The 112,773-nt window shown below is 42.7% G+C and overlaps 2 protein-coding genes across 3 annotated transcripts; one reads left to right on the forward strand and one right to left on the reverse strand.

The window, feature by feature from the left end:
• The first annotated feature begins 5,468 nt into the window (after positions 1-5,468).
• On the forward strand, positions 5,469-105,878 carry reln (reelin). 2 transcript variants are annotated; one of them, XM_061676200.1, is made up of 65 exons: positions 5,469-5,956; positions 25,354-25,461; positions 46,800-46,938; positions 56,629-56,699; positions 63,834-63,866; positions 63,978-64,056; positions 64,128-64,224; positions 64,568-64,619; positions 65,839-65,944; positions 66,075-66,315; positions 66,445-66,590; positions 68,167-68,318; positions 68,403-68,518; positions 69,456-69,664; positions 70,688-70,816; positions 70,905-71,014; positions 71,204-71,270; positions 71,439-71,672; positions 73,337-73,498; positions 75,257-75,493; positions 75,582-75,774; positions 76,468-76,580; positions 77,288-77,425; positions 77,501-77,687; positions 79,074-79,279; positions 79,358-79,529; positions 79,964-80,170; positions 80,273-80,508; positions 81,258-81,415; positions 81,509-81,716; positions 81,810-81,886; positions 81,997-82,155; positions 82,255-82,449; positions 82,969-83,242; positions 83,331-83,471; positions 83,553-83,730; positions 83,823-83,907; positions 83,979-84,161; positions 85,482-85,650; positions 85,812-85,917; positions 86,026-86,252; positions 86,361-86,584; positions 86,685-86,835; positions 86,946-87,204; positions 87,304-87,553; positions 87,645-87,813; positions 90,379-90,519; positions 90,715-90,892; positions 91,007-91,200; positions 91,300-91,550; positions 91,667-91,821; positions 93,023-93,237; positions 93,445-93,622; positions 94,489-94,664; positions 95,041-95,147; positions 95,223-95,465; positions 95,540-95,715; positions 95,788-95,861; positions 95,951-96,112; positions 97,758-97,915; positions 98,061-98,286; positions 98,717-98,914; positions 99,888-99,986; positions 101,634-101,760; positions 105,815-105,878. In XM_061676200.1, the coding sequence occupies exons 1-64, from the start codon at positions 5,704-5,706 to the stop codon at positions 101,752-101,754; spliced, it is 10,458 nt and encodes a 3,485-aa protein (XP_061532184.1). In that variant the 5' UTR covers positions 5,469-5,703; the 3' UTR covers positions 101,755-101,760; positions 105,815-105,878. The 2 variants fall into 2 exon arrangements, with proteins under 2 accessions (XP_061532184.1, XP_061532185.1); XM_061676201.1 differs by having other exon boundaries at positions 98,061-98,280.
• A 2,267-nt stretch (positions 105,879-108,145) lies between these two features.
• Positions 108,146-108,523, reverse strand: bncr (bouncer). The gene has a single exon (XM_061676484.1). It carries the CDS (start codon positions 108,521-108,523, stop codon positions 108,146-108,148), a length of 378 nt encoding a protein of 125 aa, XP_061532468.1.
• Positions 108,524-112,773: the final 4,250 nt, after the last annotated feature.

A 112,773-nucleotide genomic window follows, 5' to 3' on the forward strand; every position in this document is an offset into this window, starting at 1 on the left:
AAAAATCAATACGCGTGCCTGCTCATCCACGAACACACCTTCAACAATTCCCAAGCAGAATTGAATATTTACAAATGATGAATCATGATAAATGCAAGCGCCGCATTAAAAAAAAAAATGTAAATCTAAGATATAGTTGTGGATTCGAAAAACACGTGTAAATCGGATATGTTTGTGGATCTGAAAAAAACGTAACTCACGGATATACAGTATTTGTGCATCTGAAAAACCCTTGTAAATCGCGGATATATTTGTGGGAATAATTTTGAGAGAAATTTCTCCATTAGCCACTGTGTGTGTTGAGTGCCACGGCGTCAGTTGATGCAAACGGCAGGCAATGTGTGAATATGTGCTTGTGTTTATTTTGTTACCTTTTTCAATATAAAGCAATTGAAAGTGCACCGGCGGCTGTGATGATCCTTTTACGGGGGGGGATCACAGTTCATTCTAACTAAGAGTGGTAGGCAATATTCAATTATCTAAATATGCTAACTATTCCATCGATGCATTGTTGTGCAACTTAAGCCAATTGTACTTTGCAATAGGCACATTATACTTTAGCTTCTTTATTAAGCGTGAAATGATCCCAAACTTTGGACATTTTCTGTCTTTTACTCACTCTTTCCTCCTGGCTCAGGCTCATTGCTCTGCAGTAACAGTCAGTGTGGAAAAATAATCACCGTGATGTAGCGAACAAACCACAATGTAAGTAGGCCTATGATAAAATAATCAGCAATGCAAAGACGCTACAAAAAGTGAACCGTGATACAGCGAGGGACAAATGTACATACAAAAAATCCCAGAGAAATGCAAAAAAAAAAAAAAAAAAAAAAAAAGGAAACAACTCAAGACTGGGAGAAAGGGTGTCAAGGCTGTTGGTGAGCCATGATTCTGTCGCACCCCGATTTTGTCTGGGTTCTGGAGAAGTTCCGAGAGTCCATTGTCGAAAATATATTGTTCTTTGCGACGTTATACTACACAACACAATTCATATTTACAACTCTATTATTTTCGGGGCTTTCGTATCAGAATTTTTGACAGAGTCCATTTATTTCTCCCAAACCACATTTTCTTTTAATTTATTTTGCAGCAAACCAGGGCAGCAGTGAAAACAAGTTAGATTTTCCCAGCTATTCCTTGTACATGTGCTGTTTATCATCACAAATTTCAAATGCCCCTTTTCTGCAATGAGGCAAACAAAATAAAAATTTAATAAAACTTTAAATAAAAACATGGTGAACCCCGTTTACAAGTGCCGTCCATTTACCATTTTATCGTGGGACATACTATATGTTTCAAGACCCACCTGCGAAATGTGAAAAAAAAAGCAAAGATCGACCATATCATTTTTTTTTTAGATAGTTTTGACCCTCCCACACACTACATTTAAACTTATTAAAACACTTTAAAGTGTTCCTTAGCACCTGTTGTCACTCTTTCACTGTCAAGAAATAGGAAACTGTTGCATGACATCTCTTTGAAGAAACAAAGAGTAGAGTCTGTCGCTTGCAGTGTTCCAAAATTGTATGTACAGCATGCTTGCTTCAATCTGTTTGTTTTTCACTCCCATTTGAAGTGTACTGTAAAACTGACACATAAAAGAAATGTAAACATTGTATATTTCAACAAAATAAAATGTTCAACCAAACCATGTAATAACGAAGGTCCGCTAGCTTAATTCTAACATACTGTATAATGTGAAACGCCATAGACTGCTTGAATGTTACACTAAATATAAACCTTCAAACAACTGCTACTTTAGAACATGGAGCAGCATCACATACAACAAACGAGAATTTAAAATGTTATATTTAAACACCAACATGTTCAAACAAACCATACAGTACAACATTACTCACAGGCATATATTGCTCTGTGGGACCAATGACTATTACTGCAGCTTAGTAGGGGATCTTGTCTGCTTCTTCCTCTTCCTCTAAATTACACTGCATCTACATCCAGTGGAGCTCAGTGCTGCACAACGTGGTACTACACTAAAGGCACACAACTCTAAATTCGGACTTGCCTGTATAACCCCCCCCCCCCACCCCAATTATTGCTTAAAAATTTGCAATGAATGAAAATGCGCAATTTAGTGGGGGTTCACTGTAATGGCGTCAAATCAATCATGGACCACAACTGATCACTCGAAAACAAGTGTGTGTACATTTGCAGCCAGCTATTTACAAAATTCGGTCAAATGTCTGTTCCCATTAATTGCCACCTCACACTGAATCTTGGTGATAAGATTTTTTTTTTCTAAAACGCTAAATCATTTTTTACATGGTGGTCTCCATCCTGCTATTGAAGCATGGCAACATGACAGAAAGGTATATAGTCTGAGCGATGCATTAAAAACTTCCAGCCTGAGCTCTTTAAGAAGTTTGCCAGCAAGTTAATTAAAAGTGCTTAATGATAACAAGTTTGAGGGCTGGCTGCAAGTGAGATAACCATTCACCCTTCTCCTCAATCCCGACACACTGGTCCATCCAGTTGACCTTGTGGAACCACTGGGATTACACATCCTTGGAAAAGTTAGCGCCTCTTTGGACTATATACGCTGTGTCACTTTATCATCACAGCAGTGGAGTACTAATGCTTAACATGGGTTTACAACATAGTAGAACAAACTCCTGAAATAGTAGCACACCTCCTCCTTGTCGCACTCTTTCAGGTTTATTTGCATCACTTCATTTCGTCTGCTGATGTCATGCAGAAAGGGTCTGGGTTAAGTCTGAACCACACAAATTAAATGTTAAATGATCCATCCACAGCTGACAACATTCACCTGTTGTCACAAATGTGACGCCTGCATTCAATCTATCACAGTAGTGGACAAGCATACGCTGTTGTTGACCAACGAGAGCAGCTTTTACATCATTCAGTGAGCAATTGGAGAAGTTACGTGTTCATGTGTCGTCCACATTTTGTATTTTGTCATAGCAGACATTATTTAGTTATTTCATAATGATACGTGACCTCCATGTTGGAATAGAAAGACAGATGAAGTGAGGCTTTTATACATGTTTTCCTGCCTGCCAATCTTCCTGTGTGTGGACACACATGCTGGCTTGAGTGGGTGTTGGAGAAGCAGCTCGTCTGGCAGGTGAATTGCTTCACTTTTAAAATCGAAAAATAAACTATTCTATGTTGTCAAGCAAAAAAGAAAAAAGCAGACATAGGCAAGGTTACAATGTGGGGTTTGTTTGAGATTACATATGCATTTAACTTCATTTAACCATGTGAAAGCATCTGGCCTGAATCTGTTCCTGCTGCAGGTCAGTCTGTCTGTTTGGACATGACACAGCCAACCAGAGTGTGTGTCCAGCTTGATCCTTTGTGTGTTTGTGTGCATTTAACCACATCATACAGTCAGCAGACCCCAACCTGATCTCACACGTACTTCACAGGTTGTCCAATCTAAAATTAGGGGAGTCAGTAAACAAACTCATGATGATTATGATGGACAGCTTTTCTTCGTGGTATTGTATGTTCCCATTATGGCTCAACATAATCGATTAATTGTCAAAAACTCAGTTGATGGTGTTTTTATTGAAGTAAGAGACGCTTTTCATATATTCATTCAAAATATAGAAAATCACGGTAATGCCTCGTGTATAATGCGCACCCATGTATAATACGCACCCCCAAAGTTGACCTCGAAATTCTGTAAAACACTTAGCCCTATATGTAATGCATTTTTACAATGCATGATTTTTCTTCTACACATATGATCAAAACATGATGTATTTTCTATGTTTTGTTAGTTTTTTCAAATAATTATTCTGAAGTTAAACACTTTATTTGAACACGTAATACTTTATTTTTATTTACTTGCTCTTAATTTGAAATTCACAGCCCTACTTTTATTTAGTAAATGAGAAAACACACAGTTGTGCTCATATGTTTGTTTACCAGGCAGAATCTTTGCCAGGCAGAATCTCAAACCAGCCCAACTTAGTGCTAAGGAGGGTTGGAGTCAGAAAGGGCATCGGCCTGTCAAACCTATGCCACAATTTATATTGAAATGAGTCATAAACAAATGCAGTGAGGAAGAAATAGATGAAAAGGAGAGCCCTTAAGGAACATTTGGAGTGTCATCCAAAACGGGAACCCCGAATAGGGTAAAGCTGGGAAGGAAAAGACACTTTTGTCTGTCAATTTCCACTGAAAATTTGTGTATCTTTATTTTGCTTATCATAAATATTATGGGAGGCCCAGTGAGCGACTGGTTACACATCTGCCTCACAGTTCTGAGGACCGGGGTTCAAATCCCGGCTCTGCCTGTGTGGAGTTTGCATCTTCTCCCCGTGCCTGGGTGAGTTTTCTCAGGGCACTCCGGTTTCCTCCCATATCCCACAAACCTGCACGGTAGGTTGATTGAAGACAAAATTGCCCGCTCATGTGAATGTGAGTGCCAATGGTTGTTTGTTTCTATGTGCCCTGCGATTGGCTGGCGACCAGTTCAGGATGTAGCCCACCTCTCGCCCAAAGATAGTTGGGCAAGCCTCCAGCACGCCCGCGATCCTAGTGAGGATAAGCGGTACAGAAAATGGATGGATGGATAAATCTTCTGTTTCAGTTGATCCAGAATACATCAAAACTGTAGCCATTCAATGGTGTTTAAGACTTGGCAGAGGCTGCTTGTGTGCTCTTATTGTTGCTAATGCGATGTCTGTGCATGGCCTTGAACTGCACAGATCGTTGTGTCCTCATTTGGGAACATGCGTGTGAGGATTAAAATGAGGAAGGGGAGATGCGTTGGGTGTGTACACTGTGCATGCGAAATGCTCATCTATCAGTAAGACCCAGTGGGGGTTACCAAGCGGCATTATGGCTGGTGTCTGCATGTGCTGGAGCGGTGGCTTCATTTGAAGAGGTGGGGGGAGAGTTGGAGAATCCCGTGGAAAAGGAGATTCTGATGGAAAAGCCATGAAAGGCGCAACAGAGGGGGAGAGGAAAAACAAACTAGTTTTGCTGAAGAGGGGAGGAGAGATGGAGAGGTTGCAAAAACGGGTGATTGAAAGTGGGAGGAAAAGAGGTGTGATAGAGGGTGGGAAAGGAGCAGACAGTCTGGTGGATGGGCAAAAAGACAAAGGGAAGAGAGAGGAGAGTGAGAGGAATCTGCCATGTGGCTGGTTAGACTTGAACACACTAAGCTGCATGAAGATCTCAGGTCTCAAAAGTGTTCCAAGGGTGCCAAAGCAGTGCTTCAGTGAGGCTTGAAGACTCTGTGGAGAAGACAGGACCAGGAAGGGCTTAAGCAAAAGGCAGAGTGATAGACACCGAAGAGGAGGGAGGAGGAGAGGGGAGAGAGGAGGCCGTCTCATGGCGCTCTAACAGCACGCGAGGAGCTGGTGTTGGAGCGAGGCGAGCGCAAGAGAGGGAGGAGAGAGGGAGCCACGGGGAGGGGGTGAGGTATTTAAACACTGGAGCAGGACAGCGCAAACGAAGCTCTCAACTCCCTGAGTGAAGGTAGGACAGGGAGAGGAAGCAACAGAGGAACAGAGCTTCTTCCACAGTTTTTCATACTTTGACACAATATCGCAGCACACACACACTCGCACGCACTTTTGGACTTTTTATTCATCAGTGGACTCCAGAAGCGTCTCCCTGGACTCCAGCTACCTGAGTCCGCTTTGCTCCCATTCATTCATCACTCTCCTCAAATTTACACATCTCGCTCTCACTCTTTGAGGGCAGATGGCCACGCCGTGGGCCTCTCTCGGGGGCGCCTTCGGCTGTGCCCTGCTGGCCCTGGTCCTGGGGAGCAGCAGCGTGGACTTCGGGGTGCCCCCTGCAAGTTTTTACCCCCGGTTCAACCCCTTTTTCTTCCTGTGCACCCATCACGCAGAGCTGGATGGAGTTGGGGTGGCGGAAGGTGGGGGTGAGATGCTGCTCACCATCCAGATCTTGGGTAACCCCACCGCCTACACCCCAGGACAGGAATACCAAGGTGTGTCCATTTGTTTTAATGTGAAATAAAGCTTACCCTTTATTGTTGAATTTTATATGCATTCTCTTATTGTGATTGTGAGTTTTACTTATTATGAAATGTGAATTCATGTTTTCTGTTGTTTTGTTGTCTGAATAGTCAACCATTTAAAACAATCAGTCATAGTTATTTTCGCAGTTTATAAAAAAACAACAACTATTCATTGGAGGGACAAAGGACAAGCATCAAGGAACATACAAACTGATCTCAAATGACACACATTTGTGTTTATAGGCAAAAATACAAATTATTTTTCCAGGTGATTTGCACTTTTTTTCTATTGTTGCTGGTGTGCGAGTGCAGTTTGGATCAAGTGGTTGTTGTTTGGAAGCATTGTTCATGTAATTGTTAAAAAAAAAAAAATAGTGATACTGATTTGGACTTGTTCAGTGTGTAAAGTAGCTTTGGTGTTTGACTAATCTGTGATCCGGATGCTCCATGCGTAGGCAGCTTCTCTACATGATCAGAGAACTGAACGAGAGAGCGAGAGAGAGACAGAGCGTGCGTGCGTGCGTGCAAACGCTGCAAACGGCTATGGACAAAGAGAGTAAAAGTGCAGAAAATGCTAAAGATTTCGGTTTAGCGAAAGCGTCCTTGGGTGCGAGAGGAAGACAGATTAACAGGGCTTTTCCCACGCGGATGCGCTGGCACCTGGTTGTGGAAAAGTGATCCCCCATGATTGCTCCGACTGTGTCGCCACTGCTCAGCACTGGCTCTCGTAACTTACTTAACACTGGGGACAGTGACCCTCACGGGCCAGCGCAGTTCTACAGAGGTCACGTTCCCATGCTACTCTCCTCTCCTCAAGAGTCATGTGTATACAAATTTGATTTATTATTACAGATTTGATCTCACTCTCAAAGTAAAATAATATACACTTTTTCTGTGTTCTTCCTCTTTGGTTTCATTTCATTTTATGTGGCTGACTTCTAACACTCGTCCTGGCTTGATTAGCTACATTGTTTTATCGGAACAAATCAACTTCTTGAATTCAAATAGGATCTGTTCAACACAGTTTGTTGGGAAGGAAGAGGTGAAGGCCAAGAAGAAAATGAGTTCAGGAAAAGCCAGTCGTCTGGAAGAATCAGTTTTATCAAGCTTTGAGTCAAGCACCTTTTAACTGGGGCTTGTAGGGAGAGATTTGGAATAACTGGCGGCTGGATGGGAGGGATGGTGCGCGCAGAGAGGTTTAAATAATTAGCATTATAAACGCGGCGGACTGGGAGGAGGGAGAGATTTAAATAGGGCCGCGGAGTGAGGAGGAGATTTGAATGACGATGAGAGGATTGAGAAGATAAGATAGGAGCAGCGAGGCTTCCACGGAAAAATGACAGGCTTCCAAGCGGCTCACTTTTCTTTTCCGTCCCAGGTTTTGGCCCACGATGGCGGCTCATTGTTAAATTTTTGTGGTTTTGACTTCGAGAGGATGGAAGGCTGAATGGCAAGTGAACAAGTGAAACATGGCTGGCTGTATACAAAGTTGAGCAATATTTCTTTTTGCCTCTTTTGACTGAACTGGTTATATCTGTGCACACTCCCACTTCCAAATGTCAGAGTGGAAGGAATATTTTGGTTTGAGAGCTTCGTCTGGGTATTAAATTCACAGACACGTATGTGCCTCCTTGCCCAACGACACAATCACAATCCTTCCCGGTGACTTCATGTAAATCTTAAGGTTTACTGTTATTATTATTTCATGTGCATTTCTAGATACATAGCTGTCATGTATTTGGCTTGGCTTGATCTAAATTGCCTTTTACTCATCATTTTTCCGGGACGGATGGCCCTCACGTTTTGGGTTAGTTGTGGTTTAATCTCCTAAAAGCAATGTGTGATCTAGATGAGGAAATGGTGGGTGGCAGTCAACAGAGATGCTGGCAATGTGGTTGGCGAAGGCTTGTAAAACAGAACATTGAAGAAATGCTATCTCAGGGTGTTTACGGAAGAAGTTGGGTGACAAAAATGGATTAGTGAACCTTTTCGTGGCGGAGACAAGAGGGGAAAGTCTAACAAAAACATCAGAGCTTTCGAGCCAAGAAGAAGTAAGATTCTGCGCGGTCCATTTGCTTTCCTGTAATTCAGTCTCTGACCTGACCTCTCTGCCTCCTCCTTTGTTGCTTTGGAGCGATAAGACTGAGATGTGTGGGCCGTGCACTATGTGTGTGTGTGTGTGTGTGTGTGTGTGTGCTGTAGATTACTGTATTAAGTTATCAGAATGCGATGGCCAAGAAAGGTTACTGCCTGTGCTGCAACTATTGCCAGGATTGTGGTGGACAAATAAAATGTGTGAGAGAAATAAGAGTTCTTGGGAACTAAAGAGAAGAAGCAATGAAAAGATTATGCGTGCTTTAGGTTCATGCCTGACAACAGCAAGTGTCACTCACACATTCAATCACACTGCCTACATCTGCCCTTATCTTCATGAGGGAAGCGCAGTAAGGTCACGCGGAGATCTGAGCTGTCCTCAAAATAACCAACAGGTCCATTCAAGATGCATTTGCTACACTCGTGACGTGTTGGTTGGTTTGTTCTCTAGAAGACAGAAAACAGAGTGAAACTGCAAATTGTGTGCAGATCCGGATAAAGGAGCCCACTGAAGAATTTAACGTCACTTTTTAGCTTTTGAGACACTGTGGCCTGGACTGAAAAGTAAAACAAAATAAATAAATGACAACCCACCTCCATTTATATCCTCATACAGTACACCATCCTCCATTTACCTCAAAGTAGGGCTTTTTGACACATTATTGTTCACAATTGCCCTTCTACTCTATCACTCTTGTTACCTATTATCACAACAGTAGAAATGCTCCCCATGCAGCAACACGTTTGCAGGAAGCAACAGAAATCTCAGGGCACTTCATCTTAAATTGATACTAATTACCTTAGATAACATTGCCAATGGTTTTTTTTTTTTAAGACCCATCAAATTGAGAGCACAATGGAAACAATTAATGGGGAAATGGTGGTGAGGTGTCCGAATAAGCTGGAAAATGGATGTGCTGGTTGCTTTTTGTTACATGAATTCATTTGTTGCAGTTTCTTCGTTGCCCACTTGTTTGACATGACGTGGTCAGTTGTTGTGTCAGGATATGTCTGCACAGAACCCCAATAGGATGTCTTCTTTTTTTTTTTGTCTTTGTAGCATCTAAATAGCTGGCTCAGGTGGTTTTGGTCTTTTGTTTTCAGAACGTCCAATTTGCATACAGTGTTGGCGTCTTCATGCTTAATAATGGCATACAATATTTGTTTTTACACACGATATGACTTAATTGTATCTTAATGGGTAATGACACGGGATTCATTTGTTTCAGTTTCAGTCATCTCTCTGTTGCTGCATAATTTTTTTTGTTTGCAGGACGCGAGTCACAGTTTTTTTTTTATCGGATGTTCAAATATCGTGGGTTTAAAACGGAATCCAAGAACACAACATGGGCCGAAAATGCGATCCCTTTCTCCAATTTTGGTTATGTTGGATATTTTTTCCTTATAGATTGAATGTCATTGAAAAGTTACCAGTTTCATTTGAGCTGACCTTTTTATTCGAACCTGGCTTTGTGTAACAACTTGTATGGTACATATGCTGTATCATAAACAATATGAGAATGTCTGGCAAGCTACATTGTTGTCTCCTACGATCATGCATTAGTTTAATGCAAGTCAACTGTTCATCTCCACTACAGGCGATCTCAGTTGATAGTCCTTGGACGTGGCTACTCTGTTGGTGCTTTCAAACACACATTGTGAAAAGAATAACTGGAGGAGCTGCATGTTTCAACAAACACTGGGAACGGCAAAAGACTCTATTGTTTGTGTCCAAATCATGAACAGACTGACTGGGTGACCACAGAATAAATCCTTGCTTGCCCTGGCGACGCCTTCAAAATACAACAAAAATACAATTTCTGGTGTGTGAGAACATGTCTGGCATGGACATTCTCCTGATTTGCGCTAAATATCTGAAAGGGCAACAAAAACTCAGGCCCAGATTCTCAGTCCCATATGAAAGAACTGCTGGCCAGTGGTTTATGCAAGGGTCACACTCCTCCAGATTCTTGCAGTGCCAAATTATTAGATTAGATTAGATTTTTAGAGGTTATTAAATCAGAAACGGTAAAATGTACATTTCCACAAAATGACATCGTTAATGGGAACTTAGGAAAATAAAAGAAAATCTCTTCAAATGCCATCAGCTCTTCCCATGATCACCTGACAGATGATAGTCAATCTTTTCAGCTGTTTTCCAGCCAAACACTTTCATTATAGGTTATGCGTCTCTTCTTATTTTTTCTGCAAACCTTCTGCTGACTTAGGTCTGAAGAACAACATGCCAGCCACTTTGAAGTAAAGGTCAGCAGCACAAGGCCTTGTTTAGGCTTTGGGAAAGCAGACCAGGCACTCGGTCCTATCAGTAAAGCCACACAGAGATGTCGAGGAAGCACATCTCTCATCTTTAAGTCGTTACATGCCAAAATAGCAATGCTGTAGTCTGTTGTGGCAGTATCCTGTTGAATGTCATGGTCGCCCAAACCAGCTCCTAAGAACCTTGAGCGCTGGTAAGGGTCTGATTGCTGACGTCTCACCCTTTTTCTTTTTTTTTTTTTTTTTTTTTTTTAGGTCAGTTTCTCACTTCTCCGAAGCACGTGCTCACTTAAAAAGAGCTGTTGCAAGAATTGGCCCGTGGACCAACAAAAGCCTGGCCTAGTTTGCATGCAGTCATCCAATTTCGGGGAACTGGGGAGACTGAAAGTAGGCAAGAGCGAAGCAAGTGGAGAGGGGACAGGGGCTAATGGTTTAATGGGTTTCTCCTGTGAGCAAAGGAAAACCAACACGCAGCGCATACTTGCACTTTAAAGTGTTCCAAACCCTTTGAATTCATTAACTTCCCAGCTCTTCAGTCACTCAGCCTCCTACTGCTTTGTCTGAATAGGTCACTTCACTGAGTCGGGGGAAGTGTGTCAAGTGCAGTACTACGTATTTGTATGGGCGTGCTGCGTGCGTTTGGGTGTTCAGTTTATGTGGACAATGAATGATGAAGCATTTAAAGAGCATTGTGTTCGCTGGGATATGTCCGTTTCTTTTGTGTGGAGGAGCAGATGGGCGAGAAATGAGAATGGATATGCATTTGAAATCTTCCCTTTGTCACGTGCACGCTTGGCCGTGCAGACAGCTCTCAGCTCATAGCGGGTGATCCATCATTACAAAGAGACAGGTCAGATGTTCCGCTAGCTAAACAGATATGTCCTGATTATCAGGCTTTTAGAATTTGTTATATCAGTGTTGCAAAAGGACATGATAGCAGGACTAGGAGTCTTTCATTTTCCTCGTGCCCAAGGGTCTAATTGGCAGTTGATTGAAATGTATGTACAGTAGCAGTCAGTAGGTTCCGCTCTGGAAAAGTTGGAGAACTTATGTTGAATTCCTGGAACCTCGGAGCACAAAGAATCTCTTCCAATCACTTTATTGTGTTAGCGACTGCCACAATGCTGCATGTGTGGTGCAGGTTTGCAAGAAAAGCAAGAAGCCAGTGAGTGCATCTGTGTGATGAGGTGTGTTCCTCCTCCAGTCTTACTTAGGCAAGCGGCGCTGAGCTCTTACATTTTTTATTGTCCGTTTCCTCAATGGATTCTTTTTTTTGGTTTGTTTCTTTCAGCCGAAACATGCAGGCTCTTAACAAGCAAATGAAAATTGTGTTTTCAGTAACTTCCATGAGTGGGCAGATGAGTGGGTGCAAGTATTTTCAGGATGTCGAAGAGTGAACGTGTCTGTTGACTTACAAACCGGGCTGCGCAGATACATGCAAGGCTGCCACAGGCTAAGCATGCATTTGCTTTCTTGTGTCTCTTTGTGGTTTGTGAAGGATTACGTTTTAGGCTGCATACACATTAACACAAATTTCAAAAACCAACGCTTTGCACTTTTATGGTTTGAATGCAGAAAAACATTGCTGTTGTTCATGAAAAAAATTAATTCTCTTCTTAAGTCTGCTTAAGTCCACTTGATGTTTTTTAGCGATGAACATCTCCAAAGTCACTGATTTTCAGGAATAAAAAAAAAAAAAATCTACTAATCAAAATATACTGTTGCACACCAACATAAACACAACACCACCCCAAAATCATCCTCAGTCACTAATTTAATATGCAAAAAAACACCCAATAAAAAATAATCACTAATTTATTATGCTGTCATTGACTAAAATAGTAGGACATCACGAAAATCTTTTTAAAGGTTGCAGAGCCTCGAGTGTTGCAATAAATAAAACAATTAGCTAACTGGGCAGTTTAATAGGCTGAAATACCGTCATGGCTTACCAGATTCTTCTGCAGCGAAGCATTACAGCGATCAATGTTTAGCAAAAAAGGCTGACTCAAATGTACTGTATGTAAAACTAACTATTTTCACTTGGGATTGTCTCAAAAAATAAAAATCATCATAATGCCACATGGCTCCCACAGAGTGAGGGAAAAGGTCGAGTTTTACAACATTTCTCTTCCGGTTGAGTGTTCAAGAGAGTTAATAGATATTTTCCCAGCCATTTCAACCCTTTAAATTGGTTAAAAAGACATGACATGGGTACAGAGCAATAGTATCAATTTGTGAAAAATTTGCGCTGGACAGTGACAATATAAAGCATACAGCACCGTATTTTCACGACCATAAGGCGCAGTCTCAGTTACGGGGTCTATTTCTGTATATAACACAGACCGTATTATTGGGCGCAGGCATGGTCCGCATGCTGTCCTCAGTCACGTCCGTCTTACCTCTATATAAGCAGCGTGGCGGTAGGAAATGCTTCCAGTCAGTCAAGTGGAGTGCTCATCAAAGTCACGCAACAACATTGACAGATTTTGGAACTCGGTTAAGGGGGCACGGTGGACTACTGGTTAGAGCATCTGCCTCACAGTTCTGAGGACCGGGGTTCAAATCCCTGGCCCAGCTTGTGTAGAGTTTGCATGTTCTCACCGCGCCTGCGTGGGGTTTCTCCGGGCATTCCGGATTCCCCCCACAAAAACATGCGTGGTAGTTTAATTGACAACTCTAAATTGCCCGTAGGTGTGAATGTGAGTGCGAATTGTTGTTTGTTTGTATGTGCCCTGCGATTGGCTGGCAACCAGTTCAGGATGTACCCCGCCTCCTGCCCGATGACAGCTGGGATAGGCTCCAGCACACCCGCGACCCTTGTGAGGATAAGCGGCTCAGAAAACGGATGGATGGATGGATGGATGGAACTCGGTGCACACATAAGGCGTGCCGCATTATAGGGCGGCCCGTCCATTTTGGAGAAAATGTAAGACTTTTAAGTGCGCCTTAAGGTCGTGAAAATATGGTAATTTGAACAATAATAACAAACTATTATGCTTGAGTTGTGATTTCAAAACTAGTTATCCATCAATTTGTTGTGTATATTTAATAATATGATGAGGGAATTAAAAATTCATATGGTTTCACTGTCAAAATCATAACTACAATGTGGCCCTTGACAAAATGAGCTCGACAACCCTGATCTACTGCATATGTTCCCTGAGACTGACTGGCGACCAAGTACAATAGCTTGGAAAAGGACATTTTGGGCATTTCCAAACAAGGTTATCTCGCAAACCTGATAAAAGGACATAAAAAGTAAAATTAAATAAAATAAATTGATGAGAATGAGAAACTCTCTCTCTTTAATGAGAGAGAGTTTCAAAAAGTTTCCCCTTCTTTAGTGATATTGCAGTATCGTTGTGTTTCTTTCGATCAACCCCATCATTACAGCACAATCGTGGTCTTTAAGTGCTCTTCCGATTTGTGCCCCCTTTAAATTTTCAGTGGCACATATATTACCTCTCCTCTTCCTCTCCCATTGTTTTGTTGTTTTTCAACACACACACGCACACACACACACACACGCACACATTACTATAACTATAGTGTGTGTTTATGCAAAGTCATGCCAATGCCTACTTCATAACAATGGCGCTGTGTTCGTTGTCCTCGAGGACTGCTAAGTGTCCTTAGGGTGCACTTGAAATGTGATGGATGCTTTTCAAACCATCTCCTCCCTCCTGGTCACCATTAGTGCTCCTCGTGTTGTTTATGCGGTGATTTCCTAGCTGTCTTTGCTTGAAATGTCAACTTTACCCACAGCCTGTTCCTTACAGAGAATGAAGTTCCTGTTGGTGGATTGTACACCTCCTTTTGCCACTTTTTGCGCCCACTGTAGAACCTCCCCCTGGTTCCTTCATTGACAGCTCAGTAATCCCCGCTTGAGGGGGAATCGGAGGGGGGGGCAACGTGTCGTCTGTGCTGATAGCATTCAACGGGCCTTGTAGTGCCTCAGGAGACCCACGACAGAGTAGGCTACGTGGTGCAACTAGCAGGGTGCTGGTGACTCGGCGTGTGGCGCAGACGGATTAGCCTCAGCCCTACGCCCCCCTTTTTCCAGCACTGGCCCCCCTCAAAAAGCCTGGCCCACTCTGGCTCGACTTGGCAGGCTGGCAGAGGCAGATTACACAGCCCCTCGGATGCATAGCTCACCCGTCCTCCTGTCCAAAGTGACAATATGGGTGAGGGGGATGGTATTTACAGGGGTTGGAAAATATCAAATTCTCCTAATACTCTGTTGTGACATACCTCCCACCCCCACAAAAAGGATATATAACTCCATACCCCACAGATTTGTGTCATCAGTTAGCTCAGTACAGTTTTGGTACGAGACACGTCTTTACTGTCTTGTCTCGAAGCGCACTAAAACAACAATTCCAAACCATATCATCTTGTAGCACCGTTTGTTTGGGAGGCCAACCAATGATACGATAGCTGTAAAGCTAAAAACTTGCTATTTATTGATTTGTCAACCAAGAATTGGAAATGGGAAAGCACCAAAAATGAAATAGTGAGCACGTCTGCCTCACAGTTCTGACATTGGTGATTCGAATCTGCCAGCCTGATGTGTGGAGTTGGTTTGTACTCACCATGCTTGCATGGACTTTCTCCAGTTACTCTGGCTTGTCCCACATAAATAAATAAATAAAAATAATAACATTTAAGACTATAAATTGTCCTATGGTGTGAATGTGAGTGTCCAAAATTCTGAAAGTAACTGTGAATGATTGTTTGTTTCCGACACTAAATTCACACTACAGGGCATGATGGCCAATTAGGATTTTTTTGTTAAAACCGATCTTTTTATGTAGTTGCTCACTTTACAAAAACAAATGCGACTTCTAAATTGGATGGAATGACATGACACGTACGCGCAAAAAAACAAAAACGTCACATTGCAGATTCACACAAACATGAGACGCTGTGTGTTTACAGAAGTAAATATGGTCCTGTGTGTAGGTCCCATGATGCATTTGTGGCAATTTCAAGGATTTTGTTCTTGAACTGCCCAGTTCCCCCCATACATTTATCACTTCTAAAGCATCTTCTTTTCGCGACTGAGTGTTTTCTGCTCCTTCGTCCGCCGTTGCTTGTCGCACGTCCGTTTTGTTGAATAACACGAAGTGGCGTTTTTCGCCTTTTGATGACATATAGGTAGGATGAGTGTCTAGACTGCACTCACATCGATACATATCCCATTTATATCCACATTCGAAAGATGCCTGCGTCTTATTTAAAAAAAAACATCTAAATTGTACTGTTCACAAGAAAAATTCATGATACATTTAAAGATTAGGCCCCAAAAAATCTGAATTGACCGGCATTATGAACATAGCCTATGTTCCCTATGATTGGACTAGGTGACTAGTTCAGAGTGTAATTTTAGCTGGGATCCACCTCAACAATAACCCTAATGAGGATACACGGTATAAAAAAATTGATGGCTGGATGGCACCAAAAAAAAAAAAACAGTACATTATGATGGAGAGACAATTGTTTATGGATGTCATTATTATACAACTGTGCAGTGCATCATCCTTTTTTTTTTAATTAATTGGTGGATTCTTTGGTTCATTTACATATCTGGCACAGAAATAATACAAACTTGATCAGGATTTATAATTCTGAAGTGGACAGTTGCCACTGTATAGAATAATTTTTGCTCTTATTCGCTCAATGTGGAGAACATCTGACATGAGGAGAAGGTAGAAGTTAAGAAAAAGGGCTTGAAATTTATACAGCCTGACTATGTTAATTACCACTATGGTTGTCTAATTAGAGCAATTAAATTAGATATAAAGACAAAGGCTTTTAAATTGATCCACCATCTTGCTGTCTTTAATTACTCCATTTAACACTCGAAATCACAACTCAATCCCTCCCCTCTACTTGCAACCCCCCCCCCCCCCCCCCCCCCTTCACATTGCTCACTTCTGCCTTTCTCTATTCCACTGAATCGTTTTATTCCTAAAGGCGATGGAGGCAATTTTACAAATGTCAATAGTACACTAAGTTGGCCATGATCTGTAACCTTTGACGCCAGGAAGCCATACCAAATATCCCTGTTTCCTTTCCAGTAAGCAGGATATCTTCTACTTCCATCAACAGCCTAACTCTTGTCGGGCTTCAAGAATGACAAAATAAATTAGACTCATCATTTAATGCTGAATGACATCTGTGTGCTGTCTTGACTACCTGAACATATTAATCATTATGACTAACCACTATTGAAACCAGTCACATAATGAGTTATTGTTAATGGAACTTTAGTTGATGTCTGTTCTTTGAGCTGCTGCGCTAATTTGTTGATTGATTGCATGGAAGTAAAAATTCTTTGTAGTTTAGACATACACAAACTACAGTGTTGTGACCTCGTGGATGAGTCCTCGCTGTGATCTTGGATAAATTTTGTTGACTGGCCACCCCACTGTTCCATGACTCCTCCATTTGTGGACAATGGCTCTCACCGTGGTTTGTTGGAATCCTAAAGCTTTAGAAATTGCTTTGTAACCCTCTCCGGACTGATAGTTGTCAATTACTTGATTTAAGGTCTCCTCTCGAATTTCTTTACATCGTGGCATTTTTTTGCAGCCTTTTGAGATCTTCTACCAGACTTCATTTTATCATACAGGTTCTATATCAGTGATTTCCTGATTGAATGGATCTGGAGAGGTTTTCTTTAAAAAAAAAAAAAAATTTCTGGAAGGAAATTATGCTTTGATTTGTACAGAATTTGTGCTATTTTACAGTCAATGTGACCTCTATGAACCTGCCTTGAACCGAAGAGTTACTGTAAATAAACAGCTAGAAATCAGTCTTGCCATATCCTATAAACTGCAAACCTCAAGGATAGTGGTCAGTAGTCAGTGATTTGCATCTTATGTTTGGTGGCTTAGCAATATAGCATGTTGGATCTGCATGCCTTGAAGTACCAAAAGGCATTTGTCCTGCAAATTAATGTTTAGTGGGTTTCTGCAGTAGTGTTGGTCAAACTCAGTGGTGGGAAATAATGAAGTACAAATACTTTATGACTGTACCTAATCAGAGTTTCCTTATCTATTCTTAAGTTTTTGTTTTTCCAAGGACTTGTTACTTTTACTCCCTATATTTGAACACTGATATCTTTCTACTCCTTACTCTTGTCAAAATAGGCTTTCTACTTTGATCAACGTCCGTGAAAGACGACACGATATAACGAAGACATTAAAAGAGAGAGGTAAAAGTCGAGACCTTGATTGCGTAATTGTGTGGTTGAGATCTTGGGGATTTATGATGTGCAAAAAAATAGGGACAGCTGCAACATGGAGCATTGATGACAATGGAGCAACAGATTCAGAGATGCAAGCTTTTTCCCATCCATGAGCAAATGCATTGTCTAGTGCCAGCCTAAGAGCCACAAGCTTCTGGCATTGGGGGAAAAAAATAAAAATCTGTTTAGGTAAGGTGTATTTTTTCAGTTGTTATCATTACTTATTTAATATTTTTTTTTAGTTCACAACGTTAGCCGAGCTGTGGGAACACGTTGTTTTGCCAATGCTTGCTAGCTCTTAGTCTAAAATAAACACAACTTTACTTTTTGTGCCAAATTATTAAAAACGGTATTGTCTCTTCCTAAAACTGGAACAGAGCCAGACAGTTTCGCATTCAGTTCGCCAATTCCTCACTGTCATGGGTTGTGTGGTCTCAGCTCGCTAAGTTATGAGGTAGCGCTGGGGTAATGGGAGGTTGGGGAAAGTCCAGCTGTGAGAAAGAAGGAAAGGAGGTCAAGTCGCTTAGCGTCGCCAAGTAGGACCTTGCAGGGTTTGCCCCTCGGTGTGAGAGAGAGGCAATGAGATTCTACGATTGACAGCTAAGGCCTCATTATCTCCTTGTTTCCTATCAGCACAGCTCCCAGTGGAGCAGGTCAGACGGGACAGAGGAACACTTGATGTTTGTCCATTTCTGCTTTTCACTGCTGCTTAACATGTTCCAGTTTTTCATTGATTTTGAGGTAATGCTCTCGTGGTACTGTATTTGTTTGTGTGCACAATCAGAGTTACACTAAAAGGAATGGACCGATTTAACCAAACTTGGGGGAATATGGGGGGGGGGGTGGGGGGTCTACAGTTAGTCAAGGAGAAAAGCCAGGTGAATATCTCTGATCTCAATGCAAATGATCAATCAATCAACGTGTACAATTTGGTGCTCATCCAATTAAGGATTATCTCACTTTGGCAGAGGTTTGTGCTCAAGTGAGTATTATTCCAGTTTGAATCTTTTTTTTCATGTGTGGTATTTCCTTATTTGTGCTGAAATCTGTATTTCCACAGAATTTGTACAGGGTTGTGGTTTCATGCCTTAAGCCAATTTGTTGCTGTGTTTGTGCATTCCCTCAGATTTTGTTTTGCCCCTGGTAATACAAGGTAACCCTTTGTGTTTACATTTGGATTGTTTGTTTCCTGACTAATGTGTCTCCTATAGCGATGTAGCTTTTTTTCTAATATTTAAGTTAATTTTTGTTCTTACAACCAAAGGGTGCTTGCCAAGTCTGGATATTTGAGGCTGTGTCTTGGTCTGCAGAACACATGGTGTTGATCATAAGGACAGCTCACTCTCCAGTCCTGGCAGTCACCAAGCGACAGGGGGAACAAATCAAGGCGTTCCTGACCCCTAATCCAATGTAAAATTTGGAACAACCGCTAAGGCTGAATTTTTTATTATTTTTTTTTCGATGAATAAAATGCAGATTATTTTTTGTTTTATGTGCCGGATATTACTGCTTCAAGTCGCTGATGTTTTGTTCCCTTTTGGTATTACAGGCCTTCTGGCCCTAATTCTCATGTCATCCTATAAGGATGGAAGATATTTAGTATTTCTTTCTCACTATTTAAAACAGTTTTGGTGTCTTGATGACATGTCTGTGGAATACTTTTAGTCAAAATACCCCAAGGATCAAGATTTACAGCAAACAGATTATTTTAATTGTCGATGAGGGACGGTGATCAAATGTTTTTACCCCCCAAAACTGACTGTCACAGATGGGGATGGGGGTCGAAGTGCACCTGTACCCACCTGAGCCCGTTTGGATGCCGCCCCTCCCCAGGTGGATGCCCTGGGAGGTGGAGCTACGGGATTAAATGAGGCATGCCGCTTCAACACTACTACAAAATGTGATTAATAAAAACGAGTCCCCATAGGACAAACACATTTCACTTGAGGAATGGCACGTCATACAATACACGTCATGCGCTTGTCAATTTGTGTGTGGATCCGCGTAGCGGACATGTCACATTCTGAGCGTGTGCCGCCTAGCTGAAGCTAATTCTAATCTGTGCTAACAAAACTCATTTTGAGCTCTGCTTGACTTTTGGTTATGACATACATCGTGTTTAAGGCAGTGTAGCCCAGTCGTAGCTTGAAAGTGGCCGATCTTTGCCCAGTTTAGATGAGAAAGGGTAAAGAAAATGTGTCTGTGTGGTGGGTGGGTGGGGGGGGGGGGGGTATTATTATGTAAATTACTGGCACTTTGAAGTCACAATCTGGCAAAATTTGCAGAATGTCTCGTTAACGGAAACACTTTCGGAAATAGGTGGCTGACAAACTATTTGCTTGGTTGTATAATGTCACATTTGATGAGTGAGTCGGCACTCCAGTGCCTCAACTATTTCTACAGCCAAATTAAAAGTATATTTTCATGAATATTGCTCTAATAAGTAGAAATGATTAGAAAAGATACTGGAACTGTGTCTTCCAAGTGTTTTTAGCAGAAAGATGTTAAACACTTTCGCTTTTCATGTCAGAGAATTTGATTTACAGCCTCGTATGAATGCAGCCAGACGCATGCATTTGCATTATAGCACAATGAAGTGTGATTGCGACAGATTATGTGTGAAGAACAGGATGCTTGTGATTGAACCGCACTCCTCTTTCTCTTCACGTCTGTTGTAGGGGTGAAGCCAAACTAAGGGAGACAGGACCCTCGATAGAGATACAGTATGATGCTACGACGCCACATTAGAATCCTTGGCAGCATTCGTAAAAGCTCCTGTAAACTGGTCCTCTGAGATACGTTGTTTAGAGACTTTTGCATAAGAAGCTGGAGATGTTATTAAAACCTGTAGAAGCTCAGTGTCCAATAGGTTGCCTTTGATCGAGTATCTCACAGCAGATGGCAGTGCCAGCAGGCCACGATGGTGCCAGAAGGTTACGCAATGGAATGATGCCTCTTAGACCTCACTGGAACACCGCATGACACATACATGTGCAGGGTTACACTTCCCACACGATCCCTTGATACTGCAACGGATACATCTATACTTAATAATTCTGCATTTTATGGAACTTGCTGAAAAAAAACGTTGCGTCCTTCCATTTCCTTGAAGGTGTTGTGCACAGGACGCTCACAGTGGAGTGGCACCCTGACCCTGCTGTCATGGCCACGCAAACAGATGGAATTGTAGCCTCCCTACGGGCCGGTTCTTCATTTCCGGGTCCTCTCTCGGCACGTGTATGTCTGTCTGTGGGATATGGGTCAGATGGTCAGCTATCTTTATCTAAAGTGTTGCCAAGAAAAGCTCCATTCATTTGGAAACGAAAAGGGTGTTCTCCTCGCTTCTCTCACTTTTTTTTTTTTTTTTTTTTTGTGGTTTTTCCGTCTGAGAATATTTGGGCTGCTATGTGGCTTGCTCTACATTGCGCTTGCAGAACCTTTAGCGTGGCGTCTGCGGTGAAGCTTATGAAAGTGGGTGTGTTTGTGCAGAAGAGCATTAGAAAAGGAACCATTCAGGCCCCGCCAACGACGCCAAGAGGACTTCAATGGAAGCGAGCAAGGTTGAAACGTAAATCAGTTCTTATTTCCCAGCGCCACTCAATCCTCCTCCATCATTATTCCTAACAATGAGCCCATGCCAGCTAGCTTTTCAACGCCATCAGGAGACATTATTGTTGTTTTAAATGCCAGTGGGCAGTATTTAGCAGGAGCCTATAAATGATTCCTTACCAAGCATACAGTGATCCATTCACATTAGTAAAACCCTCTGTGAATATGGACATATTTTGTGTTTGTATGCTCAGGTGCATTCATTAGTGGATTCCAAAACACAACTCTTAGGGATGACCTGGAATCTATAATATTTAATGCACGACTCTCTTCAAAGGCAATTTTTCACAAACCTTCTATTGTACCATTTTGCTTCCAAAGTAAGGTCATGCTTGCTTTTTTTTAAATTAATGTGCTCCACATTGGCCAATCAGAGCAAAAGTCACGAATGTGCAACTTGTTAATGAATGAATACAGTAATCACATGCTTCTGAAAAGCAGACTTTGTGCCATGTAGCTGTGACATGTATGTTTCATTTATTTGGGTTATTTGTGTAACCTCTTGCGTCTCTACATTCGTTGAGAGATTCTTCACGTGAAAGGTAATGGATTTGTGTAAATATGTTTTCTTCCATCGTGAAGATATGTGTGCTGGCTGGTGTTTTATGCCATAACATTACTCCTGGTGGTGTTGAAGAAATCTCAAGGCCCATCAATACTTGAGCATCGGCATGGTTGTGTATGTCTGTAATGAGGCATACCACATTGATTAGTCAATATTACATGCTGGCTTAGAGCCACTGGTTCTGCTCTATGCTGTGTTCAAATAGAAAATAACACCTGTACAGCTGGCCAGCACGTATCTTGATAATTGTACTCGTTTTACATTCAAAGAGACGTGCCGTTTTTTTCACAATTTAAAACAGCTCCCAGGTCTTTGGCAGTCCGTGGTCAAAAGACTAGAAAAATAAAGACATTTCTCCTTGTGAGGAGGAGCGGCTCAGAGAATGGATGGATGGATGGACTTTCATGCTCTGATTTAAAGGAATAAATAAGAAGTTACTCATCAGCTACTGAGTACTTAGTTACTTAGGAGGCTTACCTTTTTACTTTTACTTGAGTCTTATTTTTCTAAAATAACAGTATTCTTACTTGAGTAAATAAGTGGCTACTCTACCCACCTTTGTAAATTATGGATGTAAGGAATGAATGGCCACGCATGCAAGCACGCACGCACGCATGCACACACACACACACACACACACACACCTTGCCTCTGTGTTGTATGAGAGTGTTGGCTCCCATTCTTCCATTATGGATCCTCATTCACTTTGGCCAAGTGAGCAGGAGTCAAAAACAAAAGTATGGATGAGAATGAGAAAAGCAACCATCAAAAGTGTGTGCGTGTGTGTGTGTGAACGAATAGTACCCGCACAAGTAATTGGATTTGATCAGATTGGCTCATTTGATCGGCTGCAAGTGTGACATGAGTGCCGATGAGGGTATGTGTAAATAATTTAGTTCTTGCATTTGTATTGATCAGGTTGCGCCGCACTGCACAGGCATCACCACCTTTTCAGACCTTTAGCCCCCACTCTCATTTTGTTGCCTGAATCCGTAACCTTGTGCTCCCAACTGCCCTTATGCTTCCACCTCAAACGGAGAAGGTAGTCTGCTAAGAGACAAAGTGCAGAAGGGAGCTTTTGTTTGCTCATGATTTCTCAAATGGGCGGCACGGTGGACGACTGGTTAGAGCGTCAGCCTCACAGTTCTGAGGACCCGGGTTCAATCCCCGGCCCCGCCTGTGTGGAGTTTGCATGTTCTCCCCGTGCCTGCGTGGGCTTTTCTCCGGGCACTCCGGTTTCCTCCCACATCCCAAAAACATGCATTCATTGGAGACTCTAAATTGCCCGTAGGCATGACTGTGAGTGCGAATGGTTGTCTGTTTGTATGTGCCCTGCGATTGGCTGGCGACCAGTTCAGGGTGTACCCCGCCTCCTGCCCGATGACAGCTGGGATAGGCTCCAGCACGCCCGCGACCCTAGTGAGGAGAAGCGGCTCAGAAAATGGATGGATGGATGGATTTCTCAAATGGGAAATGGAGAGAAACTGCAGGCGGATCCTTTGTATGTGTGTGAGTAACACTCAGCCTATGTGTCTATGGAGAGTAATGGAGTATGTGTAACCTTGCCGATGCAGGTGAATGGAAATATGGAGATAAGCGAATTGTGTGTACGGAGGCTGGGGAAGCCAGGGCTGACATAGTGCATTAAATATATTCCACCACTCCATTGAATACAACATAACATGGCCTTGGATCAATGAATGTAATGTAAACACAGCCAGTGTGTCTCAGAGCACTGTGGATTGCATCTGTTGAATAGATAAAGTGCTCCGGGAAGCAAAAATAGCACAAAAAAACAAACATGTATTCACAGTGGAAACACTGAAATTGCTGATATGAATGAGAGCCGTTTTCCCTCCTTTAGTGGATATAGTGGTGTTGAATATAATGCTGCTGTTGCCAAGCAAAATACACCGTACTGCACCTGTCTTTGTGCTCTTCATTTTAACAGTTAGTCTGCCATCATTCTGACCAGATTGTGAGAGATTTTATGACGAGTGTCAGCAAAGTCCAGGATTGGTGTCACAAAATATATATTAGTTTTCTAAGTTTTGATATGAAGAAACGATGAGGTGAACTCTACTCTTAAAATAGGGCATCGCACATGAGATATGCACAAAAACAGGACACGCTCATCCTAGACACACTTACACAAACATTAGGTGCCTTGCGTGTATCATAAGGCTCAATGGAGTCACCCAGACAGGCAGGCAGGGTGTGAGACTGGGCCACACAGTCCGCTCTGCCTAGAATCCCACATAAAAACACAGCAAGCCCCAGAAGAAGAAGCGCCGAAACCAAACTCACATGTTGCCATTTAATACTAAAAACACATCAACACCGCGGGTGTCACTGCATTTTCTTATTCCCCGAAATGCAGAGGCCGATTCCAGGGTCAATCACTGCCAACTGCAGGCTTATTTTTTCACTCCTTCTTGAGTAAAGTGTATTTTTGGGGAGTGGGTTCTTCTTGAGGCCAGACGTCTCCCCCGTGTTCGCCTCTGTCTGGCTGGAAGCCGTCCACAGGCGAAGCTGACGGCTCTGTGGTGCCATCACTCAGGGTCTTTGTTTACAGGGTGGATCAATAGTTAAGTTGCTGTGGGTTATACTAAACTGTAGATCTCAACTGCAGAATAATAGACCTCTGGCAGATTTCTACCCTGATGCTGTTTGAGGTGACCTGAAATGAATACAGACCTAACTCGACTGTCAGGGTCACAGCTAATTAGCTTATCAGGGTTGTTGCTGTCTGGCTGTGATCAAAGCACAGGGATTTCTTTGATTAATTTGTGTTGTTGTCTTGTTTCAAGAAACCCAAGTTTTGATTTAAGTATTTTTTTTGTGTCTATGTTTCCCCACACACAGTACATTTTTGTTCAGTTCGACTGGGTGTGCAACTTGGATGAACATAGCTGCGTTGGGTTCGTAGAGTTCGACACAGCATAACCAACCAATTAAATCAACAAAAAGGATGCCTATGAAAAAGAAAACCAATAGATGACATCCATTTTTTAAATTGACATTCTGACTTTTTACAGCTCCAATTAGGAAGTCGCACAGAAGTGACAATTCTTTGTTGACCAATAATTAGGCTGTGTTATGTCGAGCTAGTCCCTTGAAGTACCAAACCACGACAAATCTTTTTATTTTCCCCAAATGAAAGGGTTTTAAAACGTTGAACCATTGAGAACCGAAGGATAGAAACACAAAATAAATCTACGATCAAATGGAATCTTACTGTACTGCTTGATGGACTATTAGGAGAATTGTGGGCGTGTACTCTTTTATACCCGCTGTCATATTTATTTTTCCACACCGAAGCATGCAAGTTATTTTACACACTTGACATTTCACCTTGTTAACATGTCTGCTCATCCTGCTCAGCAGGATCCACAACTTGTGGCCAGTAAACATTGAAAACTAGCCATCCTCACGTGTATGTCACACATCTAATTATCTATGTAATCGGTTCACAAAGTCTGAGGCATGGTGTTTTATCAGTCCAATATCAATGATCAATTGGAATTTCGAATGAAAATAAATAATGAAATGTTCTTCTCTCCCCAGTGACCATCTCTACCAGTGTGTCCTTCGATGGTCTGCTGGTGACTGGCCTCTACACCTCCACACCCGTCCAGTCTGCTCCCATCCCCCCTCCGGCTGCTTTTGGCTTTGGTAAGTCTGAGATGTAACCCTCAGTGTGACGTCCTCATCAGTGATTTGAGGACCAGCATAAGCTCTTCATTGCATGACCAACTGAGTAGACCCTCACTGCTGACTGGAATGATGACGTTTCACAGGGCGCATGACCCAGCTCAGTGATCCACATCCGTTCCCAGAGTGACTAGAAGACCACTTCCCCACTTCTGTTTTGACAGGCTATGATAGATGAAGAGTAGGAATGCCAGAGGATTTTTATGTCTTCTGAGAGAAGAAAGGCTCAAGACTGACAAGAATAATGGACTTTTGAGAAAAGAAGCCCGGTGCTCTAGCGGTTAGCCTGTCTGTCTCACAGTTTTGAGGTTCAAGGTTCGAATCTCTTGCCTTCCTGTGTGAAGTTCACGTTTTATCTGCACTTGTGTGGGTCTTTGTCCCAGATTCATGCATTTTAACTTAATTGAAGACTCCAACCGGACCAGACCAGCAGTGAGGGATGCTGTTAAGCTGAAGGAGCCCTATCAGGCCTTTTTGACCTGTGGGACTCCTGAGGCAAATGATGGGTACCGGCTGGCCAAGCGGAATGCAGCTTTGGTGGTCACTGAGGCAAAAACTCGGGCGTGGGAGGAGTTCGGTGAGGCCATGGAGAGCGACTTCCGGATGGCTTCAAGGAAATTCTGGTACACCATCTGGCGTCTGAAGAGGGGGAAGCAGTGCACCATCAACACTGTGTGATGTGGGGATGGGGCGCTGCTGACCTCGACTCGGCACATTGTGATTCGGTGGGGAGAATACTCCCCACCGAATCACAGACCTCCTCAATTCCACCGACACGCCTTCCCATGAGGAAGCAGAGTCTGCGGTCTGTGAGGCTCTCCTATGTCTGGGGTTGAGGTCACTGAGGTGGTTAAAAAGCTCTTCAGTGGCAAGGCCCCAGGGGTGCATGAGATTTGTCCGGAGTTCCTAAAGGCTCTGGGTGTTGTGGGGCTGCCCTGGTTGACATGCCTCTGCAACATCACGTGGACATCGCGGACACTGCCTCTGGATTGGAAGACCGGGATGGTGGTCCCTGTTTTTAAGAAGCCTGACCGGAGGGTTTATTCCAACTACAGGGGATCACACTCCTCAGCCTCCCTGGTAAGGTCTATTCAGGGGTGCTGGAGAGGAGGGACAGTCGGGAAGTCAAATCTCAGATTCAGGAGGAGTGTGGTTTTTGTCATGGCGATGGAACAGTGGAACAGCTCTACACCCTCGGCAGCTCTACACCCTCGGCAGGGTCCTCAAGCTTGCATGGGAGTTCGCCCAACCAGTCTACATGTGTTTTGTGGACTTGGAGAAGGCGTTCGACCATGTCCCTCGGGAAGTCCTGTCGAGTGTGCTTCGGGACTATGGGGTACCAAACCCCCTCATAAAGGCGGTTTGGTACCTTTATGACCAGTGTCAGAGTTTGGTCCCCATTGCTGGCAGTAAGTTAGATTTGTTTCTGGTGAGGGTTGGACTCTGCTAAGGCTGCTCTTTGTCAAAGATTCTGTTCATAACTTTTATGGAGAGAATTTCTAGGTGCAGCGAAGGTGTAGAAGGGGTCCGGTTTGGTGGCTTCAGTATTTGCATCTTTGCTTTTTGCAGATGATGTGGTTCTGTTGGCTTCATCAAGCTGTAATCTCCAGCTCTCACTGGAGCGGCTCCCAGCCGAGTGTGAAGCAGTTGGGATGAAAATCAGCACCCAGAATCTGAAACCATGGTTGTTAGTCGGAAAAGGGTGGACTGCCCTTTCCAGGTCGGGGATGAGATCCTGCCCCGTGGGGAGGAGGTTAAGTATCTTGAGGTCTTGTGTACGAGTGAGAGAAGAATGGAACGGGAGATTGACAGGGGGATTAGTGCAGCGTCTGCAGTGACGCAGACTTTGTATCGGTCTGTTGCGGTGAAGAAGGAGCTAAGCCGAAAGGCGAACCTCTCAATTTACCGGTAGATCTACGTTCCTACCCTCACCTACCCATTGAGAGGAGCCAGATGAGGTGGCTCGGGCATCTGATTAGGATGCCTCCTAGACACCCTCCCTGGTTAGGTGTTCCAGGCATGTCCCACCGGGAGGAGACCCTGGGGACAACCCGGCTGGCTCTCGGGATCCTCCCGGAAGAGCTGGATGAAGTGGCTGGAGAGTGGGAAGTCTGGGCTTCCCTGCTAATGCTACTGTCCCTGCGACCCAACCTTGGATAAGTGGAAGAAAATGGATGAATGGATGGATGGATGGATTGATGGATGGATGGATGGATGGATGGATAGATGAAGACTCCTTATTGTCCAAAGGTGTGAATGTGAGTTGTTTGTCCAAATGTGCTTCGCGATTGGCTTGCAGTTATTCCAGGGGGTACCCCCATCCTGCCCAAAGTAAGCAGAGATAGGCTAATTAGGACTAGTGTTGTCGAAAATGGATAGATTGTTGAGAATGCAAATTTGAAAATCAGGTGCATCTGACTGTGCCGCTGTCAAAACGCTCATCTCGATCACATGATCGTGAAAAGAAAGCCCAGAAGCTCGCAAAAATGACGAAAAAAAACAAATATGTTTGGAGAGCTTCTTTGAAAAGGGGAACAGATACAAGAAACAAGGGAATGACTCCCCGTAATTAAAACAACTGTATTCAGCGTAATGGTGAGTTGTGTATTTCATGATTTTGTTTGTTTCTATGCTTGTGTGTCAGACTATATCTGTCCGTGAAACTGGTTTGTGGTTAGAGACTGCTGTGATGTCACAAATCATATTGTTCCCATAGCTACATATTTGGTCTATAACTAATTTTTAAAAACCAGCTTACCATATGAGACCAGTCTGTTGGAATTTATGTACAAAAATATTCGTCATTAGGACAGAGAGAAAGAAGTCAGCACTCTAGTTTGAGTCAGTTGAGGTCAGGAATCTAAAATTCTTCCAGACCATACTCATCCTAACATGCCTTTTATGGGCCTTGTTTTGCACACTGGGATCCATTCGTACTGGAAAAGAAAAGACCTTTCCCCAAACTGTTCACTGAAAAATAAGAGCCTTAGAATTGTCCAAAATGCCTTGGTGCAAAAGATGCAAAATTAAAAAATCAGAACTAAGGGCTCTCAACCAACCTTTGCTCAGTTGATGGAAGAGCTATTTTTTTTCTTGGTCAACAGATAGCCTGACTTTCATGCAGCCGGCCTGGTCCATCTGTATTCCATGTCAATACTAGTGCAGGGTGTAGTCTGCCTTGATCCTGAAGTCAACTGGGAAATTATTATTTGATTTTAGATTACGTGTAGTGCTACATGTTCACTTCATATAATACTAATATAATATAATAGAGTGTCCTACATCTAGTCTTGGGTAAAAATGTAGTTTAAGGGTCATTTTCTTATAATTATATTTCTAATTTGGCCATTTATTTTTTTTTAATGTTGCTTTGGTTTTACAGTATATGCTTGAAGTGATATAGAGTAAAATTTTAGGACAGTAGTAAATACTATCGAGATATATACACTAATTTGATGGCAGTGTAATGCCAATGTAATCTGAACAAAATTTCTTATACAGGTATGAGAACGGCGGCACGGTGGCCGACTGGTTAGAGCGTCAGCCTCACAGTTCTGAGGTGCGGGGTTCAATCCCCGTCCCCGCCTGTGTGGAGTTTGCATGTTCTCCCCGTGCCTGCGTGGGTTTCCTCCCACATCCCAAAAACATGCATTCATTGGAGACTCTAAATTGCCCGTAGGCATGACTGAGAGTGCGAATGGTTGTTTGTTTGTGTGTGCCCTGCGCTTGGCTGGCACCCAGTTCAGGGTGTACCCCGCCTCCTGCCCGATGACAGCTGGGATAGGCTCCGGCACGCCCGCGACCCGCGTGAGGAGAAGCGGCTCAGAAAATGGATGGATGGATGGAGGTATGAGAAAAAACATAAACGAAGAACATTTTTATTTATGAAGAACATCTTTATTCAATAATAAAAAAAAGCAGTGAGCTTGAAGCTTGACTGATTAGTCTTTAAAATTTAAAGCAGTATACTTTAAACAGCTGACAAAAGAATTATGTAATTTATCCATGCAAACTTTTGTAGAAACGCATCGATTAGAGAACACCCATCCTTTAAAACGTTTGAAGTTCTCCATCTATCGTATCCCAATTTAAAATCTACCACAGCTTTGTTGATAGAACCCATTGACAGAGCAGATGGTGGTGGCCCACTGAAACAGACTTATTGCATAATGGAAAAGAAAAAAGTGCATAATGGTAAAACATAAACAGCTTCATAGCAACCATGTGAGTTGCACAATTGACACAATTCCTCCTTTTAGAAACACTTCATACGTTTTGAATGATAACTTCCAGTAATTCACGTACTCAATTCAGTCAAATTAATTGATTTTCCAAAAGAAAATTCAGTGGGGTTGGGTTATGGATTTACCGTTACTCATCAAATTATATGAAAATAACCCTTAAATGTATTTAAACAGCCAGTTGAAGCCCACCTTGACCTTATTTCTGGACAAACAAAAAAGGATGTTTAAAGTCTGTCAAGTGTGAACAGATGGAGCCCTTGTGTGGAGTGGGGATTTCTTGCGGCAATGACTAACCAACAATGAAGAAGTCCTTGGAGGAGAGACCTCCTGGCCCAGAATCGATGCCCGGTGGGCTCACTTCATCCAGCGGCTGACTTTTACATGCCTATTTCTCGCCGGCCATTTTTTTCTGGAGATGCATTCTGAAACCGTTAGTTCACGCAGTAAATAAAAAAAAAAAAAAAAGTTTCACTGGGCAGAATGATGGCCATTGGGCAAGATTGGGCAACAGCCGAAAAAGCTATGTTTTCTAAAGGTCTGTTACAAATTTTATAATCTATTACATTATACGGCACGGTGGACAACTGGTTAGAGCGTCTGCATCACACTTCTGAGGACCGGGGTTCAATCCCCGGCCCCGCCTACGTGAAGTTTGCACGTTCTCCCCGTGCCTGCGTGAGTTTTCTCCGGGCACTCCGGTTTCCTCCCACATCCCAAAAACATGCAAAGTAGGTTAATTGACAACTCTAAATTGCCCATAGGTGTGAATGGGAGTGCGGATGGTTGTTTGGTTGGATGTGCCCTGCGATTGGCTGGCAACCAGTTCAGGGTGTACCCCGCCTCCTGCCCGAAGATAGCTGGGATAGGCTCCTGCACTCCCTTGTGAGGAGAAGCGGCTCAGAAAATGGATGGAGGAATGGATGGATATTACATTACATGGAGAGGGGATTCGACAGTGTTCAATTTGGCTGGCTGTCACTTCTGTAACAAAAGAAGTGACAGCCTTTCCCATAAACAAAGCTTCATCATTTTAGAAAGAAACATAGAAACGCTGCCGACATAGCTGTGCGTAAGAGAGCAATTTGAAGAGCAAGATGTGGAATACTACTATCATGATTTGCATCGTTGTTGTGACAAGTATTAAAGGATCTGAGGGGCCTGAGGGTCACGCAAATCAAAGAGGGAATATTACAATCCTGGTCTTTAGTGTCTAGCGTCTCCTAAAGGTGTGGCTCTAATCCCTTTTAATGGAGGCATGCGAGGGACATGCACACAGAATTCATTAGAGAAATGCACATCCACACTCCAGCTGGGTCCAGCTGCTCAAGCGGTAACTAGCAGGGGAGCATGTGGCTGAAAGATGTATCGGTGCAGGAAGCTACATGAACCTTTGGATACAAAGGCTGAAGCATCTTTACACTGGCACCATTTATAGTTCTATGTCCATCGGTTTTTAAGGCCTGATTATTACATGGTAAAAGTAAATACATTACAGACTTCACTGCTGTTGCCCTATACAAATGCCTTCATGGCCAAGCACCCTCTACCCTCTCTCTCAGACCTAATTACCCCTAACTGCGCCCTTCGCTCACCAGACATTAGCTACCTCACTTTTCCACGTATTCATAAAAACAACATTGGGGAGCAAGGCGTTTTCTTATCGTGCTCCTTACCTCTCGAATCAACTTCCGCCTAGTGATAGAAATGCTCCTTCAATCCAGCTGCAAAACTAGGCTGAAAACACATCTCTTCCCAAATGATTTTGACTTCGAAAGAGGGTCTTGGTAACTGGGGCCACCTCGTTATTGTGGCTTCAGCCTTAAGTTTCACCCAAAATCTGTGATGCTTAATATATTGTATTTGTAAACTGTTCATGCTTACTGTTGTTGATGTATCTGTGTGTAATTGATTTTAACATTAAGTGCATTGGGACGCCTCAGTGTGATTTTGCACTGTAAGAAAACAAAAAAACAAACAATAAACTTGAAACTTGAAGACGGGCAGCCATCCTAATGAGAATGAGTGCCATAAAAAAAGGATTGGATGAAATTAATAAGTGGTCATATAAGGAAACGTAGTCAAATTCCCCTTTTTTACTGATGCCCAATATAAACACATTTCAGTGTGTTACAGTGTAGTTCTAAACAACTACAAACAACAACCGCAATAATAAACAAATTGTTAGTGTTAAAGGTACAGTATTTCTAATGCTGCTCTTTGATTGCATCTCGTTCGATTATTGTACACCGCCCGTTGAAAGTTTGGATACACTTTCTCATGCTACTGAATGAAAAAGTGTGTTCAAATGTTTGCCTGGTGATCTAGGTGTACCTAATATTGTGGCCAGTGAGTGTAGGGTGCATGGTAAACAAGGAGAGCAGGATGGATGTTTAAACAGACAAGAAAGTGTGTGTGGAAGTTTGTGTTTAGTGGTCGGTGCGGTCAGACGGGCCTGTAAGAAATCATTCCCCAGTCTGCTGTGTCACTCGTAGTCAAACTCATAAAACCAGCATAGCGTGTTGCACTGCTCTTTTTCTGTGTGCCTTTTATGTGTTTTATTGGCGGGCGGTGGGGGTCTATCACATCGAATGGTAGAGAGACACACACCCAGACGTCACAGCGTGGCGACAGTGAAGGGAACATTTACTGGCTTTCTTTCGTTCTGAATAACACGGCACTTCACACTGCATTTGTAATAAAAGTGTGAGGCTTTGGGGGGGGGGGGGGGGGGGGGCGGTGCACCATGCAGCTATGCTGCATCATTACTGCATCATCAGAACTCAACACCCACTCGTTGTCAAATTAGCTAAATGGAGCAATTGACAGGGTAATGTGAACAATGTCACATTTGCTGCTTAGAGCCAGGAGATTCACCACAAGTTGCCGGGTGGCTCACCACAGACCTTATAGGCTGGTGTTATTACTCAGCTATGACGAGTGTGGAATCAGTCAAGCTGGCGATAAAAACATTGTTTGTGCCAGACATGCTTAAGAAAGAAGCGGTGTAGAATGACTTTGTTTTTTTAAATATGCTACCTCATAAAATTGTCTGACACAGCAGTGGAACTCTATCACTGTGCCAGGGTCGCAGTGTGGTATTTTGGTCATCTTACATTCACAACATGCACTTGTTATGTGGGTTAGTGTGTAAAGAGGTTCATTTTGGTCTTTTGTATTGAGTAGTGGAGACACTGTCTCGAGAGCAACTTCAGTGCGGCCTGAATTCCGACTGCCTCATGTTTTTCCCATTTTGACATATTTATTTCATTTAGAGCTCTTTGTTTTCATTCCAGTTTTTTGACTTTCCCAAAAGGAAATAACGCAGTCTTCAAAGTGCTATCCTCTTGGGATATCTATTAAGGACAACAGAAAATTGGTATGTCTTTGTTTCTTTTGTTTTTGTGATTTTACACAACAACAGTTAGCTGTAGTGTTACACTGCAATGATGAGGTGAGTCATCCCAAGAGGCAGGAACCTTGATGGTAAAAAAATGTCTCGTGGTCCAATTGCTCCTATAATGGCCAAATGTTTTCTATCACATTTAAAAAGAGTGCATATCCCTTCCAAATGTCTCCCTCAACATTCAAATTATGGGGTTGAACAAAAGTCTTTTGTGGAGAAAGCCCTGAAATTGATGAGCAGAAAAGACAGGCGAAGTAGTGATATTAAAGGAAAGGCAATGAGTGCAGAGCGGGAGGGGGAATTTGGACAAAGTGTGCATGAAATTTGGCAAATGGCGAGTAATGATAGGAAGCGCGTCGGAGGGCAAGGAAGGAGAGGAGACGGAAGCATAATGGGATGGCGTTCCATCACAGCCGGTGTCTGGGTGGCTGATTGGTGTTGCCTTGCTGATGCTAAGCTTGTGCGAACACAGTCATTGATGGATGGCTCAGTCACAGGGTGATGTTTATTTTGTCGTTAATTTGCATATTGGTGTGCATTTGTGGCTCTGCTCTCTTTAGCCAGGGAGGGCCTCTCCTCATCTCAGTATGATGGACCTGGCTGACTGACAAACTGACAGCTTAGTGACAGGGACATCCAGCCCCCTGTCTGTCCTCATGACGTATGGCCTCCTCCTGCTAACACACGAGTTATTAGAGATGGATTTTGGCTGCACCTTGACCTGTGGAGGAGGGGACAGCTAGGGTGTGTGTGGTCAGTCTGCATGAAAACACGCAGAGAAACATAGACATACCTCGGATTAGTGGCCTTGATTACTTATTACAGCGAGGTTTACATTTCAACTCATTAAAACACACATAAACTTATTAAAACTTTTTGAAATACTCCTCAGCAGTTATGTCAAGGAATGGGTGACTATCATGTGACATCATTTTGAGGAAATGAAAAGAAGACTCTCGTTCACACATTTCTCCCAATAAGAGACACAATGTGTTTGCTTCAAGCTGTTTGCCGCGCCCAGTTGAAGTTTACAGTAAACAGATGCATAAAACTGAATAGAATTAAACATTGTATGTTTAACCACCAAGATGTTCAACAAACCATGTCATTTTGTCAAATGAAAGTCCGCTATCTTAATGCCAACATATAATGGGAAACACGGTAGGCGGATTAATGGAAATCGGCAAAGGTGTTATGGTAATTATAAAACTTCGAACAATTTGCTACTTTAACACACATGGAGCGACACACAGAGCATATGTGGTATCTTAGCTTAGCTTAGTAGGGGATTTGCTCTTGCTTTTAATTATGCTACATGTACTCAGTGTTGCCTAGCATATTGCAGTACAACATGGTATTAGAATTAAAGCACGCAACTCTAAATTTGGACTTGTACACTGCAAAATCCCCCAGAAAACGGTTGCTTGAAAAGCTGTGATATAGCAGATGGGCGAAAAATGAACCGCAATGTAGCGGCGATTGACTGTACGTGCAATCGCGTTTTTAAATTGTGAATTCCGCCGTCATCCATCTTGTGACAGAAGGTCGGCTGTCTTCGCCCTCCCACCACCGAGTCTGATTGAATGTCGACTGATGAGCGATAGCAGCACATCGTGTCGCTGTTTACGCAAACGCACTCACACTGGTGAACAAAGCCGCTACCTATTCTCACACGCATCTCCAAGAGGCCCCAGAGAGCGCAAGTGTGTTTCCTCATACCCAACACACCACCCCTACTAATACACCTTTCATCATCTAGCTCCCTGTTGAGTGTGTGTGTGCAGGGGAAAGAGGAATGCTATAGTGAAATGGTGGTGCAGGCCGAGGAGAAGGGGCGAGGAGAAGGGGCGAGGGAAGGCATTCCCATGGGGGAGAGAAGCTGTCAGTCCCTGGGAGACTTCAAACACGTTGCCTCCCTGTGATCAGCCCGCTTCCTGGTTCTCTGCTGACAGCTCCCTGACTGCGCCACTTACGCTTCTTCATACACACACACACATACACACTCACTACCACTGACTTATCTATTCATTCCACAACACGTTCTCGCATTCAGGATGCACACATCTGCGCTGACATCCTTCATTACAATAACCTTGAACGCCGACACACGTTCGCAACTCTTGAGAGTCCCAAACTGTGGATGCTTCACTGGGAGTTGAAGAGCAGCAAGTTGGCGCTGGCAGTAGCAGCAGCAGCAGAGGTGGTGAGGATGTTAATCATGGTGATGATGATGACTTATCTAAGCCATTACTCCTTCCCCGCTCAGGGTTGCGACGTTCCGAGGCGCACGGCTCCTCGTGATGGATTAATTAGTGCAGAAGATGAAATGAGTTGTCAGGGGCAGGGGTTATTTGTGCTCTCTGAGGCACAAACTTGGGAGTGGAGATTGACTGGGACAGTTTGTTGGAATTCTTGCCGCATTTCTGCCCCAGCCCAAATGAGTCTCCTTTCCGTCTCCTCCGCAATGACAAGAGACTGATAACAGGTGGCTAAACATTTGGCTTCTTTCCTTAGCCCCAAGGACGCTTGGATGATGATGCATCACAAGTCGACTCCGTCCGTGTGCTAAGCTCCCCTGCGAGCCCACCTTCAAACAATTCAAGGGAGAACAGCCTCCATTATTAATTCAAGCTATATCAAGAGCAAAGTCCAGACCAGTGCATTAGTGAAGGCCATACCTCCCAGCAGAACAGGTCTTGCCTCTCAGTTGAGATGGAGCTGCACCTTCACCTTCCCTGCTGGAAATGTACTGGTTCACTAGTCGCTCATTCCGTGTGTTTGTCTCAGTCTGGCCCTGCCTGCTTGACTACAAACATGTATAAACCTTGAAATATGTATGCACGTTTTGAACTTTGCTGTGTTTCCTGCATGCAAACAAGGTTCAAAGATGGACTGCCTGTGATAGATTTCAAAGCAGTGTGTGTGTGTGTAGGTGTGTGTGTGTAGTGTCCATTTTCTAATCTTTATTATTCTATTCCATTTCATTTTTTTTTTTTTTTTTTTTGTTTCCTGGAGGAAAGCAGCTTCCGTAGGCTGCGTGGTCTCCCTTGATCTTGAGTTATTTTCTGCCATGGTGAAAGATTGGTTCTATGCCAGAAATCAGGAGATGTAGAAATATTGATGGCATTTGACTCAGAGACTCAGTTCGACGTATTTCTGTGCACACTAGTGGGCTTGCGTCAGTTTCAGCACAAAAGGCAAGTTGACTTTGAAGTGTGTCTTCTGTGGCGTCATGTTCCATACCTCCACATGCACCTTGCAAAGCGAGTGGGCAGCTGTGAGCTTGGTGTGCAAACGCAAGAAAAGTGATTTTACAAAGCCTTCTCGGCCTCCGAGCTCTATTCATATTTCAAGTTCCCTTGCAGGGAGTGTTCGAACAGTTGAAGTGCGCTCTGCCGCTGCGAGACGAGGTGTACATGTAGTACTTCTGCAAATTTGTTCTCCCCGAAAGGGCTGGATCCAATCTATTTGTCCACTCTTTTAAAGCCTCAAAGAACCTCTCTGCTTGTCCTCGCATACAAGTTATGAGTGAGCAACTCAGCCAATTCAATCTGACCCATATTTCGGCAGTGAAAATAGTCATTAACCTTTTTGTTTTTCGCCCTCCTTCAGAGCCAAGCTGTAGTCATGATTCGTCTGCTGCCTCTCAGCTCCGAACCTCGTCCATATTCACATTTAATCACACGTAAAACCAAGTAACATGTCAAATGCATGCTGCGTAGCAAGGGCGACATACTTTGCTTCCCCTTGGCTTTCCACCTGTCGCTGTGGGTGTCGTTCTTTTTCAACATGTGTGTCAGGACACAGCCTGCGAGAGCGCAGCCTCACCAGTTTGTTTATTTGCTGTCTCCGCGGTGCATGGACGTGGGAGCTAGAAATTAGCACAAGTCAAATCAGATTAATTCATCCCCGGCTCAAACTATTACTCGAGGAGTCGCGTTGAATTAAAAATCAAATTAGCCTTGGCGCCTGCCGGTAAAGCTGCTGTAATGTGTGCCTGCCAAGCCACAGTGACACACATGCGCAAAAGGCTCATGGCTGTCACTGATGGATGGACGTGTGGAGGAACGAAGAGATTGACAGGTGGAGGAAAAGTGGGTGCTCGAGGACTACAAGGACAAGGGGAACGGCAAGTCGCTGACTTTGCCACACTTTGTGGAAAGCTTCTCCTCGGGCTCACAGTTGGCTGACCTCCTATGGTAGCTCCTCTGCAGGCTCCAGCCCGTCTGCAAACACCAAGTCATGTCACTCCAACGTGGCCTTTCAGTCACACTTCACCCCGATGGATTGAAAAGCAAAGCAATTCCTATTTAATAGTACCAGTAGTACCATCTTGGAATGTGGCAGATAAAATAAGTTATAAGCTGATGACTGACTCTTTTGGGAAGAAATAAACACACAAGGGTACAATTATTAACCTCGCTGCCAGGTTTTAGGCAGCAAAAGCATCCAACCATGTTTTTATATTTGCAAATCTACAAAAATGTACATTACTTGTAGAACTAAAGCATATAAAAAGATATGTTGGAATCTCTGGAGTTGGACACAATCCTCTCGCGACTCTAAAATCCATTATAAAACCTTTATTAACGTTTTAAGTTAACACTTAGCGGTGGTACGGTGGATGACTGGTTAGAGCGTCAGCCTCACAGTTCTGAGGACTGGGGTTCAATCCGCGGCCCCGCCTGTGTGGAGTTTGCATGTTCTCCCCGTGCCTGCGTGGGTTTTCTCCGGGCACTCCGGTTTCCTCCCACATCCCCAAAACGTGTACGGTAGGTTAATTGAACAGTCTAAATTGCCCATAGGTGTGAATGTGTGTGTGGGTGGTTGTTTGTTTGTATGTGCCCTGCGATTGGCTGGCAACCAGTTCAGGGTGTACCCCGCTTCCTGCCCGATGATAGCTGGGATAGGCTCCAGCGCTCCCGCGACCCTTGTGAGGAGAAGCGGCTCAGAAAATGGATGGATGTATAGCCATGTTGTACCTATTGTATTGTGTGCAGCCAGGACAGACACTTATACCACTTTCCTTTGTTGCACATAATTTTTCCCTCATATTTACTTTTACTGTTGCCCTTTTTGTGGTGGCATTAAATAACAGCGATATGCTAAAGACTTGGCTGAGGATTGGCTAAGGTCTTGCGTCTTCTCATCTGTGGTGTTTCTTTGACATTTGGAGGCATATCCCCCCCGCCCCCACCAAATCGTTGCCATTGGACTTGGATATTTTCATGACCCTTTATAGAGCAGGAGAAGTGGCACACTTGTGTTTCTACTTGTTTGAACGCATACAAATGCAATAAATGCAGTACTGTATGCCATATTTGCATGTGTGTTTGGGAAATGACTTTTGAGATGAATGGTAATGGCTGCACGGTATGGTGAAAGCGTCATCCATCAAACACAGTGCAGCTCCAAAACAACACTTTGTTTCATTCAGAACAACATTAGTTTCAATGATGACACATTAGTTCAGGGGGAATATTATTAAGCCTCACTGTGCTCCATTCATCATTTACGCTCAAAAGACTCTTGAAAGAGCACACCACAGAGACGTAATAGGTATAAGCGCCTCTATAGACGATACCTTTTAGTTTGGAATTGTTTAGTATTGGACAGTTAGTTGAAATATTTTTTTTTTTAAAAAAGGCTCAACTATGTCCATAGGCACCACTACAATTTGAGAGATGATTCATTTATTTTTGCTGTATGTCCTTTTTAAGAACGCGAGAAAAGTGTATAACCAAACAGAATATTTAAAAAATATATATATTCTATGCTAGTAGACAACGTATTCACAAAAGTCAAATCCCATTAGTATGTTGTACATCTGCATTGCATTTCATATAGAAGTCCAAGAAATAAGTCCAAGGACCATTTATGGCATTTTTAGTGCTCACTATAGGGTGCTGGTTTACTCAAAAAAAACTAATGCATCATTTTAATGTGTATGCATAGAGGTGCTGCTGTATCAAAAATGAGTTATCTACCCCCAGAAAGTAGTAGAGTTACAATATGTTGGTTTTATACAGGCACGGCGGATGACTGGTTAGAGCGTCTGTCTCACAGTTCTGAGGACCGGGGTTCAATCCCCGGCCCCGCCTGTGTGGAGTTTGCATGTTCTCCCCGTGCCTGCGTGGGTTTTCTCCGGGCACTCCGGTTTCCTCCCACATCCCAAAAACATGCAATTGTTGGTTAATTGACAACTCTAAATTGCCCATAGGGGTGATTGTGAGTGCAAAGGGTTGTTCGTTTATATGTGCCCTGCGATTGGCTGGCAACCACTTCAGGGTGTGCCCCGCCTCCTGCCCGATGACAGCTGGGATTGGCTCCAGCACTCCCGTGACCCTTGTGAGGAGAAGCGGCTCAGAAAATGGATGGATGGTTTTATACATCCAATTCTCTTTTGTTGTGGCTCAATATGTAAATCCCTTTGATCAAATGTAATGGTCTAGTCACAGACTTTCCTCAAAAATGTTATGCTTTCCTTTCATAAATATGGGAATGCAATTGTATTAAAATGTACAAAATAGTGACATTTGTTTCTTGCCTGGTCTGTAGTTGAGCACCCCTAAATCTCTGATCCAAGAATTGCCCATGACTATTTCTACATTTGTGTTGTGTGTGAGTGAGATATGGAAGCCTAAATAAAAGTATTGAATTTGAGTATTGTCTTCTCAAGGTGTGTTTATATCAGGATAAATGAACATTGTAGTTGTGTACCGTATGTCTTTCAAAGAAATTCGATTGAAAACACAAGATGGCGCACCCCAGGTGTCCTTTTCTTTTGCCCCTCCACTCCCATTTTCCCACAATGTGCCTTATTCCCTTTTTTTTTTTTGCTGACAATTGGCATCTTTCGCCACCCACTTTAATGCACAGTTTCTTCCTGGCAACCTCGTGCCTGACCCCTACCGTCGCCACACTACCGCTGCGCCATCTCTGCGGTATAAACCGAGATGGACGCCCGTCCCAGCCAATGGCGGATCAGAGTTCATGGCCGTGAGACTAAAGGATGGTTGAATGCAGCACAACACACAAAGCCATACACAGATCACATGGGCTTATTCAGCAGCACAAAAGAGTATGGGGACCCTACTGGAACTGCCAGAGCTTGTGTGATGTATCATTTATGTCACCATTGTGTGGCTCTCTCCTGAACATGTTGACAGGATCCTTCTGCCTCCATGTTGGCGGATTCCCATACATCCACTGGCCTTTTAATAATCAGAATGCTCCACTAGGTTTGAAATATTACCATGAATTATGAGTTGATAATGGGCAGGCCTGTGCTCTCAAATCGCTGGAATTGTGTAGATATTATCAGTGGTAGATTGCAGATGCACATCATAAACACATAAAGTGAGCCTGGAGCACAACACATATATTTGCATCATAAATGAATCATCTCTGACTTTAAAATTAGCCTCTCACTGTTTAATCAAGGAGTGGTTTCGTTAAAAATAAATGAAAAAATGTAATCTCCTCGCAGCACATTTTATTCACACTCCAGCTATTTAATCTTTGTGTATGAGTGTGCATCCATAGTTATGAAAGCACCCATGGTGATGTCTGCTTGTGTTGCAATAAATGCAAATGTGTATCAGCTGACTCCATTTACTGTGGATAATGTACACAACTAAAATATTTCAGAATAATGGCATTCATCAGAAAATGGAATAAGAAATAAATTACATACTGGACTTGACCTTTTGTCTATAACGCCACATATGCATGCTACCAGAGTGATGATGTTGTTAGATATTAGTTACTGGCAAGATGTGGAATGGTGGTTACTGTATAAATTGCATTTGTACACATTGAGCCTCTCTAACTATGATTTCTAATGTCAGTGCGCTGGCTCCTGCTGCTCTTGCAGTGTGAAGTCAATGCCAGGCTGAGCCACCAATCGCCCATCTGCTCCATTGAGAGCTTCTCACTCCATTCAGTTGACTTGATATGCGTTTGGCTGTGGAAAGCTAATTAGCTTTGCAAAGGGAGATAGGGGGGGAAATGAGATGAAAATGCTGCATCACAAAAGACAGATGCTAAAGAGGACAAAGAGAGACGTGAGCTGTGAAAGTGCTGATAAAGTCAAGCATGGCCACTTGTGAGAGCAAAATGTGCTGACGCCTGAATACGGTGAACAATTATGACTTCATTGTTGACCACAAATATCATTACATATTGGTGATGAGAAACTGTCTTATAACAAATTATACATGAATTGTCCGTGTTTCTCTAAAAATGTACACATTTTTATGCATTTGAAATAGTTTCAAGCATGTAATCGTTTACAGTATATTTATGAAACTGCTCCATAGCGGGTGCACTGCAGGAGTTTGCAGCTCATATTATTTTGCCAATAATCAGTGCCGACAGCTCATCATCTGAAATCTGAAAGGACGTTTGCTTTTTTTGTTTTTGTTTGAGTGAACATAGCCTACTACTCATAGTCGCATGGTTGTTTGTCTATATGTGCCCTGCAACTGGCGGGCGACCAGTTCAGGGTGTACCCCGCCTCTCGCCCAAAGTCAGCTGAGATAGGCGCCAGCACACCCGCGACCCGAGTGAGGATAAGCGGTTTAAAAAATGTATGGATGGACTTTCAGTTCCAATTATATGGACAAAAAAAAAAAATAATTGTAACATGGTCCTATTCAACAAATGTTAAATTGACCTAGGTGGGCTTACAGCCCCTAAAAACAGTCTTAAATTTGATTCGCTAAGGTCAGCGGAAAGCCTGAATGATATGCATCTTTGGCATATGCCTGATTATGGCGATTGGATGCATGTATTATTTACTGAGAAATGAAGGAACACCATGCTTCATTATTGACAAAACAGAAGAAAATAATGCTGGGTCAGCATCTTTGTAGGAGTCACACTTAAATTAGTGGTTTAGAGAGAAGTCGCAAGCGTTCGACATCAGTTGTGGAAATATGTTACTGTGTTATTGAATAGAAGAGTGAATGAACACGGTATGGGCTCAGGGATTTAGTGCTTTGTTATCTATTTGCATTTCACAGTGATGAAAGCGCCCGTGTCTCCTCCTTTTCGCATCCGGCTGTACAGAGCCAAGAGTGTCGGCTCTCCAAAGTTTATTGCTGAACTGAAACATTTGCTGTTTGGATTTCATTGAATAATTGTGACCTTTTCTCCCACTCGCTCCTCAACATGAAAGAGGACTAGTTTGGTTATTAGCATTTTATGCGCGAGTGTATTTTTCCAATGGGAATAGAAATTGTGTGTGTTGTGTGTCCTGGAGTGCATCAGTCTACCTTTTCATCTTCACCTCACTTGTCTGCAGCCACTTCTTTTCCTCTCTTTTCCAGTGTGTCTCTCTCCAAAGTGTCTCCTTACCCCCTGGTGCCTCCCTTAAGCTTTAACTACTTACATTTGATCTTTTTGAAACGGCACTTTAATTTTGTGAAACTAGTCCTGTCCTTATCAGTGGTCGATACTCCAACCTTTCATTGTTCTCTGATTTATAAATGTTACTTTAGATGACTCATTCCTGGGTTTGCATCGATGGTATATGTTTGTGAGAATTGTCTAAAATTCTCTCTGGATTAAACAATCCTAAATCCTAATCCTTATTCCTACATTGAGTTTTTTTCTCAGGTGTCTTGTTCAAGGTCAACACTGTTGTTGCCTATGTTCTTTTACTGTATAACCCACAATTTGATGTTTGGCTTCAGTTTTACTTCCTTTTCACGTAGGGTTGGGCTTCATTTGAATTTGAGTGATTCCGGTCCTGATTCCGGTTCCTCATTTCGATTCCGGTACCGAACAATTTTCAAGTCCGATTATTTTAGGAGGGTTGGGGTCAAAAAAAGTTTGCATGCTTGAAATAAAGGGTGTCCAATTATGAACATCCATTTTCTTAGCAGTCTGCAGCATAAACTAAAATGAACATTTGACTCGGGGTTCTTTATAACCAGTATCAAGATCAAACCGATGAATTAAAAGGCAATGTGTGTGGAACTAACCCACCTTATTTAATATTCATTCATTCTTGTTTCAGCTAAACGTTAAATATGGCATTGTTAAAATAGTCATTTGCGACTGTTTTATCACGTCGAATGGTTTATATGTGCAAGTTTGACTTGACTTCCTGCTTTAAACGTGTAGCCTTTTATTTGGAAGGGTACGCAGTGGAACTCAGCCTTTTGGCATGAAAAATAACTTCACACAACACCGGTAAAAAGGAAAGTATAACAAGACGGCAAGAGAAAGAGTAATGAATGGAACGAAACGCTCTGTAAAACGTTGATTCCTTTACCTACCCACCGATGAGACGCAAGGTCAGTGTTTGTGATACTGTGAGACGTTTTTGTCAATTCCGTCCCAATTCATTGTGATGTAAAGTTGCTAGTTTGACCTTTAATGACGTTTTAGCTCAATGTTAAGCTTGTAATGCGACTGTTTGTACTTTCTTTCCAGTATGCTAAAGTAATTAATATTTTATTTTTGTGTCTGTCTCATCAGCTCTACCTTGGTTTGAAGACTACAATAAATGCTAAAAAGCAAGGGTTTTCACTCACCCAATGTGACTTGACTGAAGTTCCGTGCGGTGTAGGCCGAGGCTCGGAGCGGAAGGGAACGCGTCAGACTTCTACACATCGTGAACCCCCTATGCACAATATAATCTTGTGCCCCCTATGCACAATATAATCTTATCTAATCTGGTCATTTATTTTAACATAGTTAAGACACACCTTTTTTCGCCACTGCCGTTGGGCACAAACACATCCTTCGTGTGCTTTCTTCTCCATTGGTTTTCGCCACTTTCTTCTTCGGGGGCGGCGGACTGTAGGCATCGAAACTGGGAAGCATTTTTTTTTAAAATTTGAACAATTCCAGGAGAACTGGAATTTTTAGTGAGTCATGCGCAACCCTACTTCCTCCAATCTGTTATTTTTCCAAATAGGGTTTGCATTGAAAGCAAATATTTTCTATCGAGTTCGACGATTATTGCTTAAGTGCTGCATTAAGTGCGACTGTCAGGATAAAAGTAAGAAACATTCACTTTTGTTTCATTGTGTGCCTCCCAGAATGGTTGTTCACGGTAAACACGGGATCATAATTGCAAAATCCTTGACGGTATTATGCCTTTATTTGTGAGAGTGAATTGTGGCCACACGCTGAGGGGTTGTAACCGAGGTGATTATCGGTAAGCGTGTCATTATGCGCTGCGGTAGTGTCTTTGTATACGAAAAGTGGTGCTTTGCCACACGTCGTCAATCGCACGTCACTTGCTTGCGTAGCATCACATATGTTAACAAAATATTGTATCTCAAGGGGCTTATCCCACATAAATACCGGTAAATAATTTTCAACAATATTAAGTGAACAACGTAGTAATTCAAGTGGTTCAACTGGAGTGGCTTTTACGCCCATTTCTGCGGGACAATTGCCCACTTGTCTCACTGCTCTAACATCCGACCATTTTCTATCGTGCTTGTCCTTATTACAGCCAGTAAATAATTTTAACAAGACAATTTTGTTTAAATCAAGATGAGCATAGGAGTGGTAAAGATGCGACGGATATCAAGCGGTGTCAGATATTTTCCAAACTTATCTCAGTGTCTGTTTTTGCAATCTCTGTCCAACAGGAATATACTATAGGAATAGACAGTGAAATGACGTGAATATCATCGCATCAGAGCCGCGATATACAATATCATCAGCGGCAAACATCAAGGAGATGGAGGAGAGACACTGACTTGTGCAACATTTCATGTCATTGTCGCCATGACAACCACTTGAAGTATAGACGCAATGACGGAGCGTTTAGAGCCGGACATTCTCCCAATCCAAGCCATTGTTCAATGATCAAAATGTGAGCGTGCATTAAATGAACGAGTTGGCTATTTCACGTAAATTGTACACTGTTGAAAAGGCTTGAACGCAGTCGATTGATCCAATTTGTGTATACATTATTTGTATGATTTTGAAAAACCAAATAAAACCTTCCTCCCATTAGAAAAAGGTCATTCTTGGGTCAAAATGTCACCATGAGGCAAAGCTAGAATCACTGTACTGGCAATGTTTTACATCATGTCTTAACATTGTTGACAGTCTTACAGGTGTATATATTAATTAAACCATTTTTAAATGATAACAAATTCAATCTTAACTTTAAAGACAGATGAGGAATACAAAACAAAGCAACAAACATTGCAGATGTGCTTGACTCATTTCAAAAATATGGTAACTACATTTAGTATGAACACATGCAAACAGCACGAAAGATGTTGCGTCTTGCGTGATGTCACGCATGACATCAGTTTGACCTAAGTTTGAAGTGTTTTGTGGGATTTATCAGGGATATCCCCCCCTGCATATTTGCACACGTTCACTCATACAACATTTACAGCGATCAACTTTAGAGTTGGCTCCTCTTTTGCACGGAAAAGTTGGCAAGCCTTTGGCAAGCAAACTAATGAATGCAAGGCACACATACTCACATGCAACTGGCTGAAACTAAACTGTGGGGTCAACATTATTACGGGCAGCAACAGCTCGAATGACTCCACTTGAAGTCATTTGTTTTGAGTCACACAGAAACAATTTTGCATAATGATTTGCACTGTGATTCAGGGGATATCACAGCTTCAGCGTTATTAAACATTTCATGAGCATGATTATGGTCTCAGCGTGTTGAGTTATGACTGGTGCAGGTGATGAAGAACACTATTTTTATTTTTTTTTTACTGTGCTGTTTGCTGTGTGCACACACTGGCCTACAGATGGTGATTTAGTATTGTAGGAAGATGCATTTCCAGAATTATCACACAATTATCTTTGCGGATGAATTATTTACTGCAGCAGTGTATTTACTGCAAGGCCCAGATGCCCCTCGGCTGACACTAGAAAACCATTTAGCTAAGTCAAATATTAAAGCTCTCTTAATGTCTGTACAGACGTTGACGAATAATACACTGTTGCGCCTTTGCCCTCTGTGATATGAAGATTATGTACATGATGTAATTTCTCTTGTGCAATCCAAGGCGAACACGGGCCCTCATGAATAAGTGTATTGTTATGTCAGGTGGCCTGGAGAGGGAGAAGGTGGCGCTTGTGACTCAGTGAATGAGGAAATGACAAAGAAAGGCAGAGAAGAAAATATGGATTATCTGCAAGGGTGAATGAAAAAAAAAAATCATCAAATAATGGGGGTGGCTGGAAGATGGAAAAACATCCCTTAGTGTAGGTCAGCCATCGACTGAGGCCAACAATAACGAGACACAAAAGAACAATTTTCCTTGTTCTTATTATCAGCTATCGCTTGTCTCATACCACACTACTACTAAAGGGGCACATGGCTGCAACACAAATAGTCTGTCACTACCCTTTGCTCATGCAGTTGTAAAGTCACAATTATGTATATATTTGTATAAAAAATCCATCCAGGCCGTGAATATACGACAATCAAATACAATACAAACAATTAAGTACAGCAGTATGTTAACTATGTATGTCAATGTTTTGTGTAATATTCAACTACGGTGGTCTTTCAAGTCAAAAAGTCTGAATAGAGGGCTGATTCCATAATGGACAGCTGCAGGTACACAGGTTGTGCTTTGAGATTCTGTTAAAACACAAAGCGGTGCAACAATATGATGACTGTCTTGGTGTGTTTCTTCCAGGTGTGATGCCAGAGCGTCAGTTTAGCGCCACCCAGTTTGTCTGCAGTGTGGTCGCCTCCCATGTGAGTCACCAGCCCTCCACCAGTTTCAGCTTTGTCTGGATCGCCCCACCGCCTGGCACTGGCTGCGTCAACTTCTTGTAAGTCACTTTTTGTGCACTTATGTCCCATATTAGTGAAGGAGTAGCTCGAGTTGGCCACCGACTGATAGCCAGTTGACTTAGAAGATTCCAGTAGAGGTCCGACACGCAGGCGAGGTTTCTTGTGGGGTTGATGCTGGAGAAAGCAAGGTGGCAAACTCCTCCGGATCGCTACTAGGCAGTGGTGGAAGTAAAGAGCTGATCAGCTGGGAACAGCTAGCTTCTTCAGAATCTCTGCATCACAGATTACAAAATGTAATAAAATTAGGAAAATAGTAATTGGTATTTTTACAGGTAGGAAAGTGGCCACACACCAGCGTCCTTACACTTCTGCTGCATTTTTTAAATTATTTGTTTTTTAATCAACGCATCTGTAAGCCATTTATTTTAAGGATAATGCTTTTAAAATGGGTTTGGAATTATATGAAAGTGTTTTAGGGGGGCATCCATTACTTGCAGGGGAGGCACGGTACACCGTGGACTGGTCGCCTGCCAATTGCAGGCTGTAATATTATATAGTATACTTGCAATTGTTTTATTTGATGTATTTTATAATTCCTGGACAAATGGAGAGAATTTAGACTCAGTAACTACTTCTGTTGACAGAAGTATCAGTGTTGTCAGGAGCAAGGCAAGCATTTTCTGCTTTCGAAAAACAAAATAAAACAAAAAATGATTTGAAAAACTTCATAAAAAACATATTATTATGATTATTTTTTCAAAAATTATGATTATTATTATTATCATCAAATAATACTTAATACTAATATTTATTTTAGTATGGATACCAGCAATTCTGAGGTGCGTGTTATACATTACACAGATAGAAGAAAAACTTAGCTGCGAAAGTAAAACTTTGGGGGTGCATATTATACTCGGGAGCATATTATACATGAGAAATTACGGTAATTATCATCTTCTCTGTTGATAAACAGAGAACAAATCAGGAGGCTTGTTGATTAAAGCCGCATGCCTTTTTGTTTGTCAGAAGTAATTGGCTGCTTGTGCTGGAAAAGCTTGGATTTAAAAAATAAGTCCAGTCAAGTGCCCCATGCAAAGTGCATTGTATCAAGAAACACAGATGTAATTACTCAGATGAGAGAAATTCAAGTGCAGACACTTGATGGACGTCAACTGCCTGTTAATGACTGAGCCTTCATAAACGAAATCCCTGATTTTTTTTCCCTTTCTTTCTAAGCATCTTGAAAAAGAAAAACAAGCCAAATGCACATCAGTGGTTCACAAAAACCTCAAACAGAATGAAGCATTTTGGCAGTAATTGCAAAAAGCCCTAATGAATGCATAATGTCTGACAGCGACTTTTATGGTGAGACTGACAAAAAAAAAAAAAAAAAATTCAAAAATAAAAAAATAAAGATCCAGCAGAGGAATTTGGTGAAGCGGAGCTGCTATTTAGACAATATTCACACAGCCAAACAGATTTACTCGATTTCTCTGTCTGCCAGCACACACATTTACTGTTGAGCATGTGTCAGGTTATGAGGATGGTGCTTTTCCAAGTATTTTTGTATTTGTGTGTACTGTTAGCTGCGTGTCACCGCTGATGACAGAAGGCCATGACTGTGGGAGAGTAGGGGCCCCCGCCCCACGGTTGACCTTATCAAAGTCAGCCAGTTCCACGTAAACCAACGCACACTAAAGTTCCAGTTCATAGCGCCTATCTGCCCCAGTAAATTGTATCCTACAATGACACGTCCCTGATGTTCACTGATGCGACCCTCAACAGGCGACCTTGGCGGAATTGACAATTTTGTGGCTTTGTCTGGTGACATGACACCTCTCACAGACCGCATTCAAACGTGAATTGGAATTGGCGGCACGGTGGCCGACTGGTTAGACCTCACAGTTCTGAGGACCGGGGTTCAATCCCCGGCCCCGCCTGTGTGGAGTATGCATGTTCTCCCCCGTGCCTGCGTGGGTTTTCTCCGGGCACTCCGGTTTCCTCACACATCCCAAAAACATGCGGTAGGTTGATTGAAGACTCTAAATTGCCCGTAGGTGTGAATGTGAATGGTTGTTTGTTTATATGTGCCCTGCGGTTGGCTGGCGACCAGTTCCGGGTGTACCCCGCCTCCCGCCCGAAGATAGCTGGGATAGGCTACAGCACGCCCGCGACCCTCGTGAGGATAAGTGGTACAGAAAATGGATGTTCTTGTATAAATATTTCCGCTAAGTATGACTTTACTACTGCGACAGAGTAGATTAGTGATAGACTACGCCACATTCCGATTTAGGTAGAAAATTTCAGAGCTCCATCATAAACCAAGGACCTCCTGTACAAAAAAACTACACAACACTTCTACACAACCAAGTTCCATGACACTTTGTGGAAAGTTGCCACATCCAGTACATCAAGCAATTACAGTGAAGATAAGGATAAAGTTGTGGATTGAATTTACATTGGGAGCAAATCAGTCTGCTCTGGTTATGATTTTTCAGGCCTTACACTTCAGGGTTATAGTGCCACCTATTGCTGTGACATGCCAATTAGATTCTCAAGTGAACAGAAACCCTCTTTTTCAACTTTTGCTCTGAAGTAATAGGAAAGTGAAATGTGATTTTTTTTTTTTTTTTTTTAGAGGGAATTTCTTTCAATAGGTTCTGTGCGTGCATGTAGTCACAGTACAAAATAAAGTCATTTTAGGGTTTGTTTCAGTTCATTGCGTCAGCAAAAAGAGCTTTGTATATCTGTTCAGATACAGAGTCTGTGGCAAACTCTTTGACAAACTGGGATGAGAATGAGCTCAAATTGTAAAAAAAAAAAAAAAAAAGAGAAAGGGGGGAAAAAGGTCCCCCGGGTGAAACACAAATTACACTTGATCATGTCCTGCCCTTGCCTGTAGCGCTTTGGCTCTGATTGAGTGTCCATGCAGCGTCCGTGAGTGTTTGAATTAAAGCCACAGACACCCTGCGTCCTTCAAAAGGCCAAAGCCGGGCTGTCACCGGATTAAAATGTGGCTGCGGAGCAGTTTTATGGCCGATATTGTGGGAAGGTTGGTGGCAACGCGTCACCGTGAGGAGCATGATGGAGTGCAGTGACATGGACATCCAGAAGAACTCATTTTCTACGGGGCTGTAAATTGCATGCGGAAGGTAAGGGGAGGCCTTGGAGGACAGGGAGCAAGAGGAACAAGAAGTCCACAAACACAACTCACACTATTTGAACTCAAACTACTTTTGCAAGTTAAACGTATTTAGCACCTAGGTTTCAAAGACGGATACCAGCATTCTAGTTTTTCGTGAGTTTCGATCACAGATAATGTAGGACGATAACAATAAGAAGTCCAATTAGGACCAAGAGTGCCGCTGCAGTTTAGCCCAACCTTTCTGACGCTTACATTTAAATCAAAGCGGCCCAAGAAAACAGCTGTGACCCACATTTTATTCTTTGTGCACTGATGGGACAGACCACACCTCTTTTAATGTAGCTAATGCTTGGCTGCACACCAAAAGGTGAAAATGGTTCATAGCTTGTTCTGTTGAATGTTGAGACACTTTGCTTTGTCTGCTTCTTTCTGAGCAGCTTTATTCGGCTTCACTTGCAGCCTGCGGGCAATCACGACCGTGTCTCTACGTTCATGTGTGTGTCGATGTAAAAATAGCATTATTTGACATACAGCATCTTCATCCGCAATCGAATGATCAATTCATGTATGCATTTATTTGGCCTTTCGGTTTAATGTGTGAGTCATCTCTTCTCTCTATTTGACAGGACTGAAAATAGACAGCTTCTCATTTCATTCAGCGGTCAGAGTTCAGACCTCAAGTTGACAGATGTCATATCATACACTTAATTGCTACTGGTGATAGCCTTGGTCATTGATTTCCTACACCGTACACTGGTCTCCATGCAATCGCAGGCTGCCTACAAACAAGCATTCGCACTCAAATTCACAACTATGGAAAATTTTGATTTCAACGATTGGATATTGATTTTACTGAACCTAACATGCGTGATTCATAATGTGGAAGGAAGCTGGAGTACCAGCAGTAAACCCACGCAAGCACAGGGAGAACATAAAACAAGCTCCAAACAGGAAGGTCTGAGCCGAGATTGGAATCCTAAACCTCAGAATTGTGATGCAGTTGTGCTAACCACTCATACACCGTGCTTCGTGGACTACGGCTCATCTTTTGGAAAAGCAAACGCCCAATTTAATTTCTTGATGCTCATTGAAGTGAGGTCGGGTGATTTCTCGCTCAGAACTGCTATTTCTATGGTTCTTCGTGCGAAAATCCGTTTCGTGTACAACCTCAGGAGATTTCTATTTTCCTAAGGGACTGAGGCTTGACCCCAGTAATCGTACATATACTCCTGCAAAACACTCCCATAGATCCATGCATATTACATCTCAGTGCTGTGATCAACGCTGTCGCAAAGCGTCCTCATCGCATCCACGCCGCACCAACATCACACGGTCTCGCCAGGAGTTCGCATTCCCACCTGCTGGGAACTATGAATTCCAGATCAAATAGAGAATAGACATGGGGAATAAGAGCGCCACTTCATTTTAAATGCAAGAAAGTGACACATTCCACAGGGGAGAGGAGGCGGCTCCACCTGACGTTTGTGTGAAACGATCCATTCTGAGATGTTTGTTCCTGTAAAATGTTGCCCTCTGAGTGACAAGATCGATAGCAGATATGACATGTTGCTGTTGTTGACTCTGCGGGGAATCTTACTTCTTTTTCCTACTTGTCCTAGTGATTAAAGGTCAGATTAGGACCTAATCTGACCTTTAAGAAGCATGCATCTCGGGCGCAAAGGCTGAAGCTCTTCGATGTTTGTAGTATTTTCTCCCACCTTTCTCCAACCCCGACAAACGTTAACGGTTACGGTGCTTTTTTTTGCTTTTGGAGCCGTAACACTCTACCACCTGTGTTAACAAGCAAGTAATGTGCCAAATAACTCCCAAAGCTCTTCGTCTGTTGAGCCCCATTACATTTACATGAGCTCCAGGAGCCCTTCTCAATTAATTTCGTGGCGTGAAGAGGAGGGGCTGAATCTGGCTCCACTACCCGCCGCACCTTCTCAAGGATGTCCAACCATCGTGGTCGTGATGAAATTACAGAAAAACCCACGGCTATTTTTAATTGACTGATTCATTATTTCCTGAATGCAAAAAAGAAAATATAATTTAAATGGCGTAAGTGACAGAAATACTCACCAATATACACGGGTTTTAAAAAGTCGTTTGAGAAAATAAATGTCTGTACGAAGCAAGCAAGATTAAAAAGGCTTCATGTTGAAATATATGAATTTATTCATCAAAACAACATATTCAAACGGATATAGAATTCAAACCTAATTTCCCAAAGACAATGATTTATTTTCCTTTGAATTTCAGCGTCAAAGACTATTAACTGTGATTTTGTATTGAGAAAAAGTAAAACATTAAACTTGGTTAAACTTGTCAAATTCGTTGTATAACAACAACGTTCATTTCAAAGTAGGGCAGTGCATCAATACAATTTTGTCTCGAGATGAACTAATTTGTCCATTTTGGATTTGGAGTCAGTTTTGATGGATTTGAATCAAAACATGAATGAAATGGCACAACTCTAATATTTACGAATAATTTGGATGGCAGCGCTTGTAGTCATACTGTCTCGTACTGTAGTCTGTCTGTTGTGCTCCATATAATTCTCCCTTGTTTTGTTTTGGTGCCATAACCACAGCTGGTCCCCAGCGTGAGAGATAAATCAACCAGTTAGGGTCTGTTATTTTGGTACAGCTTTTCCAAATACACTAAATCCTCATTTTAATGACCATAACTGATAGCTTTTGGAATATGATGATGATGGTGGTGGTGGTGGTGGTGGTGATGATGATGATGAATAACAATAAAGTTGAATTGTTTGGAGTGGAGGGAGGACAAGTGAAGCAATGTTCGCATTGTTTGATGTTTTAGGAGAGTTCATGCATGTATGCAAATTTGCATGCACGGTGTGTATGTTCTTGGAAAATGTTGAACTGCGTGTGCAATTTTAGAATACATCAGTTGTAGTGGGCACAGCTAAGGGCTAGTGTGTGTATGTGTGTGTGTGTGTGTGTGTGTGTGTGTGAGTGTAGGAACCTGACAAAGTGGTTCCTGGGGGATGCTTATGGCCGACAGCAACATGTAATCTAACATGGAAGACATGCTTCGTAATTACCCACTCCAGGCCCTTTTGGGAGCTCTTTGAGTGACAGGCTGTCCATCTGCATACATGTTAAAGCTCATATATGCCTTGGAGTGTGTGTGTGTGTGTGTGTGCGTGTGTGCGTGTGTGTCATTTAATTCCCAGATTTTATGTACACTATACATATTTGACCGCAGACGATGGGCCTTGCGAGACGAGACCATCTAAACCCGATCTGTTTCCTCGAAACAAATCCCAAACCTTCTCTCTCATGCTCCTTTCTCATTCTTACCCCTTTCTCTCTTATACATATTCTGTATCTCCTTTAGTCTAATGAGAGAGGAGAGCATGACACTTATTTTCACAAGATGAATGATGCCCCTGTTTAAGGATGAAGAGGAAACTATTAGGCTCCTAATTGCTTTTTTGTCCCCAGCAAAAGTCCAATTAACATTTAAATGTTCGATAAATGTTTTGTGTGTATGCATGCGCGCAGGCACACACGCACACACACGGGACCGGTGGAGTGTGACAGCAGGGCAGACGCCAGTGTCACACTGCAACAATCACACACCCTTGTCGAGGAAATATGCTCCCTTTTAATATGACTTTAATGAAACATGTGACATTAATTCAGTATTATACTGTAATTAATATAAATCAGACAAATATGGTTGGATACGGTTAAATGAGCAAGCAAGGTTGGCAGAGCTGCATTGAATTTTGTTAGATGCACAGATTATCATTAGTTTGTGACAAGCGGTATTGACTTGATTACTCAGGGTATTTGATTTTAACATTATACACACAGTATAGTACAGCACAGGAACGGGCAATTTATTTTCCATGTGAGGGACTGGAACAGTGGTCAAGGGAAATGCCAACATGGTAACGCCAATTGTCTTCCGTAGTAAATGAATCCATTTACTGTATATAAAGAATTAAATTGGATTTTTTGCAGGAAATAAATTGTAATGTTGTTAACATGAGGACCACTGTTAGGATTGTCGCTAGCTGCTTTTTTGAATAGTTGCTAGTGATATGAAGAATCTCTAAATATAAGGAAAATATTTTTCCGAAGGCCAAATCCTACAGCATTTTGCTAAATCGGCAACACTGAACACAAGTTTTTGCTCTTATTCTCTGTCCCACCTACAAATGTGTACATCGAAATAAAAGCACCATATATGTTATGTTTTATTTTGATTTACCGGGAGTTAGTTACTTCGTAACAATGGCATAATATTTCCTTTACACAAAACACTAATAATTGTAATCCAGGATTTATGAACTCAACTTTGGATAACATCAAGAATAAATGAAGGAGTTACGTGAAACCGGGCGGTGGTGCAAAAAAGAATGGGGACCGCTGCCCGAGAGAACTGTGGCAAATCATTTTGCCGTAAATTACAAAAAGATTCCATCAAAATTCCCTCATGGGATTATAAAATAAGTGTCTATCTATAGCTACAGGTATATAAATGCAAGGTATGAAATAATATACGTGTGAACTAGCTCAGACTACAACTAATAACATGTAAAGCATGCGCAAAAAAAAAAAAAAAAAACCTGTTATAATGTCATTAAACAAAAAACAATGTATTATTCCTTTATTTGTACAGAAAATGTGTAATAAATAGGACGTAGTGGATGTCTACAAACAGAGATACATTAATCCAGTGAGGTTGTCGGGTCATGAATAAAAATGAGCACCAAGCAACAACCTCTGGCGCTCATTTAAGAACTAGACTAAAATTGTGTGCACCCGATTATGACAAAAGGGATAATATATGGGTAATGAAAGACAGTGAGTGTGTGACATGAAATCTACAAGTAGCTGAAAGCGCAACGATAATTATTCCCCGAACATTAAATTAACAAATGCTAATCACAAAGCATCAATCCCATTACTTTGGTAAAAAAAAAAAAAAAAAAAATTCTGGATGTACTGAGTGACGAGAGGAAAGAAGGTTGCGTCTTGGCTGACACGAAGCTCTCCAGGTGTCTTCTTGTTGCGCAACAGGTCGGGGGGCGCTGTGGGTCATCCGCGTTTTCGCCGAGGGATTCGCACAGGGGCCATTAATTGGAAGAACGCGTCAGAGCGTGTGGACACCAAATGCTTCGGAATCCCAGAACCAACCAGGGCGTGGCAGTTCTCCCAACTTCACTTCAACACCTGGGAGACATTTTTGGGATTGCATCATGTCTCCCTTGCTGGCCAATGCTTTTTAGTTGCAATGGCCATGACAATCTGATTGATTGATAATTGGAGAAACGGATCATTCTTCTGGATTCACTTTATAGCAATCTTTAATCTACGTTGTTTTACACCAAACGTGTTTTTTATTCAAAATGATCCCACACCAAACTTGTGTGCTTTCATGTTTAGTGAACCTGCATTTAGTAAATATTTAAGAGGCCCAATGTTCCTACATTGCAACCCGCTGTTGGAAATACATCATCTTTTATTCATAGATACCAAACTCAAATTAGTTCTCAACCAATTCTGAAATATGACTATAATTAAGTAAGGTCCCCCCCCCCCCCTCCCCCCCTTAGCTCTGCACTGGCACAAGAGCTATTACTAAACAACGAGGGCTTTATTCATTATTCATGAGCAGAGACAAACGCAGCTATAAAAGGTCCGCACGCTGGGGCAGGTGTACATGATGCAAAATTCCATACAGGATATAAGAGGACAGTGAAATATGAGTGGTGACTAAATTTAGCTGGATTGCAATGATTCCTGACCCGTTTCGTAGCTTTCGAAACCAGAAATAGGAAAATGCCTGTACAAGTTTCTCTTCTGGCTGTGTGACGAAAAAAAATCATGTTGGAGCCAAAAGCATGAAGCAGCTCACCCTGGAATGAATAAAACAGGAGGAGGTTGCAGAAAAAGGAATGCCATAGTAATAGTAATAGTAATAGTAGTAGTAGATTGAATGAAAATAATTTTGATTACTAAAGACAATGTTCTGGAAGAGGTGTTGTCAAAGTAGACCTGGATTAACCTAGTAACTGTAAATGAGTTTGAATGTTTTGGGGCTACAGTGCACTGTAGCATGCAGCAAAGATTGTGTATCAAGGAACAAAAAAACAAAAAAAGATCTTTTACATTTCCATATAAATAATGCACTTCATGTCTCCGCGGGGGATTCATATTGTATTCAATACATGCAACATATGTATAGAACAATCAGCTTTCTCCATCATACAACAATTCAGCAATATGGTGCTGGAAAACTGACATGAGGAAAGCTTTTTATCTTCTGCAGACATTTATACTCAAGTACCAATGTTTTTGGAATGATGTAATGATTTAGGATGCATGACAGCACATTTGTGTGAGAGAGTGTTTTAATGTCATGTCTTTTTTTGTTTTTTGTTTACTCGACAAAAAGCCTTTGAATATACAATGATTTAGTCTTTGGGGGAAATTATGCTTGATATGCTGCATGGAACATACACCGTAGATTAAAAGATGAACCCTTTTTGTGTTTTTGTCTTAATTCACATACTCTCTCATGTTCTTTTCCAATCTTTTAGAGCGACAGCCACGCACCGAGGACAGATCCTTTTCAAGGATGCTCTGGCACAGCAGTTATGTGAACAGGGAGGTGAGCACACACACACACACACACACACACACACACACATCTACACGCACACACCCAAGCACACACACACACACCTGAACAAAGGATACGAATCGGCGACTCATTCTTGTACATACTTATTGTATATATCTTGTAGAGAAATTCAGAGAGAAAAGGGGTGCACAAACAGTGCCAGACCTATTGAGCTAGGAGGACAGGGCCTTGCTCAATAGCACGCCGACAGTAGTCGGGGTGCAACTTGCAAAAAGTTTTTTGCCGTGGCCCTGGTTTCCAAAGCCAAAGTCCTTACAGATTAGTGACTCCCGCTTCGTGTGTAAATAATGCGCAATTGAGGAGTCCATTCTTTTTCTTTCGATTCACTCCTTAATTTTTGTGAGGGCAGGTGCGTCAAGGCATGCTAAGCTAGTTCTCCTTTTTGTTTCTCTTGTTAGCACTTATTGTTAAAGAGTGCTACTTCCTCATTCCAGAGGCAAAGCATTAGAACGTCACGGCTGAGGCTAGAGATACTTCGAGGCCCTATTTTGCCAGCTTAAGTTCATTTTATGCTCAAGTCAGCTTTTTAACCCTCTCCCTTGCTCTTTCTCCCTGTCAGAGATTTACACTTTATGGCAGACACTGCATATATCCACTTTCTGTGACAGCCCTTAAGTAGCAATTGACAGAAAGCGCAGTCCAATTCCGCATGCTGCGAGAGTATAATCGCTTGTTTACAGGAAAGAAGCCGCTTGCTTACTCGTGGACTAAAAAAAAAATTGACTTTCAAATCATTGGAGAGAAGCAGTCGTTTAAGTCTTCAGGAAGGTGTGGTAAATGAAAATTAAATTTCAAAAAAAGTTGCATGAGAAAATGTTGCAATTGCTAACCTGTTTCACTTTCATATGTACAATATTACCTTTTAAAAATATTTACCAGTGCATGTGATAATATACCTAAAAAAATGAACCCTTCCTCATCATAATATCCCCCCAAAATAATACGACTTTCATGTAATACTACCCATAAAAGAAGAAATGTTTATTTTTTTTTTGGATTAAAAAAAACACTTTTTGTATCAACCCCAGTCACCACCGAAGGGTACCAGTTATGGCAAAAAGAAAAGGTGTAATGATAAGCATAGACATGATTTCTAAAGGAATAATGAGCTTTCAATTGGAACAACTTGGAAGTCGACCAGCATCACAGTAGGTGATTGTGTCTGACTTTGGAAGTTACACTATCTGAAGCCAACATACGTCACTTCAGTGCCAAGGCCTCCAGCATCCCGCTAATGAAAACTGCAATGGACAAACTGCAAATATATAAACCTCAAGGTCTGGAAATGTCGTAAATGGCAGCAGAGCAACAGGCAGTGATGTATACACGATGATCTGTATGAAACAAATACTGTCCAAGTGGGACACTCACTGATAAAAGGGGCAACCTGAAGGAAAGTTCGAGAGCTCCAAATGACAGCTAACAGTGATGACAGCTTTTTTCAACAGGAAAGATGAAAAAGCGTCTGCAAGCACAAGACGGAGAGTGTGGTCGCATTTCAGTGATGACCTCTCACTTCTACCATTTCTCTGTCCGAACAGTGCAGCATGCTCAGAGCCAGAAGTTACTTTCAATCTCAAGATTAGCATTTAAAGTGGAATAATAATAAAATCTACGAGGCCAGTTCGAGCCTCTTCATATGCTTAAGATTGACGCTTTGAAGAGCCACAGAAATGCAAAGTATCTAAAGCAGGGTTACTTACGATCCTTGGAAAAGGAAGAAAAGTTGGAGGAAGAGACGCATTGTGAGGTAATTTACCAGGAGGATTACTTCAAGAACACGTGGTCGGATTAATCGGGATGATAAAAAAGGTTACAGTGGGGTATAAAGTTCGAAAGAAAAAAGTTATGAGTTCCAAACCAAGCAGACAGTCAGATCAGTGTTTGTTTGTGTGTAAAATAAGATGCCTAGCAGTGCTGTTTATGTATGGTCCCATTCACTCTGCACCCCGCAGTGCCCTCTTAGCTGCCGTGGGAGCACTTTTTTGCCATCCGGCCTTTCATTCTACCTTTACTCAATCCCTCCTACCCGCTTTCTTCCGTTCCACTTATCCTCACTAGGGTGGCGGGCGTGCTGGAGCCTATCCCAGCTATCTTTGGGCGAGAGGCGGGGTACACCCTGAACTGGTCGCCAGCCAATCACAGGGCACATGTCAACAAACAACCATTTGCACTCACATTCACACCTATGGGCAATTTAGAGTTTTCTATTAGCCTACCATGCACGTTTTTAGGATGTGGGAGGAAACCGGAGTGCCCGGAGAAAACCTACGCAGGCACGGGGAGAACATGCAAACTCCGTACAGGCGGGGCTGGGATTTGAACCCCGGTCCTCAGAACTGTGAGGCAGATATGCTAACCGGTCGTCCATCGTTCCGCCGTTTATTTAATTAATGAATGAATTAATATATTTTTAGAATGGTCTTTCTTAACAGCAGCTAACACTAACGTCTTTAAAGTTCCTACAATAAACTGTGACTTTTCCCCCAGGGTTCCCCCTTGTTGCAGAAACAATGCATCTTGTTTATGGGTTTTCCCGATCTCAGGGGTATCATGTTGTCGTCTATTCTCAGCTTCTCTCGAACTCACCAAAATCGTGTTTACAGTTCATGAATTCTTCAATGAGCTTTTTTTCTGTGCAACTTATCCTTAGATATTCAACTCAGCTGAAAAACTCGACTATTCTCAGTTTTAGTTCTTTTTCTGAAAATACCTAGGATGCCAAAAGATGGCACCAAAGCTCGGCCACTAGTAAACTTTTAATTCGTGTCTAGGAAGTACTGTTCGTTGAATTGATACATCTCGACTCTTCTAAGATCGGAGCTAAGTTTAGCCTGGGTTGTTAGCGTAACGTACAGAGAGAGTTCACCACGTGTTTTTTCTGTGCTGACTGGCTATCAAACACTCAAGCTAAAAGACCGAGATCTCGTTATTACGTCTTCAATTATTAGTTTTAAAATTTTTTTTTAGCTATTATCTCTATCTCCTCAAATAGCACGCATTTACTGTATACAAAATGGGAGAATCTGTATGGCTTTTAGCAGCAAATATGCTTAGAAGTATCATCAGGGAATTACAGTAGTTGAGAAGAGTATTAGAAAAAGCTTTAGAAAAAAAAACATGTTAGCTGGATAAAAGAAGTACTCCCCCACGGAATTCATACTAAGTAAGCCAGATGAGAGGAGTCCATGGCAGGGGACGTGCAGGGCTGTGCTGAAGGCTTAAGGCTTGACTGGTTGCGCCTTTAGAGCCAGCAAGCTGTCCATCAGCTCCACCTCCTGACAGCAGAGCCAGCAGTCCCAGCGTTCTGCCCGGCGTCGTCGGGTCCTCATAAATCTGCTCCTTATGGGCCCGGACCAGTACAGCACTGCCCAGATGGATTATTACAGGGATTTATAACTCAGAGGCCACTCCTCCTCGAGGGACGCTTGATCACGATGCATAAGAGAAGTGATTGAGGGCCTCGTCTGTCTGGTCACCTCACCAATACCCATGCCTGGCTGTCACCGCTGGGTGCTCGCCGTCAACAAAGCTGAAATTACCCTTGTCCACTATTTGTCACTGAAACAAATTACAAATGTGCACTCAAACATTTTTAGCTCAAGACGTAAATTACAAATTTGCTTCCTCCTGGTAACTCAAATTCTCACACTTAAAAAAAATCCCTTCACTTAAAGTCATATAAATATACCAATTAACACAAATCAACATTTGCATATAAGTCCATAAAAAAGAACACAACAGACAGATGCTCACCAAAATAAATTCAAAAGCCAGTTCAAAATGTATGCACCCCCATGAGATCAGCCGCCTAGCACAGTAAGGGAATGCCTCCTTCGGATGACGAACCAGCAGCAACAGTTCCATTCTTATCTTACTCTTGAGATCTTTATTGGTGTGTGACACTCAAACAACAGAGGGTGCAGCACACAGTTGAGCTACACAACAGAGAAAACTCATTTTGTCCCTAAGTATCCATGATCTTTTAATTCAGTGGCTGCTAAAACCAACTGCTAAAATTGCAAACTTGCACACTTGCTGTTGTTGTCTCGTGCATCAGCACAACGTCAAATTGGTTAAACCGTGCCTACTAAACCTCCTGGAGTGGAGTAAACAGTCTTTGTTTCAACCTGCACTTTTGCCTGCCTCCACTCACCTATGTGATTACTGTAATGATGCCAATTGAAACCCACACGAAGGCTCTGCTTTTCGCAGATTAGGGTGGAGTGGTTGCAAACCGACTTTCATTCATTGAAGCTAAAACAACAGCATCCTGTGTCCTGGGGAGAGCGTAACTGCGACCGCCGGTTAGCCCAACTTCAAACGCGGCTCGCCTCGTTGCGGATGTGAATCAGACGACGTTAAAAAGAGCACAAACTGGAGAGGGACGAGGAGGTGGATGGATGGCATTTATGGAAAAAGCCAAGAGAGAGGGAGATTAGTGAGAATAGGACGGAGAGAGATGGGGGGGGGGAAGATCTAACATGACTTGTGCGCTGCTCCATTTGTGCACAGAGGGCTAAATCTGCCAAAGCTTATGCTCGTTACTTTCATTCGCCCCAAAAAATGCTCATCAGCACTACTCGCTTTTAGTTGTGGTGCAACATGTTTTTTTCCCCCCAGATTTCAAATGTATTTATTTTCCTGTTTATCTGTGGTTGTGAATATCAGAAGGAAAAAAAAAAAAGGATTGTGTGTGCACGCAGTTGTGTGTACATGCTCGATTAAAGGCCCTGGCTAGGAAGATACAGGCATTAGCAGAGATGAGCTGCTAATAGAGGAGGCAGTAATTGAAGTCTTTAAGGAAGTGAGAGGGGATTAATCCCAATGAAATGAGCACCACTGGTCCAGATTCCAGAAGCGCTGAGGGTGAAGCGGCTCTGCGTGATAGGACAGGAAGAGAGAGCGAGCTGGATGAAGCGTGGAGAAAGAAAACTGTAAATGAGTCCATTTTTTTGAAGAAAGAAAGGATTACCCACTGAAAAAAAAGGGGAAGCAAAACTTCTCGGCCTTTCTGCAGCCAATTGGACTCAGTAGAACGACTAAAGGCAATTTAGAACGATTGTTTGAGTGGGCGGATTTTTGTAAACTGGTTACACAATTATTTATTCCCTTCTTATAACACTTGAGGAAGGACATGTACAAGGCGCACAAAGAATGCACAGCTTGCACGTCGAGGGAATCCTACGTAGCTGCTTTGAGTGTGTTTAGAACTAGGAGACGTTGCAGGATTAGAAGCGGAGGACAAGAAGTGCTCGGGGAGGTCTTTGATCTGCTTTTAATGGGCTTCGTGCTGCCACCGTGAAGCTGAGCAGCAAAGAACACCAGAGCAACACTGACTGAGCCGCCCTGCATCAAACTTAAGCAACACTGGGTGATTTCGTACATCCTGTTCTAATTGACATGAAGAAATGTCAACGAAAATGAGGCCGGAACTGAAAGTAACAGCACTTGCTAAGCACTTATTATATTGAGGCATGTTGTTTGAAAAAGTCATCTCCCTCATTTTGGACTCAGTCGATTATCACCAATTTCGATCCCAGTCTGAAATAACACAGAGTTACTCAATTTTTCATCCCTTGGTTGTATCAATGTGTTTTATCAAATGGGTAGGCTCATCCTGGATTGAAAATACGGAGGCAGATTATCCTTCTCTTCAGTCGAGAAAAGGATGGCTTTATATGAGAGCAGAGCGAGGAAGCTCAATTGGCTTCAAGGGTGGCATTGTTCAACCAGGTCAAAGGCACTGTCACACTTAACAGTTACAAAGGTCTTACTTTTGGGACCCTCCAACCCTGCTTTATGTATATACTGCATATAGTTGCGTCATTTGCTTTGCAAGCTTTTGAGTGGTATCACATGTTTCAATGCAAGAGGTCTGAAATGTCCAATTTATATAGCATCAGCCTTTTCCTCAGGCTGGAACACCATCAGAAAGTTGTGCAGTGGCATTAATGAGCCAGCACAAACCTGCTGCTCACTGGAAATTCTAGACACTCAACCTTTTCGGTCCCATTATTTACAGCGCAAAATGGCAGACTCCATATTTTAAAGCTGTTTTTAAATAGTCATGTTTACTCATTAAGTCCTAACACTTTTCCGCTCGGTGCGTCGCTGAGAGTGATGCTTTCGAGTGTTAGCTTGGCCCAGTCTGCGGATTGCAGCATTAAAACATGCAGATGCCTCTGCGGTTAATTGGCAGTGAACCGTTAATCATGGCCGCCCGGCCCTTCATGACTAAAAGGAATTAACATCAACAGCCGGGAGAGCACTGCTGCGGCCGGCCAGGACACCGCCAAAGTTTGTTCTGCGGCCACATGATTTAGAACGAGGCCCGCAAAAATGTATGCAGTTAGTGACAACTTGTACACACAGAGGGTGCTTGTCTGTCTGCAGGATTACGCAGCAGGATGATTCTTGAGCAACTTGAGGAAGGAGTGTCACAACATATTAAATACATATATCATAAATGCAGTACATTTATTGTATCCCGCTGCAGGAAACCCATGGGAACGCATAGTTCATAGCTGTCATCTGGCTGGAGTTTTGCACGCATGGAACATCCGTCACACTTTGATTTGGATCAGGTTCAAATTTTGTTACAGTGTTTGAACAGTACATCTTTGAGTTTTGATAAAGTTATGACATTTTTTATCACTGACATTGAAAATATTTCACTTGAACAGCAGCTTAGAATCGTGTTGTTGAAGCTGCAGCCAGATAAAAGCCATCGGTTGTATACTGTAACTGTACTGTATTCACATCTTGAGCTGATGTGGGGCCTTGCTCAAGGGCGTCTGGAACATAGTCACGAAGCAGACGACCATTTCCCCAACAACTAGTTGCCATTTCACACTTCTGCAGCCGTTGAAACCGTAACCCTCCAAAAGTCGCAACCTACTAGTGAGTCATTTACTAGACACTATAAATGATCAGCTTCTTCATTATCGATTACATGTTGGCAGTGCTAATTGTAAAATAGGGTTACGTGTGTGAATGGGGCGTTAACAGCTCGAAGGAAGACATTTACCATTTCCCCATGGATTGCATGTTTGGAGTCTGTTTGGCTCCTCATATTAACTGAGTTTCTGTCTGTTTCAGCTCCAACGGAGTCCCCACTGAGACCAAGTCTGTGTGAGTCTGCATTTCAGGACATTGCTTTTCTTGTCTTTAAGTATTATAAACCTTCTGAGAACTGCAAATAGTGTGTAACGTTGAGCAAATGGAATTTGTATGCGTGTGCAGTGGAGGTCCACGCTAACCATGCTGTGCTGCGTGACAACTTTGATTCCAACCTGCAAGGGGAGCTGGACCCAACCATCTGGTATGCGTCTGATCCTCTTTCAGTCCTCAAATGTATTCACGGTCTTGATCGTACTTACGATTCCTGTGCAGGTCCGAGTGCACAAACTGCGAGCTGGGCGAGCACTGTGGGGTTCTGATGCATGGAAATGCGGTCACTTTCTGTGAGCCCCTAGGAGAGCGAGAGCTGGTAAGTGCCATTCGCGAAATCCAGCATCCTCCCACACTCTAAAAACGCATGTTAGGTTTATTTATGCCTATACAGTAAATTGTCCATAGGTGTTAATGTGAGTGTGAGTAGTTGTTTCTATGTTTGATTGACTGGCGACCAGTCTAGGGTGTACCCTGCCTTTCGCCCAAAGTCAGCTGGGATAGGCTCCAACTCACCTGCAACTCTAATTAGGACAAGCACTATAAAAAAAAAATATGAATATGTTTTTATATGGGTATAAATAAAAAAAAAAAAAAAAAGAAATTGAGATGTTTTATTTGATGCTGTAATGTCCTAAACAGCCTTTCTGTATACCCGATAGACCACTGTCCCTCTCAACACCAGCACAGCATCTGTCCTTCAGTTTGTCCTGGGTGAGTATTAAATGCACTCAGCGGTGCTGTCATGGATTTTTGGCTCCTTGTACAAAATATCACTTTGTGCCCCCACCACTTCAATGCCGCAAATTGAAAATACAACTTCTTTGGGCCCCTGGCCCTAAGAATCATCATCACTTTTCTGCCGCTTATGTGTCCCTGCATGCGCGTTCAACACAATACTACATGAAGCCACATTTTGTATTCAACAAGCTTTATGTGCCAGTCCTTTTCACCTTGTCCAAACACTGAAGCGACAGCATGCGTCAGTCTTATCCAGTCTGGACAATAAGTGCTTGTGTAGCTCCAGGAAATAGACATCTTTTGCTCCTCTCACGCTCTCTCTGCTCAGCGTCTCTTATTAATCTTTTACATGAGGTACCCAGAAGGCCATGGCAGAGTTTTTCGAGATGTTCTATTTTTCACGGCCATTATAAGCATCCGGAGGTTTTCATGGGAAAGCGCGACTGAACACATTATTCCCTTTTTCCTCTTCCTCTTTCTCTTATTGTCTTATTTACGAGTGTTCTGTCATACATGTGAGTTTATACAATCAAAGCTGTGCGGTTAGGTGGTGGGTGCTTCATGCTCAGCTGTCTCCAAGTGGGGACGGACCAGTGCAGTGCTTATGGACAGTGACAAAACACGGATGCTGCACACCGCCAGGGCGAGTACACAGTTGGGGATGCAGGCGCCGGCACTCTCCATTGGCGACCTTTGAACCCGCCATATCCCAACGCATCGACACAAACACGTTACAAACGCGCAGTGGTCTCACGTCAAGGTTTTAAAGAACAATTTTACCACTTGAAAATGGACGGCCATTTATGTGGTTGGCCTAAAAAAGACATTTGTATTTTTTATTTTTGAAGAATTCTGTTCTATCATTAATAATCCTAATTTGCGTTTAAAAATCATTACACAAGAATTTACAAGCTGTCATGAATTATTGGCGCGTTTCTTTTCCACACCCCAATCCAATCCCTCAACAGCATTCTCGTGTCACTTATTTCCATAATGACACCATGAGACATGATTTTCCACGTGGCCAAATGTGGAAACTATCAAAGGAATTCAAAGGCACCATGTTACTGTATGTGTCTGTGCATTCTAAAAGAAATGATAATTTTCCATTTGATCTGGTTCAGCAGATGTAGAAGAACTTTCAGATTGCATTGACACAGAAATGTCCTTATTTGTGCTTTGTGCTGCCCAGGTTCAGGCACCTGTCGTTTCAGTTACTCAGACCCCAGCATCATTGTATCATACAGCCTCAATGGAAACGCCAACACCTCTGACTGGATCACACTGGAGAAAATCAGGTCTCTCAATCCCTTCCCTCTTCTTGAAATTCCTCTCTTTTCATAGTTCCATATACTATACTGTATTTGTGAATATAGCTGGCGCGCGTACAGTAAATGAATCAAAACCTATAAACTGTGTGCCCTGTAGAGCTCCTACCAATAGCAGCACCTTCGTCCACCTTCTTCCAATGCCACTGAGGTCCAGGGCTGAGAATGTTCGCCTCCGCTGGTCTCAGGAAGCTCCTCAAGGCCCAGAAGGCTACGAGTCTTGCTGGGGGCTAGACAATGCGCTGCTGGTTAATGCCGCTCATAAAGTTCCTCTCATGGAGGACAACCTGGACCCCCTGGACACTGCCAACTGGCTCTTTTTCCCAGGTGCTACAGTCAAGGTATGCTTACATGAATTAAGGCTCTGTGTTCGGAGATATGACAGAAAGCTATAACCTGTTTTGTTTTGATTGCATCTATTACCGTCTCTTACTGTATATGATCACCTCACCCAATACACTGTTTTACAGCATGCTTGCCAGTCAGAGGGCAACTCCCTGTATTTCCATGGTGCTGAAGCAGTTGGCCACAGCTTCGCCTCCAGCAGAGACATTGACCTGCACCGTGAGGAGGGAAGAAGCTACTGGGAGGAAGATTTTGAGAGCCCACCCTCAAAGTGAGTCAAGATAATGAATGGCCATACGTAACGCCCACTTCCAGGGTTAGGGTTGTCAACAAAATGTGACATACTTTCATGGTTTAATAACAGTTAAGAGTCGCTCAAATGATCTCACATGTTTAAAAGAGAATGTGTAAAAATGAATTGAATTTAAAGGAGCCTTTTCTCACAATTTGAAATTGAATACATTTTCACTCAGGCTCTGGAAACATTTGTGTGAAGCCTCAGAAAGTCTGTTAGAACAGCAACAATGAAAAGGAAAAGCTTGTAAATGACACCCTATAAACGGCAGCTCGAATCAGATCAGGAGGAGTTTAAAAGCATCGTGTTTTCAGTGATGGCCACATTTCATAAAAAAAAAATAGCAAAGTCAACAAGCTGGACTTAACGTGTGTCGTGTGCGCATGTTGAACATTTGGGAAGCTTTGTGCAATCGGCTATAAAATCTATATAGCTGCTTGAATAGGATGTTGTGATTTTGATAAATAAATCTTTTGTTTTCAAAAAGAAACCTATTTAATTTCGTCTGCCTGTAAAGAGCTACAAAATTAGCTGATGAAGTTCTTCAAAGCATGCGTATGACAATTACAATGATCAGAGAAAGTTTTGCACAGCTAAACCACAGAGGAGCTTTAAAGGTAATCTTAAGGATCTTAGGAGCACTGCAGGAATATTATTCCTGCCCTTCTGGTATGATTCCTCACTGTGATAAAAGAACAGCGAGTCAAGAAGCACACAAAGCTGCATTTCCCTTTTGACCGCATTGTGTTTGATTAAGAGCACGGCAATCTGTGTGAGATGTAAGATGGGTCTTAACTGATGACGAAATATGTAGAAAGCGAGTAAATCTATACTAATGATAAACAAGTACGCTTTGTGCACAGCACACACACACCTGCCATATGATGTGACATGCAGCTACTGTTTATTACATGCCTCTGACTGCTTCACAGACAGCAGTCCATCTGTTCACATTGAGACACGTTGTGCATACGATAACGCAACACAGGCCAGCGGAGACCATTACTACTGCCAATGGCCCATAGTTAATAGACAAGAGCAGAAAATAGAGATGATAGATGTGTTACTCGCAGACAACAATTATCTACCTGTGCATTTTTCCATCACTAGTGTGGCTTTCCACCATCACGCTGCGTGCCATCATGCTGCACAGCGGGCATGTCACACCCGTCAGGTGACATGGGCTCACTTGTTTGTCGGCTATGCAGGCAGGATTTTTGTGGTTAATGATACCCACTAGCAGTATTATTTACCCCAACACGGTGACTGTGACACACACACACACACACACCAGCATGCATGACATTATTTTACATTCTCGCAAAGGGAGCGGAAGGGATAAGGACACCCAGGAGAGGGTTGACATACTGAGTTAACTTCTGTCAGTGTTAATGAGGATCCTCTCTCCACTGTGCATAAATATGTCTGCATGTCATTGACACCATCTTCCAGGTGATTTATACGATACACTCCATGATAAACAAAGCTTTATAGATTTTCCTCGTTTCTAACTTTACTCACCAAAACTGGCCATTTGTTTGGTTTCCCTCAGCTGGGACATACAGGGAGCTGTGTACGGGACCCAGTGTGGCGAGATTGAGTCGGGCTCGGCGCTGGTGTTTGAGATGGAGGGTCGAAGGAGAGTGTGCACGCCGTACATCGACACCACCTCTTACGGAAACCTCCGCTTCCACTTCTCTATGGGTACAGATATCAACCATCTATCATATAATGCAGCTCTACATTCCACTCTCTGTCCATATGACTGAAAGTAGTGCTCTTCCGCAGGTGGTGGTGAATGTGATCCCGGAGAGTCACGTGATCATAATGTGATTCTTTTTGGTAGGTCGGAAGGCAGGAGGGAACGTGTTGTCCTAGACACCCTTCCATATTCTTCCTACAGGGTGAGATACAGCCACAAATTAGATTCTAAAACTACTGTAACTTCTGACAAGGAGATGATTTTTCATCAGTGTGAGTTTGTTTGTGCAACGGCCTGGCCACAGCTTTTCCGTTTTTTTGGTACTTTAACCTAGATTTCTTTAATGATGGGTAGTTATCCTTACGATAATGTAATTAAAATAACATTTTAGTACGGACAATCACATCTCAAATTCAGTTAGGTTCAGTTGCTTATTTCTCCATGTGTTGCTGCTAATATACGATATATGTTCCAATTGTTATGATTTCCATCAGAGGACTGCTATGATGGTAAAAAGAAAACATATACAATAGTGTAAATGTAAAGTATAGTCATCTCATCCTATAATTATATACACACAATTGCTGTTGAAATTGATTGTTATTTCATATGTACTGTGAACAGCAAATTTAATTTGAAATCACAAGTAATAGAAAACTGTGGCAACCAAGTCAACAACTACGTTCAATTTCTTTTTGCTGGGAAAGGGTTTGCAATATCGTGTTAAAAGTGTAGGGAAATCCCAAATTTGGGCCAGATTTCCTGAGAAACATAATAAAAAGTGTGTGTACTTCGTATTCCGAGCTAATTTTTGCTAGGAAAATGAAGTACATACACTTTATTTGCTTAAGTGGGCCACATGAAGGGATGTAGCAGGTGGGATCTGGCCCCCAGGCCTCGGGTTGCATCTGCGCAGTAGAAAGTCTGCATCTAGATGAAACTTTCCTTTATCTCTTAATATCCCACGTCATGATTATTCCATCTTATATGTATATATAGATGACTCTTATACATTTGTATACACATCAGATGCTACAATTTGCTTTTCTGAACAAAATAAATCATTTATTTACAAAGCACTTTTAGTAACCTTCTCCTCCTTATTCCCCCCCCCCCCCCTTCTATGTCTTCCCTCTCAGACACCTGCTGTGGTTTCAGTGGCGCTGCCCTCTGAGCTGCAAACACCAGTCTCCCAGTTCTGCCTGGAGCAGCACTCGCACGGGGGCGCCGACCGCCACGTGTGGGCCGTGGACTTTATGCAGCTGCTGCCCGTGCTGCCTGGCACGCACACGCACGTCGTTCAGTTCTCCATCAATCTCGGCTGCGGCTCCTACCAGCCTGCCAACAGGTGGGGCACATTTGAAAACTAGGCTAGAACGGTCGGTTTACACCATGTACAACCTAAAAAATATATTTAGCTCTCCAAGTACCACAATTATGATTAACATGAAAACACAAAAGCATAGTTGGCCCAAGTGTTCATCAAGAATGAAGCAGGTTTTATTCCTAAAATGCTTATTTCAAAATATCGTAAGACACTAACTTTATTAAGTGAACAATTACACTAATATGGGGGAGAAAAACAAAACAAAACTGTACTTCAATAATGATTCACTGCAAATGTGTCACACGTAATAGTTAAATAAAATTAAATCTAAAAAATAATCTAAATACATTTAAATGAATCTAAATACATTTTTTAAAAACAAAAGCTCTTTAAATGCTTATGTGCTGAACTTAAAAGTTAAAAACAACTGAACTGAACTGTACCTAGGCAGTGATTCTTTCACTTACCACTAGAGGGGCCCATGTACAATTTTGTCATTCTGAGATAATGTTTGGCCTCTTCTTTTTTCTCATGCTTTTTAGAGTATTTCCATTTTTAAATGATATTTCTTGCACTGTACGCTGTTTTAATTTTACTTTTATTTTGTTGTTTTTTTCTGTTTTAAATGTTTATAAGCTGTTTTTTTCCCTTTGTTTTTAAAAGGCTTTTAATCATGTAAAGCACATTGAGTTACCGTGTATGAAATGCGCTATATAAATAAATTTGCTTTGCTTTGATTTGCTTCATAGCATGATACAACATTTAGTTTATCAAAGAGTATATCTATTTTGAAAAATGTCTCAATAAAAGAAATACAATCCTCAAAAGCAGTCATTTTTAGTTTTATTTAAATGATGTTCATTGCAAGGATCCAACAGTTGCTTTACATTTTTGAATAATGGTTAAGCAGAATGTTCAGCGTGTTTTGAAATAATACAAATTTGAAAAACTACTAGAAATGGTGACTATGGATGCACAATAGTATAATACACATTAGAATAATGAATTAGCTAATAATATTTTACAATAACATTTTGTACTCAGCGTCAGTCTGGAGTTTTCCACCAATCACGGTCGTTCCTGGTCTCTGCTCCACACTGAGTGTCTGCCAGAGCTTTGTGCGGGACCCCACCTACCTCACAGTACCGTCTACTCCTCTGACAACTACAGCGGGTAGGACTCACCACCCAGTTGAAAGAGTGGGGACTGCAACTACAGTATGTCGATGCGTCACTTTGAATCTTGCGTTGCATTTCTGCAGATGGACCAGGATTTCTATCCCTCTGCCCAATGCTGCCCTGACAGAGACCACGCGCTTTCGCTGGAAACAGTCTGGCACCGGATTGGGCAACATGTGGGCCATTGATAACGGTCTGAACCGTATACACACACACGACATCAGTTATTGTTTTCCATGCTCTCGCGGTGAAATATCCATACAATGCACCTTCTCTATTTCTTTTTTTGACTACAATCAAAACACATTCATTCATTCATTCATGTAGTTAAACCCAAATGACTTTAGTAAAACACCATTCAATGTCCATGTGTGTTCTTCAGTGTATATTGGTCCAGCCTGTCTCCGTTTCTGTTCTGGGAGAGGACATTGTTCCCGCACTGGCTGCAAGTAAGACCTTCTTGTAGAAATACTGTCTGCACTACAAAATGTATCATTTCATTCCCAACCTAATGCTAAGTAGCACCATTTAGAATATTTCAAACATATCATCTTAATGACGTGTTAATTGGTTTTCATTATTTTCTTTCTCATCTAAGTGGACTTGTTTGTACTCAGATGTGACCCAGGCTTCAGCGGTCCAGCCTGTGAGCTCGCCTCCCAGACATTTCCAGCCTTCCTGTCCGAGGGTTTCTCCAGCCCACGACTTTCCTCCTACCACAGCTTCTCCTCCCTGCGTGGAGCTGAAGTCAGCTTTGGCTGTGGGGTTCTGGCAAGCGGCAAGGCGCTGGTCTTCAACAGGGACAGCAGGAGACACCTCGTCACCGCACCGCTGGACAGCTCTCAGGCCAGGTAGCTGAAGAATTGGCCCTTAATATGGCACAGACCTCCTCCGAGGTTGAACAGTCCTGATGTGTAGGAGCACTAAATTGTACACGTAACTGCAAGTTGCGATTGCTCCGGTTAAGCGCCGATGCAAATGAAGGTGCTCAAATTGTATTACAGTGTGGGAGGACGCGCTCGTGTGCAAGCTGACGTGCATTACTAGCCACTGTTTTAGCCGTGCCACAAAAAAAATCAGGAAAACTGAAATGGTTAAAAATTAAATAAAGCAATATCTCCATAACTCAATACTAAATCTCAGTCTTTGCACGTTTTTAGCAATTATCTTCAAATGTGCATAATGTATTTAGAAACAAATCTCTGAATACACCGTTTAGGGTCTTTAAACTTTATATACAGTATGTACATATTATTATTGTTATTCTATCCATCCATCCCTTTTCCATGCCACTTATAGGCTCCTGCACCCCGCGACTCAGAACTGGATGATGGAACATGATTCTATCATTTCTTTTTTCATTTGATTGCTCAAAATTCAAGTAAATCAAGATAAAAGTATCGTTCTAGCAAATAATTCCTTTTTGCCTGCTTAAAGTGTAAGAAGACCTATTTTCACAAGCTTCCCTTTTGCATACATAGTGTGACGTAGCTGAAATTGTTTTGATTTGTGATTTGGTTGGGCCATATTGCATAAGCGCTGTGTGATGTGAGAGTATCATTAGCACATAATGTCATAGTTTTATGGCAAATTCCTTAAAACATTCGGTACATCTGAGAAATAGACATGACAATACAACATACAATACAAGCTACAGTACCGTATATCAAATATCCGCCTAAATGGAGACATTAATGCCAATAATGCAATCTGTTTTGGCTGACATTTTTGACATTCAGTAATTTATAAAGCTGCTGCACAACTTGTTGATCGTGTAAGTGCTCATAATGTTGTAGGACACGCACAGTGCAGATTCCGATTCTCAGGTGTCTTCACTTGTGATTGATACAGCAGATGTTGCAGCCATTCAGCTGTCAATCTCTCTTTCAATCAAATTTAGTGTGCTCAGTGGGGGCGGGGAGAAAAATTGTGATTATTGGCAAGATTACAGATGAGAGAGCTGGCAGGAGAGGACAAGAGAAAACGTTTGATTATGATGAGGTTATAGATGGCATCTGTGTTAGACTTATTATGCCTGTTGCCGTTGTCTGTGTGCCAGTGTGGCAGATTTTAATGCCAGTGGCTAAAAGAACAATCAGATCTGCTAATGAAAGTCCAGATCGGCCAAGGACAGAAAAGTGCAGGTCTACACTGTTGGCTTTAGACTGAAAATTAGATATTATAATATATATTACCTAATAGCAGGATGATTATCTCTGCTAAAACGAGAACTTTACATGGAGACACTACCCATGGGTGCATTTCTATGAACTTGTTCAGTTGACACTCTTCATTTGCCTTTGCTATGTCTCATTTATTTCATCATCTCATCCATCATTTCAATGCGCCACACAACCTGTGGCTTTCTGTTTATGTAGCCGCCTCCTCCAATCTGCACACACTCGATCACCTTTTTCCTTCCCATTTATCAGCTTGGCTTTCTCTCTATTTGTGAATTTTAATAATTATGTTTTACACTCAAGTGCTGCACTTATGAGGGCTCTCATCTGTACAGATACCTCCAGTTCACCCTCCGACTGGGCAGCCGAAGTACCTTGAGCTCCTGCCCTGCTCCAGACCAGGCAGGGGAGGGTGTCCTGTTGCATTACTCCACAGACAACGGCATAACCTGGACTCTGTTGCAGCACTACGCTTACCAAGGGTTCCATGAGCCAAGGTTTGTGTGTGTTTAGGATTCCACTTGGACGCTAACATTTCCTTAGCACCCATATCTGCAGTACGCCTACTTATTGTTTGCTGCCTGTGTGGGCTACTGGGACCCATTGATGAAGTTAGTGCCATCTATGTTTGCAATGAAGACAAGGTGGAGCACTAGAATGGGAAGTGTGTCTGACTTGCGTGTACTGCAAGCAAAGAGGCAAGTACAGCTTCTCCACCAACTTAAGGCTGATGCTAACATAGGCAATGATTAGCATCTGTGGGGGTTGTGTTATACCCCTTGAAGCAACGGACATTTGACCACAAAGGGTGCAGCAACACATGCAGACAGACCATACAACAGTATTCGCATTCATATCATGTGTTCGTTATCCTCTGCGAAGAATGACAACATGAATCCCACTTGAGTTCTAGGCATGAAGCGCCTCACCGCAATATGTTTGGTTGCTGCCTCCAGGGAGGAAAGTAAGTGTGAAGTACGGATCGGCCTTTATACTGTCACCTGCTGGCCATCCAAATGAGCAGCACAATGTACATTGAATTGAATGAGAAAGTGTGACAAAAACGGAATTCTTTTATATATATATATATATATATATATACATACAGGGTGATTGAAAAGTAACCTCCTATTTTATACTTTATTCATATGCTGTAATATTTTTCAATTTTTTTTGGTGTATGTTCCATTATTGTTCCATTATAGCAAGTCTATTCTACCAAACCAACGACTTTGGAAGAACTTGAAGGGCGAATACAAGAAGTTATGTCTTCCATCCCACAAGAGTTCCTTGTGAAATCAGTTAATGTGGTTTCCAGGCGGCTTGAGAAACTGGTGGCCAATGCTAGTGCCCATATCGAATTTTATACAAAACTCTATGCAATACACTTTCTTCTCATCTTCATTTCTTGTAAGAATTATAGGTCAGAAATAAATTACAAGTACTTACTTTTCAATCACCTACAATATATATATATATATATATATATATATGTGTGTGTGTGTGTGTGTGTGTGTGTGTGTGTGTGTGTATAATGTATATTTGATGTGCTATTTTTCTTATGAAAAGCACATTGCAACATTTTTGTTGTTGTTGTTTTATGGGGCACAGTAGCCGATTGGTTAGCACATCTGCCTCACAGTTCTGGCGACCGGGGTTCAAATCCCGGCCCCGCCTGTGTGGAGTTTGCATGTTCTCCCCGTGCCTGGGTGGGTTTTCTCCGAGTGCTCCGGTTTCCTCCCACATCCCCAAAACATGGGTGGTAGGTTGACTGAAGACTCTAGATTGCCCGTAGGTGTGATTGTGAGTGCGAATGGTTATTTGTTTATATGTCCCCTGCGATTGGCTGGCGACCGCTTCAGGGTGTACCCCGCCTCCCGCCCGAAGATAGCTGGGATAGGCTCCAGCGGCCCGCGACCCTCATGAGGATAAGTGGTACAGAAAATGGATGTTCTTGTATAAATATTTCCGCTAAGTATGACTTTACTACTGCGACAGAGTAGATTAGTGATTAGGAGAAGCGTTAAAGAAAATGGATAGATGTTTTACGGGGGCCTGAAATAGATTAATAGCATTTCTATGCATTTGAATGGAGAATGCTGCTATTAAATACAATTGTTTTGAGTTACGAGTGTGGTCAAGGCACTGCTGTATTAGCATTCTTCCATTTGTGTTGTTGCGACCATGGCTAATTCCCTACTTATAGAAAGTAAATATTTAGAATTCAAATCCACTATATTTCCTCTCCTGAATAGGATCGCGTCTGTTGAGCTCCCGACAGGCGCCCGAAGGTTCGGTGTGCAGTTCCGATGGTGGCAGCCGTACCATTCAGGGCGGAGTCATGATGTCTGGGCCCTGGATGAAATCAGCATGACCTCTGTGCTATTCAACACCATAAGTCTGGACTTCAGCAACGTGTTGGATGTCACACAGAGTCTTGGTTTTTACCTTGGTCATGTACAGCCCTACTGCCAGCATGATTGGACCCTCAGGTAAACAAATAGTACTTTTCCTGGAGTCACCTTGTCAGTAAATAAACATGATAATGATGATTATCTGTTTTCCTTTGTTGCCTTCCAGTTTCTCCGGTGAGCCCAGCCCTGGTTCCAGTATTCGTTACGTAGAGACTCAGTCGATGCAGATCGGAGCCTCCTACAGTCTTCAGTTCTCGCTGGTTATGGGCTGTGGTCGCGAGTCGTCCCCTCACATTGACACTCAGGTCCGCCTGGAGTTCTCCACAAATCATGGCCTCACTTGGCACCTGGTCAAAGAGGTAAGAAAGAGGAGACATGTCTACACTTCTGGCCATGATATTACAGAAAATTCCTACTTTTTAGAATAATGACTTACTGATGCTGTTCCTGTTGTCGTTCATTCACCTGACCTGGATAGATGGACTTAGTAAAAGCCTGTAGCGGTATCTTGGAGGAGCAAAGAAATATATAATCTAGTCATGATTATATATATAAGTTTCTCTCATAAAGCCCCCTTAATATTGCTTAAATAATGACATGCTTAAAATGCAGCACTTCATGTAATCAGAAATGATCGCACAGGGGCTTTGGTGGCTTTTAATCACTCTGCTTTTAGCGAATACATACCAAGACCTTTATGTTTAAGTAGGTTATCTTCTCACCATGCCAGCAGAGATTTTTTTGTCTATCACAATTATTTTATAAATACTTGTAGTACAGTTATAGTTATAGTATTCAGTAAGTCTTATAAACCTGGAAAAAAAAATCTATATGCTCAGCATTTTTTTCTTGTGTGCATTAAAGTGCAGTCATGCACTCAGTATACAGTTACACATTGTGTACGATCTAGTGTTGAATGTTGGTTGAATTCCAGTGTGATTAGAGACGTTGCATTCAAAACACATAATACTGTACATCCTGATGGTGCGGTCTCTAAAGAATAGTTGTGTGATTACAAGTCCTCTCCTCAACTCTTGCTCTCCTTCACTTAGGCCTGTCTGCCCGGCATGCCAAGCTGCTCTGAGTTCACGGCTCCCAGCGTGTACCACCCATCAGAGTTTGCAAACTGGAGACGCATCACTCTGTCTCTACCTCAAAAGACATGGTAACATAACTCTGTGCAACATTCACACAGTAGTAGTAGTAGTAATAGTTGGAGTTGCAGTTCTTTATGCCTAATGCCTAATTTTTGGGTTGCGCTGCCACAGTGAGTCATTCAATTGGAGTAAAAAAAAAAAAAAAAAAAGGATATATTTTTAAGCGTTATCAACATGACATGGGAGTCTCCTTTGGCCCGATATGTAACTTGTAGTCCATAACTGCTAAATTATTCCATTACTCACACAGTTGACATTGGGAAACCCATTGGCATCATGAACCTATCATCTCTCCCGACATATGATGATTGCATGTGCCATCAGCCATAGGTTGCACATACATCAAAACAGCTCCCAGATCACTTTGACCTTCATACCAGTCTGACTTCTTTTCGATAACCATGCTCTAATCTCCTGCAGTGTGGTGATCAGTCACAGGCCGGGTCACGGCTGTAATTTGGCAATAAAACAGTTGTGGTCAGAGGCCGACTCCGAGGTGATTTTGGTGTCGTTTGTCTCGGCTGTACAGCTGCACATGCAAGCACAAGCACAGTATTTAGCCCTTGTTATCAACGTAGTTCACATACGGTCATGTTCTGCTTTAAGTATCAATTTCACGAAGATATGTAGATGTACTTGAAATGAAAGCTAGTTTCTAAAGCAAATTCAGAATTTCGTGTTCCATAAAGCATGTCTGTGAACCAACTGTGTTCAGGTCCAGTGCAACACGGTTCCGATGGATCCAGAGTTATTACGGAGAGCAGGACGAGTGGGCCCTAGATGACATTTATATCGGCCAGCAATGTCCTAACATGTGCCACGGGCACGGCTGGTGTGACCACGGACACTGCAGGTCAGCCTACAGGGTATCCAAATTTAGAGAAATTTGACTTGTTTGTTTTGGTACATGAAAGCTCTTCTTCGGCAGGTGTGACAATGGCTTCTCCGGAACAGACTGCGTGCCCACCTCCCCACTCTTGTCCAGTGTCCTCTCAGACTTCGAGTCCCAGGATGTACTGCTGGCCACTTGGCAGGAAGTGATAGGCGGAGAGGTGGTCAACCCTGATGTCGGCTGTGGGGTGGTCTCATCCGGTTCGGCGCTGTACTTCAGCAAGGTAGGGAATAGTCTAATCTTATTTTTAATAAACTTGCAAATATTTTATTGGGTTCTCTCCCACATAAAGGAGAATTACTGTATATTAAAGTATCTCTTCTGTTACTGCCCACCTATCAAGTGTGAACTCTCACAAGAAAGGTTTTTCTCTTTTCGGAAAATGTGTCTGGGAGTGGGCCGTGGGTCTAATCGGTCGCATGCGCAACCTACCTCCGCCTTCGGCAAAACAGTTCGACGCACTCTCTCCCGGCTTGGGTGAATGGCGAAGGGGACTGTGACAAATCACCTGTAAGAACTTAAAACATTTACAGTGTCCTTTGCTCAACACAAAATGTCACCACAAAGCTACCAAAGATGACAATAACCAGTGTTTTAAGCTTTTTTGTTTATGTTTACGTGTATAATATCATATTTGTATAAATACATGTATTTAACTTTTGTCTGAAGACACCAGCCTTAAAGAAAACAACATTTAAGTAAATTCGACTTCAAACTATCATTTCAGCAACCTATAGTCATGCTTGTTAGCATAGCATACACGGGAAGTCCGCTAATCCGTTTTCTGGGTTTGGTCATACGATGTTCTGCATATCGCGGATTAAAACAATAACCACGCCCACACCGAGTTTCTCAGCCAATGACTGGCTGGCCGAAGATCAAGAGCAAAAGCCACTATTTGTAACCGTAATAATGTAATTGGATCTCTATGGGCGCTCACTTTTGTGTGTGCGTGTGGGGGGCGGGGGGGAATGGTGAAAATAGCCAGTGTTGGCCTGGTAAGAAAAGCTGCAATGAGCTTTCTTGAAGCTCAGATTAGCTTCTGATAAGCGGCACTGACTTAATTGCTCTGTGAACAAGTGTTGAGAGTGCGGGTGTTTGTCTGTGTTTCTATGCCGCAAATACGCAGAGTGAACCTTTACCTTCACCAGTTAAAATACAGTAGTTTCATTGTCTTGAAGCTGAGTGCGTTTGCTTTGGACTCTCCTTCCGCTAGTAGAGGCAAGCAGCCAGGGGAAGAGAGGGGAGCAAGGAATGCGCAGGCAAGTTCCATCCCACTGATTATCATTCTAACGAAAGCCAGACTTACCATTGGCACAGCAGTACATGGGGGCGGAATGAGGGCTGAGTCACTTGTGTGACAGCCCTAAAATGGCTTTAATTTTGCAGGAATGAAAATGAGGTGTATAAAATGTGGTATCATCTTGATCCTTGGGATATTTTCACAAGAGCATATCACATAAATGTTAATAAGACACTTGGGAACTGAGGAAATTGTGAAAAAAATTTTTTTTAAATTCTGCTTTAGACCTACAACAACAATAACTAAAACCCCCAGTGTTCTGTGGTTCCAAAGACTCCTTCATGTTGACTTTGTGTGTGACATCAGGCTGGCCTGCGGCAGCTGATGAGTTGGGACCTGGACACCGAATGGGCCGAGTTTGTCCAGTTCTACCTGCGTGTGGGTGGAGACTGGGCAGATTGTAACCAGGCTGATAGCAGGGAGGAGGGAGTATTGCTGCAGTACAGTAATGACGGAGGCATCAGCTGGGGCCTCATTGCCGAGATGTACTTCACCGACTTCACCAAGCCTCGGTGAGATAAACAGTGCTAATGTTGAACACATTTGCTTCTTTCGAATACTGCAAATCATTTCAAACGGTTCTTTATCAGTTTTGTCCACTACGAGCTTCCTTTGGCCTCAAAGACACCCTGCACTAGATTTCGCTGGTGGCAGCCCCTTCACTCTGGAGAAGGCTATGACCAGTGGGCAATAGATGATGTCATCATTTTATCTGAGAGGGAGAAGCACATCATCCCCATGGCCAGCCCTACTCTTCCACAGGTAAGACTGAATTTGTATAAAAAGGACTGGCTTCTGTGACTGTCCTTGATACGGATTTAAACATCTCAAGAGATATCTGAACATGGCTGTGCACCTATGCTCTCTATCTAACCTGATGGACCTTAAGAGGTGCAGCAAAGAGGAATGTGTGTGCCAAGCTTGTGGCATCTTTTTCAAAAAGACTTGAGGCTGTAACTGCTGCCAACAAAGTATTGTGCAAAGGCTGTGAACACTTCAGTACGTGCGATTTCTTGGTTTCTATTGTCACTATGGGGTGTTGTGTGAAGAATTTTAAGGGGAAGAAAATGACTTTTTTTCCATTTTGGAATAAGAGTGTAAAATAACAAAATGTGAACAATTGTCTGTCACTCCTTTCTGGGTGCACTGTAGACATTTGTACATGTTTACAGTAATGGCTAAATCCCATCTGTTAGAACTTCTATGAGAAGCCGGCTTTCGACTACCCGCTGAACCAGATGAGTGTGTGGCTGATGCTGGGTAACGAAGGAATGGAGAGGGACAGCAACAACAGCTTCTGTGCACCGACCGCATCTTCCATGGTGTTTGGGCGCTCGGATGGGGACAGGGTGGCGGTCACCAGGGACCTTGCCCTGCGCCCTGGCTACACCCTCCAATTTAAGGTTCACTGTACAAACATAGCCACAGTTCCACACCACATTGTACGTGTACAATAATGTTAAATATGTATTCCCTTGAAATGTTGTTGTTATTTTTTCTACTAGTTAAACATTGGTTGTGAGTCAGAGTTCAGTGCGTCTGCCCCAGTCCTGCTGCAGTACTCCCATGATTCTGGTCGCACTTGGGCCCTGGTGAAGGAGGGCTGTTACCCAGGATCCCCAGGAGCAGGAAACTGTGAAGGCAGTGGCCGGGAGCTTCGGGAACCCACTGTGTATAACACTGGGGACTATGAAGAGTGGACCAGGGTCACTGTGGTCATTCCACGCAATGTTGCGGCCAGGTAACTATGGCAACAGCCATGTGGTGGGATCTCTAGCAGGGATAGGCAAAGTATGGTGCAAGGAGCAGTTACATGATCAAGAGTCATATAATATTTTTTGCAAATTTTGACCCCATATATTTGTATAATAATATTTTTCCTGAAGTTGGTTTATTAAAATGTATTAATTTTTAAAATTCATTTATCTCATAAAATAATTTGTTTATTATGTTTTTGTTGTAAATAACAGTAAGTAAAGGTAGTAGCAATAAAAGCCATTTTATGAAAAACATTCAATAACTTAGTTAATTATAATTACATTAATTATTAAAAAATACAAATTACAAAATTATAATGGATAATAATGTATTATTAGTGTCAAATATTCTACATAATACATACACACATACACATTTGAACTTTTATTTTTTTTACACCATCTACCAATTATCTGGCTCATCTGTTTGAAGAAAAAAATCCAATGTGGTCCTGGAACCCAAATGTTCGGCTACCCCTGATGTATAGACTATAAGTAACTTTTAACATACATTATATTCTTAATCAAGTAATGAATCAGTAAATGGTCGATTTAGACTCCTAATTTGCTCTGAATGATAATCTTCATTTTATTGAGACATGTAAGAACGTTTGGGTCAAATGTCCTCAGATCCCAATGTGATTTTCCATTTCATATCTTTTTGCTAGAATTTATTAATAGCGCTGTTAACAATCTGTATATTTCCAATTTACTATTGCATTCATTTCCCCAGTAAAACCCGGTTCCGCTGGTTCCAGGAGAGCAGCATTTACAGAGATGCCCCAGCTTTTGCACTGGATGGAGTATACATCTCTGAGCCTTGTCCGAATCATTGTGGCGGGCATGGAGATTGCATTTCTGGAGTCTGCTTCTGTGACATGGGATACACAGGTAACATGACTGATAGAGATTGTGAAGAAGTATGTTTGTATCTTTAGGCTATAAACCTCTTTTTTTTTTTTTTTTTTTTTTTCCCCCTCATAGTGGAACAGGATAGCTGTGTCCCATCTGTAGCTAGTCCAACTGAGCTGACTGAGGGCTTTGAGGGCAAGCTAAGTCCACTTTGGCAAAGCCTAAGTGGAGGGCAAGTAGGAGGTGGTTGTGGCATAATCAGTGGGGGCAAGGCACTTTACTTCAGTAGCCCTGGAAGGAGGGAGGCTCGCACAATGCCCCTCGACACCACCAACACTCGGTGGGTGCATTCCACTCTTGTTACTTCAGCTTTTTTGAGTCAAGTCATTATGTTCAAAACCAGGTTTTAAAATCTTTTCTCATGAACGGACAGGTTGTTGCAATTCTACATTCGAATAGGCAGTAAAAGTTTGGGACCCACTTGCACCAGGCCCCGCTCACGCAATGAAGGTAGCACTGGTATAATTCCAGTACTCTGCTGTATATTCATTAGTGACCCTTCTAGGTCATGAGGATTATTTTTCTGTGATGTAATTTTATTGATATATATTTGTCTTCAGGTGTACTTGTACAGTTTTCCACCAACAATGGTGTCCAGTGGCAGTTTCTGCGAGAGCTCGACTTTAGCTCCTTCCTGGAGCCTCAAGTGGTGACCATCGAATTGCCGCCACATGCCAAATCCCCTTACACGGTATTTCGGTGGTGGCAGCCCCAGCAAGGTTGGTGCAATGGGTGCAGTAATTCAGTCATGTAAATTAAAACTACTCTCTTTCTTCTTTGATTTATTATGTTGTTGTTTTTTTGGGTCATGTTTTCAGGGAAACACTCAGCCCAGTGGGCTCTGGATGATGTCCTAATTGGTATGAACGACAGCTCCAGAACTGGTTTCCATGACAAGTTTGACGGCACCACGCCTCTGAGGCACAACTGGTTCCGCATTCAGGGCGGGGAGGTGACTGTGGACTGTTTGTCCCTGGACATGGCACTGACCTTCAACTCTGAAGCCATCGATAGTGAGTCACACAAACAAACACACCCAACTAACACACAAGCATGTAGACGACATTCTATTTACATTTTCTATTTATATAGCACAGCGAGAGAATAACAGTGAAATGGCTTCAGAGCAGCATAACTCACGACAGGCTGGAACTGAATCACCCATTTACTGTGGCGCCATGAATGGCCCATTATAAATGAGGGCAAACTTGATTGAGCATACTGCCTGATTTTTAGGAGCACCAAGCTGAGAGCGCATTTACTTTCTGTCAATAATGCTTTCAAATGGGCTTAATCTTTGGGAGTGCACAGCGTGAAACACAAAGGCCAGCTTTGATGAAAATTCTCATACTGTGCTTGAAAATAAATGCATTTGATTATAGTTTATTTGTGAATGTTGTTCCTTGCTCTGGTTTTATTTCCTTTTTAACCTGAATATAAAGATGCTCCTAAATATTTGCGCGCTGTCCGGCGAAAATTATTTGGACATTACACTTCCAAAATGCAGAAACTGATGTTACCGTGTGCTGCAGAGAAGCCAAGGTATGCAGAGAGCTGGGACTTCGAGGTGTCGGGCTCATCCTTCCTCCAGTTTGAGTTGAGTATGGGATGCAGCAAGTCCACTTCCTTTTCTCACGGTGTGCGGCTGGAGTACTCCACAGACTGTGGACGTCGCTGGTCCCTCATCACCCCGGAGTGTGTTCCCCCAGCTATCGGTTGTGCTGCTTATACTCAGAGCTCCGTCTATACGTCCACCCAGTACAAACACTGGAGAAGGATCACCGTGTACCTGCCAAGCGCTGCTAAGTAGGCACTATACCCAACCCCAAATTATGAGTCTATTCACATACAGCTATATTTGTTAATGTTATCATTTTTGCTCTTGGCACCTCAGTTCTCCAAGAACTCGATTCCGTTGGATCCAGACCCATTTCACTCCAGGGGCTGAGGGCTGGGCTCTGGATAATGTGTTACTAGCCCCCGGTTGCCCGTGGATGTGCTCTGGTCATGGTCTATGTGACAATGGACGCTGTGTGTAAGTCGGACATGAATGTTGAATTAGATTGTTTGTTTCATGTCTGTAAATACATGTTAATAGGTTCTCATCCTGTCCAAGGTGTGACAAAGGTTATGAGGGTGCTCACTGTGTACCCTCGGCCCCTCTCCCATCTCTACTGAGGGAAGACTTCAATGAGCACCTGCAGCAGGAGACCTGGCCTGAGGTTTATGGAGCTGAGAGGGGAACTCTGAGTGGAGAGCCTCTTAAATCTGGAACTGCCCTCATCTTTAAAGGGGTGCCTGTCTTAAAAGTTTTGATTCTCTGAATTTTGCAGTTTTTACAGTTGAAAGGCTTTTGTCACCTAAAAGAAAATCTTCCTCTTTGCAGGATGGTCTGCGTATGATTGTGTCAAGGGATCTGGATTGTACAAACACTCTCTACATTCAATTCTCCTTTAAGTTCGTCACAAAAGGTACACTATGGTTGTTTCGTCTTGTTTGTTTAATGTTAATTAGTAATGTGCAATTTAATGTGATTTTCTAGGTGTACCTGAGCGCTCCCACTCAGTGCTGCTGCAGTACTCAGTGAATGGGGGAATCAGCTGGATATTGCTGGATGAGTTTTACTTCCCAGCTTCCACAGACACTCTGTTCCTCCACCTGCCGCTACCCGCCAGCGCTCAGACCAATGCCACCCGTTTCAGACTTTGGCAGCCTTACAACAGTGGTGAGAAGACACATTAGCACTCCTAAAACTCCTTGGAAAACAGAACTGATCTTCATCATGGTCATCAAATCCTGTCAAATTTGAACATTTTCAAATGCTATGAAGTCATAGCAAGTTACATCCAGCTGTGATCCAGATGTGGCAACCATCAAAGGTTCACATGGAAATTCATTCCACATTTTTAAATGTTACATCATAACTCGTGAGGTCAAGTTTTAACTTTAAATTTATTAACCTTTTAAATTCAAATGTATTAACCTTTGGAAAACACATCAAAAGTGTACTGACACAAACAGCAATATGTTTTCTGGTTTTTGTTTGTTTGTTTGTTTATGTTTTTTGCTTGAAGCACCTAATCAACATCATGCCTGATGAAGATGATCAAACATTCTAACATTTTCCAGCCATCCATTTTTCACCTTATCCTCACTAGGGTTCACAAAATTCCAGGTTGATTACGCTATTTATTTTTGTCTATTACAAAATCACACAATTATATGATTCCTTTTCACACAATAAATATAAGGAAATGGGCCATACTGTAACTGGCAAAAAAACAAACATATATCACTACGTTTCTTCAAAATGCAATCTTAACATTACAGAATGCATGGCTTCATACTGTAACAGCAAAGAGAATGAAAGAGGATTTTTTAATGGCATTTATTGTGTCCAGGAGGATTTGGAACGACTAAAACTAAACTACAGAATACAAATGCTAATCTGTGATACATCCAGGGAAAAAAATATAATTTCCTTTTTCATTTTTAGTAATAAAAACTCAGTAATTCAAAAAATACAACTGCCATTCAAAGGGTTAAAATCCTATAAAACAAAAATAATTTTGCATAAGTCTTGCACAAGTATGAAATTGAAAGAAGAAAGAAACCCACAAAACAATATTGATGTATGATGATTTAACAGCCGTGTTTTGTGCATCTATTTTTTTTTTCCATTATTATTATTATTTTTTTAACCTTCATTTATCCAGATAAGGCAAATGAGAAACTACTCTCATTCAGAATACCGACCTGGTTGCAGAGAGCAGAGTAAAACAAAGCCAGATAAAAAAATATGCAAGACTCAAAGACACAAAATTTAAAAAATATTCACTTAAAAGAACATATCCTTCTAAATGTAATGCCATGAGCTATAATATAGTCAAAAACAACAGTTAAATACAAACGTTAAAAAAAATACAGAGAAAACTTACAAAAATGCCTGAGGAAGGCATGAGGGTAATTTGTCTGTGTAGATTCTCAGGCAAAGAGGGTTAATTTGTTTAATGTTGACTAAAAAATGTCTTCTTGCGTCCATCAGGTAAGAAGGAGGAGGTGTGGGTGATAGACGATCTCATCATCGATGGTAGTTCCTTACACAACCCCCTAGTGATTGTAGACAGTTTTGAAGAAGGCCCAAACGAGTCCAACTGGCTGTTCTATCCAGGAGGCAACACCGGCCTCTACTGCCCCTACCAGAAGACCGGCTTGTAAGAAAAGAAAGTTTTCAACTTTGAATGTTTCCAAAAACGAAGTCTCGTTTTGCATATTCAGTTTTTCAATGTAATTAGGAAACCCCAGGGTGATATGATCTACAAAAAGGCTGTTTTTAACCTTGACTAATATTTTTGTTTGTGTGTCTGTGTTTCAGAGAGGAGGATGAGTCAGCTATGGTGTTTGTCTCCAGCGAGCTGGGGGAGCACTCCATCACCACCAGGGACATTGACGTGAATGAGAACACAATCATCCAGTTTGAGGTAAACAAACAGTCTTGATGACTTCTTTCCCAAAGCAACAATCTGCACACTCATTGAAGACATAAATCACGACGGGCAGTCGTCGCTGATGTCTTGTTTTCTCGACAGATAAATGTCGGCTGCACGGCCGAAAGCTCCTCGGCCCACCCGGTGCGTCTTGAGTTCTCGCGGGACTTCGGTGCCACGTGGCACCTGCTGGTACCACTATGTGCTGGAGGGCCACAGCCATCTTCCCTTTGCTCCACCGAGCTCCACCCGGCCAGTGTCTATTTCACAGGCACCACACAGGGCTGGAGGAGAGAGGTCATACACTTTGGCAAGTTGCGTCTCTGCGGGTGAGCACCAATGCATCCTCTGAAGCGCTTTGTCTCTTTCTCTAACACTCTCTTTCTGTATATCTGTATCTCTTTATCGTCTATTTGTCATTGACTTTGTCCCGACAGGTCTGTGAGGTTCCGTTGGTATCAAGGCTTCTTTTCAACTGGATCTGCTCCTCCAACATGGGCTCTAGACAATGTCTATATTGGCCCTCAGTGTCAGGACATGTGCAGTGGTCATGGAGCCTGCGTTGGGGGCACCCATTGTATGTGTGACCCTGGCTACTCGGGAAGTGACTGCTCTGTGCCTGACATTCCCAACCCGGACTTCCTCAAAGAGGACTTTGAAGGTACAGCACACTATGATAACAAGATGCCTGTTACACTGAATAGCAACAGTATCTAAGGAGTTGTGTTGTAATTATTTAACAAACTATTGTTTGTGTTTAGGCGGTGCAGTGGATGTTGACCTTTTTAGACAGCTGAGTGGTGGTAAACCATCGAGAAAATGTGGCATCATGTCCAGTGGAAACCATCTATTCTTCAGTGAGGATGGGCTGCGCATGTTGGTCACCAATGAATTGGACTTGTCCAATGCCAGGTATCATTAGTTTTACACAATAAATTTTCTTACAATATCACCAATTTGTTACATGGAAATTGATGTGTTAAAATAGGAAGTACTGTAATCATGACTGTCAATGGTGCCAGGTTTGTTCAGTTTTTCCTGCGTCTTGGCTGCGGTAAGGCAGCCCCGGACCCTCGCTCCCAGCCAGTTCTGCTGCAGTACTCTCTGAATGGAGGTCTGACATGGGGTCTCCTGCAGGAATTTCTATTCAGCAACAACAGTAACCAGGCTCGCCTGGTGGCCCTCGAGATCCCACTTCGCGCTCACACTTCTTCCACTCGCCTGCGCTGGTGGCAGCCTTCCGGAAACGGACAGTTTTACAGTCCATGGGTGATTGACCAGGTACTGTGATGCAGGTGGCCTTGGGGGAAACAATGACTTTGCCTCAGTAAACCTACTAGGTAAGAACAATTTTACATTTGAACTTTCTTCAAACTCCAGGTGGTGGTTGGTGGTAGTGCCAGTGGCTGGGGACCTCTGGAAGATGATTTCTCATCGATCGATGGGCGCTCTTGGCTCCTCCACCCAGGAGGAACAAGAATGCCAGTTTGTGGTTCAGAAGGACCCGCTTTTGCTTTCATAGAAAAGTCCAATACCCGCTACGCTGTCACCACTGATATCAGTTTGGGTCAAGATGCTTTCATTCAATTTGACTTTTCTGCATCCTGCTCTGTAACCAACTCCTGCTACTGTAAGTAACAAGACGTGACGATAAGAATAGTCTTTGGATGAAAAAGTGCGACTCAACATTTTAAATGTTGCTTCTTCTCTAATATTTATAGCTGTGGAGCTGGAGTACTCACTGGATTTAGGTCTGACGTGGCAACCTGTTGTTAGAGATTGTTTACCAACAAGCCCCGATTGTTCCTCCTACACCTTGCAGAGGCTGCTCATTTCTGACACCTACAACAAGTGGGGCCGGGTGACCCTACATATCCCATCATACGCAAGGTCAGCGCTCTTAACTGTTTATTTTTAGTCTCAACCCCCACTATTAGCAGTGGATAGGGACTGAGTCCTGGCACGAATAGCGAAAACTATAAGCAATTAACCCCCCCCCCCCCCACCCCACCCTAAAAAAATAATTGTCTATATTAATAGGGTTATATTTGGTGATGTAATTTTCCATAAACTACAACCCCAATTCCAAAGAAGTTGGGACATTGTGTTAAACATAAATAAAAACAGAATACGATGATTTGCAAATCATGTTCCACCTATATTTAATTCAATACACTACATAGACAAGATATTGAATGTTCAAACTGATAAACTTTATTGATTTTAGCAAATAATCATTAACTTAGAATTTTATGGCAGCAACACGTTCCAAAAAAGCTGGGACAGGGTCATGTTTAGCACTGTGTTACATCACCTTTTCTTTTTAACAACATTCAATACATGTTTGGGAATTGAGGACACTAATTGTTGAAGCTTTGTAGATGAAATTCTTTCCCATTCTTGCTTGATGTACAGCTTCAGATGGTCAACAATCCAGGGTCTCCATTGTCGTATTTTACGCTTCATAATGCGCCACACATTTTCAATGGGAGACAGGTCTGGACTGCAGACAGGCCCGTCTAGTGCCAGCACTTTTTTACTACGAAGCCACGCTGTTGTAACACGTGCAGAATGTGGTTTGGCATTGTCTTGCTGAAATAAGCAGGGGCGTCCATGACAAAGACGTTGCTTGGATGGCAGCATGTTTCTCCAAAATCTCTATGTACCTTTCAGCATTAATGGGGCCTTCACAGATGTGTAAGTTACCCATGCCATTGGCACTAACACAACCCCATACCATCACGGATGCTGCCTTTTGAACTTTACGTCCATGACAGTCCGGATGGTTCTTTTCCTCTTTGGCCCGGAGGACATGACGTCCACAATTTCCCAAAGCAAATTGAAATGTGGACTCGTCGGACCACAGGACACTTTTCCTCTTTGCATCACTCCATCTTAGATGAGCTCGGGCCCAGAGAAACCAGTGGCGTTTCTGGGTGTTGTTGATAAATGGCTTTTGATTTGCATAGTAGAGTTTCAAGTTGCACTTACGGATGTAGCGCCGAACTGTATTTACTGACATTGGTTTTCTGAAGTGCTCCTGAGCCTATGTGGTGATTTCCTTTACACATTGATGTCGGTTTTTGATGCAGTGCCGCCTGAGGGATCAAAGGTCACGGCCATTCAATGTTGGTTTTCGGCCTTGGCGCTTACATGCAGTGAGTTCTCCAGATTCATCCATCCATTTTCAACACCGCTTAACCTGGTTAGGGTCACGGGGCGCTGGAGCATATCCCAGCTGACGACGGGTGAAAGACGGACTACACCCTGAACTGGTCGCCAGTCAGTCGCAGGGCACATATAGACAACCATTCACACTCACATTCACACCGTCACTGAGTGGGAACTGAACCCACGCTGCCCACACCAAAGTCAGGCGAGTGTACCACTACACCATCAGCGACCGTCTTTGTAGTGTATTCATTTAAATATAGGTTGAACATGATTTGCAAATCAATCTATTCTGTTTTTATTTGTTTAACACAACGTCCCAACTTCATTGGAATTGGGGTTTTATGATCCAAAAACATCCATCCATCCATCCATCCGTTCTCTGAGCCGCTGAGCGGGCCGGAGCCTATCCAAGCTATCATCGGGCAGGAGGCGGGGTACACCGTGGACTGGTTGCCAGCCAATCGTAGGGCGCATACAAACAAACGACCATTCGCACTCACATTCACACCTACGGGAAACAGTTTAATATAATTTCTCGCAAGGTGCGCAACAATGTTGATGGTTGATTCAAAGCAAACACACACAATAAAGCAGATTTTACAGAGTTTATTTAAACAAAAAGAGCATGCAAGGGTGGGGGAAATGCAAATCACAAAAAGCGGCGTGACGAAAGGTTGACGTGAAATTAGTTAACTACCAAATAAATAAAACTAAAGGAGGTGGACGGACACCCACAGAAGGGAGACGCCGATACGAACAAAAACACAAAACCAAAACACTATACAATGCAGCAAATGGGTAACAGAAACAGTAACAGTAGTACTTACAAGTAAATAGGAGACAAAACGTAGCTACTGGCAGCAGAATGCTATGGAAATGGTGACAAGCGGAAGTGCGCACGTACATGCAAAAATGCATCTTTGGAATTTCCACAAACAACCAAGGCTTAACTTAGCTCCTTGCCAACATACCAAGATCTCCGTCTCTCATATCACTTCAATAATACTTCCTTGACACTAACTACTATTTTCCTAATAGCCAGGGCTTTTGAACCGTCTTGTGGAATGTTAGGGTGTTACAGAAATATGCGAATAGCAGTAAACAAACGTGAATAGGTGGATTTGTGAATAATAAAGTGCGACTAGGCAAGGGTTAACTGAATTCATTGTCATTGTACATATATAAGTGAACACTGATAAGAAATTGCGCCTATATTTTCATGCATGGCTGTTCACTTTTTGTTGTTGTTTCTTTTTTTTAATGGATGACTTATTTTTGTAGGTCTCCAGCCACAAGGTTCCGCTGGTTCCAGCAGGCTCCATTTGACAAGCAGCAGACCTGGGCTCTGGATAACCTCTATATTGGAGATGGCTGTCCAGATATGTGTTCTGGACACGGACGGTGCCAACAGAGCACCTGTGTGTAAGTAACATACAGTACACCAAAGTTTCTTAAGTCTGGATTTAAACTGCATGCTTCAAGTGTCCCTGACTAATATTCTTGTCTGTGGTGTGTGAAAATGAAAGGAAATGTTTTTGGTCCTTTTGCAGGGTCTTTAAGATGTTTTGCAACCATAACCATATTATTCCGATGAACGGCACGTTGTGTCTTCTTCAGGTGCGATCCAGAGTGGGGTGGTGAGTACTGCGATGAGCCAGTAGCTCCGCTCCCCTCCCAGCTGAAGGACAGCTTCAGTCGAGCTCCCTCACTCAGTCACTGGCATACACTCACTGGTGGCAAACTCAGTACCGTGTGTGGAGCTGTGGCCTCTGGAGCTGCGCTGCATTTCAGCGGCGTAAGTACTTCCTGTCTCTGTTATTGTTTTGTTCATGAACTTTCCCTTGATTTATAAACATGTCCTTTGGGGTACATTTATGACCAATATTGTTTCTCGTGTGCCACTATGCAGAGCTGCAGCCGTCAGTTGGTGACGGTGGACCTCAATCTAACCAATGCAGAGTTCATTCAGTTCTACTTCATGTACGGCTGCATGATCCCACCGAGCAGCCGTAACCAGGGCGTGCTCCTGGAGTACAGCTTGAATGGAGGAATCCACTGGCATCTACTGACAGAGATCTTCTATGATCTGTACACAAAGCCTGGGCGAGTGCCTTCAAATCAAGGGATTTCTTTGAATGGAACTGAGGAGAGTTATGTGGCACTGTGTTTTAAATTTGTTTTTATTTGCCATTATGTGTTTAGGTTTGTGAATGTATTGCTGCCTCCTGCTGCCCGTCAACAAGGTGTGCGTGTGCGCTGGTGGCAGCCTCAGCACGACGGAACGGACCAGAGTGACTGGGCTCTGGATAACGTCCTCATCGCGGGTTCAGACACGCGCTCGCAGATTTCGGACACATTCGGCGGCGTGGCTCTCCCCAACCACGAGAGAGCCCCAGCTGATGAAACCTCAGCACCAAGCAGTGACCTGAGCGAGCTAGAGGAAATGCCCATAGGTACAGCACATTTGGATTGAATATCTCAATCAAAGCTTCATTCTTACAAAAAAATGTTTTTAAAAATCTGAAAAAAAATCTGAAAAATGGCGTATGTTGGTTTGCTTTATTGTCAGTGAGCGACCATTGGTTGTTCTCCGAGGACTGCTCAGTGCAGCGTTTCTGCAGCTCCCCGGATGGAGTGATGGCGTGTGGCAATGCTGATGGAAGAGAGGTCTACGCTGTCACGCACGATATAATCCCTGAAAAGGGTTGGGTCATGCAGTTTAAGGTGCTTCATGAACAAAAAAAAAGACACGTTCCATGCTAGCGCCGGGCAAACTTTTGTGCTCAAGGGCCACATGTGATTTTTAAAAAGGGAAGAATGGCCAGATCTTTTGGAGGTTAATAAAATGTTAAAATGTATATTACAAATATCTACAATCATTTATTTGAATAATAAAATATTTATTTATTCTCATTTTCATAGTAAGATTATATTTAGTTACATCAATGAACTCATTATTTATTTAAAAAAACATTTAAATGTATATGCCAAATTGTTGATAATACAATTTCTATTTACAATAAATAAATTAACTAATTAATGAGATGAATGAATACAAGTACTAAAAAATAGTAAATATATTTCAATTCACCAATGATTTGAATTGAAATGTGTGTCAAATGGTTTATTTACTATTTTTAGTGTTGTTTATTTTATTTTGTTTACAGTAAATCAACCAACCAATTATTCACTGAGATACATGAATTCAAAATAATTTAAAAAATAGACAATAAATACATTTTAATTACCCCAAGGTTTACTAAAACACATACACAAATGTTAAATGTATACAAATGTTAATTTTACAATGTGTTTATTCAATTCTTTACAATACATAAATTACCCAATTAGTTAATCAGATAAATGACTACCAAATGAATACATTCATTTTAAGTAGCCAATGTTAGGGGCAAAATGTGCTAAATTAATGCAACAGGACTCTTGATAATGTAAATGCTTGGTGGGCCAGATCAAAGATCGGGTTCGTCTCTAGTTAGACCTTTGGCCATTTCAATATCCATCCATTCATCCATCTTCAATACTGCACCAATTTAAAATGTTAACAAAATGGGATTTAAAAAAAAATATATATATATTATTATATTGTGTGTATGATTTGATTTGCCTAGGGTTTAGCATGTCTGCCTCACATTTCCGAGGTTGGAGGTTTGGGGTACGAATCCGGGCTCCGGCGTTTCTCTGTACAGTATATGTCTGGCGACCAGTTCAGAGTTTACGGTGCCTCTCACCAAAATTCACTCACACCCGCGCGCAAACCGAATAAGGACAAGCACAATAGAAAATGGATGGATGGATATCATGAGATCATGCAAGTGAACCAAATTATTGTGGCTGCTATGTACATTTTCATTTGACAGTATCTATCAATGATGCATCCGAAATATTTCATACGTGTATCCTTTAGATTGCAGTGGGCTGTGTCGTGCCAGATCGCGCTGCGGACCGACAGGTCCACGTTCAGTACTCTGCAGACTATGGTGTGACGTGGAAGTACCTGGTTCCTCAGTGTCTGCCTGCTGATCCCCGTTGTGGAGGACGCGTCTCGCAGCCGTCAGTCTTCTTCCCTGCGGAAGGATGGAAGCGGGCTGTCTACCCCCTGCCTGACAGCCTGGCGGGCACGTAGGTCATGCCTTTGCTAAACATGTAGTGATCTGAATATTTAATGGACCGTCGTGCACGAGCTACATTATTGATAGCTCTATTTATTGTTACAACATCAATTATTTCAACTTTTGTCATATAAATCTTACAAAAGGCCGATGCATGTTGTTCAACTAAACTCCTTATGTGACCCGAAGGATTCAGCCTCCTTCTGCTTTCCTTTAGTTCAGTGCGCTTCAGGTTCTACCAGCAGCACTCAGACGTTCAGTGGGGTGTGGAGAACTTTTACATCGGGCCGGCGTGCGAGAGCCATTGTGGCGGGCATGGAGACTGTTTGGATCAACGCTGCCTCTGTGACCCAGGATTCACTGGACCAAACTGCTATGCTAGTACAGCTCTGAAGGTAGAGTTCAGCTTTTTTTTAAAAATCTGTTTCTCTGAGCTTATTGCTAAACATTATTTTCAAACTATAGATTTTTTTAGATGTGTCTTTTCCACCCAAAATTCTGTTCACGTGAATATGTTGACTTTCAAGTGCATGCCAAGAATGGGTGGCACTATAATCTCAGACTGTACGGCCATGTTAACCAGTCAGAAGCTTGAAAAAAATCATTTCCCTCAAAATGGCACAATAACTCCAATATCAAGTTGGGAAAAAGGGGTGTCATACATGCCGACCAATACAGTAGATACCGCCTAATATCTCGCTTGACGAAATTATAAAGGTGCATGTCAATAAATTAGAATATGGTGAAAAATGTCCTTTATTTCAGTAGTTCAAAAAGTGAAACTCATATGCAATATATGTAGATTCACTACACAAAGTATCATTTTATATTATTATTTCATTCTTTTTTTTGGGCGGGGGGTTTCTAATTTGTATGATTACAGTTTACAGAAACCCCCCCCCCCAAAAAAAAATCATCATATCCAGAAATTAGAATATTCAATAAGAAACTTTCAAAATGATTGTTAATATACAAATTGGGCAAGAATTGGCCTTATGAAAGGTATTTTCCTGTGTATTTAATGTAATATATAACTTTCACTTCCCCACTAATTTTATTGAGATGCGCCTGTAAATATAAGTGGACACAATTGAAAAAAGACGTGAGTCTTGAATCTGATCTGTGAGTTTTGAACAAAAAGAATGTTTTCAAGTGACTTAAAATACAGTTTGTGTGCGCACGATACAAAATGAAAAGAAAATGTGAACATGTTAAGAATTATTCTTTTTTTTTAAAGCAATCTTTCTGTTCCCCCCTTTAGGCATCTTTGAAGGAACGTTTCGACTGGGAAGGAGCAGCCGGGCCCCAGTGGCAGGTTCTAGAGGGGGGTCGACCCTGTACAGACTGTGGTGTGTTGGTAGAGGGTACAGCCCTGTATTTCGGAGGGGCTGATGCCAGACAAGCTGTTACCGCTGACCTAGACCTTCGCGGAGCCAAGTCAGTATTGAAGTCTGCAAGAGCAGCGTGTTTTCTTATTTTTCTTAAGTGTATATCCTATATTTGCCCCAACACGCGGAGATATAAGCAACGGAGCATTTACTTTTAACTGAACAAGTACAAAGTCCGTGTCTCTCCCTTCGTCTGTGTTGACCACACACATAAGGATTTACAATCAGGTTTAAAATGTACGATTGTCGGCCAAACTAACTCCTAGCTTGCCACACACGAGAGGATACTTGCTCAGGATAGTCTTCACACCTTTGCTGTCTTTGATCCCAAGGGAGGGAAAATGCTGAAATTTGGCCAGATTGTCGGTAAGCGTATACCCTACTTTAGGCATCATAAACTGTCATGGGCTGTTGTGTGGATACAGGTTTGTGGAGTACTGGGCCAGGATCGGGAGTGAAAATAACATGTCCATGTGCCACCGTCCGACATGTCGAAAAGAGGGAGTGCTGCTGGACTACTCTACTGATGGAGGTGCACTGGACAACACGTTATAGCACTGTCTCCTTTTTGTCTCCCGCTCAGCGAACGTGTCCGTATGCTCCTCAGGTGTGCTGTGGATCCTACTGCACGAGATGGACTACCTCAAATACGTGTCTGTGAGGAGAGATTACATTGTCCTGCCAGAGGGAGCCCTGACCAACACCACTCGCCTACGATGGTGGCAGCCTTTTACTATTTCCTCTGGCTTGGCCTCTCCCAGCCTGGAAAGAGCCCAGTGGGCCATAGACAACATCTTGGTTGGGGGGTCAGACATCAATCCATCAACCTTGCTTGACACCTTTGATGACGGTAAGTCTATGAAAAAAATAAGTTTATCGGTCAAGCGGGTGAGCAGCTCCCTCTATGTTATGTCGGTTTTCCAGAGGGTGTATCCCATGAGGAAAGCTGGAGCTTCTACCCGAATGCTGTGCGTACTGCCGGCTTCTGTGGAAACCCCTCGTTCCACCTTTACTGGCCCAACAAAAACCAAGACAGGACACACAACATCCTCGCTACCCGTGAACTTATAGTGCAGCCTGGATATATTTTAGAGTTTAAGGTATTAAAAACATTTCTAAATCTCTTGCCCATGCTTTGCATTGGGGTTATGTTTTCTGTTGCTCTGTTATAGATAGTAGTTGGTTGTGAGGCGGACACATGTCAGGACCATCATTCTGTCCTGCTGCAGTACAGGAAGGATGCAAGGTAGACAGACACAGAGCATTGACACAGCATCTAAAGTGCGCCATATTTGTGTAGTATGGAAGTGTGCATTTGTCACTCTCCCCTTCCAGGTCTGACTCATGGCAGTTGGTACAGTCCGAGTGCCTCCCCTCCTCAGTCAACAACGTGGGCTGCTCCCCTTTCCAGTTCCACGAGTCGACCATCTTCAGTCCCGTCAACAGCTCAAGGTGGACCAGGGTCACCGTTCAACTGCCTGACCACGTCTCCTCAGGGTAGGGCTTGGCAATTTAATGGATTTCATCGATTACATTTTTTTTGTCAGGACGATTTTAATTTTTTTTTAAAAGCATCCCCGTTGATGTGCTCTGGTTTTTACTAACAACATGGCTGCAAACAGAGAGGAGCTAGTTTACAAAAGCACAGTCAGTGTTCCCAACTTCGCGATTTGGTCACTATATTTAGCGACTTTTGCCACCCCTGTAGAGACTATTTTGTTTTGTTAGTTTTTTCAAAGAATTATTCTGTAGCTAAGCACTTTATTTGTACATGTAATACTTTATTTTTATTTACTTATACTAACATACTCTTATTATGAAATTCACTGCCCTACTTTTATTTAGTAAATGAGAAAACACACAGTTGTGCTGATATGTTTGATTAGCCAGGCAGCATTTTTAAGATGGGTGCAATTCTTTAAAGAAAGCACGAAGGTCCTGGTGAAACACATTTAATTTTATTTGAATGTTGTAATTTTAATTCAAATTAAACTGTCAAGCATTTCAGAAAAGCATTATCATTAAACAAAACATAACCATAAAGAAATTAATGATAGTTGATGTTGAGTCAACAGTCTTATTTAAAAAAAACAAAAAAAAAACAACAATATTTCACAAATTCTGTCAGGGTATGTAAACGTATGAGCACAACTGTACATATATGCAGTACCCCTGTCATATTGGAATGAAAGTGTACGCTACACCTTTTTCATGACCTCTTGGTGGTGGTAGCATATTGAAATGAAAGTGTACAGGTTTTTCATAACCTCTAGATGGTGGCATACATTTATAAAATGTAAAAGTCTTTTTTCATTTTCCCCTATACCTATGTATAATACGCACTATAGATTTTGACATTTTTTGGGGGGGGGAATGCGCATTATACTCAAGAAATTACGGTAACTTTAAAAGTAGCTCTTGCAGGAAATCGTATCCTCTCCTAGTTATTTAGGATTTGTGCTGCCCTTTTATGCCAAGTCCGTCTTTAAGCCGTACTGGATATAAGTGTTTAATTTTATTCACTAATGTAATAATCAGGTCATCATAAATTGATAAAGCAATGTGGCCAATGGCCAAATAGTATACAGTACGGACGAGTCAGTATGGTAGCTAACAGTTATTAGCTGCTAAATTGTTGATAAACTGTGGCTGTGCGCTTTTAACATGTTACTAGCATAATGCTACAACATCACTTCTTCCTAGTACAGCATTGACAAGATATATGATAGATACTTACACCTCCTCAAGGTGATCGAAAATTGAATCTCGGATTCTTGTGGCTGGCTTTGCTCACTCAGTGTGACACGAAAATAAATAAATCACATGCGGGGGCATGAACTGTCACGCAAAACAAATTAGCAATAAGAGTTGAATTTAAGAGCTGACATCTTGCCATTTTCCATGGTTTTCTTGATAGTAACGAGAGTCACTGGGACTACAATTAAGCTAAAGCATGTCAAATATGAAATAAAGTATTGTGGAATCAGCCGCATTTTTGTTGTGTTGATTGTAATATTCTTTTAGTGGTACCAGGCATTAAGATGAACAAGAATTTAAACAAGGGTGGTCTAATATTTACTTTCCATGACTCCAAGTCCAGCATAGTGGGTCCCTGCCTTTTTGATGTGTTTTCAATTTCTAGGGCGACACAGTTCCGTTGGATTCAAACAGAGGGGACGGGTGAGCGTCAGAGCTGGGGAGTCGACCATGTTTACATCGGAGAGGCCTGCCCAGGACTCTGCAGCGGACACGGCTACTGCACAAGTGGAGTGGTCTGCATCTGTGATGAGGGATATCACGGTGGGCCACGAACAGCGGACTATGTTAAAAAACTTTAAATATGCATACGGTTTTATGCTTTTTAACAGAGATGGCTGACTGGAGTCCACTCTGCTAAGAAAATGTGTATCTGTACATCCTGCCCCCTCTCCTCCCATCCAAACAGGTGATGACTGCTCCCTCGCTAGCAGCGACTTTCCCAGCTCCATCAAGGACAACTTTGAGTCCGGCAGCGTGTCCCCGGAGAGCTGGCAGCTGATCCAGGGTGGAGGAGTGGGCAGTGGGTGTGGACAGCTCTCACCACATGCCCACGGAGACTCGCTTTATTTTAATGGCTGTAAGATGAGGCAGGCTGTTACTAAACCGCTGGACCTCACTCGAGCAAGGTACAGGTACAACCAAAACACAAATCACACGATGATGGCCGTAGAGTGCTGTGAAAAGTGTTTGCCCCCCTTCCTGATTTTTTGTTTGTTTGTTTGTTTGTTTTGCTTATTTATCACACTTAGATGTTTCGGATCATCACACCAATTTTAGTATTCCACAAAGACAACATAAGTAAATGTAAAATGCACTTTATAATGGATGGGTTTATTTTCAGTTAAGAGAAATAATCCAAACCTATCTGAACCTACATATAAGTTTAAATGTAATCGCCCCCTGACTGAAAATAAGCATTGGTGATGAGTCTTATTGGAGAGTTGAAGGGTAAAACACTGTAAGGGTTTCCTCAATCTTTGGGATGCTAAAACAAATGTACCGACATCTCAGATGTTGATGTCGCCCTCTAACCTTGACTATCTTTTCTGTGTCTCCCTGCAGTAAGATCATGTTTGTGCTGCAGATTGGCAGCGTGGCACAGACAGACAGTTGTAACATTGCTCTGGACCGGGCCGACACGGTCGACCGAGCGGTGCTGCTGCAGTACAGCGTCAACAACGGAGTCAGCTGGCACGTCATCGCCCAGCACCAACCCAAAGACTTCATAAAGGCTCAGAGGGTTTCCTACAACATTCCACTGTGAGTGACCCACACAGACTTACTCGATTAGGACTCTCATGCACTTTTTGATGTTTTCAGTTTGCACTACTTAAGGATAAATCAGTGCGTATTGCTTTTAAGTAAACATGTAAACTGCTACCTTTATTTTATAATCGATTAATCAAAAGTATATCCTGTAGTACACCAAATTCATTTTAAGAGAATTAAAGCTCATGAAGCATGTCTTAATCATGTATTCGTGGATTGAAAGAGCAGCACGGTGATATGGTGGCCTGCCTCACAGTTGAGAAGCGATGTCTTCGAATCCCTCCTTGCTTGCGTGGGTTTTCTCTGGAGACTCCAGCTTCTTCCCACATTCCAAAAACATGCATGCTAGGTTAAGACTCTAAATCGTCCATAAGTATAATGCTTCCGACAGCATTATTAGCTTTTCCAATGTAAAATTGTTGATATAGCTCATGAATTCTCATTAACTTATGCAGCGGTATCAAATAATTGGCTGGTGATTATATCCATCCATCCATTTTCCAAACTGCCTATCCTCACTCGGGTTGCGGATGTGCTGGAGCCTCTCCCAGCAATCTTTGGGTGAGAGGCGGGGTACACCCTGAACTGGTTGGCAGCCAACCGCAGGGCACATACAAACGAACAATCATTCACACTCACATCCACTCCTACGGCCAATTTAGAGTCTTCAATCAACCTACCGTGCATGTTTTTGGAGTGTGGGAGGAAACCAGAACACCCGGAGAAAACCCACACAGGCCTGGGAGAACATGCAAACTCCACACAGGTGAGGCCGGATTTGTACTCAGATCCTCAGAACCGTGAGGCAGATGTGCTAACCAGTCGGTCACAGTGATTATATATGTATTATAATAATAATTTAGCCATTATTCCAGCTGCCCATTACAATATACACTTAAGTAGTACGAGGCTGAATACACTGTAGTATACGATCTGAGTCAGGATGTTCCCATGCTTTCTCCAGAGAGGCTAGGGGTAAAGGGGTGATGCTGCGATGGTGGCAGCCACGCCATGACGGCGCAGGACATGACCAGTGGGCGCTGGACCACGTGGAAGTCGTTCTGTGAGTACCCAACTCCCGGCTAGACATCGGCCCACCCCTCCATCAGAGCCCAGATCTGCCCTTGTCTGATCCCGCATCACCTGTAGAAGACCCCCTCTTCTATTCCACACATACACAGGAATACAGTGCACACAGATCGTAAGCGCATCTCCGCACATGTGTACACCGACAGTGAAGTTCATCACTGCTTCTGGTGTCACGCAAGCAGGAACATGACTGCAGTGTGCTTGGCTTTTAAGGGTTCTGTTTGTGGATGCCTGGCAAATTATATGTTCAGTGTGTTGTGGAATAATTCGGGGGGGGAAAAAGACCTTAGCTTACCTCATATTGTCAAAGGCTTGACCATCAATTCCACAGGGCACCGAGTTTATGGTAATCTATTATCAGCTAGCAAATTAACATGAAGCAGTTTGAATGCATTTCCTGCATGTTGCTCAGGGTCCGTCTCCCTGCTTTTGTGGGTGCTTGTTGTTCATTCAGATTTAAAGCCAATGCATTAAAAGCTGCTGACAAGAGTCTTATTATAAACCCGCGTACATAGTTTTGCCCAGTTTTCTTTAAACAGTACAGTGCAGTTCAGTTGAGCATGAAGGGCACAATAATAGCGTTCCCCAAAAATGTACTGAGCCAAGGCACTGCATTTACATGTGGAAAATCTCACGGCACACCACCAAGCAAAACGTCACAAAAAGCAAATGTACTGAAAGAATGATGATTCCGTCACAATTTGTCTCCAATGTACTTACTCGGTGTGAAATCAAGGCCTGTGTAGTTGAACTCAAAGCTATTATTCCAATGGATGAATGGCAACAGGTGGACACACAGGTTACTTGTACCCTCCGCCCTCTAGTGGAGGAGCATGTCATTGTTCTCCCTGTCACTTCATGCCACTGGCATATATAGATGAACAAAGATACATTATTTGAAGTAAAATAAGAATCATTTTTGACCCGTTTAGTGAAATTGGATCCTTTCCCACATCACCCGTGACTAATGTGCCACGGCACAGCGGTTAGGAATGACTGAAATAGTATTACAATCACTAGCACAGTTGGCACCGTTCTGTTTGGGTGGAGCCAGTCCCTTTATTTTTCAAGTGCAACAGCTGGAGCAGTCATTTTAATTGGACTCAGATACATTTGCTTTTGTTGTTTGTGGACAGTATTAGCATGCTCCATGTTGCATTCTTCTTCTGCTATGATGGCCCACTGTTGACGTCGTGTGCCTACACAAACCCCATTAGGGCCAAGTGTTCAAACTGAACTGTACTGTAGCACTTGGTGGAAACTTGCTTTTAGTGCCTAAACTTGAGCTGCCCCCTGGTCTCTGTGGCCGTGAGCACCCCCCCACTGATTTTCCTTTTTCTTTTGCTCTTCCTGTGACTCCCCTCCCTTGCCGCTTCATGTATTGCTATCCCGCTGCTCATGCCGCCTCGTATCTAACCTCACTACCTCCTCATCTTCAACTTTCATGCCTTCTTGTTCTGCTCTATGATGGATGATTACTTGTTTTTTTCTTCTCTCTGTCTCTTCACATCATTACTCTCAACTTCCTGCCCCTTACACTACCATTGATTCCATTTTATCTCACTCTTTCTCTTCTCCTCCTCTCCCTCCTCCTGGGGGCCCCCGCCCCATCCCTCCCCAGGCCAGGGCTCCTACCCCCCCTCACCTTTCTGCAAGACAGCAGTCCTCTTCACCTGCCCCTCCCCTCTCGCGCGCTAACCTCTGCTCTCTTCTGTATTCTGCTCCCTCTGGCATGGCTGTAGCGTCAGGTAAGTTCACCGCCTCTTCCTGAATGAAGCCACCCCCCCCCCCCCATCCCCCACCTCCCTCACAACCCTTATTCAGCCCTTCTTTTTTGCCAGACGTCCTCCTCCTCCTCACACAGAACACACACACACACTCTTTCACCCAACACTCATCATCACGGCAGTCATCTCCATGGCGTCGCTTTTATCTCAAGTCCCACGCAGACCAGCTGCTCACACAGTCCAGGTGGAAGCTCCGTAACATCTAACAACATGAGAGTCACTGAAACCAAACAAAATAAAACGGCTCCATTGTACTGCGAGACACAAAATGATGCTGACAACTTTTCGAATGTAAAATTGACAAATTACAACAAATGCCAGTGTGGTGTTGTGTTGGTATGTACAGTGTGTGTGACGTACTCCATCACGGCACTTTTTTCTGTTTTGTTTGACCTGGCTGCTTACTTTACCAGCCGACTCTTATGTTTCAAGTGGATTCAAAAGTAGGTTTTCGGGTTCAGCGTTTGTCGTTGAATGCCTGGAATGCTCTTTTGATCCACACGCCAGCTTCAGCTTTTACTTACAGTATTAAACACTTGGCTGGAGCACTTCATCTGCTCCACTCTGCACCCTGCATGGCTCATTGCATTGGGTCAATCTCGTTTCCTTATTTACAAACTCCAGTGTCCTCCATCCTCTGTTCACATTTGAGCTCCTCCCTCTACAGCAGGGGTGGCATGTGGGCCACATGCATCCCACCTGCTGTGTTCTTTAACCCAGCCTACTGATCATTTAAATAATCAAGAGTCCTGTAATATTTGTTGAATTAATTGACTTCCAGAAAGTTGTCAAATGTCTGTATGCAGAGAGACGGAACAAAAAAATATTTTTCTGAAGTGAACAAAAGAGGTGCTGCGAATCATCTATTACAGCATTTGGTGGTCATATTTATTGCTGAATAATATTAGTATTCAGCAGCAGCCTCTACAACTGTGACCAGTGATTCCGCTTCAAAGTGTTGCCTGAAGCCGGCATTAAAAGATAGCTTTTGGACTTTTTAAAAGCGCAGGAAACAACAGCTACAGTCTAGGTAATGACGCAATGGTGAGTTAAATGTTTAATCATTTGTTTTTATTTGCTTGTATGCCGGTCATCAAAATATGTGTACATGATAAAGTGACTTGTCCGGTCCGTGGCGCAAGGAAGGTTGGACACCGCTGAGCTATGGAATGTGAGGCACACCCCCGTATTGTATTGATGGACCAAAGCTACATTAGATACAGTATATTAAAAAAAGCTATAGTCTGTAAAAAGAAAATAAAAAAAGCCTTTTTTTAAATGTATTTATTTATTTTTAAAGGTGGGGTTTTTTTGGGCCTTTTTAAACAAAATAAATAAATAAAATTAAAAAAAAAAAAGCATCCCCAGTCTGCGGTGCCCTTAGGTTGTCGGGGAGAGCATTCCACAGACTGGGAGCAGCCGAACAAAGCAGTTCCTTGAGGTAGATGGGGGCATTGGCATAAAGACACTGGTGGGACAGCAGCAGAATTTTGTAATTGATCCTGAGTGAGACCGGGAGCAAGTGGAGGGATTTAAGGACAGGTGTGATGTGGTCATATTTCCTCGCTCTCATTAGGATCCTCACAGCACAGTTTTGAATGTACTGCAGCTGCTGGATGTTCTTCCGGGGATCCTGATGAGTAGCGATTTACAATAGTCCAGTCTGGAGGAAACAAAGGCGTGGTCAAGCTTACAGGCAGCTGAGAGAGTGAGTGCGGGGCGGAGTTTGGCAATGTTCCTGAAATGGAAAAAGGAGGTACAACTGAATAACTGTTTGATGTGAGCCTCAAAGGTCATGTGAGGGTCCATTTCAACACTGATGGGTTTGAGGTTTGAGGAGATGGTTTCTGGTGGAAAACAAAAGTTGCTTGGAGTTTCCCAGGCTGCTGTTGATGATTTGAGAGTAGAATCGGGACCCTGTGTCGCTGAGACACTTACTGTACGCTTTCCGATGTTCACGGTAGGCTAGTTTGTGTGCTGTCAGTCCCGTGTCACATGCCCCACCCTCTTCAATTGCCGCAGCTGGAGGGATGAAAAGTGTGCAAGCCCAGGCGTGTAAATCAAGACTTTTTTTAAATAAAGGCGTGAAAATGAGAATGTAGCCCTTAGAGCGCAGAATCTGAAAAAGGACCTAAATTGCAAAGCACACGCAAGCCCGTGCAAGACAGCATTGATTCTGGTTGTCCCCTTGAAGGCATCACCAAGCCACCGAATTACACTTGTCAAATATTGTACGGTTTTGTGTAAGGGGCAGCAGACACATCGCCAAACACAAATACACCCCACCACATACACCCGCTGCACCGACAACCTCCCTGAGCAATCGACCAGTGTCACTTATCAGAAGCTAAAAAAGCGAATGCGGTTCTGCTTCAGACTGCAAATGAATGGCGCTTGTGTGAAACTGGCTAAAGCTAACCAAAATCAGCTATATGACCAATGGCTGAACTAAATACAGTAATCCACCCCCCACCGTGGTCATTAGAATACAACTGTTTTATATGTTACGGACGCTTGTGTATCCTCCATTATGGCTACTTGATCAAACCCCATCATTCCTCACTACATTCCTCACTAATATGGTGGCTTAAGATTGACTTCCGGGTCGTTGAGGAAGAATGGAGGACCGTGGAGAGATGCAAATAAGACAAATGACATGAGCCCATTGGCTGTCGTGACCGCCCCTTTTTCCGTAGTTCTTGGCTGTTTGTCTGTAGACGACTTGCACTCATCCCTCCATCTTCACAGCATCAAACATACAACCTCCCACCCCTCCCCCAGCTGTCCCGCTTTGCAGAGAATCCCTGCCTACCCTGGCTGCACAGCTGGCTCACTGGCACCGCCCTGCTGGACGGAAGAGGCAATAAACAGGCTAAGCGAGAAGGACGCGCAACTTTGTCTTTTCTACCGCTTGTCTGCTCAAGACCATCTCTAGACCATTGATTTTCTTTTCTCCCAATCTTTACTCAGACATCAAACACTCCGTGTCAGTGTGTGTGTGTGTGTGTGTGTGTGTGTGTGTGTGTCCCACATCTTGTCCTGTGTGTCCATGGAAATCTGTGTATCATTTGGTTTCTCCATTTTAAATTGGCAATCAAAATCGAAAAGATTATTAAATGATTACAGTATTTGCGTTTTCATCTAACACACAAAAAAGAATAGACAGCTCTTCATAATTTTAATCTAATATCAAAATACGAAATTGAAAAACAGACGACTGGACTGAGTTTGATTTAAATATTTAACTGGTTGGCTGACACAGAAGTTTGTAACGAACATTTGTAAAAGACACGTTAGCTTGTTACCCGCCACAATCAGTCGACCGCGACAAACTGCACTGTGCAGACTGTTGCTCACTTTGTTCTTGCATAATGGTTGAAAGAAGAATAAAAATAAAAGGTGCTGTCAAAGTGATTTGTCTACTAATCCGCATTTGCTAATTGATGTGGTGAAAACAATGCATTTCCAGTAATGCAGAAAGCCGATTACAATAATGCTTCGAATATGTTTGTCCTTGAGGTGATAAATCATTTGACGGATTGCGGTCATGCTACAGATTGATTGTGGCAGCTAACAAGAAAACTGGCTCACATAAACCCAACCAATCAAATTTAGTCCTGTGCCCTGTTTGTCCATTTTGTATTTTTAATTTGAATCTAAAAGTTCAACATACAAATTCACATATTCTCTTTTACGGACAAATAAGTCAATAATCAGTCACTGTTTCATTTTTCCATTGCCAAATGAAAGCATTAGGAACAAATAATACATAGATTCACGTAGTTCTGGCACCATGTCCCTTGTAACCCTGTAGCACATGAACAAATCCACTTTTGTTGAGTAGCACCACAATGTTTAAGGTTATGACTGAGACATGCATGCTGCCAGAGTAGCGCAGTAACTTATTTAGACCGCGTGTGTGTGCGCGCGCGCCTCTTTACTGCTCCAACTTTCCCCCCCTCACTAATCACACATCTCCCTCCTTTCCTCCTTCAATGTGTTTGTATCCCAACAGCACCCGCAAACAAAACTACATGATGAACTTTGCCAGACAAAGCGGCTTGCGTCACTACTACAACCGCAAGCGGCGGGCACTGCTGCAGCACGCCTGAGCTTCCGGAGACGGGATTTTGCCCCCCCTCTGACCTGCCAATCACACATTGAACCGTCCACACTCATCCCTGTTTCTCCCGACAACGTAAACACCAAATCAAATTCATGCTTTAGCCAAAATCCTACCCATCTCCTGCCCACAATGCTTAGGTGTGGATGATGCTCAGAAGACAGGAGTGTCGCGGCCATTTTGTTTACGTTCTACCATGGACGGTCAGGGTTTCTAATTGTTTTCTAGGTGTTGTTGTGGTTCCTCTTCCTCCCTGGCTCCCTCTCCTGTAAATCCCCTCCTCCCCCTTTTCATTTCCCCACCTCCTTTTCCAACCACACTGTAAAATTGAGAGATACTATATCACTGCTGAACTGACCAGCCAATTTGGAGACTTACCTTCCCAATCCCACTGAGCCGCCAGGGGAGGATGGCTCCAAGCCGCCAGTCCGTACGCCAGGAGAAAGACCACGACTACGATATGGACCATGAAGAGGAACTAGCGGTTATGAAGCGTTGGGGGGGTTGAAACTATAATACTGTGTTCTTGCTGTTCTTGTGTGTCTGTGGGTTCTTTTTGTGCTGAATTGACTGTGGTGTTTGTTCATTTGTATGTTTGTTTGTTTGTTTTCTACTAATTCATATGCTTTTGAGAGGGGGTGCGGCGCTGGGTTCGGCTTCCTTTCCCCCCCCCATTTTCTGGATCGGGCCAGTGAGGGCAGAGTGGAAATTCCACAGAGCAGAACAAAAGATGGGGGGGGGGGGGGGGGGGAAACATTCAAAATATGACAGACTGAACAATGTTTTTTGTTCACTTAAAAAAAAAAAAAAAAAAAAAAAAAATTAAAAAAAATCATTTTATATATGTTGGCTCCCGAAGAATACAGATATTTATGGTATATGGCTCTTCACGTGACCTATTTAAGATGCACTGTTCGTGAAATGTATGTTATTTTCAAGTTGTTAAGTTATTAGGCAGTCCAGTCAAGTTGTTCTACTGCATCATCTCCCCTCTTCTCTTGTGCTGTTCCCCCTTTCCTCCATCTGCTCTGTTGATTACTGATACCTGGAGGCGAGGTTCTCTATGTGTTGTTTTTTGAAGTCTGTGTAATATGGACCCTCTGCCCTCAGTGTAACTCCAGTCTTGCAAACTCCTGTACATACATGTATATCCACTATGGGGAGACCCAGCAGCCTTATAAAAGGGAAATAAAGAACTGCCCAAACCTCATATTGTACACCTTGCTTCAACTCTTCACTGATTTACCGCCAAAGGTGATGAGGCAAATCGCTTAGGATTTTTCCTGGTTTTGGGGTGGCCTGTGGCCGTGTATCCCACTTACAGTAAATACTGTAACTCGGCCCCTGGACTGTGCACATCTCCCCATTCAGAGCCAAAACGAGAATAATCTGTAGTCAGCTGACCATTTTGAAAGCAGTTACTTGGGGAGCAATAATGTGAAATGTTCACAAACGGGACCTTGACACTGAGCAGAAAGTAGAGCAAATCATTTGTGCTTCTGAAACTGAAATATATCAACTGGGGCGTTATAGAGACATATTGTTACTATTTTAGTTGCAAATAGTCTATTTGCATTTTGTAAAAGTCGAAAAGCTCTGTATAATACCAATTTATTAATAGTAATTGATGCATATGGGGGATGTAGGTATCGCGAAACCATCCCCCCTCGCTCCCTCCCTCCCTCCCTTTTTTTTTTTTTTTTTTTTTTTCTTTTTTCACTTCAAATGTAATTCTTAGTATGTTGTGGGCTGCTAAAAACAGATGGCGGGCTGCAAATGGCGGGGTATGCTCTACTCAAATTGACCAGCACAGCACACCACGGACATCGTAACTGTCACCCGACAGTATGTGGCATACTACCAAGACTGACCTGTGAGAGGCAGCACGGTTCCACAGACTTCCGGAAATGACAAAGAAGAAAAAGAAGAAGAAGGAGGAGAAATAAAAGTTAAGTGTTAGTTTATCGTGTGACCACGTAACTAAATTCTTCACCCTTATCAATTTCATTGAGGTGACTGCGTGGAATTTTGTGACACAAACCATGGTTTATTAAACTTTCATTCCCTGGAAATGCTATTCAAAAAACAGCTTTGTTAAAATGCTTAAAAAATGTTTTTTTTTAAAAAACACCTTAAAAATCTACAGCTCAGTGTCTCCAGATAGCCCGCCAGATAAGTCCACGCTGAAAATGAGATAACCCGACGCATGATGTTCACTGGACCTCAGCTTCCGACCATCACAGCAACAGTCACAAGTGCTACGGCGATGAAGAAGGCGTTGGCAAAGAGGCCCATACAGCCGTTGCAATATGGCCGGTCACAGCAAGCGTAGCGCATCTTGTACACAACCCCTTTGTATGACAGGTCGTGCTCCAGGCTACACACGCTCTTCGGCAGGCAGCCCTTTGCGGACAGAGCGCTGAAGTTGCCGTAGCGACCCTCAGCTTTGAAGCATACCTCATCCGGGGGGCACTCGGTCACGATGGACTCCAATTCGTAGTCCTTCTCCAGGATGGGCCTGAAGAAGCAGCGCAAGTTGCCGCACAGTGCAGAGGGCATGAGGTAGAAGAAGAATGTGGCAACTTGAAGGAGCTGCCGCATGGTCGCCCTGAAGCAAGACGAGACAGGTTTTTCGACAAGGCAGCTTTATGTTTTGGCTGTTATAATACAGAATTAGAGTCCATTCCAGTATTGCAATTTCAAGAATGCAATGCAAGGGACCAAGATACCAATGTTTTTTTTTTTTTACCTCATACACCTTTAACTCTCTCGGGCCACGGTGGCCTTCGGTTAGCAAGTCTGCCTCACAGTTGAGAGGTCACGGGTTTGAATCTCTGCTCCGGCCTTCCTGTGTGGAATTTGCACGTTCTCCCTGTACTCACAATGGTTTTCAGTTCACCGGGTACTCCGGCTTCCTCCCATATTCCAAAAATCAATTTTATGCTCATTGAACACACTCATCCATTGGTGTGAATGCTTGTTTGATTATAAGGCTGCCGTCAGGTGGGAACCATGTATCTGCAAAACTATCACATTTCAGGAAACCCCCAAAAAATGCATGTTTAATGAGCTATTAACATTCATCGTCAAAGCCATTTTTAACACTTGAGAGTGGGCAATAATTTGTTAAATCAATCATGAAATAACAGACCCACATGGGGACTGTCCAAAAGCATAGATTTGCAATAAACTAGGATATTGACCAGTTTTGGACGTAGAAGGTTTCCGCCCAATAGTGACGATGTGTCCTGCAATTGGCTGGTGGCCAGTCCAGGGTGTACCCTGCCTCTCGCCCAAAGTCAGCAAGGATAGATTTCACAACAAAAATTCAACTTCCGGGTTCCAAGCCACACCGAATACATACTTACAATAAGACTTAAATATAGTAACAATAATTTCATATAAACCTGTTGCGCCGGCACATCTGCCTCGCAGTTCTGAGGACCGGGGTTCAAATCCCGACGCCGCCTGTGTGGAGTTTGCATGTTCTCCCCGTGCCTGTGTGGGTTTTCTCCGGGTACTCCGGTTTCCTCCCACATTCCAAAAACATGCGTGCTAGGTTGATTGAAGACTCTAAATAGCCCGTAGGGGTGAATGTGAGTGCGGATGGTTGTTTGTTTCTATGTGCCCTGCGATTGGCTGCCGACCGGTTCAGGGTGTACCCCGCCTCCCGCCCAAAGCTAGCTGGGATAGGCTCCGGCAGCCCGCGACCCTAGTGAGGAGAAGCGATAAAGAAAATTGATGGATGGAAGGATGAACCTGTTGCTGAAAAAGGGTCTCTGTCGCCGAAATGCATGAGCACAGTCAATGAGTGGGGCTGTCATTGATGACAGTCTCTCCACTATCCACTCTCCCCTTCATTTCTCACCCATTTCCTGCCTTTGTATTATCACAATATAGCTACAGTACATCAGCCATTGAAATCTGCCTCTTTGGAAAGTTTTTTTTGTTATTCGGGATAAAAAAAAAAAAAAAAAAACTAAAATATCCTCATTCAAGTCGCGGGCGTGCTGGAGCCTATCCCAGCACCCTGAACTGGTCGCCAGCCAATCGCAGGGCACATAGAAACAAACAACCATCCGCACTCACATTCACACCTACGGGCGATTTAGAGTTTCTAATTAACCTACCGTGCATGTTTTTGGAATACGGGATATTATGTATAATATAATATAATATTATGCAGTATATTTACAGTACACCGCAGCACCACACTAGACTGGTCGGCAGTCAATTGCAGGGCACATGTAGACCAACAATTATTCACACTCACATTCACGTCACTTGCCAATTTAGAGTCTTCAATGCATTCAACATGCATCTTTTTAGAATGTGAGAGAAAGCAGGAGTAACTGGAGAAACCCCACGCGAGCACAGGAAGAACATGCTCTCTCTACACAGGAAGGCTGGAGCCAAGATTCAAATTCTGAACGTCAGAACTGTGAGCCAAGCATGCGAATTGCGTTCGCCCTGCTGACACATCCTCACTAAATCGAAAATGCTCGACGAACTCGTTGAAAATTGAAAGTTACAGTTGAAACATTTAAAATATGGTAAACCTTTAACAAACAAAACGATCCGTCCTGTATGCAACCCTTTTTCCAAAATGTATAAATATAAATACTTAATAAAAATTGGTTAAGTCGATGTCCACGTAATCCTGCTAACAAGCGAACCAATTACTTTTTTTGTTGGTACCAAGTGAGGCTAATTTTTTTTTTGCACGACTTTAGCCATTATCTTTCATAAGAGTCCCAAGACAAAGTAAGCACAAAACTCAAAGTATTCAGTTTGAGCATTTATGAGTAAAAGCAGGAGTCTGCTTATGGCTTATTTTCCTTCGAGTCACACTTCGGGAAGTCGTCCTCACGTCAAATCTCTCAGGGTGCAATCACGTGTCATGCAAACAGGTGCGAACGCTTTCGGATAGCTGTCGCCCTGAGCCCCAAAAAACGTGCACAGAGAAGGCGACTTTACAAGTAATATAAGCAAAACTTACATGGCGCCCGTTTTGGAAGTGGATGTTTGCTTGGCAAAGCAAAGCATTGCAGAGCTCGTCTTCATCAAGCCTGACTGACCACTGAGAGTCTTCACATGCAGGCCACACCTTCACTTTCACACACACACCTGCTTGAAATACAGGGTGTCCAGTCTTTTTGCAAAAAAAATCAAAACACAAAAGCAATTGGTGAGATAGGTGAGATTTCTTCTATGTATTCAGTGGCTATCAACGTTTTTAATGATTTTAGAGTGTGGTGTCAAACTTAAGGCCGAGGGGCCAGGTCCAGCCCTTTGCATGACTTTATGTGGCCCACTAAAGCGCATCTGTCATGTTTCTTGCATTTCGGCTGAAATATTTTCAAAATTGCAATTTTCTTCACTTTTAACATAATTTTTTTTTTTTAAACCAAATCCAATTTTAAATATAAATTGAGCCACTGAGAGTTTTGGTTTTATTCCATTTTGTCATTTTAAGTTTAGAAATGAATTAGAGAAAGATGTTCTAAATCAAGGTTTAATTCAGAATTTGACATGTAGGGGCAATCTATCATTACACTCATGGCTTTTTTTTTTTTTTTAAGCTTGGGTGCCAGTGCATCTGCATATTAGCATAACTGAATGTTATCTTTCATGAAATTCTAGATTTGACATTTGGACCACTATTACACTAAAGCTCAAGTTGTAGCAATAAACTTTCATGCAAAATAAGGGATTTAGTCCACTCTAGATAACAGCGCAAGTGAAAAAAATGTTTCCTTTACATACCACACTTTTTCTAATTTATTTTGGAAACACTTAAAAATTGCTTTGAGAGATAGTCACAACAGCCCATAACAAAAGTAGTTCAGGTACACTGGTGATGGAATAGGTTCTGCTGAAGAGCTACTACACCACAAAAATAATTTTTTTTTTAAAAAAACCTCACCAAAATTGCAGTATCAAATATGGATGACTAATCATGGTCATGTCAAGACATTTATGGAGACAAAATGTTTAAAAAAAACAAAACTGCAGCTACTCATTTTGTAATCACATCTCCATGTTTGTAATAATTTGTGAAGAGACATTTACAAACGCGGACAGTTTCTTTAACTGCTTTTATTAATTGACGAATCCAGGAGGAGGGTTGGCAAATCCACCTTTTTTTCTCTCTGGAGCAATACACAACAAAACATCATGATTGGGATTCTTGCTAAAACAAATGCATGACGACAGTGATGAGACATGCAGTAGGTGAGCACCCGTGGCTATCAGGCCTCTCCTTTAATCATGTACACTGTAAACACTATGGCACAGAGGCCGATGGCGCCGGGCTACTGGGATCATCTCCACAAGAACCCCGAAGCTGCTCCCTCAGAGCACGAGTGGCGTTGGCATACGTCTTCTCCATGATCATGCCCAACAGCAGCTTCAGTATGGCTTTGGACGTGGGCGCCACATTGCATTTGTCCTTACAGCAGCAACTGTGCCTCGCCAGGAACTCCACCCCCATGTGGGAGACCACCTGGCCGGTGCCGCAGAGCTGGGCGTCCAAGCAGCCCTGGGCGGACAGCACGTGGACCACGCCGTAGTAGCCCCTGGAGGCGGTGCAGCGCTGGCCTGGCGGGCACTCCGTGGTGATGTTGGGACACGGGGCCTCTTTAGGTTGCAACGGGCAGAAGTAACACAGGAGGCTGTCCCGCTGTCCCAAGGCTGAGAGGAACAGAACTGCAGCCATCATGATGGAGGTCAGAGTGAGGCTACAGGAAAAAAAATTGTCTGTTTTACTTGCCACACGTAACAGAAAGGTTCAAATAGTTTGTTCAAATTAACCAGACTGCTGATGGGTCACCTTTTCTGATTTTGACTCA

The sequence above is a fragment of the Phycodurus eques genome, chromosome 5, assembly GCF_024500275.1.
Source record: "Phycodurus eques isolate BA_2022a chromosome 5, UOR_Pequ_1.1, whole genome shotgun sequence".
NCBI classification, from domain to species: domain Eukaryota; kingdom Metazoa; phylum Chordata; class Actinopteri; order Syngnathiformes; family Syngnathidae; genus Phycodurus; species Phycodurus eques.

Bases quoted from the DNA above. Each gene is read 5' to 3' on its own strand.
- reln (XM_061676200.1), top strand. From the start codon at position 5,704: ATGGCCACGCCGTGGGCCTCTCTCGGGGGCGCCTTCGGCTGTGCCCTG. The intron at 25,462-46,799 runs GTAAGTCTGAGA...TGTTTCTTCCAG, and splicing joins TCCGGCTGCTTTTGGCTTTG to GTGTGATGCCAGAGCGTCAG. The intron at 66,591-68,166 runs GTGAGTCAAGAT...GGTTTCCCTCAG, and splicing joins TTTGAGAGCCCACCCTCAAA to CTGGGACATACAGGGAGCTG.
- bncr (XM_061676484.1), bottom strand. From the start codon at position 108,523: ATGCGGCAGCTCCTTCAAGTTGCCACATTCTTCTTCTACCTCATGCCC.